Raw genomic sequence first — 125,491 nt, 5'->3', positions numbered from 1 at the left:
TAGTCGAGCGCAAGTGAAAAGTCGCCGAAAAATGAAGACATAGACAATTTTTTCAAAAACATTGCCTATTTTTTTTAAATACATAAAAATTAAATAAAATAGAAAAAAAATTATAAATAAAATAAAAATTAAAATAAAATAAAAAATTAAATAAAATGCAAAAAAATAGTTGAAATCCTGCTAACCTAATATTGCTGATAATACCCTTTATTTTGCATATTTGTATTTTAAACCCACTTAAACTTTGTGTTATCTGGTTGTTTAAATTCTCTTAATTTTATGTTAATTATACAAGTGTAATTAGTTTCGAATTAATGTCCAAAACGTAACATTGGCATGATAGTTCAATACATTATTATTTTTAGCAATGACTCTGAAAGAGAGAAGATTTTTGGAACTGGAAAGGAGACGTTTAACAAGCTATCAGCATCAGCACAGAGGATAAAGTTTTATTAAGTTAAGGTTACCACCCACTTCTGATAAAGATGCGAATATAATGGGGTGTGATGGTCATGTTCATAAAGGAAAAATTCCCAGAGTGCCCTTAGATCAGTTACCACCGGACGTAGATCCAGAAACTGTTAATGAAGAAGAACTTTATGAGGTAAAAGAATTTTGTTACGAAAACTGTGTTGAAAAGCATGCATACTCTCAAAAATAAAACTCTCATTTTTGACTATTCAGCAATCTTTGAACTGTATTTCGTTAATTTTGAGAATCATTTCGTTCCGAAATCACATGATTTGAGACGAAACGCGAACTCTCAAATATATGACGAAAATATTTCGTCTACTCGGAACTTGCAGTGCATTGTGGGAGATTGTTCCAGTCTCTTATTTCCTGTTCGTTTTACTTTTGTTACGTTGCCGATCGGCTTGAATGGTGGTCAGAGAACTGAACTCATGACAGAAAGGTCCCGAGCACGGAAAGATTGGTTAGCAGGATTGGTCCACCAGAAATCTGAATAACGAATGCCAATATATACTGGTGGGCATTTGAAAAAAAAAGTCATTTTGGTTGATGGCATAAAAGTTGAAAAAAAAGTCTGAATCCAAAGTAATATTTATATAGCGTAACTCAGTTCCAGTTCCACCAGGACAGGAAAAAAAAAATAGAATGAATGAAAAAAAGGAGGGAGAAAAGTGTTCTGCTAATATAAAGCCACAACTGTCATCACCAGTGTGACACAGATTGGGCATGAGTGTAAGTTTTTGTTTTCTTAAAAATATATTTTGGCATTTTTAAATTATAAAAAAAAAGTTTAATAGTTACTAAAAAATCTTTTAGATTATTTGGAATTAAATTTATACTAGAATATAAAATTCAATTCGCTTTATAAAACTTAAAAACCATTTTTTTCATTCATATTTATCAATAATTGATCAATATCCAAATTTATCAATAATTGGTTTTGCAAATTCAAGAAAATTTCAATGCGGAATGATTGTTTCTCTTAGACATAAATAACTCAAATATGTGCAAGCTTGAAAAATATTGTTTGGAAGCCAGCCTTGTTAGGAAGATTTTACCCTTAACACAGGAATAGTCACCAGTATATCATGCAGTATTTTCTAGCCATAAATTATAAAAATGGGAAATATAATATTTTTCACTTATTTTGACCAAAATTAATAAAAAATAAGGGAAAAGTATGAGAAATATGTTTAATAAAAATTGTCAAATATATTGACCTTGTCTTTATATGACCTGAAATATATGATTGTTGTGTATCTCATTTACTAAATTCTGATGGATATCAGTATCAATTTTATCCCAGGTTTTAATTGATGGCAACTTTTAGCGCATCAACTGAAATATAAACCAATTTCTAATGTCTTACCAAATGTGAATGCCTCAGACGGAAATAAATCGTTGATGGTATCATAAGATAAAACCATCAAAAATTGAAAATTTAAATTGTTTTTATTTAAAATTTCAGTGCATTGTGTTTAATGTTGAGGAACAATCTTTTCATAGAGGAAGGGGGACATTGTCAATAACTACTCCTCTCCCCACATTGGTGACCCGGACGTGATGTGACATTGAACAGTTGACTTGCTACTTGTTACTGTGACATTGTCCTCTTCACGCCGTTGCTTCTCAGTCTCGATCACACACAACATGCAACGTATACACTCGACTGTTAAAGGTATAAAAAGAGTGACCACGACCGTGAATGTAATACAGCTCTCACAATCAGCACTCAAAAAGTACTGTGATACTAATACAGCTCTCCCGGCTTCTCACAAAACAGCAATGAATCAACTAGTGGTATCCGGTCATCAAATTCTCTCACAGATATAATTCTGGTGGGGGAGTACTGTAGTGCATCTACCACTACGAAAATATAACTCCAATTCATTAGCATATAAGACACTTAAACTCGATTCTACTGGTGAGTTACCTTTTCATACATGAAGGATTACATGGTCGATAACTACTCCTCTCCCCACAGGGGGGTATGACGACTTTTCCGGGGATGGGATCTTATGCAAACTCGATCCTGATGATGTGCTCCAACTCCCTTAAAAGTTTGTCGCAATATTTATGAGACTTCCTGTTATGTGTAACGTTTTTTAACTTGTATATTTCGACAAAAAATAGACTAAAAATGTCATTAAAAAACTAAAACTTGGAGGGAGAAACTGTTTGTATATTTGAAATCAACCACGTGAAAATATCTAAGATTTGTAAAAAAAGATCTTATGTTCCAGAAAAAAAAAAAAAAAACAAAAATTGTTCGTCAGTGTCATTTATTACTATGAGAAATTAGGTAACATTAACTTGTCAAGTCTAATTTTACTCTAAAATAACAAAACTACGTTTTATTCCGACAAGAAAAATGAAAAAAAAAAAAGATTTGTTTTTGTCTTCTAAGTAGTTCTTCAAGTAATAGCGATATTTATGATTAAACTAACTAAGAATTAATTAGTTAAGAAGAATATAAGCAAATGAACTTACTCTTAGCTTTATCATTTGATCTTAGCTTTGTTGCTGGAAGAAAGAAGTAACTTTCTCGAAACATTTTTAGGAGACAATAATTCTTGTTAACAGAATTTGAAAAGAACATATATGAAAACTCGTACAAGTACAATACAAGTACATATATGAAAACTTGAATTTTTTTTTGCTGGCGTCCTTATTTCTTTTGACACCCATGTACACCATTCAAACATTTTTATTTAGGACATGGAGATACACATATGATGTCCATGACTGTAATTTAAAAGCAAAAGGTGACACAATTATTGCAGAGTTACGACAAGTCTAGTCAGGATGTCAAATTTCGAAACAAATATTAGTTACAATTACATTAAAAACGATAAAATAACTCAAGCTATTATATTCGAAAACGATCTCATCTATCTGACGTCTTTTTAATGATAGAATATAAAGTATATGCTTGCAAGAATATAGAAGAAAATCAATAAATGAAATAATACAGTAAATTCTATTCACTATTATTATTATGATATATCTGAGAACAAGCTGAAATGGAATTGAAAGTAATTATAAGTAGTGTCTTATATTAGACTAAAATTTGCAGAAAATCATTAATGTTAAACGTTCAATAAATTCAAATCTGCTTTAATAAATCTTATAACTATTCTAAACATCTTAAATTCAAAATTTCTTGCGAATGACACCAGTAATATAACGAGGGTCACTCTGAAATTTTTGATGTGCAACTACGTTTTTAAAGTTACGCTTACAAAATTTTAGGAGTGTTCAAAGTAGTCTCCTCCATCATCAATGCACTTTTGTAATCGAATTTTCCACAGATTAAATGCCTCAAGCCCTTCATTTCTTGGAATAGATGAAAAAAATGCATTTATAGCCACATCAATCTCCTCTTCTGAATGAAAACGACGTCCACGTAAGTTCTTTTTTAGATTAAAGAATAACCAAAAGTCACGCATGGCAAGATCAGGTGAGTACGGCGGATGTTCTATCACTTTAATTTGTTTTTGTTGAAGAAACTCAACTGTTTATCCATCTGTATGTGAAGATGCATTGTCATGGTGAAGCATTAGTCCCCTAACATTCACTTCTTGTAGAATTTCTGGAAGGCATTTAGTGGTATACCAGTTTGCTGCTACTGTCTTCTGTTCTTCCAACTAGATGGCTTTGACCAATCCCGTACTTCTGAAGAAAGCGGCATACATCACTTTTTTCTGTGCGCGTTGTCTTTTCACCATTGTCGGCGTGGGATCATCTTCAAAGACCCATACTTTGCTTTGAGGTCAAAAAACGGTATGTACGTTTCATCACCCGTTATAATTTTAGAAATGATGCGGTGGCCACCATCATTTAGCAATTTAAGAGTTTCTTTACTGATTCTGACACGCTCCTCTTTTTTGTGCTCAGTTAGATTATGGGGAACCCAAGGGCAAACTACCTTTTTCATAGATAATTCTTCATGAATAATTTTGTGTATAGCTGCGGATCCAATGTTATGTTCCTTCTGTATAATTTGATAGGTACAGCGATTATCATCCTTTAACATTTTTCGTATGGCAGACACATTATCCGGGATTACTGCTGACGGCGGCCATCCTGTGTGTTCTTCATCCTGAAGAAAATTGAGACCTCTGCTAATTTCTTCAAACCATCTGAATAGCACGAGCTGGAGATTCATCACCAAATGCTATTTGCAACCATTGAACGCATTCTTCTTGATTTAATCCTGCTTTAAAATCGTAGAAAATTATAGCGCGAAAATATTCTCACGTCAACTTCAATTTCTCTTCCGTTTAAAATTTATTCTACGCTAAACAAGTTGAAGTAAGTCAGTTAAAAATCGGCTGCTATGTTAAAATACTTTGTATTTTAAAATTAAACCGTTATTTTTATTTTGTATATTCTCGTCTGCACGATTTTCAAAAATTTCAGAGTAACCCTCGTATTAAGTTGAAACTTTAAGCTTAGCGTAAAAAAATAATGAACATGATATTAAAAAGAAAATTTTATTCTTTTTATAAAGAAATATTCAAGCACATCTCGATATCGGTAGGAAAAAAATTGCGAAATTCTAAACTATAATGCGATAAAAGATAAATATATATGTTACCGGAAAAGTATGAAACACCAGCATTGTATAGAATGCCGGATGTTTTTAGGCAAAGTATGAAATGTGAGAAGTATTACATACTTTCCCTAGGCATTGTATAAAATTCCTAGGCATTCTATAGAATGCCAAATGCTATTTAGGCAAAGTATGAAAAAAACGTCCTGATGAGGTTATTATGTAAATGATGTGCATGTTACTGTGAATGACCGAAACCGGTGGTTGTTGACTTTCACCTGTGAATGTTGGGAATCACATAGTCGCTTTGGTGAACGTCCGAAATATTTTTTACTTTCGATTGGATATTAATTTATTCGTGGATATAATTACATTTATTCGACATTTTAATACTTACTGACGATAGATTAGAAGAAACGTCAGTGTTTGGAGTATCGGGCAAATGCATACCGGGCAATGGCACTTGACCTTAGAAAAACATCAGTGTAGGGTATACCGGGCAAATGTATACCGGGCACTTGACCTTTAAAAAGCATAAGTGTAGGGTCTACCGGGCAAATGTATACCGGGCAGTGGCACTTGACTTTAAAAAAACATAAGTGCAAGATATACCGGGCAAATGTATGCCGGGCAATGGCACTTAACTGGACCTATTATGACTAGATATTTGGCAAATGTCCGAAATGTATACTAGGTCTAGTGCCACTGCCCGGTATACATTTGCCCTGTATATCCTACACTGATATTTTCTTTAAGGTCAAGTGCCATTGCCCGGTATACATTTGCCCGGTATATCCTACACTGATGTTTTTTTAAGGTCAAGTGCCACTGCTCGATATACTTTTGCCCGGTATACCCTACACTGATGTTTTTTTAAGGTTCAGTGCCACTCCCCGGTATACATTTGCTCGGTATACCCTACACTGATATTTTTTTAAGGTCAAGTGCCAATGCCCGGTATATATTTGCACGATACTCCAAACACTGATGTTTCTTCTAATCTATCGTCAGTAAGTATTAAAATATCGAATAAATGTAATCTATTGTCAGTAAGTATTAAAATATCGAATAAATGTAATTATATCCACGAATAAATTAATATCAAATCGGATGACGTTTTGAATTTGTCATTTTTGAATGACATTTTGATGAATCGGAGATGTATTTTATACTTTGTCGGTTTCTCATTTGGCATTCTATAGGGCCTATTCTATTTGGCCTAGACAATGTGTGAAATATAAATCATTTCATACTTTGCCGGCTAATTTTAGGCATTCTATACAATACCTACGCATTCTATACAATGCCGGATTTCATACTTTGCCGGTAACATGTATAATGCGTTTGAAAATGTCAAATAATAATCATGCTTATGTTAACCACAATTATAAGAGTGTTTAGGAAAAATGGTAAAGCTGTCTTAGAAAGTTATTATGAAACTTTCAAACATTTTTATTTGGGAACTGGGAACAACCGACGTGATATTTACGTCACTTATGAAACCACGCCAAGGATCGTTAGGGTATTAAAAAGTGATGCCTTGTTTCGTCAAAGCGTAAACAAATATCGTAACAATTGCAATAAAAAATAAAAAAATTCCTAAACCGATCTTTGCCGAAATTTTTTGACAGACACAAAATATTGATTTACATGCATTAACGTAGAAAAAAAAATCAAGGATTAAAATGCTATAATTATTTCTTTTAACCATTATTACCTATAACCTATAACCTAAGAATAACCCAGAACATAAATTTCAACTGATCAGCGGGGAATAAAAAAATATAACCTAAATAAACAAAGAATGAAAGAAACAACGATGTCGCTAAGACTTCGAGTTTCTACATTTTAGTATCAAAACTGAAAGTATGATAAAATATCTACCAAGTAGACATTTACATTTACATGGTAGATAGCTTTAAAAGTATAGATTAGGATTTTAGAATAAATAAAGTGGAATAATTCGGATCACTGTGATGTTTAAAGGAAAAGAAGAACGTTCTAAAATTTCATTTGTAGAATAAATAAATTCCAAAAATTTATAAATTAACTTTCTGTGAAGCTTATAAAGTCCTTTTTTTTTAAACAAATTTTACTGTGCAACAAATTGCGGCAGAAAAATCAACATTATTTTAAGATTTCTGGCATTAAAATTTTATCATTGAGTTTCTTCCGTTGAAATAACTAAGGGAAGCGGAGGGTTGAAAATACTTTCTCCGGATTCGCTTTACAGTCGCGTGGGTTTCAAGTCAAGTTTTATAACACAATAAGATTCGTAAAGCATCTCCAAGTATAAATTATCACTAATTTCTGTCAAAGATTCACAAAACCAACTGTTTTGACATTTTTTTTAAAAAAAAAGTAGTCATAACAAGTATCATAACATAATATTTGACCATTAAAATAAGTTTTATTTTGTCCATCAATGTTTTAAAACAGAAAAAGAATAAGTGCCAATACGTCTTTATGATGGTTTTTGATTACTGAAATCAGCAATCTTGACAAACTTTAGCAATAGCCATTTCTATGATATTCATCCGCCAGATTCAAGTGGCAGTTCTAAAATAAAAATTGTAACTGATTATTAAGTCCAGAAAAACCCAAAATTTTCAAATCCTCAATTGGACACGTTTTATGCTACATATAGAAAGTCACTTATTTCACTCTATTATTATCTTATTATTATCAGTTTATCAGTTTCCACTATTCCAGACATATATATATATATATATATATATATATATATATATATATATATATATATATATATATATATATATATATATATATATATATATATATATATATATATATATATATATATATATATATATATATATATATATATATATATATATATATTATAATATATAAAATATTATAAATTAACTTACTGTGATGCGCATAAAGTTCTTTAAAAAAATTCTGTGCAACTAAATGCTGCCCAAAAATAAATCTTATTTTGAAACATTTGGCTTTACAATTGTAGCATTGAGTTTCTTCCATTGAAATAACAAAGGGAAACGGAAGGTTGAAAATACTTTCCCTCGATTCACCTTACAGTCATTATGAGAGCAAAAATTATCATGATGTGTACGCTCTATTATATTTCACTTCTATGAAGTTAGCAAAATGACTTACTTATAATTGTCGTTATTTTGAAATTTATGTTTTTGCTAAACATTGCGGCAAGTGTAACATCTTTTGTTGCAACACGCCTAATGACAAGGCAAAACGTTCTGGTCTCGAATGAAATTTAAAAAACCTTTCATTATAATTATAATTATTATAATAGACAAATTATTTGTATTTGTCTGGTATATTTTTATTATTCTTACAAATTAAACACGATTCTTAACTTCAGTGTGTGTGCGCTTTACAAATATACCCTACTGCTTTCTATTTTACGATTCAATATCATATTTTATAATCTAGCAACTAAGCTATGAAAATATTTTTTAATCATTTTTCAAAATATTTGCATACATTTCCCCTTCTCACTTTTTGTATACCTTTTTATGCTTTATTTTGTATTTTTCTTAATTTTTTGTGACTCTTTAATTGGAATCTTAACGAACGTTTACTTACTCCAGATTTAAAAAAATATTTTTCTCATACTAAAACCTTCATAAAAAAATTTTTTTTTCCGCAAAATATTTGTACTGTAAGTTGTAGGCTATAGAACTAATTTTCAGGATTCAACTATAGAATTTACTACACATTGAAGTTTATTGTTTGTTCTTTAGACGTACAATTGTCTGAACTTTTAATGTCTCTTCAAGATATTTGAAGAAAATATTTCTATTTTTTAATAGAATTATTCTAATTATGCATTATTCCCGATATATTGTAGAAACTCATAAATTGATATATTCCACACTAGCCTAAAAAATGCCACCCTTTAAATACATATCATTTTATGACAGGAAATCAAAATCCCCTTTAAAAAGACAAAAACTGAAAAAAAATTACCATTATTTTATTAAAACGATCACAGTCAGCATGCAAAGGGTTAGCACAGGTTACCTAAATAAAATAAATAAATAATTAAATAAAAACAGGCTGTTGAGGGAATGATATTAAAAAGTAGTTTTGCTAAAAAGTTTAAGATGCATCAAATATTTGACATTATACTTTATAACTTGCTATGGAAGAAAAACAGCTTAAAAAATCTTAGTTGGTAATATCGAAATCCTGAAGTAAATCTTTATGTAGTTAGGGAGAAATAAACTAATATTTTTGAGTTCGTGGATAAATAAGTTTGCACTTAACGGAAAGATATAATTAAAAGTCAGAGGAGAATGATCTAAATGTCAATTTAATAAATTTCACAAAACAAAATTTTTTTAATTTTATTTTTTATTATATATTTTTTTAGCCGCGATGGCTCAGGGGATAGAGCGTTCGCCTTCCAATGCGGCGAACCTGGTTCGAATCCCAGTCGATACGAATTCCGCATCCGGCTTGCACCGCCTACAGTGCTGTTGTGAAATATCGTCAGTGGTAGACGGATCATGGGTTAGAGTCCCCATGCCGTCAGGCTAACCGCGGGAGGTTCTCGTGGACTTCCTCTCCATGCAACGCAAATGCGGGTTAGCTCCATCAAAAAGTCCTCCACGAAGGCAAATTTCTCCCAATACTCGATCCAGGAGTTCCCTTGTCCTCTGGATTGGGTTCAAAATTAGAAGGTTACGCAGTTGAACATTAGTAGTCGTGAACCCATAAAATTGTGCCGGCTGTTCAACGACGGTTATAAAACAAACTTACAGGTGGCTCAGGGAATAGAGCACTCTCTTCCCAATGGGGTGAATCGGGTTCGGATCACGGCGATGGCTGGTTTATTCGAATTCCATACCCGTCTCGCACGGGCCACAGTGCTGACGTGGGAGTTCTTCGACCGTTTGAGGTCTTTGAGATTTTCCTCTCCTTGTTACGCAAATGCGGGTTATTTGCATCAAAATGTCATCGACGAAGGCAAATTTCTCCCAATACTTGATCCAGCAGTTGCCTTGTCTTCTGGATTGGGTTCAAAATTACAAGGATATGAAGTTGAACATTAGTAGCAGTAAACTAAAAATCAGTCAGCTGTTGGTTATAAAAAAAAGAAAAAAAACGTTTCAGTTTGCTTTACATTGACAGTAAGAAAAGAAGACTACTCCTTGCTTTTTTATTTTGTGCAGAAGCTTCCAATTGGGGAAATCTGCTAATTCCTAACATTTACATAAGATGTTCACTTGGCATTTTTGCTTAAGCATTCTTGATGTTTAAATTTTCGTCGACTTTTTGTTGCCAAATGCACTTACATCATTCTTCTTTTCCATAACCCCCAGAAACTTTCACTTGGATTTTTCATCCTCTTGGATATTCGAAATTAAATAAATACTATGGAGTTAAAAATACGAGAAAAATACTAAAAATACTAAAATACAAGATTCTACTCATAAATCGTAGTTTTTTTTTTTTTTTTTTTTTTTTTTTTTAAAGAGAATGTTACTTATATCTTTCATTTATTTATCTGCTCAATTAAAAAGCGATGTTATTTACCGACCTTACATAGAAATAATGAATGAATTAATCATTCTCGTTTAAAACTTTTGAGCCATTGAGTAATTTCTTCTTTTTTCTTTGAAGAATAATAATTACGTTAAAAAACTTTTTCAAGAATTTTTTTTAATTTGTCGTGTATAACAATCACTAACACAATTATACTGCATTCATTTATTTTTCCATTATTTATTAATTTTATCTCTTATTTATTTATTTTTGTTGCAAATGTCTTTTTAACTGAACTCTCGCGTCCTATAATTGATCTCCTAAATTTAGCATTAGCTATTCAGTAGAATTGTAGATACACTGTTCTACGATATGTTCTACGATAATGTTCTACGATACCTTAAATGTTATGGGGGGTTTTACAATTTTTTCTAACTTCAGTCAAATAACTATACAGGGTATGTCACAATTATTTCTTTTATTATATATTTATAAATTCTTTGTATTAAGGGGACCGGAAAGTAATGTCACTTTGGTGCATTTGATATTTGTAATCAAGATTTTATTGTTAATCAATAATGTATTCACTCTAGTTAGCAAGAACCTTTCAATGCCGGATCGAAAATGAATCGAAATGGATCGAAAAAATGAATTGGTTTTTAAGACGAACGAGTATTTATTTCACCGAAACGACATTACTTTCCGGTCCCCGTAATACAACCTTAAAATTCATAGGTGTTTGTATACTTGTATTTACCTGATTCTACTCTCTTTAATTACAACATAGAGAGTTTCGAAATAATGGATTTTAATGCATAGTTATAGAATCTTTGAATAGTATTCAAACTCATAAACATTTGCATAATTTTTTCTTCCTGAATTTACTCCTTTTGAAACCGCGAGTTTCACAATCATTGCTTTTAGTGAATGTGTTTGGATAATTTTTTAATAAAGATTTTAAAATTTTTATTAAGAGCATTACCTATATAATTATTTTATTATGTTCATTGTTAGAAGTAAATACTTAAATGTATCGAGTTTAAGTTTTTAGAAAATTATCCATAATTATTTTTAAATTGCATAAAAAATTTTTCTAATTTGAATTTTATATTTTTATATGCTGTTGTTTTAACTTCGTGGCAACACTACCTGATGTTTTTAAAAACTGTGGCAAAAGAGCACGAGTACTTTAGAATTGAGCAAAAGCGTTAAGTTTTCATTGCTTATATAAATCACATGAAGGTATTAATAATATTATTCCCTACATTTTTAGATAATTTTTCGACCTTCATATTTTTAATGATACTTAATATGTTTAAAATACTTTTCCGAATATGTTTAAAATATTCATTTAATGAAGCCATACACTTCACTATTAATTTAATCTGTTCAAAATTGTGCTAAACCATAGAATCTCTGAAAATTATATAGTTAGAATATTTAACTATTCAATTTTAATTACTTAAATATTAGCCTTTCAATATTTACTCATCAATTAGATTACATGAAGTTGATCAGATCGAGCATAATATATTATGTTTTGGAGCATATTATATTATGTTATATTGATATTATGTTAGAAGGAACAAGTAAAAATGTATGCCTTACTGAATAATAATCGAGTACACTTCTTCCACATTCAATTGAAAGAGTTTCCTAAAAATAAAATCTTTTCATCATGATATGCTTAAGAACGTTAAATCGTGCTCAAGCGTAAAACATATTAACTTCAAGAACAAATAGCTTATGATATGAGACAACAAATATGCATTGAGCATTAACAACTGATCTGTAATAGTAGAAACAAGCTACGCAACCATAATTTAAAACTAAGTAACAAACTTGGCAGAAATGCTGTTTTGCATAAAAATAGTATTTCCCAATTTTATAAAAAAAATTGTCAACAATATATTTTAAAAATACTTTCCAGAAAGGAATGTATACTCTCTCGTGACTTCTAGGCTTTAGAGGTTCCTACTCGAACTTTCCGTAGATGATGCCCTTTTTCAAGAAAAATATGATGTAACTCTTGTTTCAACTATAACAGTAAGGACAGTGTAATAGGACTCATGGCAGCAGCTTATCTGTCAAGGAAGTCCCAAACGTTTGCTATCAGATTTAGGTACAGTGATCCGTTCTATACATATCTCTACGTTCAATATTTTCACATTCCAGAAAATCCTTAGTATGATGAGATCTATATGTCCACCTGCCCAAAAATCAGAATCAATTTGCAAGACGCATAAACTTTGCATGTCCCCTAAGTTCCTTTTTTTAATGAACATACACTGGTGAGAACAATTAAAGGGTCAAATGTTTTTTTTGCAATAAAAAAAATTACCAAAGCAAATAAAACCGAACTGGGTCAGATATCATAATTTATTAGACTAATACATGGGAAAACAAAAAGGGGCGCAACTTGCACCCTAAATAAGAAAATTGGTCACTTGTCTAGCACAGCACCTGACCGACACTCTTTCAACCAGAGAAAAACATGTCTAATAGGATGTATCATCTCCTTTAACAGATACATAACTCTCGCATCTGCGTTTCATACTGTTTAACGCTGTTTTTTTATCAATCATTGTTACAACAGCCTTCACTCTTGCACCAAGCAACCTCGAGCTCATCCAGGGTTGCTGGAGAAGGTCTTCGAACTGCAATTGAGCTTCCAAGGGTGTCCCATTCGTGTTTGATGTGATTAAGGTCAGGGGACATTACAGGCCACTCCAATAGCTGATCATTCTCCGATTGGAGGTATTCGTCCGTTGACTGAGCTCTCTGTTTATGGGCGTTATAATCTATAAATATGAAATTTGACTCATATGCCAAATGGAAAAATCTCACATAGGCTGCAAGTATCTCGTCCTTGTACCACTGCATTGTCACAGTAAGCTTACCTGACAAAAAATTAGTCACCTTAGTGAGCAAACACCGACTAATCGTTAGGTTTCGTAAGATGACGTAGTGGTCAAGTGACGTGCTCAACTGTGTGCGCACTGACTCAGTGTGATCAAAGGTAAGAAGCCATTAGTGAGATATTTTTGTTTTTAGCGGAAATTGTGTGTAAATATGGGTAAGTGTAAGGATGTGACAGTGAGTGTTGCAAAAAGGGGCAATTGTGTTTAGCCGTGCCTATGGTCATGCGGTGAATGAAGTTGCTGAACTCAAGCACATAAAGCTGTGCGACTTCAGTGGGCTAGAAGTCACCGATCGAGGACTGCTGCTGACTAGCGTAATAAAATATGATCTGAAAAATCACGTTTTTGCCTTTATTAAAATGACGCACGTAATCGAGTGCACAGAGGAACAGATGAAGCATTTTATACTGACTGTGTGCAAGGTCAGGTTCTACTCGGAGGTGGGTCTGTCAAGCTTTGGGTCTGTTTTTCTTATTATGGATTGGGTCAATCACTGAAGTGGCCACAAAAATGAACCAATATGCTTATTTGAACATTCTGGATGATCAAGTATAGCCTTCCAGACAATATCTTCGTGAAGAGTATGCTGTCGATACCCCTATTTTTCAAAATGACAACAGCAAAGTTCATCAGTCTGGAGTAAAATATGATTGGTTTTATAAACACTCAGACACTCAATTACATCTCGACTGGCCTTCAAAATCACCTGACTTGAACCCTATTGAAAATTTGTGGGTCATGTTGGAACAACGAATAAAACGCCAAAATCAGCATCCTCGCAATTTGGTGGATTTGCGCGATCAAATCCTCAACGAGTGACTTAAACTGGATTCGATATACTCGACGAACTGGACTAGCATTGAGTTTCCTTGCCGTCGGGTTAACCATGGAAGGCTTCGGTGGTTTTCCTCTTTATGTAACAAAAGTGTTTGTTAGTTTCAAGTAGTATATAAAGGCCAACCCTGGCACAAATTCTAGCGCATGAATCGTCGTTCATATACTACTGTTATAAATTATATTTTTATATACAATATGAATTTTTTTATCGAGAAAAGGTAAATTTTTTGTGGAATAACTATAAAAATGACAAAAAAGTTCTCCAATTTTGTCATTTAACAATTTTTCATGTTTTCATGTTCAATTTCGACTGAGTACTAGATTGTTTTGCATTAAATTCTTCATTTAAGCATAATGTATCTTTATATTGTTATGGCAAATATTTTGTGAAATAATTTTGCGTCTTTACGGAGGCAAATTAACATATGAAAAGAAGCACCATTGTATGCTGGTTTGTCGATAAGCCGCTACACTTCTACTGTAATGCACCCGATCACAGTATTTTATATTTTGCAGTGTAAAAAAGGAGTTTCTTAAAATTAAGCAAAGATGTGTCAAAATAGCTGTAGTCGAAACTGATAACCTGATGCGCTCAAAATTGAAACAGCATATTATGTGGAGGAAGAGAGGCTTGTCAGCTGTCCGCATAAATTGAGAAAAAGATTTCCGAATAGTCAGCAGGATGCACCATGGGTGTAAACTCCGTCCCAGTGAGTATTAAGAAGCTTTGTATAGCAATGACACCAAATGAGATACATTCCATTCAGTGAAAAGTTTATAAGTTATAGCGAGAAAAACAAAACATAAAATTATAATCACCGATCTCCTGAAAGCTGTCGGGATTAGATTTTCAAAATTGCAACCCTTTGTACTGTCAAAATCAGAAATTTGCATGCTATGATGTGTCTATATAAATCTCACTAATACTCCATTGACTAGGTGTATAACTCTGGTGCATAGATCATCCTAGTACGAACTTGTATGTACTTGGTTCAAGTAATGCCGTCAGTCAACAAACACCATTCATTTCTCTTTTCACATTTTTTTTAAGACTATGCATTTTTCTCAGGCATGTTTCAATTTTGAATGAATGGAACTTTCGAATTCGACTATTATATGTTTCTGAGCTATTTTGACACATTTTTGTTAAATTTTGTGAAGTTTCAAACTGTGAAGCTATATATATGTCTTAATATTTTGTTTATAATTCTACTTACCCGAAGTTCTGTGTCTAAGTCGCAAAATTCTTTAGCCCCATCAGTCATGTTTGTTGATTGAATTTTATATATTACAATTCTTCGGGCAACTTCACTTACGTCCTGAAAATAAATTTGATGAGATTGTGGTTAATAAAAGGTTCTCCTGAAAGTGTAACGTTTGTGTTCCTTGCATTTACTTAATCAATTCTTCGCATGACAATTATTTTAAAGTGTTAAAACCATCCAATTGCACATTTTAATCATAATAAATTTATTATATATCTGAAATATTATGATTAAAATCTCAGTAAAATGTCAATTTCTGTTCTTCACATTTTTCAGTTCGATTTAAATATTCAGAGTAAATTTTTAATTTAAATACAAAGTACAGTGAATTTATATTGATAACATATTTGTAGTTATATATCAAGGATATTAAACATATACAAGGAGGCTCCGCCCCCTGCTCTCTAACGCTCGCCAGACCCCGAGAATTGCTACGCAATCCTATGTGGTTCACGCCGTGAACCATGGCTCGCTGCACTCGCTCGCCAATGAACACAATGTTCTAGCACAACGACATAGTATATTATCATCAAAGACGTAGTATTTTATCATCAAAGACTTAGTATTGTACTTATGTAGAAGAATTCTATCAATGTTCTTATTGGCCTTTAAAAAAGTATATTAGCTATTTAGATTGTACATGGTGAAAAAATCAAAACATTAGCTAAATGAGAAACTTATCAGCAAAATAAATTATCAAATATTGCAGTTACTCACCTAAATTCAACTAAATGTGTATAATAAATTAGTTAATGGTAGAAATTCTCAAAGTTTTAGAAAAAAATTTTATTATTTAAAAATAAAAAATTTAAACCCTAACTTTTCCTTGTGAGATAATAACCCTCAAAAAGTCTTTCATTTTCAAGAACACAAAAATTTGTTTAAGCGCCAAATGAAATATTTTATGGTGATCAGCATTATTGAAATCAATTTCTATATTAATTAACATTTGTGATAAAGTACATAACATTTTACCATTCCATTACAGAGCGTAAACATCCAGTATTGTTTTCAATGCGTCTGTTGGTAGCTTCAGTTGAATCAAAAATATACAGCTGCCAGTATCCAGCATTATTTTGATCATTGCTATACAAAGGTGACACCATATGATAAATTTGACCATGAATCCGAAAACAATACGGTCCATTTCCAGGAGGTGGCTTTATGTGTGCTCCAAATGATGCAAAAGCAAGAGCAGAATTATATTCCCGGATATGATTTCGATAATTTTGTGCCTCAATCGAATTATCACTTGATAATTTTTGCAGCAACTCGGGAATGTCCATTAGTGTAGGCAAATTAATTTTTCCATCGTGGCAGCATTTCGTATATTTGCCAGAAGAATTTCTTTCTTTGGCCCAGAAGTAAGCATTACAGTAGCTACATTGTTCCGTCATTGAGCCAATTGTGGTGACCTGCCTACTACAACTCAACGCTGCCAGTCTCGTATCCCATAGCAACGAGGAACACAAATAAAAAGAATACTAATGTTTTCTTTCTGCTGCTGCTATATAATTCTCCTGTTTTTAATATGTACGTTATTGTTATCATTCAAAGCTGTTAATATATTATATTTTATAATAAGAAGCGAGTCTACTTATTTCCTCCACAAACTGGTGACCTCGGATTTATTACGAATCACAACCTGCAATGTTGTACGAATATGGAGTTTATGTGCAAAAGCCTGAGCAACAATAAGTTGTCAAGTGTGATGAAATTCAAGTAAGACATTTTACCTTTGATTTAAAGTGTTTTGCCACTTTCTGGTAAGTCAACATATTTCTGTCAGAATTTTATCGGATCTATGTATAGTGTGTAGAATTTGAGTCGCCAATTTCTCTGATTTAAAGTACCAAGAAGCTGTGTCGCTATATACGTATATTGATTATTTTTCTTTGTTATTGAGTATATTTGACTGATCTAAAATGGTTGACAACAATGCTTCTTCACAATTGGCGCGAGTTGCAGTTAAGCCTCCGTCATTTTGTCGCCAAGACCCATCGCTATGGTTCATTCAACTGGATGCGCAATTTAAATTGAGTCACATTACTGCTGACGAAACTCAATTTTATACAGCGATCTCCGCTTTAGAATCAGAAGTACTTCAATCAGTTCGCGAAACTATCATTAGTCCACCGGCGATGGAAAAATACAAATCTTTAAAAGAAAAATTAATTTCTGTTTATTCAGAATCCGAAACAGTTAAAACCAAGCAACTATTGCAAGATTTATAGCTGGGTGATATGAGGCCTTCTCAATTGTTGTCTAAAATGTCAGACTTATCCGCCGGCAACTTAACGGACAATATTCTTAAAACATTATGGATGAATAGACTCCCATCAAACATGCAAGCCATTTTAGCTGCCAGTAGTGAGCCTCTTACGAAACTGCCCGAAATCGCTGATAAAATACACGAGCTGGTCATGCCAATGCAAATACATGCAGTTCAGACTTCTGATCAAGGTATTGAGGTGTTACAGGCTCAAATTAATGAATTGTCCAAACAGGTCTCTCAATTAGTTGCCATTCAAGCTGAAACTTTTCGGCGCCATCGCTCTCCATCACGTGGTCGATATGCACGTCGTAGCCCATCAAGGAAACGTTATGAAAGCCCTCCTCCGGGTATTTGTTTTTACCATCACAATTTTGGAGAAAAGGCAAACAAATGCCGCCAACCGTGTCGTTATAACAACCAGGGAAACGAGATGGGCCGTCGCTAAAAGTCGTGAACGACAGCGGCCGAAATATTGCACGCCTTTTTGTCATCGATAAGAATTCCGGTTTAAAATTTCTTGTAGACACCGGGGCTGATGTTTCTGTCGTTCCACCACATTTTCATGAGCAAAGCGCCAAACCAAATTACAACTTTACGCAGCAAATGGAACTCCTATACAAACTTTTGGTGAACGCCTGATATCTGTTGACTTAGGATTGCGCCGCAAATTGCAGTGGCCATTCATTATCGCCTCCGTTTCAAGTCCAATTATTGGCGCTGACTTCTTGCAAAAATTTTCTTTGCTTGTTGATCTTAAAAATCGCCGTTTAGTAGATTCTTCAACGAACTTATCTTACCCGGGAGAAATTCGCAATAGTCAAGATTTAAACATTAAACTGATTTCCGATACTTCTCCATGGCATCAACTTCTCAGAGAATTTCCTACAATCACGCGCCCAGTTATGGGTAATTCACAACCCAAACACGATGTACTACATTATATTGAAACTACCGGACCCCCAATTGGTTCTAAACCAAGACGTTTACCTCCAGACAAGCTCAAAGCCGCCAAAGATGAATTTCAATACATGATGGAACAGGGAATTTGCCGCCCATCGAAAAGTTCATGGGCCAGTCCGCTCCATCTAGTTCGGAAACGAAATGGTAACTGGCGCCAGTGCGGGGATTATCGCCGGCTAAATGCAGCTACAATTCCTGATCGTTACCCAGTCCCGCACATTCAAGACTGTATGCAAGTCTTAGAGGGAAAAACTATTTTTACAACTATTGATCTTGAGCGGGCGTACCACCAAGTACCCGTTAATCCAGCTGATGTTCCTAAGACTGCGGTTATAACGCCTTTCGGACTATTTGAGTTTCCAGTCATGACTTTCGGCTTATGCAATGCCGCTCAAACGTTCCAACGCTTCATGAATCAGGTGTTAATCGGCCTGGACTTTTGTGTGCCTTATTTTGATGACGTCTTAATCGCTTCCTCTTCAGAACAAGAACACTTATCTCATTTAAGAACTATTTTTGAACGGTTTCAGAGTTACGGAGTCAGTCTCAATCCTTCCAAATGCGTTTTTGGCCAACAAAAAGTATCCTTTCTTGGTCATGAAATTTCCGCTGATGGCGTTCGACCCCTTTCAGATAGAGTCACCGCTATCCGCGATATGCCCGAACCATCTACAGTAAAGGACTTAAGAAGATTTCGTGCCATGCTCAATTTTTACCGACGTTTCCTACCTCATGCCGCGACCATACAAGCACCTCTAAATTCTTTTTTGGTTGGAAGCAAGAAAAATGACAAACGTGTTATAACCTGGACCACAGAATCACACGATGCTTTCCAAAAATGTAAAAATGATTTAATTCCGGCAACTAATTTGCAATATCCATCAGCATCTAAACCATTATCACTCTACGTTGACGCATCGACAACAGGTATAGGAGCAGTTTTACAACAGAAAGATCAAAAATCATGGAGACCACTTTCATATTTTTCTAAAAAACTCTCACCAGCCCAAACCAGATACAGCACTTACGATCGCGAATTATTAGGAATTTATGAAGCTGTAAAGCATTTTCGACATATGCTGGAAGGACGCGTTTTTATGATTTTCACTGATCACAAACCATTAACCTATGCTTTTCAACAGCGTTCAGATAAAGCCTCCCCTCGTCAAATGAGACACCTAGACTTCATACGCCAATTTTCAACAGATATCCGTTATGTGGAGGGTTCACAAAATATCGTAGCAGACACCTTGTCTCGCATCGAAGAATTAGCCATTCCTTCGCCAATTGACTTTGCTGCCCTTGCAGATGAACAATATCAGGACACCGAACTACAGACCCTCTTGAAAAACAAAACTACCAACAATCTCAACTTGCAGCCTATGCAGCTAACACCTGGAAAATCACTTTATTGTGACGTTCAGGATTCGAGAATTCGACCATATGTTCCCCCTGGGTTTCGACATGCCATTTTTAGTCAATTAAATCGTCTTTCACATCCTGTCATCAAGGCTTCAAGGAAACTTATACAACAACGTTTTGTGTGGCCTAGTATGCAAAAAGACATAGCGAGCTGGACACGTTCATGCTTGGAGTGCCAAAAATCTAAAATTGTCAGACACACCAATATTATACTCTTCGGCATCTACTGTTACATCTTGAAAAATTATTATTGCACTTGATCTCTGCAATCTACGTCTTCCATAACATTCCTCAACACTTTCTTGGGCACTTCGAACACGTTTTCTTTCATTACGTTTAAAAACCCTAGCAGCTTCACTAACATTCTGCATTTTAAAGCGTGAAAATTCAATACATAAATAAAAGCGAAATATAAAAAAATTCAATGCATTCAATACAAACACTTAGACGTTTTTTAGACGTTTAGGTAGCTCCCAGTAGAAAAATATCAATTCAACAGCGGCCTTTTAAGGCATTCTCACTTCAATTAATTAATTAATTCCTAATTGAGTTTAAATTAAATATTATCATATTTTTAGGACATGAATCTGAACTGAACAACCTGATAATGCTCACTCTGGTTATTGTTTCCGTTTTTAAAAGCGCTATATGTTGACCCACCTGAGCTAGTTTTGGCATGTGACATTTTTAGCAGCAATCATTGGTCGATTTTCTAACGTTGCCATTCTGGGAGTTGTAATGAGGCTTTTTTTTGGTGCCGTGTAAGAGAAATATATATATATAGATAATACATTTTCAAATTCATATTTTCAGAAAAATTCTATCCGTCAGTTTCTCTGTAATTACTGCCCACAATTATAAATTGTGTTATCAGAATTTATCATTTTGTCTATTATTTGTGTTAATTCAGAGATGGCACTGCTCTTGCATTGCTTTTTTAGAGTTGCCTCCTTCCTAAAATGAGTTAGTCTTGTTCTGACCAGCAACGAGTAAGGTTGGCCAGGGCAAAAGAGAATAGAAGGGCTGGTTCACTCCTTTGAAGAAACTCTTGCCGCACCAAACCTCCGATTTTCTTTAGTGACGTCACTGTGGCTCGAAGCATGCACTTTTACTTCAAGAACGAAGCGTTCGGTCTAACTAGCTCTAACTAATATTGGAGCATTCCTTTCTGTGACATATTCCAAGACATTTGTTGTTTCATAAAATGATTTTCCTCAGTTTATTGCAGTGAATTTACAAAAATTTTAACTATTAATAAAATGCCAGTTTGAGCGATACAACTTGCAAAAATTATGATATAAACACAAAAAGAAAAAATATAATTTTCCACGTGTTCCCTAAAGTAAATGAACAACTATGTAAAGTTTTGATTCAACGAATTGCGAACGAAATGACACAGTTAATATAAAACAGAAATACGTTTATTCTATCGTTAAAATCTTTTGTAGAATTTCACCTTCTAAATGGAAACCGCTTCATTACTTCAAAAAGAAAGGCAGGCGAAAAAATTAAAAATGAATAAAGTCAAGGAAAATTAAAGCGTAAATAAAATGTTTAAATAAACTATATAGTATATAGTTAAAATTCTCCTAATTTCATAGCATATTTTTTAATGTAGTAATTCTAAATATTTATGATTTTTTTAAATTATATTCTCTTAAAATTAAATATCTATAAATTATATTATCTTAAATTTAAATATCTATAAGCAATTGTAAAATTTCAAATATCATTATGAACCTAAATTATTATTTTGTTTCAGTAATTAGCGTTTAAGGTTGATGTTTCCTAATGTTTAAGAATGAACAAATTGCTATTAATGGCATATTTCAAATTCGGGATTCCAAATTTAACCCAACTTTTAGTTATCAAAGATTATGTAGATAAAAAAGTGTCGATTTATGCTTCTCTTAATAATCAAAGTTAAAACTGAACTTTTTAAAATAAAGTATTTATAGTGTCATTTTCGCCAACTAGTAAAATATTTTTATAAGTTTAAAATGGTATTTTTTTAATATAATGGCCAAGAAAGTTTCTTTGAACTCTGTTTATGAACGGAAATAATGTGTTAATTATGTAAAATTTGAAATCTAATAACCAGAAAAAGTCTAACTTAGTTTTACAGAGAGAAAAATGCAAAGTTATAATATCCCTGCTAGCGATCTCCGAGATCTGTGTATACAGTGACATCATGAGAAGAGAAATCGTAGCTTCAGCTCTAGGAGCGGAATGAACTAGTCCTTCGATTCTCTTTAGCCCTGAAGGTTGTCTGCCTAAGATCTTTTGTTAATTTTGTGTTTTCCTATTTTGTAATAAAAGTTATAAAATTTTATTTTGGAGTTTATTCAATATGTCTATTTCAACCGAAAACAGTTATCACATAAATATTAGTAATCTGTTCTCTTAAATGCTTCATAACCAAACAGAATAGGAATAAATTATTTATAAGACTTCTTATCCTCCATAAGATGATGAAATATGTAAAATTCTTAAACCATAGGTTTAATAAATTTTGCATTCAAATCAATTAAAAAATAAAAATATTTTTACAGGTTAGAACTATTGCCGCTTCTTTTATATTTCAATTTACATCTGGAATTTAATTTCTAGTTATCATTAATACGTACTTTTTTACTACTCGAAATATTACGCATGTTTAGATTTTCCATTTTCTGGAATTTTTCATAGCATCGTATAGAGTTATTTAACACGGCGTTTGCAAACTTGGAGTATGGGGGAAGGTACCACAAGGATTGTGATTTGCATGGTGACTCATGATGAGAAATATCGTTAGCCAATAAAGCCACCTCCTTATCATGTGCTGGATGTTTGTTTGTATTCAAACGGATGCTTTAAATTACTTTAATTTTATTTGAATTGTAATTTTTTTGAACGTTGCCTGAATGTGAGTACGTTCAGTCACTTTAAATCTTAATTGAAGGTTCATTCGTAAATACGATAGAATGAAAATTTTGCATTTTTGGAGAATTCATTTCCCTACATTTAAATCATTTTTAATGAGTAATTTCTTGTTGAACTTCATCACTTAATTTCATGAGCTAAATGAGACGTTTGTCCCCAGAATAGTGGTCACTGACCCCGAATAGAGGTCACAAATCTTATGACTTTGCGCGCAGCGCTACTTTACCATCTTTTTAATCTATTTTAAGAAAATATGGAAAAAGAACACTTCCATTAAATTTAGAGGGCTTGTAAAATGACTGTCCAATTTACAACCTTTGACCCTAATCCCGACTGTTTGAAGTTCTTAAATGCGACAATATATTTTTGCAACCTTTCTAGAGTTAGGTGTGGATTACAGCAATCAGTGTCATCTTTAATTGTTTACATATACGTACTACTTTGTAATCAATATTGCAATCGCATTTGCAAGTAATTACGATTGCAAGTAATCATTATCTACGATTAAAAGGAGTGATTAAATGTAGTCAGAACACGAAACGATTATGGCTAATCACGGTTACATTAGATAAATATATACGATAACATGTTATCATTGATTGCAATCAATCAGAAGATGTGATAATAAGTTATAATAATTACATGTAATCATGATTGCTCGCTATCAAAATATATGATGACAAAAAATTAAGATTAGCTATTATAACCTAACAATTGCAAATAGTCATGACTACAAGTAACTAAAATATTCAATTACAGCGTGAATTCCAGTACTACAAGACAAAAATATAAATACATGTGCTTAGGAGTAATGTATATATGTAATGTGTGTGTTAGTACTTAACACTTATGTCAGACCACCGAGTTTGCATGCACTGTGAGAATAAATAACATATAGGTATTTATGTCTTTCAATATTTGTATGTATGTGCATGTGCATCAATGCATATATATATATATATATATATATATATATATATATATATATATATATATATATATATATATATATATATATATATATATATATATATATATATATATATATATATATATATATATATATATATATATATATATATATATATATATATATATATATATATATATGCATTGATGTTACTGTTAAGAAATATTTGAAACTTACATTTATGTCAAGCTTGGAGGTGCAGTGACAATTTTAATTCGCGTTAGAGTTATAAATAAGAAATTAAAAAAATTGGTTGGAATTTCACTTGACTATATATTATCCAAATAATATGTCAAAAAATTTCTGTTTTTCCCGATAAGAAAACGATTAAAACTTGTAATATCATCCAAGACACTGTTTCAATTAACATTTTAAAGTTGTAATTCCAGAGTGGTCGAAGGTGTGGTTGATGGTAAATTCATATCGACAATAATATAGTGATAAGTTCTGCGCGTATCGCTCAAAATAAAAAAGGGAACATTCAAAGTCCCCCAGAGTAGAGTACTCTAGCTAGTCTTAAAATGCTCGGAATTTTGACAGATGATATACTCAATTTTGTGATAAAATGACAATAAATTTTGTTTTTAGTGATAAGGAAATCATTAAAATTTTTATTCGTACCCCACACGGAATTATAAAGTTTTAATTTTATAGCTGTTATTGTTCTGATTGACGATAAATGCCTATCAACGATAATATCGTGATATTTCCAAAAAAACAAGGAAAACTTGAATAGTCATCCAAACAAGAGCTCCAGTTGTATTTTAAGTATTCTAGATATATTTAAAATGATCGGAATCTTGATCGACGATAAACTCCATTCTGTGATAAACTGACGATAAATGCTGCATGCATTCATCCTGAAGCAATTTGAATTTGTATGAATCGAAATTTCGATAGTAAGATTTTACTGCTACAGACGCAAATGCAAGTAACTAAAAACGTTGTAAAAATACACTGTCTCATTCAGGTACCGTGAGTGTCGCATCTAATGGCTTGTTACCATAAATGCGACGAAAATGCCCTAAATGTCACAGTGACAAATCTTTGCTTAGGTTACAGATAAAAAGTCAATTTCAACAGGAAAAACTTGTTTAGAACTGTAGTCGTAATACTTCATCTAGTTTTAGTAAATATATCCAATAAAACAATGCGCTAAATGTCACAGTGACATATCTTTGCTTAGGTTACAGATAAAAAGTCAATTTCAGCAATAAAAATTTGTTTAGAACTAAATTCGTAATATTTCATCTAGTTTTAGTGAATATATCCAAACAAATATCAAGTTTGACCTAAATGGGACAAACTCATGCCACATTAAAGCACACTAACCTTATGGTCCAAAATTGCATGCAAATGAACTTGAAGATGGATGCTGTATCATCCTTTAATGCTCTAGAGCAGTGTTTCCCAAAGTGTGGTACGCGTACCCCCAGGGGTACGGGAACGGTTCAACCGGGGTACGCGTTCTCTTGCAGCAAACGAAAATTTCAAAAATGTTTACTTAAAAACAAAGCTAGCCATGAAAATTTACGATGACGTATTTTTCTATTGGCTATTTTTTGCAGAGTTAACAGTTAATAATTAGTGGTGTCAACAACGAGTTGTGATTTTTAACTTTGGTGTAATTTTTTTATAGTAAAAATAAAGATATTTTTTAAAAAAATATATTCATTTTTTATGAGTGGTACACAGCGTTACGAAAAATTTAGAAAGGGTACACTGAAGTCATAAGTTTGGGAAACACTGCTCTAGAGAGACAGACGCGTCGAGCTTGGCAAGAAAGCGTAAATTTAACACAAAATTTTGCTAATTTAGATAAGTAAAAGTATTGCCTCAAACTTGCACCAACAGCCAGTTCATATTAGGGAGGGTGATTTGGGGCGTACGATGAAGTTTCCGGCTTTGAGCTGCTGTGCATAATGTCCCAAATATTATGCAAACATTATGATGAGCCCAATACTTATTTCTACTTCAAGTTTGTAACTTCTGTAATGATTGATTATCACTGTATCTTCTATACTCTGCATACATTTCATGGATATTTTTAACCCTTTTAAACAAAATTAAAAATTATATTTATATTGATTTCATGTCATTTAATATTCATGAACAGAACAGCATAAAAAAAAGAGAGAATTTGGTCATTTATAGGGTAAATTGCAATGATTAAACGAACGGAATTATATTGCTTGCGAGTCTTTTATTTGAATTGTTTTAAGCCTAAATTTAAATAAATAAAATAATTAAGGAACTTACTTTTTCCGTGAATACAGGAACATAGCAGTTGAGTACTTGTTCTCGGAATTCAACATCTATTAAAGAGTTTTTAAAATTTAAAAAGTTTTTTATTCTACAAATATTTTCCATAAGAGAGTGTATGAATTACTTTGCAAAAGCATTTAACAGGATGATTATTTAAGATCTTACGTAACTTTGTAACTTTCGAAAAATTGTATCAAAAATTATAAAAGTATAGTCTATTCTGTGGCATGCAGGAGGTTTGTGGGAGTTCTAGGAAAAATCCTCAATTAGATGCCCCAAGAAAAAGGGTTGTAACAATGTAATAAAGGATAGGGTAAAAAAATAATTTTAACTGAAAAGAAATAACAATTGAACAATATATTTCTCTATATAAAAAACTCGTAAGACTGTTATGTTTTTGATGCGTTTCGGTGTTTAACTTAATGTCACATTTTGTTTTACTGAGCAGCAACTATAAGACTTAGATACTTGTTGTTACTAACGACACTTGCCAATCAGTAAGCCTACTTGAAATCTAGCAAATTTTTAAAGCAGTGGGTGCGTTTCTTGTGTTTTTCAGTGGCGCTATCGTTGGCGAACAAAATATTCCATTCGAATACGAATTCATCCACTCACACGTCGCAGGACGTTTACAGGAATGACCCAATCATACTCCATTCAGTCATTCACAAATTGTAATTTCCATCTAAACCAGAGAACTATCAATTTCGAATTCAGTACCCCCCAGTGGTATTGATTTGTTATGGGGGCTAGGATGACTTTGTGACCCCGATAGATTCAATGTGCACCACTTATAATTTAATACACGGGACTTCTTCGGTTGATGGGATTCGAACTTCCGTTCTGATGAACATCAGCCCAGCGTTCTACCAATCAGGCTATCTCGGCTCTACTTAGATACTTGTACGGTGTTTAGAGAAGTGTACAGGGATTAAGAAAAGAACAAAAAAAAACACATTTGATAATTACCGAGCATATGGGTTCATTTCGATTAAAGATGAACGAAACAGTCCCTACGAGGACGCCATACCACGAGAGAGAGAGAGAGCAAACTTAGAGTAAGCAATGAAGTTTCAATTATTTAAATAAAAATTCGAAATATCAAAATGCAAATCGATTATTGGAAGAGAACTTCTCCATTCCGAAATCCTTAGCTACCTTCTTATAATTTATCTCCATTTTGATAATTTAAAAATTTCTTTTCAGTATTTGAAACTTCACGGCTTACTCTAGGTTTGTCTGAACTCACTTATTCTATACTCTGAAGTTTAAATAAGTTATGGGGGTGAAAGAGAATTTACGAGGAATATTTTTCTCCCGTGGTATGGTGCCCTCTTAATACTTGAGAACCTCAGAGAATTTCCTCGTTAGAAGCATAACATTTATTGCTTCTACTTAATAATTCCAAATCAGAGGAAATTTTTATGAAGTTGACTTATAAAATTCTTCACGTTGAGTTATATTTCAACATGATAAAGCACATTTGACTCTTGAAATAAAAGTTCTGGATATTTTATAATGAAATGCCAGTACGGTCGGGATTTTCATTTGTTACATGGAACTATTTTCTTAAAGTGAAGTAGCATATCTTGTACCTCATCCAAAACTTAATATTTTTAATCTATAAACTTTTGGGCTTCGCACATTGAATTTATTGCCTATTACAATAAAATGTTTCGTTACTTGCTGACAACAATAAGATAAATCAATCTGAAACTATTCATGCTAATAATACAAGCCTGAGATCATTCATGTTAAGATCATTAAGTGATTCATGTTAAACGACTCATGTCAAATTTTTTAGTAGAAGCTAAGACTGCTGCAGAATCTATCTGAAACTATTCATGCTAATCTTATGTGCCTAACCTCAATGCTAAATAATTTATGTTAGACTTTCGTGTAGAAACTGCTATGTCTGCTAAAGAATCATTCTGAAACTGTTCATGTTAATATTATATGCCTAAGATCAATGTTAAGCAACTCATATTAGTCTTTATAGTAGAAACTGCTAAGATTGCGGCAGAATCAATCTCAGACTATTCATGGTAATATTATGTACCTTACCACAATGTTAAATAATTCATGATAGACTTTCAAGTGGAAACTGCTAAGACTGCTAAAGAATCCATGAGTCATTCTCACAAAAAGGAGATTTTTTAAGTCCCTTAGTAATAAATATTAGGAAATACAGCAGATATCTTAATATTTTTCTTCATCATTTTTCGTAAAGTTCTAACTAACAAATCATTTGCATTACTGCTAAATGTATTTAATACTTCATTCTTAATTTTCAATAAACATAGCTTCAAAATCCCCTCCGTGGACGTCCCTACGTCTGTGACACAAAATAATTTTAAATGGCTGTTAAGCTATTTAAATGTTATTTTAATGATTTTTGTAGTTTTACCTAGTTAAATGTTTATATTAACTTTTTATTTAATATTTAAAAAATATATTTTTTTATATAAAATAAATGACTAGTAAACTTTGTCCATCAAAAATGAAATCTCCCTCCATGGACAATTAATATAGTTCGGTAAATATGCAATAAAGGGTAGCATATGCGAAATCCATATAAGACAGCTGCTGGGAAAGGAAACATTCCATTTTCTAATATTTACTATCAGTTGTTTTTGTATCAGTTACTATCAGTTGTGTCAGTTTTGGATTGTTGTGCTCAACTGGGGTTTGGCAAAGTTCTCACCGTATACTCCGTGGACATCATAAAGAAGGTAAGAGAAAATTATTTTATTTTTGATAGATGAATTTTAGATTGCAAAAATAGTATATTTAATATAAAGATCTGCCCCATTTATGTAACTTTAAAATTAAAAATCAGTAAAATTCAAGAACTAGTTTTTGTCTCCTCCGTGGACATAACAAGTCCACGGTGGAGAAGACACAGTCAATGGAAGAGACAATGTGTTAGATAACTATTATTCAATTTGAATAATTAAAAAACTATATTATTTTAATTGATATTTTTTAAACTGGAACAAATGTGTTAATTTGTTTGTATTTTTAAAGGAAATCAATTAAGTTTAACTTTTTCTTTTTGGAGAAGTAAATATTGGCAATTTTTCTAAATAATTTCTGTGATGTTTAAAATTTTTTTTCTCTTCAAAGTTTAGGAAAAAAAGGGCAAAACCAAAACGGCAAAAAAGAAAGCAATCAAATGTTCAAATGCAAAAGAGAAGGGAACAGAAAGAACTTAGCATGAGACAAGCTAAACATATATTAAAAGAAAACCCTATATTGCTTAAAGAAAGTAAAAAAAAAGAGCAAGAAACTTGTATCAGAGCTAAAATTGTATCAGAAAAAGATTCAACAGAAAAATCGTGATTAAATGTACTTAAATTTCTAGAAATTGATAGAGCAAGCCGTTTGTGCCCAGGGAAAAAAGAAGCAATAACAAGAAGAAAAGAGAAAGAACAAAAACGTTATTTGGATGACAGTATGTTTAACTTGCATAAAATGTTCATATAAGAGTACCCTTAACACTCAACTTTCATGTGGAGTCTGAATTTTTATTTCAATAGTCTTTACATTTTAATTTATTAATATTCAGTAAGAGTTACTTAAAAAATTGTACACCTAGGTTAAAAATGGATGTTTCCTTTCATAGCAGCAAAATTATTCAGAAGTATCTATCTCGAATAAATTAAATATTTCATTATTTACCTATTAATGTTAAACTCATATCAGTTGTACCCAATATTTAATGAATTAATCTTCATTGACATGTTATAACATAAAATGTCTCCTCCGTCGACTATTACATCTCCTCCGTGGACAAGGCAGAATTTAAAATATTTTAAATCGTGTAAAAAATAAAATAGAAAACTTGACAATTATTATAAGGGCTTATAACAAAGATAAATAAAGGCATTTATGTAATTTTTATCACTTTTTTAACTACTTTAATTTAAGAAAATTTTTTAGTCTGTTTATACCTTTTCAGTGAGAATGACCCACACCTGAAATTATTCATGTTAATATTATATGCCTAAGATAAATGTTAAGCAACTCTTTACATTGATTTTATTAGACTTTATAGTAGGAACTGCTAAGATTGCTACAAAATCAATCTCAAACTATTCAAGTTAATATGATGTACCTAACCTCAATGTAAAATAATTCATGTTAAACTTTCGTGTAGAGACTTCTCAGCAGAGAAGATTAAAGTTCCGGTTAGACAGCTTTTAGACAAACAGAGTAGAATAAGATAAACTATTGAGAATAAGAAAGTAAGTGATATCATGTACTTAAGTTAAGCAATGTATATGAACAAGTGAGACATCTCAAAACTACGTTAAACGAAAGAGGTATAAGAGAGATAGAGGAACGAACTAATATATTTTAAATATTTCGTGTTTCTTTTTATAAATTTAGAATCATAATTGAAATTAATTTATTTTTAATGAAGTATAGTTAATCAAAATCTTTTCAAGTAACATACATTTAGTTGTCACTTTTGGCAACCATCTTTATAACTGTGATGAATTTACCTCTTTGCTGCTCCTTACTGCGCAGCATGATGTTACAGTTGTACTCTATTCTTGACTTAAACTCATAATGTTGAACAAATTTTTAAGAACTGGAAATAATTTCAGATCGGGAAAAGACCCTTTTAATAAATCACAGATGTCAGACCCTGAACTTATGCAAAAGTTATAAACATGAAACAATCTAAGATACAACAACATCTGCACTCGCAAACCAATTTAAACAGATAAAAAAATTTAATTATTTTACGTAAAACCAGGGAAAAAAATCATAACATACTTTAAGAAAATGTCAAATTAAACTAAGATGAAAAAATTACTTTGCTAAGAATTTACTCTTTGAATTTGACAACAAATTAAATTCTGATTTTTATTCAGACTTATATGATGCTTCTCGACCAACATTTATTTAATTTCGCATAATTTATAGCAATCTTAAAAAAATTAAAATCGTTGTTGTGTTATTAACGTTTCTACAATTGAGTGAGAAAAATTTATAAACGACATTTAATTTTCTAGGTATTTTTAAGTTTTTGATTAAAATTCAGAATCTTTTTTAGAATGTCGTGTAATTTTGCATTTTTTAGACAACATTCAATTCACCACATTTAAGTATGACTGGGGAAAATTCTCAAGTGTTGACAATTTCATCAAAGGAATAATTGTTTTTTTTGGTTGAACGTAATGTAAAGTATAAGCAAATAAAGTACCTGCTTCACATAAGGCCCAAATCCAACATGGCTGAAGATATTCTTGCGTTATCCCAAATGCAAAGCAAGAAAAAATTATTAATATTTCCTTGACAGAAAACATTTTACAGGAGTTTTGGTCTTTGATTTCTGTATCAGTAAGATAAGGTATCCGTTGAAATGACAGCCCTATTAAATAGTAAACGCAATTAAGTATTTCGTGCGTTGCAATCATACTGCTTGAAATTAAGTTGAAGGCAATATTTCTTTTGTTCAATTATCCTAACAAATAATACGGTTAACAGAAGTAACGTAAATAAATGGTCCCCATTTTCCTAGTATGGAAACAAAGACTTGTTTCCATTTTTTCATTTGTACAGCTTTTTTAATTGTTGCAATGTAATACAATGTAAAGAATTTTCGATGCTTAGTGAACAATTTATTCTGATAACGTGATAAATTTTTAAATAGAATTTTCCTTATTTATCTCTCTTTCTTCCTTTTGTTAGACTTAGATCGGATATTTTCCCCCTAACTTATCACGCTAAAATCTATATATATATTTCTCTTACACGGCACCAAAAAAAAGCCTCATTACAACTTCCCGAATGGCAACGTTAGAAAATTGACCAATGATTGCTGCTAAAAATGTCACATGGCAAATGTCACATGAGGTGGCTCAACATATAGCGCTTTTAAAAACGGAAAAAATAACCAGAGTGAGCATTATCAGGTTGTTCAAATCAGATTCATGCCCTAAAAACATGATAATACTTAATTTAAACTCAATTAGGAATTAATTAATTAATTTAAGTGAGAATGCTTTAAAAGGCCGCTGTTGAATTGATATTTTTCTACTGGGAGCTACCTAAACGTCTAAAAAACGTCTAAGTGTTTGTATTGAATGCATTGAATTTTTTTATATTTCGCGTTTATTTATGCATTGAATTCTCACGCTTTAAAATGCAGAATATTAGTGAAGCTGCTAGGGCTTTTAAACATAATGAAACGTGTTCGAAGCGCCCACGAAAGTGTTGAGGAATGTTATGGAAGACATAGATTGCAGAGATCAAGTGCAATATTAAGTATTGGCAGTAGTCAAGGGTAAGTATCAAAATCAAAACTCCCCGATTAGAAATGCAGCATGGCGACCTCCACATGGTATTTCTCGGGTAATGCTAACAGCCATGCATTTTAATTTATTGTATGTAAGACATCCTTATTTTGTTCTAAAATGTTAAGTACTTTATCACAAATGTTAATTAATATAGAAATTGATTTCAATAATGCTGATCACCAAAAAATATTTCATTTGGCGATAAAACAAATTTTTGTGTTCTTGAAAATGAAAGACTTTTTGAGGGTTATTATCTCACAAGGAAAAGTTAGGCTTTAAAGTTTATATTTTTAAATAATAAATTTTTTTTTCTAAAACTTGCAGAATTTCTAGCATTAACTAATTTATTATACACATTTAGTTGAATTTAGGTGAGTAACTGCAATATTTGATAATTTATTTCGCTAATATGTTTCTCATTTAGCTAACGTTTTGATTTTTTCACCATGTACAATCTAAATAGTTAATCTACTTTTTTATAAGCCAATAAGATAGAATTCTTCTACATAAGTACAATGCTATGTCTTTGATTATAAAATACTATGTCTGATGATAATATACTATGTCTTTGTGCTAGAACATTGTGTTCATTGGCGAGCAAGCACAGCGAGCCATGGTTCACGGCGTGAACTACACAGGATTGCGTAGCAATTCTCGGGGGTTGGCGAGCGTTAGCGAGCAGGGGGCGGAGCCTCCTAGTTATAGATAATAGACTCATGAACTATACTGAAAATTTTTTTTTCAACTTTATTAATTTATTTTAGGTTGTTTTAGAGTGGAGTCTAAATTATTGAAGCAGTTGGTTCCAGATGCACATACACCGAATGATCAAAACATTCAGATTTTTGAAGTAACATCGTTTTTTAATGTACTCTGATTCTGGAACACTTTAAAAATTAAGTTGTTTATCACTAAATATTAATCTTATTCGTTTTCCTCCCAAACACCATGAACACTGTTTAAATTTTCATTCTAAAATTATGGTAAAATAACTGGCAGCTGTCTGTCCATCCGATTAACCGTAAAGTTTACGGTAAAGAACATTTTTCCTACATGGTTTTGAAACCGTTTACAAAAAGCATGCTTATAAAACCATGAATACAAAACTATACGGTTTTTTAACCATTTACAACTAGCATTTTTCAAAAACTTTAAAAAACCTTAATTATTTAGCTAAACATAGGAGCTCGGCTTTTCGTAAGGTAATGGGCGGAAATTCTTCAATAGAGAAAGCGGACATCGGAAATTCTTCATGTGTTGAAGGGAATGGGGGAAATATTGTGGTGTCACCACTAGGACTTGAACTCCAGTTCTGCCGGTCATGACATTGACAGCTAAGCCGGCTCTGTTATGATATGTACGCCATTACAAGGAATTAAGTAGCTTCATTAGGTGGTTCTAATTGGTGAGATAAAATTCTGGTTGTTTAACCGTACTTGGTGAAAGCAGTTATTAAACCGTTTTTTTCGAACTTAACAGTTTGATTACCATTTTATTTATGGTTATTCGACTGTTTTGATTAAATATGGTAAAATAATCATTCAATAAATTGTTATTTAAGAGAGTCATCTGATTTTTTAAATTAAACTTTTAATACAATCATTAACAAAAGGCTCACAAATCGACTCCCATTTTTTTGTGTGATTTTAATTGCATTATACTTTGCTTCTCAAAAACTATTAAACTTAAAGCTTCATACGCAGGTGTGTAAAAAATGTACAGAGAGAACAATGAGAATAGTTACAATAATTTTTTTTTTTTTGAGATTTAAAGTATTAATATGTTTAGAATATCGAAGCATTAGGGCACAGTAGAAGTTTGGTAGAAAAATAAAGATTATAATTCGTTGATCATAAAAACATCCTATTCCGGCGTCTTTAAGTTTTGTCGTCAAATAAATAGGTTTTAAGTTATTTTCAAGTTCTTTATTGACCTTAATACTGATGTTTAAAATGTTTTTGCTCTTGATCACCTACTTATTAATTTGTTGTTTCTAATAAACACATTTTTAAAAAAAAAATCATTTAAAAATATTTTAAAACATCTAGGAAGGGTAGTCATTTCATAACAACTTTTATGAGTAGATGAGTTAAAATGTCTCACTTGTTTTTCAAGTGGATCGTAACAGCTGCCCTGTAATTTCTTATCCTAATTCTCTGTAAAGAAAAGAAATAATTATTCCATTTTTGAAAATTTAAGTTTATAATATTAAAACATGTGATTTCATAAAAATAAATATAATTAGTCATCTTTCTATGTAAGGCATTACTATATAAATTGTTGATGTTTGATTAAAAAAACTAATGAATCCTATTCACAGAATTTTCAGTGGTGAATTTGTTTTAACTATATTTTATTAAGCTATGCCTGCCATTTTTAATTTCCAATTGCGTTACATAAATTGGGATGTTCGGAATGTAAGAGTGAGCAGTGAATAAATGAAATTCAGAAAGTAGCAGTGAATAAATGAAATAAATTTCTTGCAGCGACTAAATATTTTATTGAATCATATATAGTTCATTCTGGTCCAATACTTTTTGCCATCTTGCTGTCAGTAGCATGATTCCTAGCTCATAAAATTTTTGTTCTCTACAGCCAAGAAACTGATCCTCATGACTTTTGACCTATTATTTTGATCTATTAATTGGGCACATTTGAAATAAGAGTATTACACTTTTTGCGGGGATATTTGTTGCTTATAAAAAGGAACAACGTTTTTTTTGTTAATGTTAGTGTGTAAAATAATGTTTGCATTATTAAGATTGCAAAAAAATGAGCCTTCCTCCTGATAGATTTTACGGATGTCATATTGCGTTTGTTCCTAGTAGAATATCAAATTTGATTGTTTTTTTATTGACAAATTTATCATGTTCAACATGACAACAGATATCCCCCCTCGCTATCATCTCCTTTCCAACCATTCATAAATATTTAGAGAATTAAAAACTGATAGAATGTTCTTTTTAGAAAACATTTTACCATATGATGCTGTTTTAATTGATTTGTCAATATTCTTAAATAGTTGCGGCATAAGTTTAGATTATTGTTCACTCGAATACCTAGTATGATTTTAAAAGAAATTAAGGATTCCTTTATTAGCTTTCACCAAATAAAACTAAATAAAAGCTTACTGTTCAAAATGTTGAAAAGTTATGCTCTAAGTTGTACAAATAGTTATACATACCATTTTTCTTTGTGAACAAATAATGGGGAATCGTTTGATAAATGAATAGTTTCTTCATTTACTCAGCCTTCCTACTTTAAAAATCCTTTGGAAACAGATTATTCGGGACGGTTTTTTTTCCTTTTCTTGTATATAAAAACCATTTATGCAAAAATGCAATTAGATAATAAAATCAATAGGTATTAAAATAATTCTTCCTTATTCAGTTTCAAATTTTGAAAATTATATAGCTTAATACTGATATTTTCAAGTTGTTTTTGAAACTGATTGAGAAGCAATACTCAACAATACATGAAGCAATATTTGGTAAATACAAAGGAAAATATTTGGAATTTCTTCTGTATTGATATCTTTTGCAGAATTATATAGCTAATTTTTCTAAAAAAATATCATGCATGTGACATAACTTGAATGAAAATGGGAAGACAAAAAGAAATGTCTATAGATTAAAAGATTCGATGTATTTGATTTTTTAACATTTTGTTGACGTTTGTACTACAGTACTGACAACTGATTAATCCGTAATGATGTAACGTGTTTTATTTTGGATAAAAATTTTAATAACCTGACCTAGCATTCTTAGTTAAGACTCTGATGTTGCTTCGTCGATCATTATGTATTTTAATGTTTACGGTATTGTACTGCAATGTTTATTGGGGTGCAAGGCAATGTTGATTCAACATTTCTCAAACAATGTTTAATTAGATGGGAAAAATATTTTTATCTCTAACTTCAGAAGTTCACAATATTATTTTCTTGTGTATATGAGAAGAAATTTGCTGAGAATATAACTGTTCCGAAGTTACAAATTTGCTACAGTTTGTATACTCATGCATATAACCTCAGTATAATGTCCTTCAAGACAATGAAGAAATTTGTAGAGAAAAAAGTTAAAGTTATTTGTTCGCGTACGAGGAAATAAGAAACCATCTTATTCTTCAAAGTATCCAGCCATATTTTTTCGATGCACTTAAGCCATTTAAGTGGTAGGTTATCTGGGGGCAAAACCCAGTTGGTGGAGCAATAGCATATTTTTGAAAAGCTAGTTCTGTGGTAGGTATTCTTTAATATAATTATTTTCTTGCTGAAATGTTTGCTAAATTGAGGAAGAAGTGGTAGTCAGTGGGAGCTAGGTCGGGAGTGTGCAAAGGATGATGTAGAAGTTCAAATTCCTATTGTTTTGCTTTAGTTGCGTGCTCAGTGTGCGGTATAACGTTGTGATACAATAAGATAAAAGTCAATCTGAGGGCAAATATAAGCTATATATTTCTATCTATTATATATCATTTTGTCTAGTTTGCTGTAGTTTATTTCCAGTGTATTCAATAAACCAGAATTAACAAAATTATAATTTATCGCGCCTGCTCTACACCACTACATACACAGCAGCAGCTGTTTTTCATCATATTTTGCTTAGGATTATGTTTTAGAGATTCTTCCTTGTCGAAACAAACACTAGAGTCATACTCTATAAATGTTTTCACTTCGTCTCCGATGACGTAGTGTACGTAAGAATAACTTATGCTTCTAAATGCTACGAATTTCTGACGCAGCCATTTTTGATTAAAAAAATCTTTTTTAAAATTTTTTTTTCGGTATTTTTAGAGCTTACAGTGTTTTTTTCTTATAGGTGGTGTATGTAAGTTTATAAAAAAGGAAGAAAAAAAACAGCAAACGTATATGGGTCATTCCAAAAATGCATATCACTTTTGATAAACAGAAAACTAAAAAAAAAAATTTTTTTTTTAAAACCAAAATGCATCTGAGATGGTTAATTATATATTCAAAAATCAAAATCAAGCTTTAGCAGCGAACTTTTAAAATATTATTAATCACTATACTTTAAAACTTAAACACATAAACTGAAAAATGTCTCCTGTGTTACCAAAATTTAAATTATCATCCCATATTTAAATAGAAAAATAAATACGCAATTTTGCATTGGTTCAACTTAGAGGCGAATGTTCTTTTCTAGAGATGAAGTTTTTTTATTTATACATGTATATGTGTCATTAAATAAGCAAATTATGTCCCCTGTGTTACCATTTTAATATTTTTACAACGTAAAAGTTAGCATAATTTCATTAAAAATACATTGATTTGAGACATTTACAGAATTCATTACAGATACCTATTAGACATTAAATATTTCTTGTTATCCTTTTATTGAAAGTGTTTTCCTTTTTTTTGACGTAAACATACATGTCAGTAACACAGGGGACATATGGTAACACAGGGGACACTAAAGTAACAAAGTGGACATACATATTTAGCACCAAGAAGTAAACAATTTAAAACGTCTTATGATAGATTTTATTTTTCATAAACATCAACTGGGTCATCAAATTGATAGAAAATTCTATTTCCTTTCATTTTAAAACTAGGATTTTTCAGAATACCTAATACAGAATCAAACTGAATGTAAGATACATCATTCTCTTTTACTTGAAAGTTTTTACCACTGTCATCTATTGTTTTTAAAAACATAACCTTAATATCACCATCATCTTCTACATCACCTTGTGCTATTCCAACACATTTATATTTAGATTTATTCTTTTTTCCTCCCAATATTTGAATGAGTAGATATGTGCCCGCCTTAATATTTTTGCAATTGGGTTCTCGTATTTGATGTTTTAGATTGGATTCTTTTAACGAATATAAATTATCCTCATCAGTAAGAATAGAATCATTGCTTGATGAATAAATGTCAAAAACATTAAGTTTCTTATTATTATAAGGTAAATGTTTTTGTGTTACTGAGCTAAAAGTTTTCTGGTCCTGTTTTATTTCTGGATAGGCTGTAGTTATAAAATCTTTTGTGCCATAGCAATGACAAAATCCGCGTTGACTTAGTACTCCACAAAAACAGCTAATATCTCTATAACGGAGATATCCACCCTTTTTTTCTACAATTAGCTGGTGTAAGGATCTTGTTCCTTTCAGCATAGGAATCTTTTCTGGAAGTGTTTTAGAAATTGCTTCAATTTCTTCTTCAGTGACGCAGAACAACTTTATCTCAGTGGATTTGCGCACACAATGAATAAACTGGTGTACATCCGTTATATCTGTTCCACATGCCACAATTCTATCAGCTATTCGCTTTAAGGTTCCACCGATTCCATCCGCTGCCCCTTTTCCATGCCCAGATTCAAAAAAGGACCATGTACCTCGCATAAAATCGTATTTGAAAAGCCTTTGACTGAATAAATAAAAATTATTTTTTTGTCTATATTGGGTGGAAGGACCATCAGAAAAAAAATGAAGAGTATCTATCTTAGGATCTGTTTCCTTAATCATTTTCAAAATGGGCGTTAAATGAGCCCATATGGCACTGGGGTTGTGCTTATAACTTGAGGAAACAGTGCTAAAAGACACAGGTTTATTTTTTTCAATTCCACAGTATGTAAGACCAGTGTGTAAAGTTATTGAATTTTGTGATGCGCCGTAATGGTGGGCTTGTATTTCTTCTGATAATTTAAGGTTATAATTTTCGCTGAAATCCACATGTATTGCAGCTTCATTAGGTTTCAGATTTTCAATACAGTCTCTGTAAGCTTCATATTGTTTTTGGATATTAAAAACATGTTTTTTGTAGAGGTCGAATTCTTTGATGAATTTTCTAGTTAGTGTAGAAACTGAAGAAGTCATAAACATTTTTGAAACCTTTTTAACACTTAGTTTCTTTCCCTCTTTTTCATACGTCTCATTTTTATAATTCCATTCATTCCATTCTGCTTGTGCATCTGTATTTATTTCATTGAGAGGAACTTCCTTTCTGCAACAAGATGGACATGCTTTATACATGCAATCTTTTGAATCAGGGCTGCATACTGTCGCTTCAATTAGATCGCTAATGTTATTAGTTTGAATTATTTCTATTTTTTTAAGGGCAGTTATTTTAAATTTTACATTGCTGTGCAATTTGCATAAGCATGTGTTTCGTGTGTCAACTGAAGGTGACAAAACATAAAAGGGACGATTTGCAGCAAAAGAAGCATACGAGCACTTTCCACCTTCTTCAAGAAACTTTTTATGTAAGTTCTTTATCGTATCTAAAAGGTATCTTTTCTGTTTCTTTTTTGAATACTTTGTTACAGTTTCCTTCTTTCCTGCAGTTGCTCTACTGATGTCATCTCTTATATAAAAATCTTGAATACTTTTATTTTTTATTGAATAGTTTTTTTGTTGAATGGCTTTGCGAATTTTGGATTTCAAACCTAAAGCTTCTGAAGCAATTTTTCTCATCAACCTGTACTTTTTTATCACTTTATTAGTCACAATATTCCTAAAATTTTTTTTCTTGTTTCTTTCTCGTAGACTTTTGTACTGTGATGACATGCAATGTGTTAGAGCATTGTATTTAAAAAGTTGTGTCGAAACGTCTCGTATTTCAGGTGTATTAATTCCAGGAAAATTTGTTCTCATAAATTGTTTAGTTTTAGAGCGTGGAGTTAAATTACAATCTTCATATCTATTACTAATCTTTGCTCTATACACCCTTTTTCTTAATTTTTCTACCTTTTGCTTAATTTTTTTATTTTCTATTTTAAGATTTATGTTTTCCTTATAAAGTTTTGTTCTATCCCGCCTCATTTTTTTCCTTACACTGCCAATTGACTCTTTTTTTGCATCTGAAGTTAAAAGTGGTGAACTGTTTTGCTTTATGTGCTGTCTTTGTTTTGCTTTCTTTGCACGCCACTTTTTTCTTGCTAATCTATGTTCTCTTGCTGACATATCATTTGCCAATCTTTTTGTCTTATGATATCTATCACGAGCCTTTAACTTACATTCTTCTTCTTTATTTTTATCTTGTTTTCTTCTTTCTCTATAACGGCGTTGTTTCTCTGCAGCTGTTAATGGCATTATCTAAAAAAAGAACACAAAATTAAGAATAATCTCTCTATTATAGGAGTATAAAAAATATTTATGTAAGAATAGCTAAATAAAAACTTAATGGTCTTTTAAAGTTACACAACCAATTATTAGCTTAGAAATTCTGTTTTAAGTTTAAAAAAAAAAAATTTTGTTTCTTATATATAGATGTAAATTGTAATTATGCACAAAATTTATTGCCCAAGTCTAGGCCACTTAATAGCATAAAAAGGAATTTAAGTCTCCTGTGTTACTTTGTTGTCCCCTGTGTTACCAACAACATGGTAACACAGGAGACAAGTAACACAGTGGACAAACTGAAATTTAAATTCTCTCAGAAGTTAATGTTTGTAGAGAAACATTACAAAGTTACATGGAACTTTTTTTAAAAAGTATTATTTATAATTTAAACATAATGGTAAAACCTCCCTACTGAGAGGGCGCTGTGAGCGCATCAAAAAACAGTGAACATGTAGACACGGAAGTGTCAAGTTGTATTAATCCTTTTTTCGTTATTAAATATTTGTTTCGTTATATTTGATTTGATTTCGCCGATGAATTATTTTGAACTATTGATATAAAACCACTGAACCTACCTTTATGTTGATTTGAACACGGAACATTTATGCTGCTATCGGCCAAAGGAAGCTGAATTGAATTGAAACTGATTTGATTGATTTGACGTCATCGGCGAACGAAATATCCAGGTAAGAATTTATTATTTACATTGAAACTGAATTACCTGGATAGAAATAAATATGGCAGAAAATATTACAAAATTGAAAAAGAAGCGTACCGCTGTACGAACAGCACTGACAAAATTGATTAATAAAATTGAAGAATCGATTAATGACGAAACAGAATTACTGGAACAATTTGAAGCTTTTTTAGCACAAGTGAATGAAAAAGAAAGCAAATTGAATTTTTTGAATGATGAAATTGTAGATCTTTTGTCTGAAGACACAATTTCTGAAGATGTTAAAACTTCTGAAGAAATCCAAGAAAAAATAATTTTTTGGAAGACTAAACTTTCTTTAAAAATAAAGAAAATGAATTCTATCCCAGCTGATACAGTTTCAAATACCTCTGAAACACATGATTCAAATAATTCTGAATGCATGAACATAAATCTACCGAAATTAAATATAAATAAATATGCGGGAAATTATGCGGGATGGCTAGATTTTTACAATTTATTTGAAAGTTGTATTCATAATAATGTAAAATTAAGCAAAGTTGATAAATTTAATTATTTGAAATCGTATTTATGTGGAAATGCTCTTGCATGCATTAACGGATTTGCAATTTCTGATAAGAATTACGATAAAGCCCTAGATTTATTAAAGGATAGATTTGGGAACAAAAATATGTTAATCAACGCTCATTTGAGTGATTTATTAAATTTATCGCCTGTCAAAAATCCTAATGATGTTACAAGTCTTAGAAATTTATATGACAGCGCGGAAACACAGATACGCAGTTTAGAAAGCTTGGGTATAAAAGGAGATACTTATACCAGTTTATTGACACCCATTTTAATGAAATTAATTCCTTCAGAATTTGTTTTACAATTTAATCGATCCCAAAATGATAAGGAATTTGATTTAAGTGCTCTATTAATGTTTCTCAATTCAGAAATACGGAGCCGCGAACGATCACTTCAAATAAATAATCATAAACCATCGCCATCTTATTTCCTTTCCCCACAAGAAAGATTAAAAAATAAGAATTATGGGTTTGTTAAACGTAATACCACGGGCATGCCCTTGAAAAAAGAAAACACTTTTTCTATGATCTCATCCCAACAGAGCCTCTCATCGGTGCCAGGCAATGAGAAATGCTTATTCTGCAATAAATCACATAAATTAGAATCGTGTTATACATTTAATGCTAAGGAAAAGAGAGATATTTTGAAAAAGAAAGGATGTTGTTTTTTATGCCTTAAACCTCGTCATCGTGTTGCAGAATGTTCGATTAAAGAAAACTGTTCCTTTTGTGGGGGATCCCACCATATTTCAATATGTTTTCGGAAACAAAATGATTCGAATATTGAAAGTCCTAATCAGAAAAATATAACAGATAGCGTCGTTTCGGCAGTTATTAAAACGAAAGCTAATAATACTAAATCCGATAACATTTTGTTACATACATGCGCTGCAGTGATTGGGGATGAAAAGAAAAAGGAAATATGCCGCGTTTTCCTAGATAATGGGAGTCAGCGTAGCTTTGTTTTGTCGTCCCTTGTTAAAAAATTTAACTTTCCTATAATCAGAGAAGAAAGTATTTCAATTTGCACATTTGGCGGTAATGAAAACAAAGGGAAAACATATAATGTCGTGAAAATTAAATTGCAAAATAGACAGGATCCAAATTTATTCATCGAAATTGAAGCAATTGAAACAGACAATATAACGGCCTCACATTTACCGACCCCTCCTGAAAATATTGATAAAAAATTTAGACACTTAAGAAATATACAATTAGCTGATTGTTATGAGTTTAATGATAAAGAAATATCAGTTCTCTTGGGTGGGGACTATTACTATGAAGTAGTTACTGGGCGAATTATGCGATTAAGCAAAAACTTAGTAGCAGTCGAAACGTTGTGGGGATGGTCTTTACAAGGGGGGAGCACAAATTGCGAGGAATTATTTACAATGAGTGTTATTGTTAATGAGTCGATCATTTCCAAACAACTTAGTGAATTTTGGGATTTAGAAAATTTAGGAATTGAGGCAGAGATATCTGACGATAAAATTAATGATAACGATATAATGTCCGAATTTGAAGCTGGAATTTCATATGAAAATAAACGCTATAAAGTCAAATTTCCCTGGAAACCGCATATGAAATCGTTGTTAGAAAACAATGAACAAGTGGCAAAGAAGAGATTTATGAAATTAAGATCAACTTTAAGAAATGATTCTACTTTATTTAGTGAATATAGCTCAATATTAAAGAACTATCTTTCCGAGAATATCATTGAACGTATTCCAGTTGAAGAAGAGAATTTGCAGAAAAACACATTTTATCTACCACATAGAGCAGTGATTCGTACTGATAAGACTACAAGCAAGGTACGGATTGTGTTTGATGCAGGATCACATGATAAAGGACAGTTAAGTTTGAATGAATGTCTACACACCGGTCTTAATTTCATACCAAACTTGTTTAGTCTCCTGATCAAATTCAGGAAAAACCCAATTGCTTTCGTAGCAGATATTAAAATGGCCTTTTTGATGATTGAAATTAATGAATGTGAAAGAAACTTTACAAGATTTTTCTGGGATGAAGATCCAGAAAATTTGGATTTGGAAAACAAGAAGTTGGACGTGTTCCGAATGTGCAGAGTTTTGTTTGGAGTGAAATCAAGCCCTTTCCTACTAGCAGCTACAATTAAACATCATCTGAAAAAATACATGGACACATTTCCGTCGACTTACAACCATCTGAACCAGTCTCTGTATGTCGATGATTTTCTTTGCGGAGAGGACAATGTTCAACAAGCTTTGAAAACTTGTAAAGAAAGTGAACAGATTTTTAAAGATGCTAGCATGGACCTTCGAAAATGGAGGAGTAACTCACCTGAACTTACCCAAGAATTGAAGGATTTGAATTTTGAAGTTGATGAATCTGGAAGTGCACTGGACAATAACTTGATAACTTCTAAGGTCCTAGGAGTTGGATGGAATGAGAAAACCGATACATTTTATTTTGATTTTAAAAATTTGGAAGCATTTCTCTCCAAAAGAAAGGAAACTAAAAGATACTTATTACAAGTAGCAGGCCGACTATTTGATCCAATAGGTTTTGTTAGTCCATACACTATTCGAGTTAAATGTTTGATACAAGAAATTTGGTGTTTAGGTCTGGACTGGGATGAAAAGTTGCCTAAACAATTAGGAGCTGCTTGGAACAAATGGTGTGAGGAAATCGAGTATTTAAGGAAGATTCGAATTCCACGTTGCTACTTTAAAGAAACGTTACTTGAAAGTACAATTAGCATACAACTGCATTGCTTTTCTGACGCATCCAAGAAAGCTTATGGAACTGTGGCTTATTTACGTATAGAATTGATTGATCGAAATATTATTTCATTTGTAGCTTCAAAAAGTAGAGTAGCACCTCTGAAGACACTATCAATTCCAAGACTGGAGCTCATGGACGGACTTTTATCAGCAAGAATAAGCCATAAAATTGAATCTGCTCTAGAATTACCTCTCAAACGATTCTATTGGACAGATTCGTCAATAGCATGTTACTGGATCAAAGGAGACCCGAATAGACACAAAGTGTTCGTGAAGAATAGAGTACAAGAAATACAAAAACTGAGCAAACCCGACCAGTGGCATCACTGTATAGGAAAAGACAATCCTTGATCTGATAAGTCGAGGAGTATCCTTAAATGATCTTAAGATCAACGAATTATGGTGGCATGGCCCCACCTGGTTAACATTGAATGAAACAGAATGGCCAGTATCGTTAGAACCAGTAATTCAAACTGATAAGAACATCGATGAATTGGAAATCAAGAAATCAGTTACTGTAAATGCAACAGTTGAAAAAGAGCCAGCAGATGATTTGATCGCAAGATATTCATCATTCAGTAGACTGATTAGAATAACAGCTTTATGCTTACGATTTGTGCATAATTGTAAAATGGAACCAGCATTAAGGAAAACCGAGTGTTTAAGTGCGTCTGAATTAGAACGAGCCACGGAAATTTTAGTAAAACATGTACAGTTATCTGAATTTTCATCTGAAGTCAAGTGCTTGCAAAAGGATCATCCTATTCCAAAAAATAGCAAAATATCATCCTTAAATGTATTTTTGGACAAGAAGGAAATATTGAGAGTTGGAGGAAGATTGAAACATTCTAGACTTCCTGAATTTCAAAAACACCAAATACTTTTGCCTAAGAATCACCATCTGACTGAACTCATCATTGATTATTTTCACAAAAAATCTTTGCATTCTGGAGTACAAACTACCCTGAATTTGATAAGGCAATTGTATTGGATTCCATCTGGTCAAAACCAAGTTAGAAGAATATTAAATAAGTGCATTACTTGCTTCAGAACGAAAAACCAAACCATCAACCAAATGATGGGAGATTTGCCAAGAGACAGAATTGTGCCATCGAGACCTTTTGAAAGGGTCGGACTGGATTATGCAGGTCCCATAATTACGAAACCAAATTTGAAAAGATCAAAAGTTACTTTAAAATCCTACATCGCTATCTTCATCTGTTTCTGCACAAAAGCCACACACTTCGAAGTTGTGTCCGATTTGACGACCGAGGCTTTTATGGCTTGTCTTAGAAGATTTATTTCAAGAAGATCCAAGCCATCCATCATCTGGAGTGACAACGCCACAAATTTTAAGGGTGCAAAAAATATCCTTAATGAGTGGGAAAGAATTTGTAAATCCACTACTGTTCAACGATTTAGTGCAGAAGAGGGTATTGAGTGGAATTTTATTCCACCAGCTTCTCCCCATTTTGGCGGATTGTGGGAGGCAAACATAAAAGCAATGAAACGCATCTTGTTAAAAGTGACAAAATCAGCTATTTTGAACTTTGAAGAGTTAACCACATTAGTGACTCAAATTGAAGCAGTTTTGAATTCCCGTCCCTTATCACCCCTCTCTTCCGATCCCAATGATACTAATCCTTTAACGCCGGGACACTTTTTAACTGGAAATGCTATTTTATCTTTCCCTGAACCCCATACTGCTTCGGATTCTTTATCTTTTCATTCTAGGTGGAAACTTGTTCAGAATCTTCAGAATAAGTTCTGGTCGAGATGGAGCTCTGAGTATCTACAACACCTTCAAACTCGTGCAAAGTGGAAAGTTCAGAATCCAAACTTGAAAGTGAATCAACTCGTCCTTTTAAAGGATCCCAACACCAAGCCTATGTACTGGTCTTTAAGGCGCATCGTGAACGTTCTGCCTGGAAAAGATGGACTAGTTAGAGTTGTTGACGTCAAGACCTCTACAGGTGTTCTACGACGAGCCATCAACAAAGTAGCACCATTGCCGATTCCAGATAGCCCTACAGACACAGGAACTTTTTGAACATTTCTGAACTAACTTTTTAAACTCAATCAATTTGAACTTTAATTTCATTTAATTTGCTAATTTTAAAATTCAACACTTTAGATAAAGTCAGATTTAAATATTTTTTATTCAGAAAATTTTGATGTATTGTGAACTAATTTTAATTATTGTTTAATTATTTTAGTGGTAAATTTCATCGAAATTTACGTGGGGAGAATGGTAAAACCTCCCTACTGAGAGGGCGCTGTGAGCGCATCAAAAAACAGTGAACATGTAGACACGGAAGTGTCAAGTTGTATTAATCCTTTTTTCGTTATTAAATATTTGTTTCGTTATATTTGATTTGATTTCGCCGATGAATTATTTTGAACTATTGATATAAAACCACTGAACCTACCTTTATGTTGATTTGAACACGGAACACATAAAATAAACTAAAATTATTATTATTTATAGTAAAAGTTTAAGGTAACACAGGAGACATATAAAAAATACACCTTACCTCAAAAATCCTTAATTGTCCAATTTATTCTTCAAATTTCATTTCCTGAAAAAATGGCTGCCTAAAAAGAACACTAAAACCATAGGAGTGCATGAGTGGTTACTGTTGCCAACTTTTTTATAAGTATTTCTAGTTTAAATTTTAAAAATAAAATAGAGGTAACACAGGAGACAAATTTCTGGGACATACAAATTTTCTTTAAAAGAGATAAAAATACTGAAAACTAATTTTAAAAAAACAGCAAGGAATGATATTTAGAAACACTGGAAGATAGTAAGAACCCTGAATTTTAACTTAAAAGTCATATTATATAATATAAAAATAAAGAAAAATGCTAAATAAGTTGCTGGGACATTGCATTTTTCAGGATACAATTTTTCTAACCCAATTAGAACAAAAAAATTGCTAAGTAATTCACATTTTTAGAATCATATTAAAGGGAAAAAAATTTAAATTTATTATTTAATGATTAAATTTTGTTTTGGTACAAAATTATAAGAAATATAGTAAGAGAAAGTGTCGGACTCCAAAGGTGTGCTTTATTTTTGGAATGACCCATATAGGCAATGTCAAGTAACAATTAAAGCTGGTATATCCCTACTAAAAATAAGAATAGTATTTGAAGAAAATTATGTTTAAGTAAATCAATTCTGAGAAAAACTTCTCATGAAAAAAATTGGCATAGAATAGGTTTTTGTGGTCAACATTAACTAATTTTGGCGGGAACACATGTGAATCAAATTGATTAATTAGTTTTGAATAAATTTTATACTCATGATTATAATCACAGTCTAGTGTTTATTACAAAAAGAGTAATATTTAGGAAAATGTTTGCTAAGACAAATCTATTATGAACAGAATCAGTGCAACAAGTGTATCTAAAAAGACAAGATACCTCTTAACCAATAACTTTAGTCCAATACCCTTTATAAAAATAAATAAAATTCCACTTATATAAATCAAGTCTGAACGAAATTTTACATGAATGCGAATTCTAACAAGTTTTTCCACGAGATTTTGTCTGAACATTTGTGTATGCAACGTGTTGTGGAGATATATATATATATATATATATATATATATATATATATATATATATATATATATATATATATATATATATATATATATATATATATATATATATATATATATATATATATATATATATATATATATATAAAACGGAGTTTACATTAAGTGACGTTTAAATTTATTAGCAATGCTTTTGTAAATAAATTAAATGCTAAAAAATAAATTAACTTAATCATAAATTAACTTAATAATAAATAACCAAACAAACAGTCTACAAACAGTATGACTTTAAACTACAAGTTTCGTATTTTTAATTATATTGAATTTTTTTTATTTATTAACTACAAAAATATATTATAGGTTTGTAATTATTCTTATCTATTATTTACAAATATAAGAACGGCATTTTTCAATATTCATTTTAGTTTTGAATCATTACCTAGCCATATAAAAATCTTATAATAAATGAATTTGAACAACTTAAAACGGAATAACATATTTGAGGAAACGCTATAGATAGAAAAAAGAGTGCCCTTCATTGGTTAGCCCGTCATTGTCATTCTTTCATCCATTATGCGCTATAGCCCACTTCACTATGCCCTATAGCTTCCAGTTAATCCAGGGATTAACTGCAATCATTAATCACGCTATTGCGTCTTCTATTTTAGTAACAATTGCAATTAGTTGGGAATGACAGCCCTAATGAACAGTAACACAATTTAGCTTTTCGTGCAAATCATCAGCATCAAACTTAAATAAAAATATATAATTCTTTTGTTCAATTGTCATTTTTTTCCTAGTATGGAAACAAAGATTAAAAGAATAATAAGTTACAGAATAAAATGATATTTTTCTTAAAAATTTCTTTGTTCATTTGTACAGCTTATAAATGCTATAATATAACATAATGAGAACAAGTGATTTATAGAACGCAATGTATTTCTTTTCAGTACTAAAAATGCGAATTACTTAACGTAGCTGAATTCAGTAAGTATGATGAGGGAAGTCTTGCTGCTTCCTTCAGTAGCCGTATCGTTGGGTTGTATAGTGGAATTATGAATGTTCGTTTAGGCCAATATTGAATGAATAAAACAAATAACAGTTGAGTTTCCAGGAAATAATGTACAAATCGTTGAATGTGAATTTTAGGTTTTATTAATCATAACTTAAGATTTCGATAGTGGCCACTTCATCAAAAAAAATAAGAAATCCCTTAAAGGGATCAAAAAATAATACTCTCTATTGAGAGATCATAAAGCCAGAACAACATTTCTGACCGTTAGAAAATTAAGACTGGGGAGGCCCCCCAAAAGGGGTCCCAGTCTCACCAAATTAGAAATTCAAAGTGAATATATTTATTCTCAACGGACAGAGAAAGAGTATGGGTAGGAGATCCAAAATTTGGCGATTTATCATAATATATCATAGCCAAAAACAAAGCCAACTAGTATATCCACATGGGTTTAAAAGAACACCTTGGCGATCACGAGTCGCCAACAAATTTATGTGAATTAATATAACCATGCAACCGAAACATTTAGCCGTTGGAAAATTAGAATGAAAAGTTATAAATAGATTTTTGTTTTCGATTAGAGGCGACAGTGAATTTATATGTCTGCATAATAATGAAATAAAAAGAAAGTATCCGTTACATTGATCTGGAAGAGAAGAAATAAATATTTTATGTTCGCTTAAAAAGATTAAGTTTTTGATTTATTTTAAAAATAATTCTATTAATAAAAATAAGCTTAAGTAATGAAGGATATTTTAAAAGATAGAAAATAAATATGTGTATGCCAATTCTGGCATCACAGTAAGTAACTTTTTCCTTATTTTGTATATTTTCCTTATTTATTTCTCCTTACTTTCATTTAGAAATTTTTTGATTGTATACTTTTTTCTTTTATAATTTATGGTACTAAAATTACAAATAAAATATGAGGAAAACTAACATTTCCCAGAATGCAGTAATTAAAAAGCGGGTAAGTTTAACAATAAAATCAACTTTATTTCTCTCTATTAAAAAATCGTATTCGATGCTCACCGACGCTATTTCAAGGCGTTTTAACTGCGTTGTATATTTTATTTTTGCTGTGCAAAACTATGGGTAGGTAACGTACTTCATTTATTTCGCACTAGAGTTGCACAATGGGCTAGTAAGTTCGCTAGAGCACATTGCTGAAATAAATAAATAAATAAAATTTGACCCTAAAGCAAGAAGTATGGCATATTCCTTACGAAGAAAAATTACAACATTTGATTTTAAAGTTTGCATGTTTATGAAAAATGTTATGCTTAAAATTAAATTTCTGACAGAAACCTTAGAGACAAGGGATCTACATTATGGACTCAGCTACAATATGATAAAAAGCACATTGATTATAAGGGAAAATCTCAGGAGTTTCAAACCAAATGTATTTTAATATCTATAGTAATATATCGTTAAAAATGATTAATAAAGAAATACTATTTAATTATAAAATATGAAAAAATTAAAATTCTTAGAAATTTTTCAAATTGACCATTAATTGAGTTTAAAGAGAAATCATAGTCACGAAATGTTGCATTTTGTCCCCCCCCCCCTGATATCCATTGTTAGCTATGGTCCTGCTTATAATCCCGGCTAAAAGTTATTTTTAAAAATAAATTTGATTTTTTTAATGTATTTTTAAATACGGAAAGTTAAATATGAAATTTCAATATAAGATGAGCATATTTTCCACTATAACTTTATTACTCAAAGTTCAAACTTCAAATTCCAAATTTTAGAAATCATAAAATTTTTCAGTTGAAATTTTTATTATTGAAATAAAATAATTTATTTTAAAAGAAAAATAAAATTAAAAGTTTCCACCAGAATCCATGTTTAATGCTTGGTGCTGCCATCTATCACAAAATAGGGATTATAATCACCATTAAGAATCTGTGATTTTTTGATTTTTTACAAAGAATAAATAATAAGGATTCTGAAAGCATGAATGACTCAATTCGAGGTTCTAAGAAGTTTTCTAAAAGTTCTATGCCTTCAATGGAATCTATGCCTTGACTGATTTTATTAAACGCCAAGGATGGTGAAAAAAACCAGAAATGTTTAAGTATAGACTCTAACAGCGATAATCAGGCATCATTAATTTTTTAGAGATATTTTTAAGATCTCAGTTTAAAATAGTTTTAGATAATTTGTTAATTTGTACGGTCCTACTAATAATCCATAGAAATTTTTTTTTAAAAAAAATATTTTGATTTTGTTTTAAAACAAAATACTGTTTTAAAATATAGAAAGTTAAATACGAAATTTTAAATGAGATGAGCCTAATTTCCATAACAACTTTATAGCTCAAAATCTCAAACTTCAAAATCAAATTAAAAAGGCTTTTTCAGTTGAAATTTTTATTAAAATAAAATAATTTCTTTTAAAATAAAGAAGAAATTAAATTAAAGAGTTTCCCCAGATTCCTAGTTTAATGCAAAGTGCTGCTATCTATATATATATACAGGGTGATTCTAAAAAGATGGGCAAAATTTTAGGAAGTGATAGTACACACCCAAGCAAACAATTTTTATCAAAGAATGCATGGTCGAAAACAAAACGCAAAGGTGCTGGCGCATTTGGAAAGTTGTTTGGTGCAAACGTGAAAGCTCCATTCCTGTTGTGAGTTATTATTTGCATGTTATGGGAAGAAGAAGAGCTCGTATGCAAATTTTTCGTCACGATTCATACATAAAAGCTGCTGATTCGAGTGCTATAATGTCTAAAAATATTAAAAATATAATTGGCTTTTTGTGGGGACAGCTGAAGGCTCTTATGTATGAGACTCCCATTGAATCTGCATAAGAACTTGTAGCCAAGCTTTCGGCCGCTGTACTGCGGCCGAAAGCTTCGCCGTTGTATTGCGTGCATAGCCATGGCTTTGAACACTAGGCTTTGATACACGGCTTTGATAGGCCACGGCTTTGAACACTTATTGTAATCACATGCCATTAAATTTGCTTTTATAACCTCATCGTTCTTCGTGTGTTTCTGCCTCATATAAGAACATAAACTTTGACGCCCTCTAGCGGTTTTGCGTTTTGATTTCGACTATGCATTCTTTGATAAAAATTGTTTGCTTGGGTGGGTACTATCACTTCCTAAAATTTTGCCCATCTTTTAGAATCACCCTGTATATAAAAATTAGTGATTATAAAACACCACTAAGAATCTGTGCCTTTTGTAAGCGAGAAACAGGAAAGCGTAAAATGGAAAAGCTTAAACTATTTAAAATTTCCCACCTCTAACATAAAATAAATAAATAACATAAATAAAAAAAAATTTAAATAGAAAACCAGCTTACACTCTTTAAAATATAAGGAAACAATTTTCCCCTTGTATAGTAGTGAAATTTCATATTATATGACTCACTAATTTTCCAAATTCATCTGGTCACTCGGAACTATATTCATTTTAAATATATGTATGTATATTTATGTCTTACATATTAAGAGTATTGCATATTAATTTCCTTGTTTTTTGGTTGTCATCGTTATAAAATTATAAAGGTTTAATCATAAAGTGATTGTTTTTCAGTAAAATATTTTTGCATCCGAAATTTAAAGGTATTTACCTGTAATATTTATTTTTCTCATTTTACTGTGTTTTTATAACGTTTTGGTGTTAGATTGTTTCCTAAATTAAGATTTTGCACTAAAAGAATTGCTTCTTTATTATAACGTATGGTATTATTTAATTACGCTATATTTTTAAACAAACTTATTTAAATCGATGTTCAAACTTATTTACCGTATTACAATTATTATTTTTTGATGCAAATTATATTAATATGCTCCTATAAATTACAGTTAAAGAGATTCGTTGAATGATTTAGAACTTTACGATCAGCATCATGCAGAATGTGATGCATGCTCTAATTGTATTTAATATATCAGGCCTGTTTGTTAAGCAGAAATATTAAATTACGGTTATGAATTCACTAAATTTGTTATAACAATATGTCTTTAATTTTAAATAGTTATTTTAAAAACTCGTTACTAAATGAATTATGCTCTTTAATAGATGTAAATAGAATCTTACAAGATCTTTCATACTGTTTACTAAACATATTTGGCTCAAAAAAAGCATTCAAGAAATGAATATCGAACTTAGTAAGTGGGGGCACAAGAGTAAGCAAACAAAGTTTTTTACAGAACGTATATTTTAAATAAATAATTTCAAGTTTCGTAAAAAAATTATTCTATGCTAAAAAGAAGCAATTATTGCATGAGGGTTTCCAGCGTGTTCGCAATTGTTTTTCAGCGTGAACTTAAAACTTGCATGAGTTTTTTGAGATTTTTCCCCTTTTACCGTTGTTTGAGACCCCGCGTTCTAGTAAATAGTTTGTTATAAAAATGATACCCCTGCCTAAATTTTTGCTTGTTACTATTATTCAAATTTCCTTCCTGTGTTTCTTTATTTGTATTTTTTGTTTAGTAGAGCGAAAGCGAAAAGTCGCCGAAAAATGTAGACATGGACAATTTTTTCAAAAACATTTTCTATTTTTTTTAAATACATAGAAATTAAATAAAATAGAAAAAAAATTATAAATAAAATAAAAATTAAAATAAGATAAAAAATTAAATAAAATGCAAAAAAATAGTTGAAATCGTGCTTACCTAATATTGCTGATAAAACCCTTTATTTTGCATATTTGTATTTTAAACCCACTTAAACTTTGTGTTATCCGGTTGTTTAAATTCTCTTAATTTTATGTTAATTATACAAGTGTAATTAGTTTCGAATTAATGTCCAAAATGTAACATTGGCATGATAGTTCAATACATTATTATTTTTAGCAATGACTCTGAAAGAGAGAAGATTTTTGGAACTGGAAAGGAGACGTTTAACAAGCTATCAGCATCAGCACAGAGGATAAAGTTTTTATTAAGATAAAGTTACCACCCACTTCTGATAAAGATGCGAATATAATGGGGTGTGATGGTCATGTTCATAAAGGAAAAATTCCCAGAGTGCCCTTAGATCAGTTACCACCGGACGTAGATCCAGAAACTGTTAATGAAGAAGAACTTTATGAGGTAAATGAATTTTGTTACGAAAACTGTGTTGAAAAGCATGCATACTCTCAAAAATAAAACTCTCATTTTTGACTATTCAGCAATCTTTGAACTGTATTTCGTTAATTTTGAGAATCATTTCGTTCCGAAATCACATGATTTGAGACGAAACGCGAACTCTCAAATATATGACGAAAATATTTCGTCTACTCGGAACTTGCAGTGCATTGTGGGAGATTGTTCCAGTCTCTTATTTCCTGTTCGTTTTACTTTTGTTACGTTGCCGATCGGCTTGAATGGTGGTCAGAGAACTGAACTCATGACAGAAAGGTCCCGAGCACGGAAAGATTGGTTAGCAGGATTGGTCCACCAGAAATCTGAATAACGAATGCCAATATATACTGGTGGGCATTTGAAAAAAAAAAAGTCATTTTGGTTGATGGCATAAAAGTTGAAAAAAAAGTCTGAATCCAAAGTAATATTTATATAGCGTAACTCAGTTCCAGTTCCACCAGGACAGAAAAAAAAAATAGAATGAATGAAAAAAAGGAGGGAGAAAAGTGTTCTGCTAATATAAAGCCACAACTGTCATCACCAGTGTGACACAGATTGGGCATGAGTGTAGTTTTTTTTTGTTTTTTTCAAATATATTTTGGCATTTTTAAATTATAAAAGAAGTTTAATAGTTACTAAAAAATCTTTTAGATTATTTGGAATTAAATTTATACTAAAATATCAAATTCAATTCGCTTTATAAAACTTAAAAACCATTTTTTTTTCATTCATATTTATCAATAATTGATCAATATCCAAATTTATCAATAATTGATTTTGCAAATTCAAGAAAATTTCAATGAGGAATGACTGTTTCTCTTAGACATAAATAACTTCAAATAAGTGCAAGTTTGAAAAATATTGTTTGGAAGCCAGCCTTGTTAGGAAGATTTTACCCTTAACACAGGAATAGTCACCAGTATATCATGCAGTATTTTCTAGCCATAAATTATAAAAATGGGAAATATAATATTTTTAACTTATTTTGACCAAAATTAATAAAAAATAAGGGAAAAGTATAAGAAATATGTTTAATAAAAATTGTCAAATTGACCTTGTCTTTATATGACCTGAACTATATGATTGTTGTGTATCTCATTTACTAAATTCTGATGGATATCAGTATCAATTTTATCCCAGATTTTAATTGATGGCAACTTTTAGCGCATCAACTGAAATATAAACCAATTTCTAATGTCTTACCAAATGTGAATGCCTCAGACGGAAATAAATCGTTGATGGTATCATAAGATAAAACCATCAAAAATTGAAAATTTAAATTGTTTTTATTTAAAATTTCAGTGCACAGTGTTTAATGTTGAGGAACAATCTTTTCACAGAGGAAGGGGGACATTGTCAATAACTACTCCTCTTCCCACATTGGTGACCCGGACTTGATGTGACATTGAACAGTTGACTTGCTACTTGTCACTGTGACATTGTCCTCTTCACGCCGTTGCTTCTCAGTCTCGATCACACACAACGTATACACTCGACTGTTAAAGGTATAAAAAGAGTGACCACGACCGTGAATGTAATACAGCTCTCACAATCAGCACTCAAAAAGTACTGTGATACTAATACAGCTCTCCCGGCTTCTCACAAAACAGCAATGAATCAACTAGTGGTATCCGGTCATCAAATTCTCTCACAGATATAATTCTGGTGGGGGAGTACTGTAGTGCATCTACCACTACGATAATATAACTCCAATTCATTAGCATATAAGACACTTAAACTCGATTCTACTGGTGAGTTACCTTTTCATACATGAAGGTTTACATGGTCGATAACTACTCCTCTCCCCACAGGGGGGTATGACGACTTTTCCGGGGATGGGATCTTATGCAAACTCGATCCTGATGATGTGCTCCAACTCCCTTAAAAGTTTGTCGCAATATTTATGAGACTCCCTGTTATATGTAACGTTTTTTAACTTGCATATTTCGACAAAAAATAGACTAAAAATGTCATTAAAAAACTGAAACTTGAAAGGAGAAACTGTTTGTATATTTGAAATCAACCACACGAAAATATCTAAGATTTATAAAAAAAGATCTTATGTTCCAGAAAAAAAAATATTCGTCAATGTCATTTATTACTATGAGAAATTAGGTAACATTAACTTGTCAAGTCTAATTTTATTCTAAAATAACAGAACTACGTTTTATTCCGAAAAGAAAAATGAAAAAAGAAAGACTTGTTTTTGTTTTCTACGTAGTTCTTCAAGTAATAGCGATATTTATGATTAAACTAGGAGTAAATTAGTTAAGAAGAATATAAACAAATGAACTTGCTCTTAGCTTTATCATTTGATCTTAGTTTTGTTGCTGGAAGAAGGAAGTAACTTTCTCGAAATATTTTTAGGACACAATAATTCTTATTAACTGAATATGAAACGAAGTACAAGTACATATATGCAAACTCGTCTTTTTTTGGTTTTTACAGGCGTCCTTATTTCTTTTGACACCCATGTACACCATTCAAACATTTTTATTTAGGACATGGAGACACACATGTGATGTCCATGACTGTAATTTAAAAGCAAAAGGTAACACAATTATTGCAAAGTTACGACAAGTCTAGTCAGGATGTCAAATTTCGAAACAAATATTAGATACAATTACATTAAAAACAATAAAATAACTCAAGCTATTATATTCGAAAACGATCTCATCTCTCTGACGTCTTTTTAATGATAGAAGTATATGCTTGCAAGAATATAGAAGAAAATCAATAAATGAAATAATACAATAAATTCTATTCACTATTATTATTATCTTATATCTGAGAGCAAGCTGAAATGGAATTGCAACTAATTATAAGTAGTGTCTTATATTAGACTAAAATTTGCAGAAAATCATCAATGTTAAACGTTCAATAAATTCAAATCTGCTTTAATAAATCTTATAACTATTCTAAACATCTTAAATTCAAAATTTCTTGTGAATGACACCAGTAATATAACGAGGGTCACTCTGAAATTTTTGATGTGCAACTACGTTTTTAAAGTTACACTTACAAAATTTTAGGAGTGTTCAAAGTAGTCTCCTCCATCATCAATGCACTTTTGTAATCGAATTTTCCACAGATTAAATGCCTCAAGCCCTTCATTTCTTGGAATAGATGAAAAAAAATGCATTTATAGCCACATCAATCTCCTCTTCTGAATGAAAACGACGTCCACGTAAGCTCTTTTTTAGATTAAAGATTAACCAAAAGTCACGCATGGCAAGATCAGGTGAGTACGGCGGATGTTCTATCACTTTAATTTGTTTTTGTTGAAGAAACTCAACTGTTTATCCGTCTGTATGTGAAGATGCATTGTCATGGTGAAGCATTAGTCCCCTAACATTCACTTCTTGTAGAATTTCTGGAAGGCATTTAGTGGTATACCAGTTTGCTGCTACTGTCTTCTGTTCTTCCAACTAGATGGTTTTGACCAATCCCGTACTTCTGAAGAAAGCGGCATACATCACTTTTTTCTGTGCGCGTTGTCTTTTCACCATTGTCGGCGTGGGATCATCTTCAAAGACCCATACTTTGCTTTGAGGTCAAAAAACGGTATGTACGTTTCATCACCCGTTATAATTTTAGAAATGATGCGGTGGCCACCATCATTTAGCATTTTAAGAGTTTCTTTACTGATTCTGACACGCTCCTCTTTTTTGTGCTCAGTTAGATTATGGGGAACCCAAGGGCAAACTACCTTTTTCATATATAATTCTTCATGAATAATTTTGTGTATAGCTGCGGATCCAATGTTATGTTCCTTCTGTATAATTTGATAGGTACAGCGATTATCATCCTTTAACATTTTTCGTATGGCAGACACATTATCCGGGATTACTGCTGACGGCGGCCATCCTGTGTGTTCTTCATCCTGAAGAAAATTGCGACCTCTGCTAATTTTTTCAAACCACCTGAATAGCACGAGCTGGAGATTCATCACCAAATGCTATTTGCAACCATTGAACGCATTCTTCTTGATTTAATCCTGCTTTAAAATCGTAGAAAATCATAGCGCGAAAATGTTCTCACGTCAACTCCAATTTCTCTTCCGTTTAAAATTTATTCTACGCTAAGCAAGTTGAAGTAAGTCAGTTAAAAATCGGCTGCTATGTTAAAATACTTTGTATTTTAAAATTAAACCGTTATTTTTATTTTGTATATTCTCGTCTGCACGTATCTCAAAAATTTCTGAGTAACCCTCGTATTAAGTTGAAACTTTAAGCTTTGCGTAAAGAAATAATGAACATGTTATTAAAAAGAAAATTTTATGCTTTTTAGAAAGAAATATTCAAGCACATCTCGATAGCGGTAGGAAAAAAATTGAGAAATTCTAAACTATAATTCGATGAAAGATAAATATATATGTTACCGGAAAAGTATGAAACACCGGCATTGTATAGAATGCCGGATGTTTTTAGGCAAAGTATGAAATGTGAGAAGTATTACATACTTTCCCTAGGCATTGTATAAAATTCCTAGGCATTCTATAGAATGCCAAATGCTATTTAGGCAAAGTATGAAAAAAACGTCCTGATGAGGCTGCAAAAATTTTCCGTCGATAAAAAGAAAATTATAGTTACATAATGTTCCCCATAATGAGTAATACGCATAAATACAGTTTAAAATCTTGTCAAAAAAAAGAAAAGGAAGAGGAACAAACTTTAACAATGATAACAATGGTGGTGATTACAAAGAATTTAATCAGAAAAACACAAATCTCTTCGAAAGTTAGCTAGTAAAATTACATCGTGTTTTATCAAATATTTTTATATTCCCTGAGTTCATAAATTTATTTTTTCAAGCTCAGTTGATTTGTTTCATATGCAAGTAATCATTAATTTTGTTAGTATTGACATATTAACAAAATTTTCTTACATAAAATTTCAATACTTATATATTTTCTCTTAAAAAAAAATATCGATATAAGGAAAAAGAAACTGAGATGTATGAGTGGCTATAACGAAGGTTGGTGAGCGAAGTGAGCAAGGGGCAGAACTTTCTAGCATTATAAGAATCTTGAAAAAAATGCATGTGGGGAAAAATAAAATGAAAATCTAACTTGGAAAACTTATTCTGAAATTCCCAATAGAAAAACTTATTGGGATAAAAAAATTTGTTCTAACCCTCTTCCTCATGTCTTTGTCAGCTATGCTGCTGAAGAGGGAAGTTTCTGCCATATCTTGAGAAATTTACTTTTGTGAAATTTAAATGAAATATTATTTGAAACAAAAAACTTGCTCTCACATATCCAGTTTATTTTATTTCCTATTTAATTAATTATTTATAACGTTTTAATGTTTAATATGTATTTTATCCTATGTGCTTTCCAAACATTTATAAGTAATTTTACCTTATAAAATAGACATCGTTAATGTAAAAAAAAAGAAAAAGAAAAAAACTCAAAATGACCCCACATCCTCGGTATGTGATGCAATCAAAATGATCGTGTAAAAAATAGCTCCAAATCAGAGGAGGGGAGGAAACCTGTGTAATTGGTTTTTATGATTTAAAACATTTAGAAAAAAAAACTCAACTAATTAAGTGACAACAAATATATTTACTTTTAAGTTTATCATTGAGTTATTAAGTTTATCCATATGCATCTGGTTTCATTCTCATTAATGTTTAATTAAATGTAAGTTTAGCAAACTTATTTTTTTGCCCAATTATTAAAATGTTTTTCTTTTTGATTTGCCAGAGAATAAAAATGTATTTAAATTTATAAAATTTGCAATGAGAGTACATATTTTAAAGGCGAGCTCTAGGTTAAGTCCTTTAAAAAGTGTAATTGGAAATGGAAATGTTTTTAAACATCATGTTTGATAAGTGCATTGAAAAATAAATGTTAATTTTTGTCACCAAAGCGAAAAAAGTGGAATTTTAAATGCAGATAGAAGTTTATTGTAAAATTTTGCTCCTGTGGTTTTGTTATGCGTGAAAATGTTTATAAATTTATTTTCTCATGTTTAGTCCACTGAGCAAACTTGATATTTTAAATATATATACATTTTTTATTTTCCTTTTTTCTGCATTTTAGTTTTGAGTCTCCTGGCTTGTTCAGGCCGAAAATAATCAAAATTTTGATTGGCGATAAATTCTGCTAAAAGTGGTCAGAAAGCGTTTGAAAATTGTGTTTTCATCCTGTACAGAAAACCAGTTAAAAATTTGAGCACTCAAACTAGTCAAGAATTGGTCAAATTTTAATTGCAAGATTTTTCCTTTCCTTATGGTAGAAAAATAGTTATTTATTCTTATATTCAAATTCCAGTTTTTTTTTTTTCATTTTCTTTTAAACAAAATGTGTCTAACTTAAATCCTGCAAATAAAAAGGAATTAATTCATCATTTATTTACTACTATTATTATTCTTATTAAATTATACTATTATTATTTAATTAGAGTAATAATAGTATAATTTAATAATAATAGATTAGAATTTATTAATTAATACTATTATTAAATTCACTATCCACAGAAAAATAATATTTTGTGAAGAGCAAACACTATCACGCTTGCAATGTTACGCCTGTGTTTCTAAACATTTTTGGTCCGGTGAGTAGCACTTTAAATATTGTAGGGGTCTACAACCTCCTGGATAAACATCATGTTTGCGTTTCTATAGTTATTAGAAAACTCTAATAGTGGTAACGAAACTAAGACTAAGTTCGAATAAGCATATTCATTCATGCTGTCCTAATGTTAAAGATGCTGAATAAAAAGTTTAAAATTGCAATTAAAGTAAACATTAAGAAATTACTTTTCCACCATTAAAAATCTAGAATTTCTTTTTTCACTTATGCAGATAAAATTATTTAAGACCTATGATTGTTCTCATTTTTATGAGAATTAGACTGAAGTTTATGTTTTTGTGAAAATGTATGTAAAAATGTTGAAAATTTTTACAACAATAAATTTAGCTCCCCACCTGAAATAGTGTCTAAATTTTCACTGTATATTTTTATTACTTTTAACTCTAAGAATATCTTACTTTATTAATTCGATTTGATATTAAAAATAATTTGATTGCTAACACTATATCAGCTGTTGACCTCGGTCCGGATATCATGCTTGGTAATGCTCTGAAAACAATTCTTATCTATCCCGAAAACAAGTGTCGAGCTATTACGATTAAGATATACAAAAGTAGATTTTGATACATCAATCGTTCTCGATTAAACGCTTCTCAACTACCTATCAATTAATTTAAAAAGCGAACTTCCTTTAGTGCAATTGGAACAATGCACAGCACTAAAGAATTTTACTTTAGTATACAAATTAAATAATAGCATTTTTCGAATTAATAATAAAAGTATTTAGATTAGATCTCTAAAATAGTTTCAGAATTACGCCTGACACTATCAACGAAATGACCCTGTCGATGAAATAACATTGTCAACGAAATGACCCTGACGACATAATGACCTTGGCAAAGATATGACGCTGTCGACGAAACGACCCTGTCGATGAAATGAGCCTGTCGACGAAATGGCCTGTCGACGAAACGACCCTGTCGAGGAAACGTCCAGTCGACGAAATGACTTAGTCGATGAAATGGTCTGTCGATGAAGTGGTGTCGATGAAATGGCCTGACGATGAAGTGATTGTCGATGAAAAGAACCAGACCCATGTCCTATGTCCTATAGCTTTCAATTAATCCCTGGATTAACTTATATCACGCTATTTCGTCTTCAATTTCTGTAACACTTGCAATTAGTTGGGAATGACAGCTCTATTAAACTGTAAACACAATTTAGCATATCGTGCAAATCATCAACATCAAACTTAAATAAAAATATATAATTCTTTTGCTCAATTATCTTGAAAAAAAAAGTATGGCTGAAATAATGTAAACAAATAAATAAGTCGTTTTTTTCCTAGTATGGAAACAAAGATTAAAAAAATTAAAAGTTACAGAATAAAATGGGATTTTTTGAAAATTTCTTTTTTCATTTGTACAGATTATAAATGCTATTGTATAATGTGAATAAATGATTTACAGAACACAATGTATTTCTTTTCTATACTTAAAAAGTAAATTATTTAATGTAGCTGAATTCAGTAAGTAACTTTTTCCTTATTCTACGCATTTTCCTTATTTATTTCTCCGTACTCTTATTTAGAAATTTTTCGATTGCATACTTTTTTCTTTTATAATTTATGGTAATAAAATTACAAATAAAAGATGAAGAAAATTAACATTTCCCTGAATGCAGTAACTAAATAATGGGTAAGTTAACTAACAATAAAATCCCCCTTATTTCTCTATATTAAAAAATCATATACGATGCCCACCGACGCTTTTTTAGAGCGTTTTAACTGTATGCTAAATTTTATTTTTACTGTTTCAAAATTATAGGTAGGTATTTAATTTACGTCACACTAGAATTGCACAATGGGCTATTGGCGACGGTTTGGGAAATATCCTTGAGGATGATCCGAAGACATACCGTCACAATTCTGATCCTCTGCAGAGGGTATGGCTCCTCCGCTTTGGTAGCCCAAGACCTGCCTTGCACCTATTCAGTGACATAATGTGAACGATTTGCTCACATTTTATCACTGAATGCTGAACCATGCGTCGAGCATTTTACTGAAGAACAATTTAACGATGACCTGATACCATGCAGCTTTCGCTACATAGGCCGATCAAAGTGGTCACCCTCCCGCTCATTGAGCAAAACCAGTAATGCTTGACTTCGGTTTTCTATTGGGGACCGTATCTTTATGATCAGTCCACTGAGGGACGTGAAAAACTATAAGATTTAATAACTTAAAATTAAATACGTAAGCAGAAAAATTGCAGAAAATTTACATTTTTTAAATATGTTATTTGCTACGATGGTGAAAAAACATTACATTCAATAGTTAGGTTGAGAATTATTAACAGTTGAACTTTACTATGCTCTGCGCTTAAAATATTATGTAGTAAACTATGCTATGAGGGCCGCTCTGCAGCCAACGGAGTTTTTCACAGACTACTTTTATTTAAGAGTTTAGCACGAGGCATTTTTAGTTGTCGTTTTGCGAATTTTTGCTCTTATTTCTTACTTTTAATAGTGTCTATTTATCCATTTTTATCGGAAAATTTATTTATCTCTCTCGCAATTTTCATTACATGAGCTCGGGCTTTTGTTGCTGTTGAAAATAAGAAAAAAAAAATGAATGAATAAAATAAAATAAAGACAGAGAGATGTTACTAGATACACATTTTCACATTTATATGGAAATTTTTAAAATGTAAAAGATTTAATTTAAGAGAGATAAAAATCGTTTTACATTTGAACTTTTATCAGTTATACAAGGTTTTTGTTATAAATCATTAACGAGGAGAATTATCTCTCATTTATTTCTCTTTCGTACTTTATACATTCTTCAACACTTCACACATTCTGTGTTCCTAAGTTTAAGTACTTCTTTTTTAAGTAGAGTTTTTTCTTTTCAAATCAAGGTAATCCTTCAATTTGTTATGACTCGTATATTACCAAAATCATTTCAATGAAAAATTATGCTTAATATATATTATAAATAAAGCCTCGACGGAATAATATTTATATTATATATAATATACACCGAAGAGCCATTACATTATGACCACCCTGCTAATAACATGTAGGAGCACCTTTAGCCCTCCGCCGTGGCATTGATTTCACAAGGTGCTGATAGGTAGTCTGAGGTATCTGGTACCAAGCGCTCACCAACTGGTCATGCAATTCCCTCACATTGTGAGGGGGTAGCGTGGCAACACGAATTTGATTTTCCAAGTAGGACCACAAATGGTCTATTGGATTAAGGTCAGGGGAATTTGGGGGCCAAGACATGACCTGAAAGTCACTTGAATATTCCTCGAACCTATCCATGACGATTCGACCCTTATGACATGGTGCATTATCCTGTTGGTAAACACCATCCCCTGCAGGAAAAACTGTTGTCATGAATGGGGGAACCTGGTCTGCAACTATGTTCAAGTAGCTTACAGACGTCAGAGATTGTTCTATGAGGATTATGGGTTCAAATGTTCCCCATGAAAACATTGTTCCTGGGCGAGAAACCATGAAAACCTGGACGAGTCCATTGTTATAGATGGAGGGGGATCATAATGTAATGGCTCTTCGGTGTATAATATTTATATTAATATATAATATTTATATTAATATATAATATTTATATTAATATATAATATTTATATTAATATATAATATTATAATATAAATATTATATTATAATATAAATATTATATTATATATAATATTTTTATTATATATGTTATATAATATAAATATTACAAATATTAGCAAAATGTCTTTCAAAAAATATTGTGTTCGGGGGGATAAATAATGATGAACGAGAATTATTCACCGAGATGAGGGTTGACTTCATTGTCATCATACATATTTGTTAAGAAATATTACCGTAACTTGTATCGAAATTGCTTCGGATAATCAAAATATTCGAACTTCAGTGGTAATTTCGTTCTATATTCATTATTTAACTCTTAGTAAGGCTCCTCTATAGTGAGAGTTGCCAAATCTTGTTGTTCTTCCGCATTGGTGAAAAGTTTTTGCTCCAAAATGGCGGATAAGAGTGCTTCCCTAATTCAGGGACTCTAACTCTGTTTCATATCGTAACATAACAAGAAAATTTTAACAAAACAGAGCCCACAGCAGATTTTATTAAAAATTGCCGTGAGCTATAGTTAGAGATCGAGTTAAGAGTGATAAATTTTTTTTCTTCCGATTTTTTTTTAAAAGTAATAGTTTATTTTTTTATTCCTTATTTAAGAAATTGTGCATTTGTGTAGTCCCGCAGTGGACTGATCGTTAAGACACGGTTCTCAGCAGATCACCGAAGTCAAGCATCACTGGCTGCGGTCAGTGTGTGGGTGGGTGACCACTTGGATCAGTCTGCGTAGGGACCGAGGGTGTGTGGTATTGGTCCTTGTTAAACTGTTCTACCGTAAAGTGCTCGACTTCGCGTGCAGGTCGTTGGACTACCGAAACGGGGGTGCCATCCCCTCCCAGAGGATCAAAGTTGTGATGGCATGTCTTCGGATCATCCTCGGGGATGTTTCCCAGACCGTCGCCAATAGCCCGTTGTGTAGCTCTAGTGCGACGTAAATGAATTTCAACAACAACGTGTATTTGTGTATTAAGTTTAAGAAAAATTTTTAGAACTCAAGTCTTAGTTTCAGTTAGTTGTGACACTACTGAATTATTACTGGTGGCTACGATGTGGTCTTTTGACAAGTTTAATTGATTTCTTTCAGAAGAGTTAAACTTCTTTAATTCAGGGAAGTAAAAATTACGAGATGGAGGAGGCAAAAATATTATTGACTAGAATTATAGAGGAGAGAGTTAGGTGACAAGAACGACTTGAAGAAAATGACCCCTTAGAAAGAGATCGAGAAAGACAACATGCTTTAGAGTTGCAAAAGCTCGAATTAGAATTGAATACTCAAACTCAGCAGCATCAAAACATACGTTATCAAATATCAAGACAAGTATCAGTGGAAGCAAATCATAACAAAAAGCTATTACAAATAACTCCTAAATTTCAAGAGAATAAAGATGATGTTGCAGTTACCAAACTAAAAGAACCTTTTATCTTAACTACTAAATAAATAACATAAAGCACAGAAAAAATATTGCGAAACCAAAAAATATAAAATTTTATTGCTTAATTTAACGAAAAAAAATCTCACCTTGGTGAGAAAAAAGCATAAGAAAAAACTCCAACTAAAAAGAAGAACAATGTTCTACTAATTCTTTCAAAAAACGAAGAGAAAACGTAAGCCACCTATACAATATTTCCTTTTTTAATTTTGTGCTTTTTGCCAACCTGGTTAAATATGTCTCGTCAATCTTCAACAGCAATTTAAATTTTGTTCTTTGAGAATATCGTCTGCTACTGTGTCGATCTTCAACAGATGGAATAGCATAGCAATAGAAACCACCAAAATGATTCTTGGCCAACTCAAAACAGAAGTGGTGCTAGAACTAAGGAAAAGTCAGTAGGCAGAAAAATATATTTAAGAAAATGATCTCCAAAAGGAATTTAAAAGAAGACAGCTTCAATGTTAGGAGTGAAGATCTTATGATCACTTTCGGCCTTATGTTTCAAGTTAAAGGAAAATTCAAAAATTGTGGCTTCTCTATAATTTTCGGAAGCTTTACACAGTGTTGCAATGGTACCATATAAAAATGTTGGCATGATATATGGTATTGAGACATCGATATTAGGAAACAATGGCGGCACTTTGGATTTAGTTTGTAAGCGATGGATGAAATACACAAGAGAATTAATTTGGATAAAAACTCGTAGACAGAATGAATAATTTTGTTTTCCTTTAGCTGAAGTTGAATTAAACAGTAAATTTGGAAAAATAGTTACCAAGGCTGCCGTATGAGAGGATACGGTGTTGATCTTCATAACTGAAGAGTTTTATTTTTTATTTTATAACCGTCTTTGAACAACCGACCCAATTTTATGGGTTTACAACTACTAATGTTTAACTCCGTAGCCTTGTAATTTTGAACCCAATTCAGAAGACAAGGTAACTCCTGGATCGAGTATTGGGAGAAATTTGCCTTCGTCAAAGACTTTTTGATGGAGCTAACCCGCATTTGCGTTACATGGAGAGAAAGATCACGAGAAACTCCCACGATTAGCCGGATGCGGAATCCATATCGGCTGAGATTCGAACCCAGTTCACCTCATTGGAAGGTGAACGCTCTATCCCCTGAGCCATCGGAGCTCTAACTGAAGAGTTTGTAAGGTTATTAAGGATACATTTTAGATGCAATAGTTGTAAGTCATAACGAACAATGTTCATAACGAAGTACAGTAATTAATCTTGCCGAGTTCAATTGAACCCTTTCCAACTTTTGACGATTTATACCTGAGGAGGTCTGATATCTATATTCTTGAACAGGTCTGATAAGATAAGTGTTCGAAAAATCCTGGCATCAGCAGCCCAGTCAGTACAAGACATGAATTTCAGTAAATTTAATCTTTTTTCTAGTCTTTGTTACCAGCAAATAGAATGTTTGCAGCAAGTAATCTCAGGATCAAGGACAAAGGCAAGATATTTAGGATTTCTCTTACATTGCATTATATGCCCTTCAATAGAAATATTTGGACTATATCTGTACCAATATTTATTTTTGTTGTTGTTAAGAATCCAGTTACAGATTTATGGGAGTTGAAACAAAGCTTGTGATCTCTTGCAAATACCAGTAAATTCTGAATAGAATTATTTAATCTGGTTTTTCAATCTAGCCATTTTCTCGATCGTTGCTCCAAAGCAAAACCAACAGATTTTGTAGCCACAAGCAATAACGTATTGATTTCCAGAAATACATAGAGTTAAAAGTATAAGACTCAAAGCTGAGCCACGAGGAATTCTTTGATTTAATCCAAATCTATAACATAGTGATTCATTATATTTGACAATATAAACTCTATTCCTTAGAAAATCATAAATCTATTAAAGCTATATGCTATCTATTATGCTATCTTCCTTCGATAGCAAATTTGTCATATAATTTTTGATTAACTTATCTTTCCAGACTCGATCAATAGACTTTGAATCTGATCCTGTGTGAAATAACCCTTTATAAATTCATATTGTTCCACCGGAAGTAAATGTTTGGAATCCAAATGATAATTTATTCGATTTAGTATCTAAAGCATGGGTTGCCAAACTTTTTTGATCATCGACCCCTACATAATTTTTCGAAATCTCCATCGACCCCCATAAAAGTAATTTTCTGTTAATTAAAATAAAACTCTATTAGATACTGTGTTTGTATATTTATTTTATGATTTTGAACATTTATTAAAGTAATAGTACATAGTGTAACAATAGTTTTATGAAAAATATATTAATGTTGAAATATAAATACCTTAATATTTATGAAATAATAAGTAATTATAAGTAAGCAGAAATAATAAGTAAAGTAACAACGGATTTATTGCTTCTTAATTAATGACATGGGTGTGCCTGGTGTTTTTTTCTGTAAGGTTCGTTATATTGGGTTCAAAATTGGTCAATTTTAATCTTAAATCCCCTCGAAACTCCATTTTAATTTATTTCTGTTCTTAGTTAAGAATGAATTTACGTGACTGAAACCGGCTTCAACCATATAGGAACTTGGAAATGCTATCATAAATGGCTGAGCTATTTCGTAAAGTCTTACATATTTTTGCATTATATTTATATTTGTCCAAAATTTGCTTATTGTTAAATTTTTAAAAAGAGTCTTTGCTTCAAATCCCCATAATAATTCAGCAAGCTCATCTTGCAGGTTGATGTCCACGTTTTCAATTTGAGCAGAAAATGGCACAATAATCCAATCAGGGATGTCAATGTTTTCCAAATCAACAAGACGCAGTTTAAAATCGTCGCTCAATTTTTGAAGATTACCTGTATACGTTTCCAAGTCTTCTTTTATTTCTTATTGTCACATATCTGAAAAATACTGATAATCCTTCGACCAATCGACCCCCATTCGACCCCCTGGCTCAGATCAACCCCCGCTTATGTTAAATAGACCCCTGGGGGTCTATATAGACCACTTTGGCGACCTCTGATCTAAAGTCTTTACTGTCTGAAGAACCAGTTGGTTTATTAACCTTCCTAATAGAAATCACGGCCGGGATAGCCTGGTCAGTGTGACTGATGCACGTTAAATCTGTCGAGTCGCAAAAGTCCTCCATGTTCCCATAACAAATCAAAACCTCTGGGGGTACTGGATTGGAGATCGATCGTTCTCTGATTCAGGACAAAATTACGATCTGTGGATGAATGAATGGGTCCGCCCTATAAACGGGTGTAACGCATGGTGTGGCAAAAATCGAATTCTTGGCCATAGATGGCGCCACTGGAAAACAAGAACAATCGCACCCCCTCTGCCTAAATTGGCATACTTCAACAACAATAGAAATCACAGTAGCTCTTTTCCAGATTTTTGGTAATTTACTCCAGTTATATGTTTAGTAATTTCTGCTTTCCACAAGGACCAATATTCATAATCATAAGACCTTGTAGTCCACCAGGGCTAGGGGTCCGCTTTGGATCAAATTGTTTCAAAGCTGTTTCAAAGCTGTTTCGAGTTCTTCAAGAATAAATAGTTAATCAAATGGGGGACAGTGGATTAATATAGATTCTTAAGTTCATTCTTATAGTTTAAAAAAATGTTTCTCCTAAACATTATATTAAAGTACATGGATGCCTATTTGGATGTTCAGCAATCAAAAGTTTATGCTTGTGTATTAGAATTTTTTTTTCTTTACAGCTTGCTTCTGTAAAAAAGCAGTTATAGCGCTATAGTAAAATTTATTCAGAGCAATAAAAAATTGTCTAGAGCTAGTTTAGAAATCGTCTAGAAAATTGTTACAGATCTTGTTCGAGTTAAACACAATCTCTTTTTTCTTCCGATTTTTTTTTTTTAAAGAGACAGTTTTTTACAAATTTCCTATTTAAGAAAGTGTGTATTTATGTCTTGAATTTTGAAATAAATTTTTCACATCAAATTTTTAAAACTTCTTCAATTTCGTGTAATTCTCAGTAATTTATTTGAAAACGTGAATATTTAAAATTGATTCATTTATTTGCGATAAACCAGTTTAACGATAATATGAAAAATTGTGTTGTACAGTGTGGAAAGTAACAAAACAAAACAGACCACTCTGAATAACTTTGGATCTAATGATCAAATCTTCACTTCCTAGGACTCAACCTAAATGTTTTGTGGGGGTGACCTCAAATATGCTAATTAATTGATGCAGCCGATATTTTAAGTTACGAAATCAGACACAAAAACATACTTTCTCTGAATAAACATACCTTTTTCTCTGCGGATTCGATTCCATGCAAAAAATAGTTTTTGTTAGATATTTATTATTTTTTACCATTTTATTAATAGTTAAAAAAAATTCTATTGAATCATTTTAAAGAATGTAATTTAACATGGAAAAATACAAAAATTGAGCGAAATCAGTCGAATATTTTAGTATTTTTGAAGTCGTATTTTTGAATACTGATTTTTTTTCTGGATAAAGGAACTTTATAATTGTGTAAATTTTTTTTTTTTAATTTGCTTAAAATTTTCGCGAGATGTAGCGGAATGTGCAAAAAGTGAAATTAAGGAGTTAGAACTTCAGGAAGGAGTTGAAGCTTTCCTGACTAGACTATTCGGATCATATTTCCTCGATTGTGTTTGCCCCGTATATTTTGTGGGTCAGAAGTATGAAATGCATCGAAAAAAAGGTATATTCATTCAGAGAAAGTATGTTTTTGTGTCTGATTTCGTAACTTAAAGTATCGTCTCCACTAAGAAATTAGTATGTTTGAGATCACCTCTGGAACCATTAAGATTGTATTCTATAACGTGATATGATCATAACAAACAGTGGTGTGATAAAAAAAAAAACAGTGGCGTGAAAAGATGCCTAGAGCTAACTTTTTGATTATATGAAAAAAAAAACTATTTGACGAAATGAAAACATCGACCAAAATCTAAACTTATACTTTATATTTATTTTTTACGTAAATATAAGTGGAAGTTAATTTATGGTTAAAAAAAAACTAAGTATTTTCAGAAAAAGAATATCCTTTTTTTTATTTTTTATTTTTAAAAAAAGTAGAAATCTTGAAATTTTCTTCTTTAGGATTCAAATACCATAAGTCTCTGCTTAATTATAAAGTTCATTTGGAAATCCTACTGCAATTCTTAATAAAATTTTTTCAAGGAGTCGAATATTTATGTGTTAAAAAAAAAACACAATGTAATAACTATAATTTATTTGAACATTTTGTGTCCTTAAACATCCATTTGGCGCTCCCGTGCCACAGGTCCTGGGTTCGATCCTCAGGTCGGGCAAGTTTCACTCAGCCTTTCATCCCTTCAGTGAGTCGATAAATGGGTATCAAGCATGCTTGGGAACTAAACACTGGGGGTTTCGCTTTTGGCTGACCACCTAACCGGAACATTTGCTCCTGCACCCCAGAGCCCAAGGTCAAGAAAACTGAGATGGGTACAGTAGGCCGTGGCCTTTTATGGGCTGTCGTGCCACTGAGTTTAGTTTAAACATCCATTTGATGTCCACATTTGTCCAATGTCTGAGGCTGATGTCCATATGGTAACCTTGTTTGCACGACTCTGACTTATAATTAGGGGTGTAGCAAGGGGAGGGGGTAATAAAATAAAAGTTATAGTGAAATACTCTAGTTGGCCTATCGATAGATAAACCTATTGATATTTTTTCAATCTACTTTTGTTCCTGATAATTTTTTTAAATTAGCAAGGAGGCCGGCTGAAAAGATATTTTGCCTACGGACGAAATTCTTTTCGCTTTTCGCTGTCAATGTAGCATTAAAATACAAAAGTCGGTCAACTAATAGGTAAATCGATATATATATTTTAAACGGGCTTTGTTACTAATCATTCTTTTTTCAAACAGAGAGCTGGCCGACTGAAAGAAATATTTTTTCAACGGGAGTGAATATATTTTTGCTTTTGTTTCAAAAAGCTGTACATTGTGTTTTGTCACACAAATAGTATGTCCGGTGAACTAAACGGCACTCAACACTATGTTTCAGAAATTCTTGATCGAAAAAGTACCATAAATCCCATGTCATGGCACAGTTCTTAATCATAATTACAGCACAGTTCTTAACCATTAGCACAGTTATTAATCATAGTTCGCAATGCGAGTTTTCTAATATCTGATAGGTTTTCAATTATGCAAGAGTACGTCTTTTTTTTTTCGGCGAGTAATAGCTGAGCGATGTGGAACTTAGTTTGAAAAGTTAAATGAAGTAGAAATGATTATCTGCTAAAAAAATAAATGTTTGACCCGTTGGATAACTCACAACTCGAGTAAAATCGATCAAAGCTACTTGGTTATCTTATGGTATGCTATATGCTAGTAAGTACACTAGAACTCATTGAAAAAAAAAAGAATAAATAAATGAAATTCGATCCAAAAACAAGAAATATGGCATATTTTTAACAAAGAAAAATCACGGCATTATGGCATTTATAGTTTGCATGTTCATGAAAAATGCAATGCTTAAAGTTAAATTTCTGACAGAAACCTTAGATACAGATGATCTGCACTATTGATGCAGCTACAATGATAAAAAGCACAATTGATTAAAAGGGGATATCTCAGGAGTTTCAAACCAAATATTTTTTATTATCTTTAATAATATATCCTTAAAAATAAATAATAAAAAAATACTATTTTATTAAATATGAAACAATAAAAATTCTGAGAAATTTTTTAAATTGACCATTAGTTGAGTTTAAAGCTAATTTGAGTCAAGAAATTTTGCATTTTGCCCCCTCACAAATCTATTGTTAGCTATGGTCCTGCTAATAATCCTGGCAAAAAGTTATTTTCAAAAATAATTGTGATTTTTTTTAAAGAAATATTTTTAAATTATGGAAAGTTAATTGTTAAATTTCAATTCAAGATGAGCATAATTTTCACAATAACTTTTTTACTCAAAGCTCAAGTTTTAAAAATTCTAAGTTTTTAATTCTAAGTTTTAAAAATTATAAAATTTTTATTGTTAAAATAAATAATTTATTTAAAAAAAGAAAGAAAAGAAAAAATAAATTAAATCAAAAAATTTTCACCAGAAATGAAGTTTAGAGTATGGTGCTGCCATCTATCAAAAAATAGTGATTATAAACACTATTAAGTATCTGTACTTTTTGTTTTTTACAAAGAATAAATAATGCGGATTCTGAAGGCATGAATGACTCAATTTGAAGTTTTAAACAGTTTTCTTAAAGTTTTGAAATCTTTGCCCAGACTGATTTTATTAAGCACTACCGAAGGCGAAAAAAACCGAAACGTATAAGTATTGACTCTAACAGCGACAAGCAAGCATCATTAATTTAAGAGATATTTTAAGATCTGAGTTTAAAATAGTTTTAGACAACTTGTTAATTTGTACGGTCCTACTTATAATCCATGCAAAAGTTATCTTTAAAAAAAGAATTATTATTATTATTATTATTATTTTTTTTAAAAAAATTTTTAAATTTTTTATTTTTTATTTTTTAAAATACAGTTTTAAAATATGGAAAGTTAAATGCGAAATTTCAAAATAACCAAGTAGTAAAATGATATTATCTAACATTAGAAAGATACAATATAATACTGCCTTGCTAGCAAACGCTAGACATCTGATTCCTATCTTCTAATATTAGAGCTAATATAATATAACATTAAATAGTATTCAATCTAACATTCGAACTTTTAAAATTATCATTTATTTCATTATTTTTGGTCCAGCGCTACTTTTTGTGAAAGGCTATCCCATATCATTAATAAATAAACATTTATTATGAACATTTTTTAGGCTTATCTCATAAGATGAGCCTAATTTTCATAACAACTTTATAACTCAAAGCTCAAACTTCAAAGTCTAAATTTTAGAAATTAAAAAGTTTTTCATTTGAAATTTTTATTAAAATAAAATAATTACTTTTGAAAGAAAAAAAAATTAAATTAAGAAGTTCTCCAGATTCCAAGTTTAGGGTAAGGTGATACTATGTTTCAAAAAGAAAAATATTTTTGATTATAGACACCTTTAAGAATCTGTGCTTTGTCCTTTTTTAAGCGCGATACTCTTTAAGAACGAAAAAGAGTAAAGCATTAAAAATTTTCCGTCTCTAACATAAAATAAATAAATAAATAAATAAATAAAATAAATAAAATAAATAAAATAAATAAAATAAATAAAATAAATAAAATAAATAAAATAAATAAATAAGAAATTGAAATAAAAAACCACCTTACACTCTTTAAAATATAAGGAAACAATTTTTTCATTGTATGGTAACGAAATTTCATAGTATATAATTCAATAATGTTCCAAATTTTCATTCAAAGACTTTTGATCACTTTTTGGTCACTCGAAACTACATTCATTTTAAACTTATGTACGCATATTTATGTATTACATATTAAGAGTATTACATATTAATTTCCATTAATTATGTATTACATATTAGTTTCCATGTTTTTTGGTTGTCATCGTCATAAAATTATAAGGGTTTAATGATAAAGGTATTGTTTTCCAGTAAAATATTTTTGAATCCCAAATGTAAAGGTACCTGTATTACTTATTTGTCTTATTTATTTTTCTTATATTTTATCGAGAGGGAGAGAGAGAGAGATCGGATTGTGACCAGGTAACCTAATCTTAATATCCATTCATTGGATCATTGCAGTGTAATATTCTACCTTCATTTAAAGAGTGGATAAATTTTCAGTTACTTGATGCCTTTAATCCCCACTCTGAATTTTGTCAGGTGAATTTTGGGAATATCTTGCATAATTTTTCATCTCCTATTGCATAAACTTTGCATAAATTAGATTATTAAAAACGGTTCTAAAAGTTCACAAAAAGGTGGTGCTTACGGAAAATCCTGCACGCTGGAAAATTTTCAAGTGAATTGGTTAAAATTTAGAATTATTTTGCCACCGAGTACGAGAAACACTGTTTTGAGAAAACGCCAATAAATGTCATAACGCCATAAAACACTTAAGTCGTAAAGGGCATAATAAATAAAAAGATAAAGTATGCAGCCATATTTTTGCTATACTTTTGCCATGTAAAGTCATGAATGGCATGATGAATAAGAAAATAATAAGTAAAGTTCCAGCCATATTTTTGCCATGTAAAGTCATAAATGGCATAATAAATAAAAATGTTGTATATAAAGTATGCAGTCATATTTTCTCTACATTTTTGCCATGTAAAGTCATAAATGGCATAATAAATAAAAATATAATAGATATATTTTCTCTACATTTTTGTCGTAAATGGCACTTATGTCGTAAATAGCATAATAAATAAAAAGGTAAAGTATTCAGAAATTTTTTCTCTACACTTTTGCCATGTAAAATCATGAATGGCATAATAGATGAAAAGATAATAGAAAGTATGCAGCCATATTTTCTCTACACTTTTGCCATGTAAAGTCATAAATGGCATAATAAATAAAAATGTTGTATATAAAGTATGCAGTCATATTTTCTCTACACTTTTGCCATGTAAAGTCATAAATGGCATAATAAATAAAAATATTATAGATATATTTTCTCTACATTTTTGTCGTAAATGGCACTAAAGTCGTAAAGGGCATGATGAATAAAAAGATAAAATATTCAGAAATACTTTCTCAACACTTTTGCCACGTAAAATCATAAATGGCATAATAGATAAAAAGATAATAAATAAAGTATGCAGCCCTATTTTCTCTACACTTTTGCCATGCAAAGTCATCATTCGGTAATTAAAATAAGAAGATAATAAGTTACTCTGTAAAGTGCCGATATATCGGGAAAATTTCTTGGTTGCGGTATATTTTGACTCTGAGTATAATTAATATACTTTTTTTCCCTGTGAATTGAACTTCTTAATACGTGTTTTTAGTCCTTGTTATGTAAAATTATGAATAATATAGCAAATTTAAATCATATTAAAAGTTTCTAACTGCCTCAATATATGTCTATTATTTTTGTGCATCATCACGTAGTGTTAATTAACGCTGATTCATCAAATATTAATTTTTTTTTGCAACCCGTATGAAGAATGAGTATTCGAACTAGTGTATAATAATGAAAAAAAGAGTGCATGAGTCTCCTTTGTGACTACTAAACAATTTGTGCTAGTATCATGAAACTCGTATTGCCAGTGCAATACGAGCAAACCCGTATTGCCAGTGCAAAAGGGTAATTTTATCCGCTATCTCAGTCGTGCATGGCTTCTTCGAGCCCGTTATAGTATCCCGAAACTCATATTGCCAGTGCAAAAGGGTCATTTTATCCCCTATCTCAGTCATACTTGGCTTCTTAGAGCGCGTTATAGTATCCTGAAACTCATATTGCTAGTGCAAAAGGGTAATTTTATCCCCTATCTCAGTCATACTTGGCTTCTTCGAGCCCGTTATAGTATCCTGAAACTCATATTGCCAGTGCAAAAGGGTCATTTTATCCCCTATCTCAGTCATACTTGGCTTCTTAGAGCGCGTTATAGTATCCTGAAACTCATATTGCTAGTGCAAAAGGGTAATTTTATCCCCTATCTCAGTCATACTTGGCTTGTTCGAGCCCGTTATAGTATCCTGAAAGTCATATTGCCAGTGCAAAAGGGTCATTTTATCCCCTATCTCAGTCATACTTGGCTTCTTCGAGCGCGTTATAGTATCCTGAAACTCATATTGCTAGTGCAAAAGGGTCATTTAATCCCCTATCTCAGTCATACTTGGCTTCTTCGAGCCCGTTATAGTATCCTGAAACTCATATTGCCAGTGCAAAAGGGTCATTTTATCCCCTATCTCAGTCATACTTGGCTTCTTCGAGCGCGTTATAGTATCCTGAAACTCATATTGCTAGTGCAAAAGGGTCATTTAATCCCCTATCTCAGTCATACTTGGCTTCTTCGAGCGCGTTATAATATCCTGAAACTCGTATTGCCAGTGTGAAAGGGTAATTTTATCCCCTATCTCAGTCATATTTGGCTTCTTCGAGCGCGTTATAGTATCCTGAAACTCATATTGCTAGTGCAAAAGGGTCATTTTATCCCCTATCTCACTCGTACATGGCTTCGAGCGCGTTATAATATCCTGAAACTCGTATTGCCAGTGTAAAAGGGTCACTTTATCCCCTATCTCAGTCATACTTGGCTTCTTCGAGCACGTTATGGTATCCTGAAACTCATATTGCTCGTGCAAAAGTGTCATTTTATCCTCTATCTCAGTCGTACTTGGCTTCGAGCGCGTTATAATATCCTGAAACTCGTATTGCCAGTGCAAAAAGGGTCTTTTTATCCCCTATCTCAGTCGTACCATTTGTTCGTATGAGAGAGACAAGTAAAAAAGGAATTTTTCATGTAGTATAAGCATTAAGCTTTGCTTAAATTTAAGCTGTAAAAGCTTTTTCTTTTTAAATATTTAAAATATAGCGTTAATGATGATTGCAAGTACACAGCTCTATAACAGAAGCACAACTCTATAACAGCTCTATAACATAGATAGTTACCTCTCTCCCACAGAAACTCTTTATTTAATAAAAAATGAGTTTCTGTGGGAGTTTATTGCACGAACTTTAATAATTTTTTATCCTTGGTAATGGCAAGCATAGTTCTGGCAGTATAAGATTTCAACATGAAAAATTGGCGAAAGTTTTTTGTTCATTTATGATTTTTTTTTGGAGAGCTGAACACGAACCCATATGAAGAGACCAAAGTTTTTTTTACCGAGAAATATCCAGTTTTTGTACATAATTATCTTAAACAAAAGTTACAAGGCAAATTTTTTTGTTACGCTTTTATGAAAAAAACATATTTCCCGGTAAAAAAGTTTATAAAATGCGGATTCATGTTTAACACCCCAAGAAACATAAATGTGCAAAGAAAAAAAAAAGAAAAAACTCCTACCAAATTTTTTTAGGTAATGTCCATTATTAAGCACTATTGTCTGGTCAAGTAATATAGTTAATATTCCTTTTTATTAGATGAATTTCTAAAGATGTGTTTTTTTAATCCATTCATAGATGGTTACTGAAAAAGGCAAGAAACTAATACCGAATAATTGATTATTTGTGTTTTTTTTACCCAACGGGAAAAGCGTATTCAGTAAGCATTTAATTAAACCTGAAGTGCAGTTTAAGCTTAAATAATTTATTTCTAAATACTTAAAAAATTATTGCTAATTTTTTCAGACTAATAAATTATTGCAATGTTGTCTGTCTGCAATGCTACGCTTTTGATATGGACTTAGAAAGTTCTTCTTTCGTGTGACTTGACATAGTATTTACACACATGATATCAATAAATGCTGACTTCCTCAGTTGCTGTACATAAAATAATAAGTTATGAGGACAGATGAAAGAAATTATTTTGATAGATATTCAGTAATTTACAATGGAAAAACTAATAAGGAAGTAAATCCGTTTTACACGTTTGTTTAATGAATAGGAGTTTATAAAAGTAATACGTTATAATATAATATTTATTTTGGTATGCATTGAATTATATTTTTGCTCTCTAAAATCGCGTGATATGTTGCAGATGGTGAATAAAATTGTTGCTTAAAACTCAAACGAAGTAGCAAAGCTGAATAATCGATCGGGGAAGTATGGAATACACAAAATCTAGATAATAAGCAAATATATGAGAATTGAATGAAAATTAATCTATGCTTCATTAATTATCTAAATTAATTATTCCCAGAACAAAATTTACAGTTTATTTCGAAATATTATGCATTGTAAAAAAGCTACACTGTAAAAAATTCATTATCAAATTACAATATAAAGTACCAACACTTTAGATGCGTCATCCGTAAAATCCTTTTATTGTTAAATCCATATTTACCGTAAAATATTACACCGGAATTTTGACAGTAATATTTATTTAATTAGAGTGATTCGACTCAGTGATGTTACGGTAATTATTACTATAAAAATTACGGTATATCAGTTTTTTTTTGTTTCGTAATATGTTCCGGTAAAAATCAATTTTACGGTAAAAAGTACTGACAGCCTGGATGCCGGCACCAAACTTTCGACCTTCTCCAAACCAAACTATTGGGAGTATGCACCGAAGAGCCATTACATTATGACCACCCCTCATCTATAACAATGGGCTCGCCCAGGTTTTCATGGTTTCTCGCCCAGGAACAATGTTTTCATGGGGCACATTAGGACCCATAATCCTCATAGAACAATCCCTGGCGTCTGTAAGCTACTTGAACATAGTTGCAGACCAGGTTCACCCATTCATGGCAACAGTTTTTCCTGCAGGGAATGGTGTTTACCAACAGGATAATGCACCATGTCATAAGGGTCGAATAGTCGAGAAACATTCCAGTGATTTTCAAGTCAGGTCTTTGCCCCCAAATTCACTTGACCTGAATCCAATAGAGCATTTGTGGTACTACTTGGAAAACCAAATTCATGCTGCCACGCTACCTCCTCGCAATTTCAGGGAATTTCAGGACCAGTTGGTGAGCGCTTGGTACTAGATCCCACAGACTACCAATCAGCATCTTGTGGAATCAATGCCACGGCGGATGCAGTTTTGCAGTGGTGCAGTTTTGAGGGCTAAAGGTGGTCCTACATGTTATTAGCAGGGTTGTCATAATGTAATGGCTCTTCGGTGTATTTTTCAGATTGCCAATATTTTTACACTTCGAGGTTCAATAATCTGAATCCATAGAAAAAAAGGAATGTTTATTCAAAGAAAAAACGTTTTTGTGTCCGATTTCTTAGATTTAAGAGTCCGATTTCTTAACTCAGTGAATCAAAAAAATTTTTTGCAAGGAATTAGAAATTTTTTTTTTTTTGAAATTAATTTATTTCAAAATTTCCTTTTTTAATTCTTTTTAGCATTATTTTCTCATTCTATTTAATAGTGATCAAATATTTTTAATATTAACTTCTGCGGATATGTTTATTGTGTACGCAATTCTATGCAAAAATATGCCATTTTGAAATTTTGTTGCTGAGATGCTATCAGTGAATTTCAATATTTTAGATATTTTAATTTTCAATTAACACATTTTAAAATAATGTATAAATTTATGTACCGAAATGCTCATATTTATTTGATCATAATTAAATCAAATAAAAATGTCTTTTATTGAAATCTTTTTCCAAAATAAAAGATTTTTATATTTTTGTGCATTTTTTAGAATTTTCTTTAATAGCTTCTATTATATGATGAGATAGAATTAACTAAGAATAACGCCTAGCACTTATCTGATCATGCTATTCGGATCACAATATTTCTATTGTGGCAGTTTTTTACTTCAAATATAAAAAAATATGAATTTGTTGGAAAAAAAGAGATATTCATTAATTAAGACTATGATCTAACTGTGTGTTAATGTGGAAGATGATAATTTATTAAGATATTTTTGTGCCTATTTTTATAATTTAGAATATGGCATGCACTAATTATACGTCCTATTAGTGAAGCCATATGCATACAACTATTAAGATTTTACTATTAAGTACATCATGTAGGTAGGTACTTTATTTAGGCTGCACTAGAGCTGCACAATGGGCTACTGGCAACGGTTTGGGAAACTTTCATCCTCTGCAAATAAAATGACTCCTCCGCTTTGTATGAGAGTGGAAATTCTTTTTCTTTGTAGAGACTAGAGCAAATATTTTATTTTACAACCGTCATTGAAAACGACCCAATTTTTTGGGTTTTCGACTACTAATGTTTAACTATGTAGCCTCGTAATTTTGAACCCAATCCAGAAGACAATGGAACTCCTGGATCAAGTTTCGGGAGAAATCTGTCTTTGTGGAGGGCGTTTTGACGGAACTAACCTGCATTTGCGTTACATGGAAAGGAAGACCACGAGAAAGCTCATATGGTTAGCCTGACGGCAAGGGGACTCTAACACCTAGGATCCGTCTACCACTGAGCTTATTTCACGTCAGCATTGCAGTTGATGCTAGCCGGATGCAGAATTTGGCATCGCTAGGATTCGAACCTTTTTTACTTCATTGGAAGGCGACCGCTCTATCCCCTGAGGCATCGCGGCTCGACGAACAAATAAAGGCAACTCAGTTCTTGCCCCCCCCCCCCCAATGATGATTTGTTTTGAAACTGGATTATTTTCTTGACGTTTGAGAATCAAATCTCAGCCCCAACGTGACGTCACAACTTTCTTTCCGTCAGAACATTAAGAATTCTTATTTCGTGCTTTGAGATTAAACCTAGGCGTTTCAAATCATCATGAACAATCAAATTAAATAAATTTAATCTCATGAGTTGTTATTCGCAAGTTCACGTTAATTAATGCTATTATTGTGTCTTTATCAGCTTCAACTGGCCTTCCAGAGTATGGTGAATCTTCAACATTAAAATTGTCAGATCAAAATTTTACAAACCAGTTTTGGCATTGTTATAGTCTCTGTACCCCTTCTCTACGTTGTATATTTTATCTTCTTCCTCGAACATTATTGTTACCTTTTCGTTAATAAAAGATTAAAATATATAAGCATATATGTTAAAAAAAAGATTAAAATAAGCATCAACCAAAAGCCTCTGCGTGGAATCAATCGAACATTTTCTCAAGGGAGTTTTTGCTATATCTGCTGTCAAAATATTTAACGAGAAATGGGGTTAAGTGTGAAGTTGGCTCTAAAAATGCAATCAAATCCTCGGTTGGTAGAAAACTAAATTACTGCCCATACTATCGAATATATTTTGAACGTTTTCTTCACAAACTTCTTTTTATTATTAAACTTTTTTTATTTTATAAAAACTAGTTATATACTTTTCGATGAAGAGATTACATAATAATTGTTTAAAAAGTTAATTCTAAGTATTATTTTGGAGTAGATATTTTGTATTCATTATTTTAATTATACTCGTTGACTATACACAGTTTACTATAAAAGTGAATACAACTTAATAGAAAGCAAATCTAACTTATTTACCGTTTGATAAACGGGAAGTGATAACGAAATGTATTTATCATAAAATTTCGCATAAGGTAGTTTCATGCGGGGACAAAATATTAAAAATTTTAAACTATAATAATGAAGCCTTTAATTTTGATTAACAATTAAACACAAAATTTGAATAAAAAGAAATTATAAACATATATACTGTTACCGTAAATAAATAATTTACTGGTAAATACCGTTATAGTTCTTAGATGACATCCAGAGATATCTGCCTCTTCTTATTTTAATCAGGTGATTTTTGTTAATTGATGTCATCATATCATATAATTTTTCTGTTCAATTGGATGCCTGTAAGTGACGTCAGCGTGTGTATTGATCCTGATAGGCTGTTGAAACGTGGCATTTGCTTTTGTTACTAACTGCTCTTATCATTCTAGCCCCGTCAAATATGAATTCTCTTAAGTGACACATTCTATATTTTTTCACAAAGAAAGATTTGGACTTCTCTTACTCAACACAAAGACAGGCATGAAGTCATGTAGAACATAAACAAATTAATTATGCAACGAAGTGGCTAGGTACACAGAACAAAAAGAATCATGGTTGCAGTAAAATAGATAAACAAATAATAAGTCTAGATTACATAATAGCGTTGTCAAGAAGGAGTTATATTTCAACAAATTTGATATGCGATACGACGTTGTACTTAATTAACTTCAAGTTAATTAAGATTCTAATTTGTGTGAGGAAACTTAACTTGACCTTAGACAGCAATATCCAGAATATCAGCACGATAGCGTAAATCAATCAGCTGGCTTTATAAACAATCAGCTGGAGCTAAGGTCATAGGTCAGGTGTCTGCGTATCAGTGACCTTCTTCTTCTTCTTGAGTAACAAGTACCCGATCGAAGTGCTTAAAACGGTAAAACAAATATTAATTATGATGCTAGATGCAATTATTACAAAAGGTAATTAATTTCTGAAATAAATGGTTATGAATTGATGGATTAAAATTACAAAACAAACTCTGCTGTCCAATATTGTATTATTGCATCGTTTTGTATTTTAATATGAATAATTAATGTATGTTTATATTTAGACTTTTTATGCACTAACGTGTAATTTTTTGTACTTTATGATAGATTGAAAAGCTAAATATAAAACCTATAAAATCTTAATTAGAGCATTTGTTCCAGGCAATCATTGTTCATATTTCATCGAGCATTGTTAGATCATATTCTATCATACTGAATGCACATAAAAATCCTTTGTGGTAATTCAATGTAAGATGTTAAGCTTTTACATTCGATATTAAATAACAATGAAACTAAAATAAAATTCTTTACGCAAACAATTATTGATCACGCTCACATAGACATTCACAATGGTATGTTTTCCTTGTGCTGTCGATTTCAAAAACAAGCTTATCTATTAAAAGCAATTTTTCCTCGTTTTGCTAACTATATATATATTTCAAAATATCGTTAGTAACAGAGGTATTTAAAAAAAACGCCTTTTTTTGGACATTCAGCATGAAGTTATTACTACCGTTTTTGTTCGTTGTGCTGTTTTCTTCATCTTGTAATGCCATTGAAGGCCTCGAAGGAATGGACGAAACTGGATTTTTCAATTGCTATTATGCAATATTGTGCGATGTTAGTAAGTATCCAATAACAGAGTCGGTTTTTAAAGTTAAAAAGAAATAATATTATATATTACTGTATATTATAGTCATAGATATGGAGTAAAATGATCTAAGTAAGATAAAAGTATTAATGAAAGTGTGGGGGAAATTTGAGTACTTAAAATGTTTTTCGGATGATTACTCGATTTCGTCCGGAACATAACGAAGAAAACATAACGATATATATATATATATATATATATATATATATATATATATATATATATATATATATATATATATATATATATATATATATATATATATATATATATATATATATATATATATATATATATATATATATATATATATATATATATATATATATATATATATATATATATATAGCACAAAAAACAAAGAGAAAAACGAAAAAAATTAATAAGTTTTATTAACTGTGCATAAGCTGCAAGCATATAGAACTCATAATATGAGCTAAAAAATTGAGAAAATATGGGAAAAAATACAAAATAATGACAAGAGAAAAAATTATTAGCAATAATATTTTAAAAGAATTTAAAAGATCATAATTTTTAATACCTTAAAAAAAAATTAATTAAAATTTGGAAAACAAAACTAAGAAAAGATATAATCTCTTATATATATATATATATATATATATATATATATATATATATATATATATATATATATATATATATATATATATATATATATTATATCATTCATTGCTATTTCTCTTCCTTATTTTTCATTGATGGCGTATATTTTGTTATGAATTATTGGCTTTGCCTCATTATATTAAATACTAACTTTTTTTAAGCATAACTTAAAAAAAGCGTAATGCATATAATTGTTCGCATAGCTTTAGTTAAGAGAGAATTTTTTATTAATTGTTTTGAGAATGAACTACCAAGATAAAGCAATATTATTAGTTCAAGGAAGAAAAGATAGTAAGCACTTTGCTTATCAATTTTATTTATGATTGGTTAAGTATTATAAAATAGGTTAAATTTACTAAGCTTTTACATAATTTTTGAATATTTTTTTTTCTATAGGAAAACCATTGGAATTTAGAAGTCTAATATTTGAAACCTGCGATGAGGTAAGTTGTAATTATCGCATTGTTAGCTTTAGGTATAGAAAGCATTATTCAATTTTAATATTTCGGTTCATATACATTGAAGCAAATGAGTTAGCAAAATTTTCATAAGATTTATGAAAATCGGTAATAAATGAAAAAAAAGTTAAAATCAAAATTTTAATGAATTAATGCAAATACATCGCAAAAGAAATAATTTGATTAATCTAAGAGTAGATTTTGAGATTTGTTGACTTACTGACTAATATGAAAAATAAAATCTTAGAAACCTGAATAATCATACTTTTATGGCATGTTTTGCATGCGATTGTCTTTGTAAAAGGATAATTGATTTTAACCACTTGGTCAGAGTTATCAATTATAATGAAAAATTATAAGGAATGCAAAAAAATGATTCCAATAACTTTTTGGACAGTTCTATTGCACATAAATATTTTATTATTTGAGTCCAGTTGTATTTCGTTACATGACCAAAACGAGAAAAAAAGTACACTATGTAAATATCCTTCAATGTTCAAAAACTTATTTAAAGCTTGGATCTATAGAAGTTAAAAGAAGGTAAAATGGCTTTTTGGTTTCCCTCTTTATCATCGCCAAAACGGGCAATTTGTTTTAATTTAATTTATCAATTAGAAAAAGTCATGATTTTAGTAATTCTGTTCATGTGCTTTCATTTGATGATTTTTGATTACACAAAATTTTTTGGACTTTTTTGTATTATAACTTTTTTTAGATTTTTAAAATCAATATGAGGATCAATAAAATCAATCCGGACTGATTAAAATATATAGTATTCAACTTATTTATGAAGGAACAAAATTGAGCAGCGGTTCCTTAAGAACAGACTAATTCTAGCTTGAGTAAAACAGTATAATAATTTCTCATTCTCTTGGTCGATGATTGATTATAGATTGAAAGCCAATTATTCTCTTTTGAGTATTTATTTGTGATTTGTAATGAGAATGCGTGAGTCTTCTTGAAATAAGTGTGTAAAATACGTATTTAGGATTTTTTGAACCAACAGAATATCCAATATAAAACTTTAAACTTCTTTGAAAATCCATTAAATTGAATTATAAAATTTGAAGCAAAGATGGAGTTGGTTTGGGCATGATTTAAGAATTATTATAACTGGAAAGATGTCTTTTTTTTACACTTATTCTGTTTTTGACGAAAAAAATATCAAGAGAAAGATCCAAATTATAGTACTAAAGAATGATTATGAATGAGCTTCTACGGATTTGAGACAGGACTCAAGTTCTGTTTTGCCAAGTGTAGTTGGGACTGTCGAAATCAGCTTGAGACTTGATATTTTATTTCATAACCGTCGTTGAATAGCCGACCCAGTTTTGAGTTTGCGACTACCAATGTTCAACTCCGTTGCCTTGTAATTTTGAACCCAATCCAGAAAACAAGGGAACTACTGAATCAAGAATTGGGAGAAATGTGCCTTTGTGGAGGATTTTTTGATGAAAATAATCAGCATTTGCGTTACATGGTTAGAAAAACTACGCAAACTTTCGACGGTAAGCCTGACGGCAAGGGAACTCTGACCTATGATCTGTCTATCACTGAGGGTACTTTACGTCAGCACTGTGGTCATTGCGAGCTAGGTGGGGAATTCGTATCGTCCAGCCATCACTGGGATCCGAACCTGAGGCACATCATTGGGAGACAAGTGCTCTATCCCCTCAGCCACCACTGCTTCATTCCAAAGAGTATGAAAAGAATACGTTAGTAAATAATGTAAATATTTTTTTAAACTTTTCTTCATACAGATTCTTATAATACATATTAAAAGGGTTCTCATCATGGAATTTCTTATATCTTGCAGTATAGTTGGTTGGAAAAATACAGTAGGCAAAATCCTGTATGACATTTGAAATAGGAGCATAGAATAGGGGATTAGATAATACAAAATTTAGGCTACCTTAACTGGAACCCGGCTTTTGGAAACAGAAATATTAATATACATAAGATTTTCAGTACTGTGGATATGTTGATTTTACCGATATTGCTTGTTTGTTCACTTGTCATTAATTTACTGATTCTTAATTTCTTTAAAAAATTTTTCAGTTACTTGTAAATGCATGGAAATGGTTCAGAGATTATACTGAAATAGATGACGCTGAGGACACTGAAGAGTTTTGGAAAAAATACCCAGAAATTAAATGCGCCTACGCTCCAGAGAAAAAGGTTACTATGTTTATGATTATCTTGTCGCCCATATTCACAATTCTTATGTTGTACTCAGAAGCACGATTTTTACGAAGATTTTACTGCGACAGATTTATATCTTTCTTAGCGAAAATTAATCAGATTTGATTCCTTATATATCTTTCACAATATAGTGCTGACGAGTTACATTGTAGGTTTTATAACAGGATGAGCCTATAAGTTACTGCGTACAGTACATTCTGAAAGCACTTTGAAGCATGAATCATAACACGTATAAAATTCAGATCATACTTAATGTATAGTTAACTTGAACCATATTATTGTAGTTCTTTACCTTTATTTCACGATAATATGGTCTAAATGGAACGGAAACATTGTTCACTATCACAACTTCAAGTTACAGCAAATTTGCACTGCTTTGTGGGTCCAGGTACCGATATTATGCTTCAACGTTGACCGTATTTTTCTGAGAGCATAAGATGTATATACTTTGATAACTAAATTCATAAAAATAAAAAAAAATAACAATAATGAATCACATTTAATTGTTATTGAAAAAATTTTACCATTGGGAAAATAAAGCAACTTTAAAATCTCCTAAGTAGATTTTCTTCAAAAAGAAATATTTAGCAAAAATTTCTCACTGTTTTATAGCGTTTATGTTAGATCAGAAAAAAAGACACTTTGTATTTGAAATTATTTTAACTAATGTGCAATTAGTTTAACCAATAAAATATAATCAAGTGCTAGTTATAAGCTGTAAGTGATTCAAGTGATGGGATTTACTTTTATGTCAGAGTATGAGTACCACATTTTCTGCATCATTTTCTTGCCTCAAGCATCCAATTTTCTGCATCCAAGCTTGCTTCAATAATGTTTAAGTACTTTGTTTTTCCCTGAACCTGTATAATATGAGTACCAACCAAAAGTATCAAATTCTGACATAAAACGGTAAAATGTGTAACAACCAGAAAAAACGGCAAAAATGAAAAAAAAAAAAACTTGTATCAAAGTAGGTAATAAATGGAGGTAGCATACCAGGATAAAGACAAAAAAATAGGTTGAATCAATGCAGTTTTTCAGCCTATATCTTCGTTGATGAAATATATCCTTTTCAATGTAAACTATTAAGCCCTATGGAAAATATTATATAGTTTCAAATTATTATATTACATGTGTAAATTAATAAGCATAATTAGAACAAAAATATGGAGTAGTTAACTTTTTCAGATTAACTGCTCGTTTATAAACTTCCATTTCTTCCAAACCCAAATCTCAGTTTCATTAAACGTTTCTTTTCCAACTCGAGAAGATTAATGCCATCAGTTCTATGACAATACACATATGTATTAGTGTTTTATGTAACATAGCTTTTTAAATTGAAACAATAAAATTTAACTATTTATCTTTTTAATTCATTGTTTTTAAAATTTTTGCAACTTGGTTTTTTCTAGAGAAAAATATTTGATCAATGGTGTGGAGCAATGGGGGAATTTTGGGCAGTAAGTAATTTTTTTGATATATATATATATACACCGAAGAGCCATTACATTATGACCACCCTCCATCTATAACAATAGGCTCGCCCAGGTTTTCATGGTTTCTCGCCCAGGAACAATGTTTTCATGGGGCACATTAGAACTCATAATCCTCATAGAACAATCCCTGACGTCTGTAAGCTACTTGAACATAGTTGCAGACCAGGTTCATCCATTCATGGCAACAGTTTTTCCTGCGGGGGATGGTGTTTACCAGCAGGATAATGCACCATGTCATAAAGGTCGAATCGTCATGGATTTGTTCGAGAAACATTCCAGTGACTTTATAATCATGTCTTGGCCCCCAAATTCACCTGACCTTAATCCAATAGAGCATTTGTGGTCCTACTTGAAAAACCAAATTCGTGTTGCCACGCTACCTCCTCGCAATGTGAGGGAATTACAGGACCAGTTGGTGAGCGCTTGGTCCCAGATACCTCAGACTACCTATCAGCACCTTGTGGGATCAATGCCACGGAGGGTGCTAGCAGTTTTGAGGGCTAAAGGTGGTCCTACATGTTATTAGCAGGGTGGTCATAATGTAATGGCTCTTCGGTGTATATATAAGTAGTACTTTATTTTATTATTTTTCAATATTCTAAAAGTTGGAAGATATTTTCTTTACTCTATTCTGTTTCGTAAGTCAATCTTACTTCCTTATGCTTTATATCACAAAAATAAGGTCTAAAAATATTTTGGAAAAAAAAATATACCTCGCTTGCTTGAAAAAAACCTAGTATCGTGGTTTGTCGAATTTTCCAGAATCTTCCCAGTCGTCTCTCTGTCTGACGACTATTCTCTATTTTTTTTGTTTTTGTTTTTTTTTTTTGTTTTCAGAATATCCATGCATTTTTCGAAACAATCTATCTAAGGTGAGATTTACCTCTTTGACTAGTTCATATGGGCTTGGCGATAACAGTTTTTAGCTGTTTCGATCTCCCATTATTCTAAACAGAATGTTAGAATTTTTTTTTAAAGATTTTCGAGTTTTTCGCTTCAATAGAATCTTTAAAGATATTATATAATTTGTTTACTTTCAGCATAAGCAGTCTACATGAACTTTATCACAAATTTTTCTTAGGACATTTCTCTCGAAAACTGCAAACACCTAATCATCTCTCGAGGCTTTCAAAATCGTACCTGCCATTAAAAAACGTGTCTGCCTGATTCATTTAATATGATTAGTTTCTTATACCTTAAACAGACATTATATAAATACGTAGTTTACTTATTTGGTTTTAATTTTGAGTATAACTGAAATGTATATTGAGAACTAAAAGAAATAGTTCATGTTTAAAATGCAATTAAAGAATAATGTTACTTGTAAAAAGGTTGCCAAAGTAAAAAGTGAACAGACACGATAGCCTCAAAAATACAATAGTGATAGCAGCACTATCATTAAAATTTTTGCACGAAACGTAGGAGTATTACCCAACAGATTGCATCTCACTGTCTAATCAGCTCGCATGAAAGAATTTAACGTGAATCCAAAGTTATTCTAAAAATTTATACGATTAGATGAAGCAAAAGCATAGGGCCTAGTGTTGCCTAATGGCAAAAGGTAATCGGATTCTTTCTTCACTAAGACAGTGCTTCACAGTTGTCATAAGTTGTAACTTCACGATTGCCTCGAATTATTTTTAGGAATGTTAGGTGCAAATTTCATATTAATATTTACACATCACAAAAACTTTATGGATATTTTATTTTCATGTTCGCTCCCCATAAATGAACCATGTTAACCATCCTCCACTAAACCATGATACTTTTGGATGCATCAATTTCTATCACGGCTTTAAACTTAGTTTAAATGCCTTCACGAAAAGTGATGAATCATCAGTTACTCTAGTTTTCTCACCTTACTCTCTTTTACATCATGCATCACTTCCATGCTTCTGATGCTTTCATAAGTGACCACTTTTCGATTTGGCAACCCTTACAGTGTCGTCAGTTTCTCATTATCTATAAAAGAACGTGGTTTAGGGATGTAAACACTTCAATTAATTACTATATATATATATATATATATATATATATATATATATATATATATATATATATATATATATATATATATATATATATATATATATATATATATATATATATATATATATATATATATATATATATATATATATATGAGTTAAAATTTTAATAGCTGTAACACCCAAAATTTTGATATCATAATTTTTACATTTTTTTTGTTTTTTTTTAAATATAAAAAAAATATATTTAATAAATAAAAAAAATCGTTTTGGGTTATTGTCATGTATATATTATACAAAACAATAACCCAAAACGATTTTTTTTATTTAATTTATTTTACAAGATATTAACAATTAAATTTTAAAGCTCTTTTTAATTAAAAAATAAAAATCTAAGGATAGAATGAATGGATTTAAAAAAAAAATGTTTCTCATTTTACGCGGAAATAATTGAAGTTTTTGATAAAATAATTATAATAAAACAAATGTTTTAAAAATGTAATTTTTATTGCAAAATTAAGTTGTAAAAGGAAAAACAAAAATGTTGTTAATGTCGTACAAAGTTCAAACAAAACCCATTTTAAAGTAAATTTTATTCTGAACAAAATGGCTTTTCATAAAAAAAAAAAAAAAAATAAAAAAAAAATGGATCGCAATTCCATAAAAAGTTATAGCTTTTTTCACGAAACGCTGCACCGCGGCGCTCTCTGCAACTCCACTCCGGTGATCGCTCAATTGCGCTGTATTAGTTAATTTGGAGGGAATTTAAAAACCTCAACTAAAGTTTCGCAAAATAACAAACATTATATTAAATAATAAATATATAATTCATAATTTTAGATGAATAATATTATGAATAATTAGTTATTTATAATTTATTTACATAATTTTTTGAGTTCAAACTTGGAACTAGAAGAATATATTTTACATTTGAGAGTTCCAAAATTTTCAACCAAATAAGTATGGTATTCTTGCAAAATTCGCTTTACTTTTTTCAAATTTTCTTGACGGTCAATATTCTTAAAACAAACGCTTGGATCTTTCTTCTCATCGTCAAAATCACACTCTTCATCAGAACAATTCGATACCATATTTTTGTTATTTTTTAAAATTAACAAAACATTTTTAATTATTAGAATTATCCACTTTGAAATTAATATTTTAAGTTATTTGCAAATTTACGAATAGAATTACTTTTTTCATTAGTAATTATTACGGCTATATTTTTCTGAAAAATTGTCCGGCGACAGGAATCACAAATGAATTGATTTATTAAATTTGAAAATACTGAACTCCACTTTTTTGTCACAAGCTTAACATTTTTGTAGACACTTCGATGCCTTAATTTGTTCAGTGGGTTGCAGCAATAGTTCACCAGTTCTTGATTTTATCTGTAAGTTTATAATTAAATTTCATGATAAATATACAAATCAAATTCTTAGAATTAATGTATTTCTTAGAAATGTAATTCTAAGTTTAAAAAAAACAATAAGTATTATTAAAGTTGATATTACTAAGTTAAATAACAATTGAAACTTAACTTATTTGATAATTATTATCACGCAGATCAGCACTCCTAATTACCTTAACAAACGCTCGTTACAAATCGAGTATAAACATGAAAAAACACGCAGCGCATGAGGTAATCAGCGCTGATCACGGAGCACGCCGCGGTGCAGCGTTTCGCAAAAAGAGCTATAACTTTTTATGGAATTACATCCCATTTCTTTTTTTTTTTTTTGAAAAGTCATTTTGTTCAGAATAAAATTTACTTTAAAATGGGTTTTGTTTGAACTTCGTACGACATTAACAACATTTTTGCAATAAAAATTAAATTTTTTAAACGTTTGCTTTATTATGATTATTTTATCAAAAACTTCTATTATTTCCGCTTAAAATGAGATACATTTTATTAAAAATCCATTCATTCTATCCTTGAATGGTTATTTTTAATTAAAAAGAGCTTTGAAATTTATTTGTTAATATCTTGTAAAATAAATTGAATAAAAAAAAATCGTTTTGGGCTATTGTTTCGTATAATATATACTTTATAAAAAACAACAAAAAATGTAAAAATTATGATATCAAATTTTGAAAGATAAAAAGATAAAGAAAAAACTCTGTAATTTCATTGACAACTATTTGTATTTTCTTCCAGGACAAATGCAATGAAGAACCAGAAGGAATATGCTGCAAAAGAATTGAACAAACAGTTGTGAGTATTTGGTAGTAAATTTCTTGTAAAAATTTTTCTGCTTTTAAAAGGTATGGAAATCATCAAAAATGATAGATTTTAGAGCCTAATTTAAGAGGCTGAACCAAATAATAAGTTCTGAGTCATGACAACCATGATTGAAAGATTACAGAAAACGAAATTTTTTTCAAAAAAAAATATTCTCCAGTTGGCTTTGAAAAGCACAATGAATGAAAAATGTAACGTTCCTTTAACATAATGTGCAATCCTTTGCAAAGAGGAGTTTTGTGAAGAGGAGTAAGACGGAGATATGGAAACCAGTTAGAATTGTCAAAGGGAAGATGTTAGAATAGTCCTAGATTGAATACCTGTAAGTGACGTCATCGTTGATAAATCCTGGCATTTGTTGATTCAGAAGTCAATCAGGTTCGACACACATACGTAACGTCGCTTAGAGGTATCCAATTAAATCTGATTTAAATCAAATGGTTTGGCTTAATCACTTCGTTTCTTCTTGAGTTTCAGGCACCCAATTTAAATATTGCCTGCTGGCATAAAAGCTGTCTGTTATGTCGTTATCTAATTTCTCTTAAATCATCTTGAATGGAGTATTTATTTTAATTCAATTCGTATTTATTTTAATTCAATTCGTATTTAATTTAATTCAATTTAATTATTTTTTGATTCAATGAATATTGATTTACTTTACTTGGAATTTTCAATTTCCCCTGTCACAAGGGATGCAACAAAATTGATAGCCATGTTTCTAAATGAGTAAAAACTGGCCAAAATGGACAAGTCATTTATATTATGGGGTCGAAAATTTAAAAGTAAGCCGTTACAGTTTAAAGTACCATTTTTCGTAGAACCTGTATTTTAAAGTTTCTTTTAGTAACTTGAGAATAAGAGAAGGGATTATGTCAAAACATGTGATTTAAATCAGATTTTATTGGATACCTGCGAGGAGCGGCGTCACTTTGAATTTGATTTATTTTTGAACCGACAAATGACGTAATTTCCGCACAGTGACGTCACTCGCAGGTATCTAATTGTATTTTTCACTTTCACTAAACAGGCTTTCTCCTATAGCTTGCCTTTCGATTTTTGATACCACATGGGGAAAATACTTTATTTTGACAAGTTCTATCACTCCTTATAATTTTGAGCATTCATTTTGTTACAGTCTATGTAAAATAATTTTTTTTAATAAAGCTTTTACTAGCAGCAGATCATCTTTAATATTAGATTGCATTTCTATGCCCATGAAGAAAGTGTATTGTTCCAGAAAGTGTATTGTTTTAATGCTTTCATTTCTGAATTGAATATGAGCTGAAAAATTTAGTTTTATCAATTTTCCGTTGCGATAAATATTTTTGTTGGATAAACATTAATATTTAGGATCAAAGGGGGAAAAACGGTTTATGTTCATAGAAACTGATTCTGAGAAAAAACTACTTTTAATTCGGTCAGTAACAATATTTTCCAGCAATCTTCTTCCCAGTGTAATAACTCTGGGGGAAAACTGATTTTCCACTTCATTGGTTTGTTCGAACTCAGCAATCCACAACATGCAACAGAGGGTGATCCAGTCTTCATTTTTGTGAAAAATGAACACAAATTAGTAAAAAGATTGAATTCTTTAACGACATTTTTTAAGAAAAAACAGCAACCTTTTTTCAACATTTTTTGGCTTGAGGGAGTTTAGTAAATAAGTGAGTATTAATAATATCTTGTTTTTGCAACTTATTATACACATCTTTTTCGATTTTTGAGTTCTCCAATTTTTAAACAACCGAATGACCGATTACCATCAGTCCATACGCACCTCTTTCTCAAATCCTTAAAAAGAACTTGTTACTTATACGCTTTTTTCTCCCGTTTGTTATAAAATTCCTAATATTTTCTCCCGTTTCGGTTTCAAGTCATTTTCAGGCCTGTTAACAAAATAAAAGTCTCTTAAAGAAACTATCAGTTATGATAATCATTGGTGCACTTACCACATTGTTTGTCAGTGTGACATTGGCAACATTGGACGAACTAGACTCGTTTTGAAACTTAGATTTAAGGAACATGATAAATTTGTCTCTTGTGAAGAATACAAGAAAATATCAATTGCTGCAAATTGTTGGAATCTTGGAAATGAATTCAGTTTCCGCCATGCAAAAATTATTTCCACCACATTCACATCAGCTCATCTTGATACTCTGGAATCTCATTTTCTTCGCATGAAGGCTGACACTCTTGGTAAGGACATTACTTCTAGAAATCATCTCTCCATAGAGTGTGGAAATGTATGCCTTTTACCCTGATTTGCCCCTCTCGGCTACTGCTGTTTTTCATCTTTTTTCTCTATCAATTACTGTGGTTTTTCTGGTTCTGCTTCTCACGCTTATTTTTCCATTCTTCGTTGGTAGCTTTACCTTCTACATTTTAAATGACTTCTTCTCATTCACACATTCATTAGGCTCCTGTTTCTGAGTGCTTGAAACATGTCGACCGTTTATTCAAATTTGTATATTTTTGAAGCGAATGAAGCTTCAATCAAGTAAGGTCTCCTGAATTGTTCTTACTATCATTCCAAAAATACAAAGATAATGGTTTTTTCAACAATACTTTGTAACTTCTAATGACCAGGTGATGATCTATTGTACATATTTATTGTATTTATATAGGGTACTTCGAAATCATTGCCATTAATATGTATTTTTAGAATCCTTATCAGCTATGAAATAAAGAAAGTACACATATTAAGAAAAGAAAATCATTATTTAAGGCGAAGAAACCGAAACACTTAAAAAAATAACTATTCTGGAAGGATAAACTAATATAATTCTCTTGCTTAAGGAAACAGGGAGGAAGCAAACGACAATTATTAAAATCAACTCTAAGTATCATTAGGGACAAAGCAGATCCTGACAAGCAGATCCTGATTCAGATACTATTTTTGAAATTTCTTCGCATAAATATTACACTAATGGGCATACTTTTTTGACTTCTTTCTTGATTTGGATTTTAAATATGCTATTAAGGGCGGTGAATATAGGCCACCCTCTATATCGATATCATGTCAATTTCTTCACTGAAGTACAATAAGTTAATCAAATTAGAAATATGGTTGGTGTTTACGTCTTTCGTTGTTTTAAATTTCAGGAAAAACTGAAGGAGATAATGATGAAGTATGTATCAAATGGAGTATGCAGCGTTAATCAAGCTGAAGGTGCAGCAGGTAAAGGAGCTGAAATAGCTAAAAGCAATGCTGGTTCCATGCCTGGTTCAATGCCATCAATGGGATGAGCTTTATATCCACGTCTTAAATGCTGATATTTTGTTTATACTCATAAATTAAAATTGTGTTGTTTTACTTTTAAATAAAAATGTAAGCAAATAAAATTAGCGCTTATTTTTGAATGAGTAATAGTTTTCTTACGTTCTCTTCATGAAGTAACCGTGGTTTTTTCCCATCGTAAAATGTAGACAAATAAAATTGCTTTTACTTAAATTAATGAGTTTAGTTAATGAAATTAACATTTCTGCAAAAGTATTAGTTTGCTTATTTTCTTTTCATAAATCAAATTTGTGTTAGTTTTGCAATTACCTAAAAAATAACCCCCTTCCCCCCAATTTTTTTTTTACAAACACTGTTGGGATTTTTACTCTAAAATTTCGCTAAAATAACAGACAGCTGTGTTTTTGAATGAGTAATAATTTTCTTACTTTCTCTTCATGAAGTAACCGTGGTTTTTTTCCATCGTAAAATGTAGGCAAATAAAATTGCTTTTACTTAAATTAATGAGTTTAGTTAATGAAATTAATATTTCCGCAAAAGTATTAGTTTGCTTATTTTCTTTTCATAAATCAAATTTGTGTTAGTTTTGCAATTACCTAAAAAATAACCCCCTTCCCCCCAATTTTTTTTTACAAACACTGTTGGGATTTTTACTCTGAAATTTCGCTAAAATAACAGACAGCGGTCTGTCTATGAAATTTACCAGTGAGTTTACGAAAAAGAAAATTTAATTTTGTCTTGACAGTTTCGAAACCATGTACAACTAGTATGGTTAAAAAGCTATGGATACAAAACTATAGAACTTTTTATTCCTTTGCAACTATCATGGTTTTAAAACCGTAAAAAAGAAATTTAATTGGACATTAGAACCAGGCTTGTGGTTGAAATGTGTTTTATGAAATTTAACCACGGAATGCGGTTTAATTAATATAACTGGTTGCTTCACCTATCGTAAGAAAAGGGAAATAGTAGGCCTTTTTTGTGTTAAATAGATTTATGGTGCTGTCATCTATGCGTACATGAGAGTATCGCATTCTTGCTTTCCAGGGTCTCCAATTGGAGTCACTGGGAACTCTTCATGTGTAGAGAGGAACAGTGGAAATATTGTGATGTCAGGGCAGGGACTTGAACCCATCTTCTGTGGGTCATGAGATTGACAGAATAGCCCTCTCGGTTATAATATCTACCCAACCACAAGGAGCTAAGTGACTTCCTTAGGTGGGTCTAGTTGGCTCATGCGATGAAATTCTTTTTTTTTTTTGTTGCCGTATTAGATGAAAGCAGTTAATAAACGGCTCATAGTTAAAAGCTTGAATACCATCTTGTATTTGAATGTTTTGTTTGAATATGGTAAACTAACAATTCAATAAATTGTAATTTAATCATTTTTTCCGAGAAATTTCTAACAGTGTGGGTAGTAATTCAATAATTTTGTTCTCGGGAAATAAATTTGCGCTGTGTTTCATTTCATTTCATAACAGGCAAATGAAATTGACTCCAAGAAAGTAGTAGTCTACTTACAAGTATGTGACCAAGAGTTTGTTACCGGAACAATTGACAAAATAACAATATGTCGTACAGCTCTTTTGTTGACATGAGAAATTACTTGCTTTGTCAAAACGTATTGTTATATTTTTTACACGCTTTTTAGTTTTATTCTTTTTTTAAATTTCTTTTTAGTCACTGTTGTTATAACAATAAGTCCCTTTTCAAAATTTTTACTCAGGCAGATAGTTCGGAAATTGAGATTTCTATTTCCAAATTCTTTTTTAATGATTAAGTTAGCTAATATGTGTATTATACATCGTTGATACGAAGCCAAAAACAGAAATCTATGATTTTTATTTAACTTCATTCTTCTCCATGTAAACTATACCAAGCCAATGGTATGAATGTGAAAACCACGAATCTAGAATGGTTTATATTTTTATTTTGCATATGAATTTAGAATAGTAAGCCTTTAAATCTCAAAGCTAAATTTTATTTCGAAAAATATTTTGTATACAGCTAGGATTTCAACGTCACACTGACGATATGATCTACGCATTGTATATTATTTTCTTATTTGATCTTAAATTTCATATTGTAGTGGAAATCATCATTATGATATGTTCATTCTTTTTATCATTGTAATTTAGTGCATATCAGTTGGTACAACCAAGGTTGAATTAAAACAGTAGCTAAACTATTACCTATCAAGCTATTTTATTATGCACAAAATGACTGTACAAAAAAGCAAAATTGTTTTCTTAAAACTTAAATTTGTCTCCTACACATTGTTAATATTTCCGGTTTTATTTGGACAAAACCTATTTATAAAATGATATATTTGCTTTAAAATATAAAACATGATTTATCAAGTTTAAAAATTATTAGTGAGTTTCAATTTAGCCTCATGGAAAAATTTAAAACCCGAATTATTAATATTTTCATAAGTTAAAGATATTTCGAATAATTACTTATGTAAATTGAGTTTATGATTAGCAATAATTAGAAGAACTTCTGTCGTTAGACGCTGAATGCATAGATGATGCTTTTGTTTTTGTTATTATTTTGTTATTTGTTTCCAAAAGACAATTTAAATCCCTCCTCGCACAAAACATTGGTATTCCGGTACACAACAAACACTGTTAGTGAATCTCAACACTAAAAATGATGGCATATAACTTACACCAATGGGATGTAAAATGTCACACAAAACTTTGGGGTCCAGGTGCAAATGGTAGATCTGTAAAAAATGGTTGCACAACAAACAATTGTAGAGTATCCCAGCACAAAAATGGTGGCATCTACTTTACACCAATGCGATGTAAAACGCCATACATAACTTCGGGATCCAGGTGCAAATGGTAGATCTGTAAAAAATGGTTATTCAAATTTCACGAAACTTTCTTCGTTTTTGATAAAAACCGTTTCCTGGTATATCTCCAGAGGAGACATCACGTCAAAGTGACAGAAAAACAATCCGCACTTTTCAGATGAAACTAATTTAGTGAATAGTAAAAAACTATTTCGTCATTTAATTTTATTTTCCAAAAAAAAAGCAAACAACAACTAGTGCTTAATGTATATAGTTGGATCAATGCCATCTTATTAACAAATAAAACGGAGTGATAAATTACACCCATGCTCGAAGCGGGATTCGAACCCAGAATCTTCTTGGCATGAAGTCAAATTCCTTGCTACCATGCAGACCACAAGGCTTTTTTCGTCATTTTATTTCCGATCGTCTACTCTTCATCCTAGTTTCGTCATTCTAGTTAACAATTTTAAGAAATTAATTACGATGAGGTTTGGAAGTAAGGAAGCATTTTAGACATAGATTTGAGAGTTCCCGTTTCGTCACACATTACGTGATTTCGGATAAAAAATTCTCAACATTAGCGAATTATAGGTCAAGGTTCATCAATAGTGAGAGTTTTATTTCTGAGAGTGTACCAGGAATATTCCTCTGCACTAATGAGTAATACAGCCGATTCTATTTTCGCTATTCAGTAACACTGAAATTTATAATTACAATAAGATATGATTCACGTAATAGTCAGTAAAGTTATTCTAACGATACAATTTAAAGTAAGAATCTGTAGTTTAAGATGCATGCATTCAATATTTTTTAAAATAAAATTAGTTTTCTTAATCAAACATACAACATACACAGCCCACATACGAAAAAAAATGTGAATTGAGACCTAGGCTTAATAAAGTGAAGAGGATGGAATTTAAATATTATAAAGTCATTTAATTACTTTATACAATTTATGTACAATCAACAAAAGGGGAAAAATGGATTATTTTATTAACTCTTCCACGAATCGATGCATTTTCATTCTATAAAGCGTTATGGCAATGTCTTAAAGAAATCTCTTAAACTATATTATAAAATAGTTTACTGTAACTGCGAAAGAATATGCTTATTTTTACTAAAAAATGACTTTTTCTGGAGAAATGTAAATTTTTTTTATAGCATTTGATTAGCCTCAAAAAATAAATCCTGAAACCAAACTTAACAAAATTATGACTATTATATAAGGGGGCCTACAAAGACAAATATATATTTGGCATAAAAATGGAATGTATAAATATTTGCTATTGGTTGAAACAGATTTACGTAAAGCATTATTTGGGAATCGCTCTGCCTTTAAGAAATTTATTGGGTAAATTGACTATTTCGTGCAATGAAGGAAACGTGACTTGATATAAAAACAAAAGATGTAGCAGGATTTTCAAAGTTATTGATTGCGTAAATTTGTAAAACCACATGGTTAAGTAAATCTGGCTTCATATTAATAAAATAAATAAAAAATGGTAGTAAGAATTTTTAGGTTATTCATTGCATAAAACTATTATTTCACGCTATGAAGTAAATCAGACCTAGATTAATTATAAAAATATAAAGTAGAAGTTGGATTTTTTTCTTCAAAGAACTAATAAAAAAAAAGAGAATTTCGCTAATCTCTTTTTTGGCTGTTTGAATTCAAATAGGTGAAGTGATTTTGCCGTACCAACTAACATAACATTCTATTTCTGAGATTTTTTTTGCAATTATTTAAATCGTATACTAATTATAAGACAAAACTTGATGATAGTTGTTTTTTCTTTCTTTTTGCCTTTAAAATAATATGTTTTCAAAGCCAGAAATTTAACTTAACGCGGTTGCTACTGCATCCCTTGAATAATTAAATAAAAAAAAATAAAAACCGGTAACATAATTGCTTCATCATAGCTTTCGTTTTAAAATTAAGAGCACAAAATTATATATAGAGCTGTCATCGTGATATATGATTAAGATATATTTTTGAATTAGTATCTGTAAATTCAGTGGTTGTTAATTTTTAAATATTAAGTAGCCGCTTACATAATAAGGAACTACTTAATATAAACACAAATATAGTATATTATTCCTTTTATTTAAAATTTTTTATGTCATTGCAATAAAAAAATGACAGAGCACTAATAGTTGTTTATTGCAAATAGAAAGTTTCACTTCCTCATTTCTACTAACTCATTGTCGCCTAGGCATTCTTTTAGGACAGGCGGTATTTTTTTTAGAGGAAATTAGTGGCGTTAACAGGATTTCATTATTCATATTTATCTTCGTTAATCAAATTATTTGTAATCATCATAAAATATTTATAATGAAGTTTTTATAGATATGAGGAAATATTTGTTAATATTTTTTAAAATTTAAAGTGACTGCAATGTTAACTTCTTTTTAATGTGAACGTCTAAACACTTTTTTTTTACTATGAAGGCATATTTAACAGTATTTATATAACACTTTCATAATGGGAGTATCTTCAGTATTTAAATTCATGCACTAATGTGCGAAATAAAATCGAATTTAGTTTATTATTCTTTCAACCCTTCAATGGGCCATTTATTTTTAGTAGTGGTAAATTAAAATATTTCTGAAATTGAAATTGGCATAACAGGAATTTACTCACTACGTACGTTTGAATTAGATAAAATTAATTCGAATTTTAACTCCATTTTTTATGTTAAGTATGTTTATCACGGCCCATTAGGTGTTAAAGGAAACTAAGGAACTTAATGAATTATATATACAGTGGTGGTCAAAGTGTGGACAATATTTTAAAGTTTCATGTTTTTCAAATTTGTGTGTTAGTAGAATATATTAATTTTCACTTAAATACAAACGTTTATATATCAAATTGAAGGTAATTTAATGGAGAATTTAATAATAAATACAGTATTACAATATCTGTATTACAAAAAAGTTATGCAACTAATAGTAAGATCTATCTTAGATTTGCATTTTTTTAAAAGTGATACTTACACAATCAATACTTAGTAGGATAACCCTTATTTATCAAGACAACTTCACAGCGTCTCTTTATCGAGTGAACGAGTGTTTTGAGTTCATCTTTCATAATCACATGGTGTCAAGAATCAATTATAGCTTCAATTAGTTGTCTTTTATTGGATGGACGTTTTTTTCGCTCAAGAATTTTCAAACATCTCCACAAATTTTCAATTGGATTGAGATTAGGGCTGTTTCCTGGTCATGGTAATATATCTCTGTCTTTATTTTAAAACCATGCTTTGCATACTTTTGCTGTGTGGCATGGAGCTGAATCCTGCTGAAAAATAAATGGTGCGTTGTTGGGGAAGAGATCCCTGATGGAATTTATCAATTTTGGCTTCAGGACAGATTCGATGTATTTTTTGGCATTCAGGATGCCATCAATCACTTGAATTCGGCCCACACCATCTGTAGACATATATGCCCAAATCATGACATTTGTTGGGTTTTTTGAAGTTGCTTCAATGCAATCAGGATGAAGTGCTTCACCTATTCTACGTCTCACGAATTTTCTACCATCACTACCAAAGAGCGATATTTTACTTTCTTCGCTCCAGATTACTTGCTTCCATTGATTTTCTGACCATTTAATATGTTCCTTTACCCACTTAACTCGTTTTTCGCGTTGCTTTTGATTTAAATATGGTTTTTTCCTTGGAATTCTAGCTTGTAGTCCAAATCCTGATAACCTTCTTCTTATTGTTCTTGAACTTACTGCAATACCCGCTGCATTCATTTAACATCTAATGGCATCTGATGAAATGTTTCTATCTTGAAGGCATAGCCGTTTAATTTTTCTATTAGCAGTAGCACTTGTGCATTTTTTTAGCCTGATTTGGCTTTATTTTCCACTGATTTCGTTTTTTCATAACGTAAACAGAGCTTTCGTACACCAGAACAAGTCATTGAACCACCAACTTGTCTTGCAATTTCAGCATGAGAGAGGCCATTTTCTCTCAATATGACAATTCGGCTTTTTTTTGTAGATGTCCAATTAGTTCATTTTGTTGATGACATTGTTTAAAATTAGTTTAATTAAAAAAAGGGCTTTAAATATTCTTGTACAAAATTCTTGTACGAAAAAAAACGTCTATCCAATAAAAGACAACTTATTGAAGCTATAATTGATTCTTGCCACCGTGTGATTACGAAAGATGAACTCCAAACACTCTTTCACTCGATGAAAAGACGCTGTGAAGCAAAATAAGGGTTATCCTACTAAGTATTGATTGTGTAAGTATCACTTTAAAAAAATGCAAATCTGAGATAGATTTCACTATTAGTTCCATAACTTTTTTTCTAATACAGATATTGTAATACTGTATTTATTATTAACTTCCACATTAAATTACCTTCAATTTGATATGTAAACGTTTGTATTTAATTGAAAATTAATATATTCTATAAGCACATAAAGTTGAAAAACATGAAACTTTCAAAAAATGTCTACACTTCTGGCTACCACTGTATATATATAAGTGATTACACATATTATAAAATTTTACGCGTGTTCTTAAACTGGCATACGGTCACCAATTTTTTTCAAACGTACTTTATCAGAGCTGAAGTTATTAACAAATGGAAACCCAAATTAAACGTGGTAAATCAGTTTATCATGAACTTTTAAAATTGGTGGTAAGTACACGGCCTTAGAAAGAGTACATAATTTGAATAACATAATTTTAATAAAACAATTTGAATTAAACAATTTATAATTTGAATACATAATTTGATTAAATGTACCTAATTTGAATAAAACAGTATCGTAAACGCTAACCTTCTCTCATTTTTTACGAAAGACTTTCTTAAAATAGTTTATAACGTGAGTTTAGATTTATTGGTGCATCTCCTATATTTATCTTCATCGAATTTATTTTGAGATAATTATTATGAATTTCTATCCTCTCGAAATGTGCCAATTTTAAATTAAGGGTATTAATAATGCAGAATATGAAATCTGATAAGCTGATGTTAGTTTAATGTTAGAATTTCAAATTGCGCTTTCTTGTATAGGCATTGAATTCGAAAAAAATATTTTTATTACTTTTTATTTCATGATAAAATCTTAGAATATGCAAAACTGGGCAATTTCTTTAAAAAAAATTGTGCGATGTGCCCTAACGCAGTCAGAATCAATTATAATGAGTACCCTTTGCATGGTACTCTCAATGATTTTTTTAAACAATAGCAGTTTTAATTTACCCTTGAAATAAATAAATATATTTTCAAACAATTGACCCGGCATAGCCTGGTAGTTAGGATGTTAGAGCGTGGTCGTGAGAACGGGAGTTTGAATCTAGCCGGTAGAAAAATCACCGCGTATTAAATGGTGACTGGTGCACATTAAATCATTCGGGGTCACAAAGTCCTCCAAGTTCTTATAACAAATTAATACCAATGGGAGTACTGAATCGGAGATTGATTGTTCTCTTCCGGTCGAAATTGCGATCCGCGGATAAATGAAAGATGTGTGAATGAGTCCTCCGTGTAAAACGGATTGTGACGTGTACGTGGGGCGAAATCGTATTCTTCGCCATAGATGGTGCCACTGAATAACTAGAAGCGCACTCTCAGCCTTTAAAATTCGTTTGACTTCAAGCAGGTTTGCTGATTTTCGAAAAGTGGATTATGTAACGACAACAACAACAAACAACTGAATATTTTTATACAAAGAGATATGCAGTAAATTTTTTTTATACAAGAAAAGGCACATGGTTGAAATTTATTCACTCTCACGGAAAATATTTTTCTGTGGTATTTGTCATCTCAAATCTCATTAAATCGTCAGAAATTGATTTATTTTTGCCGAATATTTGGAATTGACTTTTTTTTATTTTATTGAAGACGGTTTTAAGTATGTTCTAAAACTGAAACAAGTAATAAAAATATCAAAGTAAAAAAAAATGATTGTCTGGTAAAGTTAACATTAAAACTATGCTTTTATAATTTGATAAATGTTATAATATCTGATAATTTTATCATAATACCTTACACCATGGCTTGAAAACCATTTATTCGATTAAATTTACTTTTCAGTTTTGTATTTTTTACAAAATCTGTCGTTATTAAGCACTATAATTTTAAAAACCATAATTTCCAGAATATCGTTTCAATGTAAATAAAGATATTGAAGAGTTTGATCATCGTATATTTTTGTTTATTATACAGAATAAGCTTTCTTTTTTAAAAAAAAAGAAAAAAAACTAGATATGTCAATATTATACCAATTTTACGATATTATTTTTTTTATCTTTGAGTATAGTTCGCTATTGAGAGTTACAGTGTCATAAGGTTGAAGAGCAGTTAATAGTCAAAGGAACAAAAAAAATATTTTGTTTTTGTTTTTATTTTGTAACCTAAAACAGTAGTTTACGTAAGAGAGAATTATAAAAGCTGAAGTTCTTATTCTAAATTACCTTTCATTTCCGTTCTCATACCAACAACTTAATACCCAAGATTCTTAAGTAACCCTTTTAAATATTTTTATATTATTACATTCGATTTAAATTTGCTTTATTGGCTTTACGTATTATAAATATAGCAATTTAGTACTTGAACATACTGTAATTATATGTAAAGTTAGTCTGAGGTAGTTTTTTCTATGTGAAGTCGCGGTTTTTCAGACTTACATTTAAGTACATTGTAATATTTACGAAAAGAAATCTATAAATTATCTCGAAAGTTGTTGGCCATAAACGTTTACGATAGTTATAAAATACGTCTACGTAAAAATGTCTGCTCGAGTAAAATTGAAACAAAATTATTTATTGATAAGGCGCAGGTAAAGTTCTGATTTTCGAAGAAAATCTTTTATTTTCTTTTTGTTTTAACGATTCAAATGACATTTACACGAGTAAGCAAAAGGTATAGTTTGTCTTGTAATTCTCAAGCTATATTCGAAGAATTAGAGGTAAGAAAATTATACTCTTTGTTCGCTCGTAAAAACTAGCGTTTTTTGTACGTATGTATGTTCTTAAGCAGTTCCGTTTTAAGCTGTCGAATTCAAATTTAGTTTTTTTAAGGATATTTTTTAAATATTTCATACTTAGAAAATGCAGGGAAAACTCGGATTAAAGGAATGAAATTTATTTATGGTTAAAATATGATAAGAAGAATTAATTATTTTTCTTAAAATAAATCATTGTTCAAGTTTCAAAGTGACCAAAGCAAATATTGTTGTTATGGTCATTGTATGCTTGAATAAGGCTCTGAGTTATCGAAATGCTAACGGTAATATCCCAGAGCTTTATTTTTCAAATAAGTCTACGTGATATTGAAGGAGCTGATGAACTTTTTAGGTTGGTAACAACGTGTGAAATTCTGTTTCGGAGTAAGACCAATTTATAGATTATATATTCCTCTTCTTTTTGGGCACTACTGCCTATGATAGGCCAATAAGTCCCAATAAGGCCGTCTCAATAAGTTTTTGCCATCTTGATGTATTCTGTGCCATGGCCTTCCAGTTAGTTAGATTATATATTATCGAATTTATATTTATAGAGATTGTCATATTAAATTATAAAAAATAAGGTTTAATAAAATTATTTATAATTTGTGTTAGTAAAGGGTAGTTTTGCTTTATGCACAAAAGGTAGCTCATAATGACCGACCTCAATTTTTAAATCCTTATTAAAATTGAGGTAGAAAAAAAAGTGATCCCGTTTGGTGCATTTAAGCCAGTAGTGTATTTAAATAAGTAAAAGAAAAACATATCAAAAAGTTCGGTTACGTAATCTAAATCATGTATACATTAGTCCATAATGTGCAGTGCACCCCAAAAAATAGCAGGGCACCCTGAATAAATTTTGATCTAATGATCGGATCATCACGTTCTAGGACTCAATCTTAATGGTTCCAGGGGATGACCTTAAAATATGCTAGCTAATTAGTGCGGAGGATATTTTAAGCTACGAAATCAGACACTAAAACGTACTTTCTCTCAACAAACATACGTTTTTTTCCGGCGGATTCTGATTTCTGACCCCCAAAATATAAGGGGTAGCTTCAATCCGGGAAATATGGTCCAACTTGCGGCTCAATATATTTTGGGGGTCAGAAATCGGAATATATCGAAAAAAGGTTTGTTTATTCAGAGAAGGTACGTTTTCGTGTTTGATTTCGTAATTTAAAATATAGTCTGCGCTTATTAATTAGCATATTTAAAGTCACTCCCTTGAGTCATTACGATTAAGTCCTAGAAGATAAAGATCCGATCACAAGATCAAAAGTTATTCAGGGAAGTTCATTGTTTTTTGCGCACCCTTACTACATACATTAAAAAAATTGTGGTAGACAAAAAATAGTTTACTCATTTTGCGTATTAAAGCTATTAAAGTGAATTCAAGTTTGCAAAACACAAACGCAATTGAAAGCTCTGTATGTAATCGGAAGCATGCTTGCATGTTTTTTATATTGGGAGTACAAATTAGTTCGGTCCATTTTTTTGCGGTCAGAAATGCATTTATTTCAGAACAAAATGAACGAATAGATTCATCAAAGTATTGTCCAACGCTTGCTACTACTTTTTCCCACCTTTCAGGTAATTTTCGAATTCCATCCTGGATAAATTTCTCGTCTTTTGAAGCGATCTAAGATAGGGGCCAAATTTTCGATTTCTGTGAAGGAGGTGAACTGGTGACCTACCAAACTTATGCTGCATACGTCGGAACAATCAGTAATCAGAAGGAGCAATGTCCGGTGAATACGGCAGGTGCGGTAAAATATCCCACTTGAGCGTTTCCAAAAAAATAAATTTCAACTTATGCGACATGAGGCCGACCGTTATCATGCAGAAGAAAAACTAGTGATTTAAAACATTTTCGATAGAGTTTTTGATTTTTCCTCGCTTAACTAATAATTTCTGACCCTACTATGTATATTCTTTTCAATAATTTTTTATTAGGATTATAATAATAGGACATTGCTCTTATGGAATATTCTATATAAGAACTTAAACATCTTTTTAGCTCACACATTAAAAATAATATTACTTCAGATGTTCGTATCAGAAATAAATCCGCTTAAAATGGTGCTTTTATATTTTTATTTATTCATCTAGATCTATGATGGGATACCTGTAAGTGACGTATTGTGAGTAACTCGATCATGATTGGTTATTAAAATGTGGCATCTGTTTCCGTTATCAACTGTTCTTTCTATTCTGTTCCGAGTAAGCCAAACCCGTTAAATATCAATTCTCTTGAGTGACATATTCGATTTTCTTTCAGAAAGATTTAAATTCACTTTCATTATATGTTTGTTGCTTAACACATAGAAAGTTTGAAGCCATATAGAACATAAACAAACTAATTATGCATCTAAGTTTCCAAGTAAAAAAAATAAAAATATATCCTGATTACAAAAAAAAAAAAAGTTAAGTGAAAGACGTAGACAAGAAAGAATTATATTTTAACAAAACCAATGAGCGATACGGCGTTTAATTTAATTGACTTCTCGTTAAATAATTTTCTTACCTATGGAGAGAAACTTAGTTCGACGTTAACTCGCCATCTTATTTGTAAATGATAAGTTGGCGCTGATGTCATAGGTCACGTGTTTGTGTATTAGTGATCGTCTTCTTGAGTTGCAAGTACCTGATTATTTTATACATTTTTGAATTATTTTTTACAAAAATATTGCGTTGTTTTTCTTCAAATAAAATGTGATGACGGCTTTGATTTTTTTAAACAAAATGAATTTTTTTTACGCGATTAAAATTTTTTTAGGCGAGAAAATGATATAGGAAAAATTTTACAGATTAAAAAGAAAGAATTGCTTGTAACTTCTTTTTCTTTCCAATACCTGTTGAGCGACCTAGCACATTAAATATCAAAAATGCTTTGAGAGCGCGTTGAGTATGAAAAATATTAACCTTGAAGTAATATTGATTTTATCTATTATTTTATTAATCAAGAATCAAATATTATTCTTATAAAATCTAATGAATAAGTTTTATCCATTTACTAGCACATTAAACATAATAATTTCATATAAGATGTAGTAAGCAATAAGTTTTATTAAGTATCGCAGTATTTTTTGAAGATAGTAGGTAAATTGAAATTATTTTTAGCACATTAGAAATTTAATCTGTTTGGATTTATAATATCGTGAGACATTGATTTTATAAATTTTTTAAGGTATTTAACGTGTTAGTTATAAACAAATTATTAATATCTAAAACTAAATTTAGAGGGGCTATAATGATGAGAAAAAGTAGGATTAAATTAGTACTTCAGTTAAATATCAAAAACAGTATACTTAAAATACGAGGATATATTTTATAATACATTATTAATTCTAGCTTAATGTCTTTATCTTTGTATTTTTAATTAATTAATTTTCTGGACTACTTGTATTGGAAACTAAATGTAACTTGTTAATAATCAAAAAGCTTATTTGACTGAAATATTATTTAAGAAACTAGCATTAGATGGCTCATCCGCTGAAAGGCAGATCTTATGCGATGTGTCTAATATTTTTTTTAAATGTATATATGTATTTTCAAATTGAAGAGATAACTTTTTGACAAACTTTTTAAATTGTGCTTTTTGAAAATTTCATTTGAAATTAAATGGAAATTGTTATTATTCATATTATTTGACCAAAATATTACATAAAAAACAAGCAATAGATGACTCATTAGCTGAAAGACAGATCTTTTGCGAAGTGCTTGCATTTTTTTCAAATTTATTATATATGTACTTTTAAATAGAAGACATAACTTTCTGACAAATCTTTTAAGCAGTTTTTTTATAAAATTTATTTGAAATGAACTGGAATTTATTATTATTCATATTATTTGACCGAAATATTACTTAAAAACAAGCAATAAATGGTTAATTAGTTGAAAAGCAGGTCGTTTGCTATGTGTGTAATTTTCTTTTTATTTATTATACATGCATTTTCAAATGCAAGTAATATCTTTTTGACAGACTTTTGAATAGATTTTTTTTCCATCAAAATTGTGTGAAACTAAACAGAATTTGTAAATGAATGGTTTATTTGATCGAAGTATGCCTTAAAAAATAAGCAATAGATGGCTCTTTAACTAAAAGGCAGGTCTTTTGTGATGTGTGCTTTATATTTTTTTTTATTATATTTATTGTTAAGTATTTTCACATAGTGATAAAAATAAATATCCTGGCGAATGTTTTGTAATCCTATTAAAGTTGAAGGAATATAAATTCATGAATTCAGTAGAGATAAAACAACGAATGACGAATGAAACATCTTTCATAACTATACAAAGACAGATTCTTACAATACAGTGAATGCCAATGAAGTTTCTAAGCTCATGATCTTGGAATTTAATGGTAATCGCAACGAAACGGTAAGTCCCTTAGAAATACGTCGTCATTTTATTTGTTTTTTATTCTGTTGACTTCCATAACAAGCTTAGTACTAAACTGTTTTGTGTATCTGAATTCAAAACCGTTTATATATTATGTTTTAAGTATTATTTTCCCCCAAATATGTGTAAATTTATTTGATTTTAAGTGAGTTAAGCTTATTTATATTTATTTATAATGAAATAAAAATAATTTTACAAGTTAATAATATAGCGATTTAAGTTGAAAAGTGTGTTTAGATTATGATTATGTACGCAGCAATTGAAATCAGCATTTAAAGTTCAAAGCTGCTACCGATTTTTTACTTAAAAGTATTAAAACTCCATTTTCGAGATTGCGACTTACGTTTTGATTACATTTGGTTTTATTTTGAGAATCAGGAATCAAAAATTCATAAAAAATTTGAAACATCAACATTAGTTTATTCAAAGTTTTTGTGTCTAGTTTTGAAATTTCACATATTGTTGGAAACATAAATTAATAAATTTAAGTACCGTCTTTAGAACCATTAAGACAGAAACCTCGTACGTAAAAATCTGATCAATAGTTATTAAGGAGTTCGGTTTTTTTGCTTATTATTAATGAAAATGTAAAACTCTAGATAAAAATGTATTTTGAAGTTTTGCATGCTCATTTTTTAAGAAGAACAAAACTGTTGACATTATCAGGCAAATTAGGAGATAAAGGTTTTTGAAATTAGTCTGACTCATGGTAAATTGTTGGTGATATTTGCTATAAGCCGAATTTTTTAATTTACCTATGACATATGCGATTTACTGAAGTCAAGCAAGTTGCCATTATCAATGTGCGGAACGATTTGCAATCATATTGTTATGTAGTACATCGCGTACCCAAGGCATTGAAATCAAAATTTAAATTTTGAGACAAACCATTAATAATCATTATTATTAAATAAAGATTTATTATCTTTGGTAACTTACGGACTTTATAAATTATTACTCTAGCTTCTAAAGTTAGGATATAACCTGTTTTCTATGTCTTATCTGAAAATGAAAGTGCCAATATAACGACCGAAGAAGAGGAACCGAAAAAGCAACTGGTATTCCAAGGTAGTCCCAAATATTTTCTATCGTATTCAGGTTTAAATACATAACTAGGTGACCTCTTTTGGTTCTTGGAGCTCTCCGGCAAATATCTTCGCACTCCAAAATATTTCCTGCATGAAGTTCAAGTACCGCATGCTATCGTGAAATAGACGAAACGAAAGTAAAATTAATTGAATGACTTAAATCCAAACACAGAGCTCAGTTAACAAACTGGCAACAGTGCCTCGTTGAAAGACATAGGGGTGTCCATCGTTCAACTACCCAATATAATACCTTTTCAAACAATCCAATTTTTGCTTCCATAGAGACTAATTTTTGTACATTGGAGGGTCGGTCTTTTCTTCCTGGTGAAATTTTTCGCGTAGAACAAACCAGGTATCCTTTATCTAAGCTGTAGTGTACGAGAAATCAGACATTATGGAAGGGAAAGCTCATTATTTTGAACAGAAATATGACCTCTATGTCTATCAAAGAGGCACTGCTCCTGGTTTAAATATAGAGCTATGCGTTTGCTCATTTTTAGAGATTCATTGGCTCAAAGTTCATTTTAAATGAACAGCAGCACGTGGCCATGTAGACCTCATCTCTTGCTGAGTGTTTTCTTAAAAGTGAAGATATTCATTGAAAGGATTGTCTAACCAGATCTCCAGACCTTTGTCTGATAGAGATTGTTTGGGATTACCTTAGAGAAGTAGTCGCTTTGAATGCTTCTCTACGATCATTAAATGAGTTGCACCAAGGATTACTCAATGTCTGGTCTTGGTTCTCCATTTCATCCCTCGGTAACTTAATTAGAAGCATTTATGTTGTTGAGATCAAAATGTACTATTAGGGGACTCGTTTCTTACTAGAATCCAATTTTGCATTGTTTCAAAGAACATTCCCTGTAGTATTCTCCTTTTTGATGAGATGGGACATTTTTAACAAGTTCATCTGCTATTTTATTTTTAAATCCCGTTTGTGCTAGGCTGTGGTATGAGGCAATCTAAATATAACTAATTAGGCATCAGTTTCTCGAAATTTTTCTATTTCAGTGTACTTAATGTAGTTTTTTTCGTTTTCACAATTCGTGAGAAATAAGATTAGATCTTAGCAATTTCAATTCTCGAATATAGCACTAATATTACTTTGATCATGTTTGGCGAACTAATATTATTTATGATAAGACAAGCTTCTATTTTTAACCATGATACAAATTATCTAATTGAATTGGTACTTACAACACAATTTCAATATCATTTTGTTATTTTCTACCATTTTCGTTGGATTTACGCTATTATATTCACCAAAAACCGATTGAGAATTTTAGTTGTTTATACGAAAAGTGTTAAGTTGAACAAACATAATTTTATAAATAAAAAATAGCACCAGAACTTACAAAATATTTTATTTACATACTAAGAAAAAAAATCTTCTTAAAAAAATCTAAAATCTTTTAAAAAACTTCCCTAAAACGTTTTTTTTCTTCATTTATATGAAAGAGGCAAAGAAAAATCTATTTTAGGATACTGCATTTATTTTTGAGATTCAACGATAGTGTTGTTGTTGTTTCTAATCCCAGCTGGGATAGCGGAGCTATGCCAGATCCATGAGGCCGTGAATCTTCAAAAAATCGAAGAAAAGGAGAGGCCTCTCAAGAACCTCTTCCATGGTGAAATCCAGGCAATCAAGTAGATGGTGAGGACTAGCCTCGCTGGAGTTGCACTTTTTACAAGATGGAAAAAGTTTAATTTGTCCACTGAAAGTGAGGCTCTTAGTATGCCCACTAACAAATCTACAGGTAGCGGTTTGGTCGGCACGTGTACCCTGATGGTCAAGGGCTCCTCCAGGACGCTTGCGGGGATACCAATTGTGATCCGGTGGAACAATCCAAGCTTTATTAACTTTAGATTTGCGAATCGAAAATAATTCAGAGTAAGTGAGGGCCGTGTTTGGAGAGGCTGGGAGGGAAGTACCTTCTTTTGCCAACTGATCAGCACGTTCGTTGCCAAAAAGACACAAGTGTGAGGGTATCCACTGAATATGGATGTCATGGGAGACTCAGAGGGCATTTAATAAACGAAGTATCGAGACCCCAGCCCGGCCGTTACTCTCTCCCAATTTCTCAGGTGCTGAATACAGCTACGACTGTCCGTGAAGATCCAGACATTCCCAAAAGTGGCAAAAAACGATAGTGTAAATCCTGCTATAAGATAAAGAATTTTTTTGAAAATTGGATTTAGCTTTGATGTGACATCTTCATGGAAATAAGTGCTAGAACGTTCAAAAACTAAAAAAAGGAAACTGGATTCACTTACTCTGACCGTGAAGAATAGTAATGGGATAATAGTCTCAGCAATTTGTGCGAAAATTGATCGAAACTTGAGAATTATTCCTAGGCTGCTTTTTCGTCTCTTTGCTTTGGTGCGGGACTTATAGGATTACAATGGAAGAAAAGTGTTTTTATTAAAAAAAACCGGGGAATTATTTATATTTGAAAGCAAAATAATTTTTTTTGACTGGTTTTGGATTTTAGTTGGGTTTTTTTGAAAATAGTATTGTTAGCCCTTGCAGGCTAAAGGAAATTTTTTTTTTCAAAGCTTTACGGGCAGTATAATTTTTCAATTATTCTGTTAGTTTCAGTCATTCACTGTTAGAATTCTCATTCTAATATTATGGTCAAATAACCGGTAGCAGTAAGCCCATCCAATTTACCGTAAAATTATCAATAGAGAACATTTCTTACTTTTACGGTTCCAAAACAGTATGGTTAAAACCATCTAGTATGGTTAAAAAGCCATGAATATACAATTTTTTTTTAACCAATTTACAACTAGCAAATTGTAAAAAAGAAGTTTAACTGAACATTGGAGAAAGTTTAGCAGCTTTATAGAGCTGACCTTTGTGCACGAATGAGAGTATCGTATGCTTAAAATCCCGGGTCACAAATTAAGATGTACAGAACACTGGGAACTGTTCACGTGTTGAAGAGAACGGAGGAAATATTGTGGTGTCAATGCTCTACTTCGAATCCCCATTCTTCAGATCATGAAATTGTCAGATTAGCCCTCTCAGCTGTCATACCATGTAGTACCCGGCTGCGAGGAAATAGGTAGCTTCCTTAGGTGGATCTAGTTGGTGTGATAAAATTATGCTTGTTTATCCGTGTTGGGTGAAAACAGTTAATAAACGGTTTTTATCACAATTAACAGTTTGAATACCATCTAATTTATTGTTATTTGACTATTTTGTTTGAAAATGGTAAAATTAAAAATAAATAAATTGTTATTTAATCATTTTTTCCTGGAGCCTCTTAATTTTTAGTACTTTGTTTGGAAAAAGAAAACGAAGAAAATAAACACAGCGATTCGTACAATCCAAAGTTTGCTTAAAGAGCATTTGTCGATGTATATAATGCCGAGGTAAAGAACATAATTTAGAACTAAAAAGGCCAAATGTTGTATACATAGTCTAGGCTTTGTATATATAGCCGGCATTTCCTACATTGCCGGCAACTGATACATTATTAATGATTTAGCTATTGATTTTTTTCTTTGAAATGTTATTATCAGATTAAACATAATAAAAATCGACTGCTGCTGGATGATAGGTGTTATTACGAGATTAAACAAGATTTGTTTTGAAGAAAGACGAAGCGTTATTGATGTTTTTAAGAGAGTGTTTTTTTGCCTAGTTTGCTCATTATTTATTACATTTAAATTTTAAATGTAAATGCAATTAGGTTGCAGACGTACGGTTATTTTTACTTAATTTATAATTTACAAATAAAAAAGACAAGCAAATATCCTTTGAGAGATAGAAACTACATAAGTTATTGATAAAATGTAAAACTTTAAAGTTGATTTGATGAAAATTGAATTAAGTGCTTCACTCAAAAAAACGAAAATGGATTTTTTGAAGATTATTTTAGGAAATTTTCAACTTAAACTTTTTCCTGGTTATTTCTTTATGCATGTGTTGAAAATTGTTTCAATTTGCAAATGTCATTTTAAAATTATGTCATTTTTAATTATGGATATTGTTTCTCTATTATATCAGCAATTTAAATTGCATGCCATGTTCAAACAAATTTCATAAAAAAATAGTCATGTTTTTTTTAATGAGCTAAAATGATTTTTCCATCGTCTGTAATATTATTAAAAATTGAAAGTCATTTTTATCGAAAATATACTGTTGATTGCTTGAAAAACAGTAGCAAGTCTTGTTTTTTACTTTCATCCCCTTTTTATCATTTCTATTTTTACTTGATAGTTTTCGTATCGCACCATAATAGACTATATTTTAGTCTATAAGAATTTCGAGTTTTTTGGTACAGTTCAGCGATCAAGTTAAGTTCCCAAAGGAATTTAGTTTAGATATTTTCTTTTCATAAATAAAATTTCGGTTATGACTAGATTCAGAAAACAATGGTTCTTGAATAATTTTGCTTAATTTTCTGATTTAACGTTTTATTTTGGTTGTCCACACTGATTTACAAATTATTGTGTTTTTTTTTCTTTACCTCCAGGTAAACCTTTTTGGTTAGGTCGCAGACAAAAAGAATAAACAACTCAAATAAGAATAAATATGACTTCTATTGTGACAGCACTAAGTAAAACAACTTTCGTTCTAAATGCCATAGAGAGAAAACGAACTACATTCATAACAGATAACGCAGACATCTCGAAAGATTCTAAATTTAAAAAGTGTGCAATTTATTACTTTATGACTATTAATACTCCTTTATTAAGAAAAGTGACTCAAATTTCCTTGATTGTCTTTGACATGAAATTGTAAAAACTTAGAAAAGATATTTTTTACCTGCAAAACACTTTTTTGCTCAATGATATTTATCATCTTTTCTTAGTATAATTTAATGCTATTATTAAATTTCAAACTTTGATTATTTTATTTCAAATATATTGCCTAAAACTAAATAGTGCTTTTTCTTAATAAAATAATCCTATATGATATTACGTTAGGGAGCAAAATTTTTACTATAAATATGATTAAAACTGCATCTAACTTTTTAATCATTTTACAATTAGTAAATAGTAAATAATTAATATTTATTTTCATAATAAGATTTTTTCAAAATCTGTTTAGTAATTAACGTATGAATTTAAAATAATTATTAAAAAATGTAAAAAACTTTATTTATTTTTTTAAAACATTATGACCATTTGCTTTGAAGATAAAATAAATGGTTCTTGGTAAAATCCCGTCGACCATTTTTTTTGTTGACAAATCCAAAAAATTGGGCCAAACATATTTCGCCAACAGTTGATACCCAATACGTTTCGATTCTTTCAAGATTTTTCATTGGAATACCTTTCTTTTAAGCTTTAAAAATATAATGAATCGAAACTACTTTTATGTTTAGTTAATTTTGTAAATAAACTCTACCATAGTTTTTTTAAACGTATGTTCTGAAACATTATTTTCAACCTTTTCTTAATAAAACCTAACTTTTTATTAATTACTTTTAGTTAAATTTAATTAACAAAATTTAATTATTACAATATGAAACAACTGAGTATCAATTTGACAGAATTTGCATCAACTGTCCTGATGTACAGGATCTTACTGTTGAAGCCGATATGTATGTAGTAATAGTAGCGCCACCTACATTAATTAGAAAAAAGTTACTTCCTTGTTGGATTTCATTGCGTCTAGAGATAGACCAATGCGCTGTTGTCAATAAACGCATAATTAATAATTAATCCGCTATTCATTATTTTTGTTGTTGTTTATCTAAAATTAGATCAACATTATTTTCATGAGCTCGTAATACGAACCACGCAAACCCGCAAACGCAATCAAATACAAAATATTAACACTTACACAAGTTCAAAATTTATATTTATATTTTAAATTTTACTCGAAATTAAAATACAGTGATTACAAAAATGTCCTAATATTTAAAAATTTTTTTCGTAATCACAAAACAATGAAATAGAGATTAATCGGTTCCAAAATTTAGCCAGATCCAGGAACGGGGTGCAAAGTAAAATTTGTATTTATTACCCAGCAACATTTGTTCGAAACAATATAAAAATTGTATGAGCTTCTGCAGAACAAGTGTACAATTCAAAAAAATTCCTTGAGCTTCTATATATAAATTTTTTCTTATTTTTTTATTTTACTAAGAAAAATTTTAAGAAAATTTTTTAACAGAAATTTGGATGGAATATTCGGATGGATTTACGTAAAACATAACTTTTTATTTTTTTATTTTACTAAGATAAATTTAAAGAAAAATTTCTAACAGAAATTTGGGTTGAATATTCGGATGGATTTATGTAAAATTTTGCTTCGGAAGGAAAATATCAGCTGGAAGTGCACTAAATAACTAATAAAATTTTTAATAGCATTTATTAGCGTAGCTTCTGTTAAACGTGTAAATTTAAAAATATTTGAACTGTTTATTATAATGTTTGAAAAAGGTTTTAACTGATACGGTTTATTTTTTAATCATCCAATAACTGTAAACGTAATTTATATGCAATGTGCAGACCTGAAAATAACCATTGGCAAACAAAAAAAGGGGCAACTTAAAATAAGCAAGCAAACAGTTACTTTTCTCAATCTTTATTTATTTATTTTTTCAAAAATCGTTTGATGATAAAAGTTTATGAATGCAGAAAAACTCTGGAAGACAGAAATTTTTATTAAAGTGCCCTATCTGTCCATTCAAAATTTTGATTCTTCAAAATCTTTCAATTTGTGATGGAAAGATTCATGTGGAAAGAGAGTTCCTTAACAATTCCAATTTTTCAAAGTTGTAATGTATTTTGGCTCCCTAGTGGCTACAAAGTTATTATAGTCTACCGGCTACTCGCTACTAATGAAAATTGAAATTTTCAGTCCAGCGCAATGATAGATTTATCTTAGTAAAATCTCTTAAGATTTTCATTACTCGGTGAGAAACTTTATCTCTTAACCACTGCTAAACAGAAGATTACTATAACGATTTTGTTGTCCCTAATGTTACGATTCATTCTCCGTATCCTAGTAATTTAGAACTCCCAAAAAATAAAGTCGCTCCTACATCAAGTAACAAATAAGGAGAAAATTTACTATGATGTTGAACTTTTTTTGCGTTACAAGGAAAAATGTCTTCCAATTTCCGGATGAAAAGAGAACGTTAACCAGACTTATTGAAATTTTTATTTATTTATTTATTTAATTGATTTTATTTTATCTAATAAAAATATATAGAATTATTTATTAGATAAAATAAGGAAATAATTTTCCACTACCCCATAAATTGAATAATGAATTATAAGGTTGTCAAATACTGAATGGAAATAAAATATCCTAAAAATGGTTCACTTGTTATACCAGCTGTAGCCAAAAGAATAAAAAATCCAGTCGGAGGAAGTTAAATTGACTCTTTTATGTTTTACGCGTAATAAATACGGTTAAATAATGAAATTCTACCTGGAAGAAAATTAAGTTTTAAATTAAATATGCAAGTTTAAAAATTCGAGTTATAAAGATTTAATTGGAAAAGCAATTCCCTTAAAATGAATACAAACTACGAAACGAAGTTGGAGAGAAAGGCTGTCTGACGTCAATCATAGCACGTCACATGAGCGATAAAGGAAAGAAAGGCAGAAAGTTGTAGGCAAGGAACGAATGAAGGAATTCGGGATAGTAGTTAAGATAAATATTAACATCGAGTCCCCTAATTTAGTTCATTTATTTAATAAAAAGGTGTTTTGGTTGCAAAAAATATTATTTTACTCTGATTAAATTTTCTAAAATTCCGAAAAATCGTTAATCTAAACTATTTAATTACTTCAAAACTAATCCGAAATTCAAACAAAGTGAGACGATTTACTAATATACAATCATAAGCTTTCCAAACAAATCATAATTTCCTAGCTAAAAGTTTTCGTTAAACTGAATTACGCGTCAGAAATGAGAAATCTTCGCTTCTGGTGTAAAATAAAAAAATAAAATAACTGAATCAAAAATATTTTAATATATGAATGTTCTTCAATCAGTTCTCGAAAATTATGAAAGGTAGCTGATATCGTTTCACGAAATTGTTTTTGAGTTATGGCAGTTAGAATGCATTTTTATGAAATCTTTACCTATTTCTTGAGAAATGTGAAAAACTATAAAAATGTTAACATAAACTATAAAAATTTATCATTATAAAAATGTTTCTATTACTTTGTCTACCTTCTGACAATGAGATGAAAAAAAATCCTCCTCTTCTCCTGGTTCCTTTTAAATTTTTATATGTGTAGAGATCACAGAAATTTGATTCAGAAGATGATGAACCAATTCACTCTTTATCTACTCGGGCAGATCTTCGTTTATAAATGAATAAAAGCAAAAATATTTTTCTGAGAAACAGTTAAGCAATTTTTCATTAAAAAAATTTACTGCTTCAAGGTGTGACACTATAAATTTCTTTTCTAGGTTTAACTATGCTGATCGATATATCAAGTATATTTTATTCCTGAGATATTATTGCATTTTCATAAAATCAACTAAATGCTCAATAGTGCATGTTTTGACGAGAATAGTCGAGAACTAATTTCAGCTGAAACTAATTACAAGACACTTAAAAGTTAGTATTCTTATGTTACAATATACTTTTTGAAAATGCATGGTTTAATCGTCTTTTTTTATTTCAAGTTTTAGAAAAGTTTTTTTTTAAATTTGTTATTAATGTTTATCAGTTTCAAGAATGACCTTAGATGTTTGTTTTAGCCTTTAATTCTAAAAACCTACATCCTCCTCCAAGAAATTGCAGTCCCTAATATTTCCATCATTAAAAATTCATTAAATAACATCTATAAAGTAACATTTTTCTAATATAAAACTAAAATATAATGATGAAAACAATAGAAATAGTGATAATAACATAAAACAATTTGGTTGGTAAAATTGATCAATTGATGGTTGATCAACTTGAATTGATCAACGATCATTAAAGAAATTAGACCATCAATATTTGGAGAGAATGTTTATGTCATTTCTGTGACGATAGGAACTGAGGCTACCAAGAACGATAAAGTTTTAATGGCGTATTAGGTTGGATATATAACGTGCTATTGTTTATTTACTTAAAGCTTACCCACAGTAAGAACTGTTTTAACGTACACTGAGTGTCGATAATTTTTACCGTAATTGTATCCGGAATATTTTTTTTACAGAGAAATGCTTTGAACAAAGAGGAACGCATCTATCGAACAACTCTAAAACTGTTAAACGTTATATTTTATTTATTTTTAAATTTTTCGAGTAAAATGAATTCCTATTACTTAACATTTATATGAATAAAATATTCGATGTTTTTTACAAAAATTTGAAAGTTCTTGAACTTTAACTAAAATCAAATTATGTGCAATAACGATTATTATTTTCTTTTCCTTTACAGAAAATATGACATTGTGTTAACAAAAAGCAGAATTTAAATATGGAGCAATCCCAACAGACAGCAATCAGTAAAGACACTGATAAAAATGTAAAACCTGATAACTCTAATGAATTCACAAAAGCAAGAATTATAAAAAACTTAGTGTTGGTAAGCTTCACGTTTCTGTTATCGTTCACTGCCTCTGAAGGATTAGCCTTCCTGCAAAGTACAATGAATAAAGAAGTAGGTCTTATATGCTTTGCTGTGCAGTACGCATGTGGCTGTATTGCATGCTTGTTTCTACCAAAATACTTGATTAAGAAATTCGGTAGTAAACTTGTATTGGTGATTTCCATGTTTGCGTATGTCCCTTATTTGTCTTCAAACTACTACCCTGTATTTGGTGTGATGATGCCAGCTTCTATAATTGTTGGTTTTGCATCCTCTCTTGTATTTAATTCCCTCTGCACATATGTGAATGATTTGTCTTCTCTGTACGCAAATTTGTGCTCTGGAAACGATCCTCAGAATCTTAATCTAGAATCTTCTACTGAAGAAAAAAATACTTTGAAAAATAATTTGAGTGATAGTCCGCAATTTTATAACAGTGTTCGGAAGCATAAGGATAGTATTTTCATTACCAAACAAAGCTTGTTTAGCGAAAATGGCGCGTTTCCAGCTGGTGCACTTAATACAGATAAAGAAATTGCATTAATTGAATTTGCGCATGGATCACCGTTGAACCTGAGAGCTTCAAGCAACGACACGAGTCAATTAATTGAAGAAGGCTTTATGGAACAAGAAAAGAAGGAGGTATGGAAGAATAAAATCCAAACCATTCTGGAAGAAACCAGTGGTTCTTTAAGAAATGGAACAAAACAAACCTCGACTACTACAGAAACCTTGAATACCACAGATAATAAAAGCAATGATTTATCAAATAAGTCTGGACATGAACGGATTTTTGATTCCGGAGTATCCCGTTTGAGTTCAGTTCTTGAAGAAGGAACAAAATCAGAAACTGTTGTTAAAAATGAGCAAAAAGATCTATCTGTCCTCAACTTCCAGACTTCAGATAAAGCAATAAAAATACTAGAGACTACAACATCACGTTTTTTCGGATTTTTCGGTTGCGTGTATCAAGCGTGTCACATCTTGTGTAATGTCATATCCTATTTCATTTTTCAAAGAAACTCCATGCAAAGAGAATACAACTTCAACTCAAGTTGTGTGTGTGGTTCAAGTTTTTGCAGCATGGAGTCAGCCTGCATTTTGCATAATCTAGAAAAGCCGAGTAAAGAAACCAGATATATTTTGACTACAGTTTATGTGGTAATGAGTTTTCTTTCAGCATTGATTACATTGCTGTTCCTAGACAATTTAAATAACAAAAATGGTGAAGTGAAGTTTTCGTTGAACATGGCTATAACGACCTTCAGACTCCATAGGAACAAAAATCTGCTTCTTCTTATACCGATATTCTTTTGTTTGGGAATTTATCAAGCGTTTGTTACAGGAGATTTTACAAAGGTGATTATATAATTTTTGAAAATCGTAAGATTACTATACACCGAAAACAAAGTATCGTCAAAACTACAAGAAAACGGTTAACTATCAGACTAACATATAAAAACTACCTGAATTTCGGGAAAACCTTTACCTCATGAACAAAAGAATTACGAAAGTAATAGTTTAAAAACCATATATTTTGAAATAATTACCCTGAGTTATACTCTTTTTTTGAATCAGAAATGTCATTTCCATGTAGTACAGTAATTTTACTAGAATTTTTCTCTATGCAGGGATAAGTAATATAATTTTATTGTAATACATTCTGCTTAATATGTAGATATATAAATTGTTTATTATTATTAATGCACGAAAGTTAGTTTCATAATGAATCCAAGTGTTATTCAAATTAGTTGAAGCCTTAATACGGCGCTTATAAGTTGAACCCCTAAATCGTACAAGTTTATTCTCTTTAAATTTGATTTCTCGATGATTTCTTGCCCCATCCAAATAAAAGGAAAAAAAATGAAAAAGTGGTAGGAAAATAAATAGGAAAAATATTTCAACTATTTTTTATCGACCAAACACTGCGAAAAAAGTAAATAAAGGAAATTTAAGCATTATTAAAAAAAAAGTATTTTTTTACTGTTTACGCTTTTAAACTATTAATTATTAGGATAATTAAAATAGTAATGTGTTGATTACATATCTGTTTATTTCCATGCATTTAAATTTAAAAAGAAAAAACTAAAATTGTTTAACATTGTTGTTGAAGCATTCTGATGGGATAGAAAAATTATATGATGGGGATTTTTAAGTAAGAAAGAAAACCACACATTATTTTCGATTATTTACATAAGTATAGTAAACTTTATAACAGCATTTTCCTGTGTATTACTTATTTATTTCTGATTTATCTCTAGCTTTTTCGATTTTTCTATTTCAGTTTGAGATTTATGTTAAAGTAATCCTTATCTTTTTTAAACCACTGAAAGAAAATTTATAAACAAAGGCAAGCCAAAAATGTAAATTGAATAATAAGTTATACAAAGCGTTACAAAATATGTATCAAAAGTAGGTCAAATTCAGATACCAAAACTAAATAAATAAATAAATAAATAAAAAATAAGTAAAATAAGGTAAAAAATAAATAAAATCAAGTAAAATATAATTCAAATAAAATTTGAAATAATAAAAAAAATAATAAGATTAAAAATAAATAAAATAAAATAAAATAAAATTAAGTAAAATATAATTCAAATAAAATTTGAAATAATAAAAAAAAATAATAAAATTAAAAATAAATAAAATTAAATAAAATAAAATTCAAGTAAAATAACAAATAAATAAATGAAGTAAAATAGAAAATGAAGGCAAATTAATAAATAAGTAAAAAAGTAGGAAAGCTCGTACTCAGATGGAGAAAGGAAAAGAGATCGTCATTAGTTGCTTTCAAATCTAGTAAAATGGTATTTTCTAAATATTATATGTTTTCGCAAAAGCTAAACTAACATGCAATATTACGCAATAACATCTAAAACCGTACAAAAGAAAAAAAAACAAAAACATATCATTTAAAGCAATAAGTAATAACAATGCTTAAAGAAAATTTTAGTCACATGCAGTTATCAGCCTGAAATCAATTAAAGTTACATTTACAAATATGTTGATAGAGAATTTTCTCATAATCTTATAATTTGTAATAATTTTATATTGTACTATAATTTTATACTCCTTTAAGATTTCTTCCATATTTTTATAAAGATTTATAAAGTAAATACCATAAAATAAAAATCTAATTAATAATGCGACATCATGGGCAATAAACTAAATATTAAAATACTATATAGACAAAAATTGCAAATGAACTAGAAATATTTTATTACTATTAAATATTAATAATTTTAAATGTTGTTATTAAAGTATTTAATATATTCATTAAGATGTATTGATTAAGATATAAATGAAGATATGTGTATGTATATATATATATATATATATATATATATATATATATATATATATATATATACATATATATATATATATATATATATATATATATATATATATATATATATATATATATATATATATATATATATATATATATATATATATATATATATATATATATATATATATATATATATATATATATATATATATACAGATAATTATCAAAATAATGGAAACTTGTGAATAAAAGGGACATTTAAAAATTCTCTTCATAAGAATTAAAATATAATCTCAGCTACCAGTTTTTTTTAATATAAAACGTACATATATTAGTTGGTATGAGAGAGCTTTAGCAGAGTTGTCTACGTTTAGATTTTTTGTCAGAAGCGTGAAATGTCAGATCTCACAGATTTTCAGAGAGGCCAAATTGTAGGAGCCCGACTAGTTGGAGCAACAATGACCGAAACATCCCAGCTTTTAGGCGTTTCTAGAGGTACGGTGTCTAAAGTCATGACAGCATACACACAGCGCGGAAAGACAAGCTCAGCAAACCAAAATAGTGGACGGAAACAGAAGCTGAGCGAAAGAGACCGACGAGTATTGAAGCGGATTGTGATGTCTAACAACTGCAGAAAAAGTGACCGCAGAGCTCAATCAGCATCTAGATTTTCTAGTGTCAACAATTACAATTAGTAGATGCCTTCATAAAGAGAACATTTACCTCAGAACAGCAATTCCCAAGCCTTCAAAATCTAGGGTGTTTCAATTATTTTGATAACCACCCGTATATATATATATATATATATATATATATATATATATATATATATATATATATATATATATATATATATATATATATATATATATATATATATATATATATATATATATATATATATATATATATATATATATATATATATATATATATATATATATATATATATATATATATATATATATATATATATATATATATATATATATATATATATATATATATATATATATGCATAGGAATTTAATGATAAAAGGAACAAAATTTAGACCCATTTACCATATATCAATCAATAAAATTCTAAAATACTTTCTTAATGATCTCAATAGGTTTTGTTTAAAGATATCAAATAGATTCGCTTTACCTTTAGGTATGCTAACAGAATGGAAATGGGGTGTTTATTATTACTTTAAAAATTTTGTTTTCAATAATAAGGATAATTTAAATAAGAGTAACAATCCTACAAATTTTTCTAATATTGTTCAATCGATTAAGCAACTTAATTCTCCCATAGACAAAGCTAACAATAATTATGCTATATTCTGTAAAAAATTCTATGCTGAACTTTAAAATACGGAATTAAAAAATAGTAAAAATTTTAAACTTAGTAACTTCAGTAATAATATTGTCATTAACAAAAATTTTAGCTTTTATAAGAGATTAAAAATTAAGATTAGCAATATACAATTTCCTTACTTAATTATCAGTCTAAATTTCATTAAATTCCTGTAAAATTTAGAACTATAACATATGGATTTAATACTTATTTACCTAAACCTGGCACCAATTTCTCTAACTACTTAGATAAAATTATTAACA

At 30.6% G+C, this 125,491-nt stretch overlaps 8 protein-coding genes across 11 annotated transcripts in view; 4 read left to right on the top strand and 4 right to left on the bottom strand.

Moving 5' to 3' along the window:
* Positions 1-4,192: 4,192 nt before the first annotated feature.
* LOC147806149 (histone-lysine N-methyltransferase SETMAR-like) lies at positions 4,193-4,639 on the bottom strand. The gene has a single exon (XM_087149561.1). It carries the CDS (start codon positions 4,637-4,639, stop codon positions 4,193-4,195), a length of 447 nt encoding a protein of 148 aa, XP_087005687.1.
* Positions 4,640-7,422: 2,783 nt separating this feature from the next.
* LOC107438662 (uncharacterized) lies at positions 7,423-31,791 on the bottom strand. The gene is made up of 6 exons (XM_043049740.3): positions 31,572-31,791; positions 26,351-26,406; positions 15,495-15,596; positions 12,128-12,175; positions 8,999-9,052; positions 7,423-7,585 (listed from the first exon to the last, which is right to left on the bottom strand). The coding sequence occupies exons 1-6, from the start codon at positions 31,783-31,785 to the stop codon at positions 7,535-7,537; spliced, it is 525 nt and encodes a 174-aa protein (XP_042905674.2). The 5' UTR covers positions 31,786-31,791; the 3' UTR covers positions 7,423-7,534.
* Positions 31,792-38,042: 6,251 nt separating this feature from the next.
* On the bottom strand, positions 38,043-47,410 carry LOC122271108 (uncharacterized). Its single transcript, XM_043051190.3, has 2 exons — positions 47,289-47,410; positions 38,043-40,720 (listed from the first exon to the last, which is right to left on the bottom strand). The coding sequence occupies exon 2, from the start codon at positions 40,715-40,717 to the stop codon at positions 38,165-38,167; it is 2,553 nt and encodes an 850-aa protein (XP_042907124.2). The 5' UTR covers positions 40,718-40,720; positions 47,289-47,410; the 3' UTR covers positions 38,043-38,164.
* LOC147806148 (uncharacterized) lies at positions 42,487-45,105 on the top strand. The gene has a single exon (XM_087149560.1). The coding sequence runs from the start codon at positions 42,487-42,489 to the stop codon at positions 45,103-45,105; it is 2,619 nt and encodes an 872-aa protein (XP_087005686.1).
* LOC147806147 (uncharacterized) lies at positions 45,386-46,804 on the top strand. Its single transcript, XM_087149559.1, has one exon. The coding sequence runs from the start codon at positions 45,386-45,388 to the stop codon at positions 46,802-46,804; it is 1,419 nt and encodes a 472-aa protein (XP_087005685.1).
* Positions 47,411-57,927: 10,517 nt separating the features above from the next.
* LOC139425644 (histone-lysine N-methyltransferase SETMAR-like) lies at positions 57,928-58,374 on the bottom strand. Its single transcript, XM_071181047.1, has one exon. It carries the CDS (start codon positions 58,372-58,374, stop codon positions 57,928-57,930), a length of 447 nt encoding a protein of 148 aa, XP_071037148.1.
* A 24,990-nt stretch (positions 58,375-83,364) lies between these two features.
* On the top strand, positions 83,365-95,948 carry LOC107438663 (uncharacterized). Its single transcript, XM_016050994.4, has 6 exons — positions 83,365-83,551; positions 84,599-84,645; positions 86,719-86,838; positions 88,275-88,322; positions 92,505-92,561; positions 95,691-95,948. The coding sequence occupies exons 1-6, from the start codon at positions 83,425-83,427 to the stop codon at positions 95,832-95,834; spliced, it is 543 nt and encodes a 180-aa protein (XP_015906480.1). The 5' UTR covers positions 83,365-83,424; the 3' UTR covers positions 95,835-95,948.
* Positions 95,949-105,389: 9,441 nt separating this feature from the next.
* LOC107438661 (UNC93-like protein) overlaps positions 105,390-125,491 on the top strand; it is a 25,416-nt gene continuing 5,314 nt past the window's right edge. The window contains exons 1-4 of one of the 4 annotated variants that reach the window (XM_087150298.1): positions 105,425-105,560; positions 107,709-107,819; positions 119,481-119,631; positions 120,445-121,953. In XM_087150298.1, coding sequence (XP_087006424.1) covers positions 120,484-121,953 — 1,470 coding nt within the window. In that variant the 5' untranslated portion in view covers positions 105,425-105,560; positions 107,709-107,819; positions 119,481-119,631; positions 120,445-120,483. Of the gene's footprint in view, positions 105,561-107,708; positions 107,820-119,480; positions 119,632-120,444; positions 121,954-125,491 lie in introns of all 4 variants that reach the window. The other 3 variants (XM_087150297.1, XM_087150299.1, XM_087150300.1) reach the window with 3 other exon arrangements.

This window comes from Parasteatoda tepidariorum, chromosome 8, assembly GCF_982258835.1.
Source record: "Parasteatoda tepidariorum strain Cologne lab strain chromosome 8, Ptep-v5.0, whole genome shotgun sequence".
In the NCBI taxonomy this organism is placed as follows: domain Eukaryota; kingdom Metazoa; phylum Arthropoda; class Arachnida; order Araneae; family Theridiidae; genus Parasteatoda; species Parasteatoda tepidariorum.
Note: the sequence above shows the minus strand (reverse complement) of the source record. Positions and strands in the feature narration are given on the sequence as shown.

What these genes read in the sequence shown, in the direction of transcription:
- LOC147806149 (XM_087149561.1), bottom strand. Translation starts at nt 4,639, where the DNA reads ATGAATCTCCAGCTCGTGCTATTCAGATGGTTTGAAGAAATTAGCAGA.
- LOC107438662 (XM_043049740.3), bottom strand. Translation starts at nt 31,785, where the DNA reads ATGATTGCAACGCACGAAATACTTAATTGCGTTTACTATTTAATAGGG. An exon ending in ACTTAGACACAGAACTTCGG is followed by an intron (nt 12,176 to 15,494) that starts GTAAGTAGAATT and finishes TTTTATTTTTAG; the next exon opens with GAAACTCTTTCAATTGAATG. An exon ending in GTGTACTCGATTATTATTCA is followed by an intron (nt 9,053 to 12,127) that starts GTAAGGCATACA and finishes TATTTTATTTAG; the next exon opens with GTAACCTGTGCTAACCCTTT.
- LOC122271108 (XM_043051190.3), bottom strand. Translation starts at nt 40,717, where the DNA reads ATGCCATTAACAGCTGCAGAGAAACAACGCCGTTATAGAGAAAGAAGA.
- LOC147806148 (XM_087149560.1), top strand. Translation starts at nt 42,487, where the DNA reads ATGCCCTTGAAAAAAGAAAACACTTTTTCTATGATCTCATCCCAACAG.
- LOC147806147 (XM_087149559.1), top strand. Translation starts at nt 45,386, where the DNA reads ATGGAACCAGCATTAAGGAAAACCGAGTGTTTAAGTGCGTCTGAATTA.
- LOC139425644 (XM_071181047.1), bottom strand. Translation starts at nt 58,374, where the DNA reads ATGAATCTCCAGCTCGTGCTATTCAGGTGGTTTGAAAAAATTAGCAGA.
- LOC107438663 (XM_016050994.4), top strand. Translation starts at nt 83,425, where the DNA reads ATGAAGTTATTACTACCGTTTTTGTTCGTTGTGCTGTTTTCTTCATCT. An exon ending in TATTTGAAACCTGCGATGAG is followed by an intron (nt 84,646 to 86,718) that starts GTAAGTTGTAAT and finishes AAAATTTTTCAG; the next exon opens with TTACTTGTAAATGCATGGAA. An exon ending in CCTACGCTCCAGAGAAAAAG is followed by an intron (nt 86,839 to 88,274) that starts GTTACTATGTTT and finishes GGTTTTTTCTAG; the next exon opens with AGAAAAATATTTGATCAATG.